This window comes from Durio zibethinus, chromosome 8 (genome assembly GCF_047325235.1).
Source record: "Durio zibethinus cultivar Kanyao isolate XHJ-2024 chromosome 8, ASM4732523v1, whole genome shotgun sequence".
NCBI classification, from domain to species: Eukaryota; Viridiplantae; Streptophyta; class Magnoliopsida; order Malvales; family Malvaceae; genus Durio; species Durio zibethinus.
In genome coordinates this window covers 26,172,557-26,287,867 of record NC_143169.1, presented here as the reverse complement: position 1 = coordinate 26,287,867, position 115,311 = coordinate 26,172,557, and the positions used below count along the sequence as shown (strand labels likewise).

General features: G+C 34.4%; 14 protein-coding genes, 3 long non-coding RNA genes and 5 pseudogenes across 31 annotated transcripts; 12 read left to right on the top strand and 10 right to left on the bottom strand.

The window, feature by feature from the left end:
- Nucleotides 1-1,497: 1,497 nt before the first annotated feature.
- LOC149517706 (hyperosmolality-gated Ca2+ permeable channel 1.2-like) lies at nt 1,498-4,319 on the top strand. Its single transcript, XM_089765104.1, has 5 exons — nt 1,498-2,139; nt 2,487-2,639; nt 2,793-2,928; nt 3,283-3,372; nt 4,209-4,319. The coding sequence occupies exons 1-5, from the start codon at nt 1,826-1,828 to the stop codon at nt 4,317-4,319; spliced, it is 804 nt and encodes a 267-aa protein (XP_089621230.1). The 5' UTR covers nt 1,498-1,825.
- Nucleotides 4,320-4,335: 16 nt separating this feature from the next.
- Nucleotides 4,336-8,501, top strand: LOC111278289 (hyperosmolality-gated Ca2+ permeable channel 1.2-like). Its single transcript, XM_089765103.1, has 11 exons — nt 4,336-4,419; nt 5,121-5,222; nt 5,334-5,453; nt 5,552-5,708; nt 5,822-6,329; nt 6,416-6,661; nt 6,748-6,835; nt 6,938-6,986; nt 7,192-7,538; nt 7,635-7,871; nt 8,238-8,501. Exons 1-11 carry the CDS (start codon nt 4,336-4,338, stop codon nt 8,499-8,501), a joined length of 2,202 nt encoding a protein of 733 aa, XP_089621229.1.
- A 490-nt stretch (nt 8,502-8,991) lies between these two features.
- On the top strand, nt 8,992-15,520 carry LOC111278287 (lysine-specific demethylase JMJ26-like). Of its 2 annotated transcripts, none has more exons than XM_089765033.1 (13): nt 8,992-9,228; nt 10,909-11,453; nt 11,589-11,698; nt 11,789-11,888; nt 12,198-12,330; nt 12,422-12,485; nt 12,597-13,293; nt 13,404-13,733; nt 14,192-14,605; nt 14,691-14,763; nt 14,847-14,932; nt 15,015-15,134; nt 15,233-15,520. In XM_089765033.1, the coding sequence occupies exons 2-13, from the start codon at nt 10,914-10,916 to the stop codon at nt 15,305-15,307; spliced, it is 2,742 nt and encodes a 913-aa protein (XP_089621159.1). In that variant the 5' UTR covers nt 8,992-9,228; nt 10,909-10,913; the 3' UTR covers nt 15,308-15,520. The 2 variants fall into 2 exon arrangements, with proteins under 2 accessions (XP_089621159.1, XP_022720643.2); XM_022864908.2 differs by lacking the exon at nt 8,992-9,228 and adding an exon at nt 9,985-10,286.
- LOC149517705 (uncharacterized) lies at nt 14,744-17,004 on the bottom strand. The gene is made up of 2 exons (XR_016344191.1): nt 16,641-17,004; nt 14,744-15,385 (listed from the first exon to the last, which is right to left on the bottom strand). It is a non-coding gene; the product is annotated as an uncharacterized LOC149517705 (long non-coding RNA).
- Nucleotides 17,005-22,735: 5,731 nt separating this feature from the next.
- LOC111278522 (stigma-specific STIG1-like protein 2) lies at nt 22,736-23,261 on the top strand. The gene has a single exon (XM_022865115.2). It carries the CDS (start codon nt 22,736-22,738, stop codon nt 23,177-23,179), a length of 444 nt encoding a protein of 147 aa, XP_022720850.1. The 3' UTR covers nt 23,180-23,261.
- Nucleotides 23,262-27,043: 3,782 nt separating this feature from the next.
- LOC111278521 (putative F-box/LRR-repeat protein At5g41630) lies at nt 27,044-27,529 on the bottom strand. The gene has a single exon (XM_022865113.2). The coding sequence runs from the start codon at nt 27,470-27,472 to the stop codon at nt 27,110-27,112; it is 363 nt and encodes a 120-aa protein (XP_022720848.2). The 5' UTR covers nt 27,473-27,529; the 3' UTR covers nt 27,044-27,109.
- A 2,928-nt stretch (nt 27,530-30,457) lies between these two features.
- On the top strand, nt 30,458-31,261 carry LOC111278286 (uncharacterized; annotated as a pseudogene).
- Nucleotides 31,262-32,571: 1,310 nt separating this feature from the next.
- On the top strand, nt 32,572-39,171 carry LOC111278285 (putative pectate lyase 2). Its single transcript, XM_022864906.2, has 4 exons — nt 32,572-32,996; nt 33,476-33,908; nt 38,592-38,695; nt 38,795-39,171. Exons 1-4 carry the CDS (start codon nt 32,716-32,718, stop codon nt 39,147-39,149), a joined length of 1,173 nt encoding a protein of 390 aa, XP_022720641.1. The 5' UTR covers nt 32,572-32,715; the 3' UTR covers nt 39,150-39,171.
- Nucleotides 34,661-37,384, top strand: LOC149517704 (uncharacterized). Its single transcript, XR_016344192.1, has 3 exons — nt 34,661-35,803; nt 35,942-36,000; nt 36,090-37,384. It is a non-coding gene; the product is annotated as an uncharacterized LOC149517704 (long non-coding RNA).
- A 191-nt stretch (nt 39,172-39,362) lies between the features above and the next one.
- Nucleotides 39,363-41,241, bottom strand: LOC111278520 (LEAF RUST 10 DISEASE-RESISTANCE LOCUS RECEPTOR-LIKE PROTEIN KINASE-like 2.7). The gene is made up of 3 exons (XM_022865112.2): nt 40,078-41,241; nt 39,818-39,859; nt 39,363-39,662 (listed from the first exon to the last, which is right to left on the bottom strand). The coding sequence occupies exons 1-3, from the start codon at nt 40,931-40,933 to the stop codon at nt 39,535-39,537; spliced, it is 1,026 nt and encodes a 341-aa protein (XP_022720847.2). The 5' UTR covers nt 40,934-41,241; the 3' UTR covers nt 39,363-39,534.
- A 2,087-nt stretch (nt 41,242-43,328) lies between these two features.
- On the bottom strand, nt 43,329-46,270 carry LOC111278284 (putative WRKY transcription factor 31). Its single transcript, XM_022864902.2, has 6 exons — nt 45,393-46,270; nt 45,155-45,277; nt 44,875-45,039; nt 44,424-44,774; nt 44,221-44,334; nt 43,329-44,127 (listed from the first exon to the last, which is right to left on the bottom strand). The coding sequence occupies exons 1-6, from the start codon at nt 45,714-45,716 to the stop codon at nt 43,471-43,473; spliced, it is 1,734 nt and encodes a 577-aa protein (XP_022720637.2). The 5' UTR covers nt 45,717-46,270; the 3' UTR covers nt 43,329-43,470.
- A 4,412-nt stretch (nt 46,271-50,682) lies between these two features.
- Nucleotides 50,683-55,345, top strand: LOC111278282 (aspartic proteinase-like). Its single transcript, XM_022864900.2, has 14 exons — nt 50,683-50,781; nt 51,554-51,931; nt 52,051-52,111; nt 52,561-52,655; nt 52,748-52,860; nt 52,947-53,115; nt 53,215-53,254; nt 53,381-53,445; nt 53,727-53,840; nt 53,996-54,060; nt 54,200-54,356; nt 54,445-54,564; nt 54,811-54,899; nt 54,995-55,345. Exons 2-14 carry the CDS (start codon nt 51,560-51,562, stop codon nt 55,077-55,079), a joined length of 1,545 nt encoding a protein of 514 aa, XP_022720635.1. The 5' UTR covers nt 50,683-50,781; nt 51,554-51,559; the 3' UTR covers nt 55,080-55,345.
- An 821-nt stretch (nt 55,346-56,166) lies between these two features.
- LOC111278283 (uncharacterized) lies at nt 56,167-58,220 on the bottom strand. The gene is made up of 2 exons (XM_022864901.2): nt 57,799-58,220; nt 56,167-56,716 (listed from the first exon to the last, which is right to left on the bottom strand). Exons 1-2 carry the CDS (start codon nt 58,079-58,081, stop codon nt 56,334-56,336), a joined length of 666 nt encoding a protein of 221 aa, XP_022720636.2. The 5' UTR covers nt 58,082-58,220; the 3' UTR covers nt 56,167-56,333.
- A 1,303-nt stretch (nt 58,221-59,523) lies between these two features.
- LOC111278519 (putative F-box protein At4g22030) lies at nt 59,524-71,631 on the bottom strand (annotated as a pseudogene).
- Nucleotides 71,632-73,050: 1,419 nt separating this feature from the next.
- On the top strand, nt 73,051-74,669 carry LOC111278681 (putative F-box protein At4g22030 pseudogene; annotated as a pseudogene).
- Nucleotides 74,670-75,515: 846 nt separating this feature from the next.
- On the top strand, nt 75,516-79,044 carry LOC111278279 (aminomethyltransferase, mitochondrial-like; annotated as a pseudogene). The gene is made up of 4 exons (XR_016344183.1): nt 75,516-76,325; nt 77,120-77,695; nt 78,095-78,208; nt 78,302-79,044. The product of XR_016344183.1 is annotated as an aminomethyltransferase, mitochondrial-like (transcript).
- Nucleotides 79,045-79,183: 139 nt separating this feature from the next.
- On the top strand, nt 79,184-81,663 carry LOC111278277 (uncharacterized). Of its 9 annotated transcripts, none has more exons than XM_022864895.2 (7): nt 79,184-79,418; nt 79,752-79,998; nt 80,093-80,212; nt 80,307-80,465; nt 80,733-80,905; nt 81,085-81,190; nt 81,450-81,663. In XM_022864895.2, exons 2-7 carry the CDS (start codon nt 79,771-79,773, stop codon nt 81,477-81,479), a joined length of 816 nt encoding a protein of 271 aa, XP_022720630.2. In that variant the 5' UTR covers nt 79,184-79,418; nt 79,752-79,770; the 3' UTR covers nt 81,480-81,663. The 9 variants fall into 9 exon arrangements, 8 of the variants coding, with proteins under 8 accessions (XP_022720630.2, XP_022720629.2, XP_022720633.2 ...); XR_016344184.1 differs by having other exon boundaries at nt 79,257-79,418; nt 81,030-81,190; nt 81,450-81,465; XM_022864894.2 differs by having other exon boundaries at nt 79,257-79,418; nt 81,058-81,190.
- A 147-nt stretch (nt 81,664-81,810) lies between these two features.
- LOC111278278 (uncharacterized) lies at nt 81,811-84,846 on the bottom strand (annotated as a pseudogene). The gene is made up of 6 exons (XR_016344185.1): nt 84,331-84,846; nt 83,534-84,190; nt 82,983-83,431; nt 82,478-82,650; nt 82,135-82,302; nt 81,811-82,054 (listed from the first exon to the last, which is right to left on the bottom strand). The product of XR_016344185.1 is annotated as an uncharacterized LOC111278278 (transcript).
- A 6,168-nt stretch (nt 84,847-91,014) lies between these two features.
- On the bottom strand, nt 91,015-94,660 carry LOC111278518 (uncharacterized). Its single transcript, XM_089765030.1, has 7 exons — nt 94,116-94,660; nt 93,207-93,444; nt 93,010-93,086; nt 92,840-92,876; nt 92,070-92,232; nt 91,804-91,921; nt 91,015-91,703 (listed from the first exon to the last, which is right to left on the bottom strand). Exons 2-7 carry the CDS (start codon nt 93,367-93,369, stop codon nt 91,473-91,475), a joined length of 789 nt encoding a protein of 262 aa, XP_089621156.1. The 5' UTR covers nt 93,370-93,444; nt 94,116-94,660; the 3' UTR covers nt 91,015-91,472.
- A 191-nt stretch (nt 94,661-94,851) lies between these two features.
- LOC111278274 (L-ascorbate oxidase homolog) lies at nt 94,852-101,812 on the bottom strand. Its single transcript, XM_089765028.1, has 8 exons — nt 98,607-101,812; nt 98,295-98,404; nt 96,917-97,187; nt 96,682-96,784; nt 96,108-96,453; nt 95,650-96,018; nt 95,489-95,567; nt 94,852-95,376 (listed from the first exon to the last, which is right to left on the bottom strand). The coding sequence occupies exons 1-8, from the start codon at nt 98,742-98,744 to the stop codon at nt 95,164-95,166; spliced, it is 1,629 nt and encodes a 542-aa protein (XP_089621154.1). The 5' UTR covers nt 98,745-101,812; the 3' UTR covers nt 94,852-95,163.
- A 150-nt stretch (nt 101,813-101,962) lies between these two features.
- Nucleotides 101,963-104,318, bottom strand: LOC111278275 (5'-adenylylsulfate reductase 2, chloroplastic-like). 3 transcript variants are annotated; one of them, XR_016344182.1, is made up of 6 exons: nt 104,142-104,318; nt 103,896-104,039; nt 103,669-103,795; nt 102,657-103,470; nt 102,205-102,567; nt 101,963-102,073 (listed from the first exon to the last, which is right to left on the bottom strand). XR_016344182.1 is itself a non-coding variant. In XM_022864886.2 (5 exons), the coding sequence occupies exons 1-5, from the start codon at nt 104,221-104,223 to the stop codon at nt 102,337-102,339; spliced, it is 1,398 nt and encodes a 465-aa protein (XP_022720621.1). In that variant the 5' UTR covers nt 104,224-104,318; the 3' UTR covers nt 101,963-102,336. The 3 variants fall into 3 exon arrangements, 2 of the variants coding, with proteins under 2 accessions (XP_022720621.1, XP_022720622.1); XM_022864886.2 differs by having other exon boundaries at nt 101,963-102,567; XM_022864887.2 differs by having other exon boundaries at nt 101,963-102,567; nt 103,669-103,792.
- Nucleotides 104,319-106,236: 1,918 nt separating this feature from the next.
- Nucleotides 106,237-109,698, top strand: LOC149517703 (uncharacterized). 2 transcript variants are annotated; one of them, XR_016344181.1, is made up of 3 exons: nt 106,248-106,776; nt 106,868-107,045; nt 108,888-109,698. It is a non-coding gene; the product is annotated as an uncharacterized LOC149517703 (long non-coding RNA). The 2 variants fall into 2 exon arrangements; XR_016344180.1 differs by having other exon boundaries at nt 106,237-106,776; nt 106,868-109,698.
- The last annotated feature ends 5,613 nt before the right edge of the window (nt 109,699-115,311 follow it).

Sequence of the window (115,311 nt, the reverse complement as noted above, 5' to 3'; positions counted from 1 at the left end):
TTTTAAATTAATTAATTGATAAAATTTAATATGAAAATTAATAATATATAAATAAATTATTTATAATTTAAAATTAATTGATACTTATTTAACAATAAAAATTTTATCAATATTTTTATTAAAAATATTTATCTAAAAATATATGTAATATTTAAATTTTTTAAAATTTTATACATTTGAACTATATAATGAGATTTTTTAATTTTTAATTTTAATTTAATTATTTTTAATAAAAAATTTCACAAATTTCATATAAATAACTTCATCCAAATTTTTTCCACATCCTTTACTATTCCCAACAAATTCATTTTATTAGTAAGCAAACGGAGATAAATGGTCAGTCACTCTTGATACGACTGTAATGGTGGCCAATATATATGACAACAATTTTAGTATTTTACCCAAAAATTTTTATTTTTTTATTTGACCAACAAAATCTCATCCACCTGTATCCTTGTCTCTTCTTACAACCATCCCACCATCCCACGCAGCTTAACCTATATCCAGGCGGCCACCATCTCCATGAGTCAAAGTAACCATACGTGGCAGCTTGCCGAATTGACCTCTACATTAAGTCTTCCGAAACAATTAAGAAAATCAAATCCGTCGATTTCGAAAAAGACATAATAAGAGTATAATCGAGTCAAGTCAAATCGATAAAATTAGAAACTTGAATTTGAGTTTGATTCTTAACTCGAGGCTTGATACTCAGTTCAAATTCGATTAAATTTTATTTTTTTAATTCGAGTTCGATTCGTAATCGAAATCAAGCGATTCGAACGTACTCGATTAAGCTCGATCAATATATTAAAATAAGCTCGATTCTTATATTAGATAAGAGTTCGATTATTTATACTCGAATTTGAATTCGAGATATTTTATTAATTAAAATAATAAAAAAAATTAAATATAAAAGTTCGATTAGCTTCGCGAATTATTCGAGTCGAATATAAAAATATTCAAACTCGGCTCGATCGATAAGTCGAGCTACTCGAGTTCGAGCTCGACTCGATAATAATCGAACTGAATTTGAGTTTTATTCGAATCGAATTTAAGTAATTTGTGAATACTAATATATCATTTATACCTCTAGACATAAACAAGAAACGGAGGATACCAAACGTAACACCAAGCCACCCTGAACAAAACCAACACTGTACTTTACTTTTCCATCTCTTTTTAATTGGAGCAAAATCTTTGCAAGAAAGTAAAATCCCGCGAAATTATTAAACATATTCTTCCTTTTGTTTGTTTAGCTTCTAGTAAGAAGAAGAAGGATTTTTGGTCTCGTGCGTTTTACTTTCCCTGCCTAAGTAGGAGGAATGTTCTTGCTTTAATTGAGTTCTGAAGCGATCCATACACACCCTACTTCAACTTCTGAACTGCAGCTGCCAACAAAAAGCGGAAAGGGCCCTCTTTGGCTTTTTAGATAGCCCAAAATTGTTCTTTTTTTCACTTGAAGAATCACAAACAGGTAAGAGTTATATTCTACTTGAACGTTTCCTTTGTTTCCATTTTATGATTTGTGTTGATTGTGATTGAATTTATTCATCTTAAACGAGGGGACTTAAAAAGAATTGTTCCTTCTTTTATGGTGTAACTGAGTTACTTTTATGTTTAGAAAACAGTAATTTTAATTAGTGAAAAATACAGCTTTTTTATGCTTATATGGAAAACAGTGATTTTGCTGTGAGTTTTCTGTTTGAAGCAGTGAATTTTATGTTTATAGAAAGAATTTATTGCAGCCTGGAGAGTTTAATTGTATAATTTGGTAGATTTCCTGATTTGGAATTATCTTTGTTTATACAGGAGAGAATTTATATAGATGGCGACCATACAAGATATAGGGGTTGCAGCAGCAATTTATCTGCTCAGTGCATTTATATTCTTTCTAGCCTTTGCCATATTGAGGCTTCAACCTCTCAACGATAGGTTTTATTTTCCTAAATGGTATCTCATGGACTTAAGAAGTACTCCTTCCAGGTCTGGAGCATTTGTGAGGAAATTTGTCAATTTGGATTTTCGTTCGTACTTAAGGTTCTTGAATTGGATGCCAGAGGCAGTGAAAATGCCAGAACCTGAGCTTGTTAACCACGCTGGATTGGATTCAGTTGTTTATTTGCGCATTTACTTGATAGGGTATGGTGTAGGCCCTCTCAATTTCTTAACTGTTCATGTTTTGATTTACTTTTATTGCTTTGTTGGTTATGCACTAAATGGAAGTCTTACTTTTGCTGTATATGTTTTTTATTTGCCAATTTAACTGATCTTTTAGTCCTGAACTTATCTTAGTAAGTTCATGGGTTTATATATATTTTTAATTTTTTTTCTTCTTTTCTTGGTTAAGAAGAGGAAATTTTTATGAAATGGGTTAGTCTCTGCTGGTCAAGTTTGTTTATATGCTGTGAAGAATGTTATTTACCTTTATCATTTTTCATTTCATCTGTTGTGTTGTTCTGATTGCTCTCTTGTCATTTTGCATGCAGACTAAAGATTTTTGTCCCTATCGCGTTGCTTGCATTGGCAGTTCTAGCTCCGGTTAATTACACAAATAAAACATTGCAATCGCGGCTGAAGAGTATAACTTCTAGTGACATTGATAAGCTCTCAATTTCAAACATTCCACTTGGATCAGATAGGTCAGAGATCTTCTATCATTGCCAACTTCTTTCGTCTTAATCTGTCATTCAGATAAACTCATTATAGTTATAAAGCATCTGTTTTTTCTTTTTACCTTTCTTTTTTAAATAACTGAATATTGCAGTAGAATAATATTTAATCCTGTGTCGTAGGTTTTGGACTCATATTGCAATGGCTTATGCTTTTACCTTCTGGACATGCTATGTTTTGCAAAAGGAGTACGAGACAGTTGCATCTATGAGGTTGCTATTTCTTGCATCAGAAAGACGCCGGCCAGATCAATTTACTGTAAGATCTATTCTTTCCATTATTATCAAAACTAATTTAAATTTATACTTTTAGTTTTATGTATTATCATGTAACCTTTCTTCTTTATCAGAGATTTAATATTCAAGGAGACATTCATGCAAGTTTGCTAGATGCTAGTGTCACAACATTGTGCAATATTATTGGATTGAGATTTTTCATTAAAATTCTTCTGAATGAAATTTGATTGTTGTCATGATATATACGACTGTAAATTTATTGCTAGATATAATTTTTGGAGTTGTCATTAATTTTTTTTGTTTAGGTACGATTAATCATATAATTGAATCTGTTTCATTTTAAAGATAAACTTAACTCGGTACCTTTAAATCATAGATTTTAATCTACGAAATCAAGACTAGATCCGAGAATTTTGTGACACCTAAAGAAGGTTATAATACCTTTACAATACCCATCCTAAGGATGGTATTAGTTAATTTTGTATTACATGTTTATAATTTTATCGAATAAATTTGAAAACTAATCTTAAAATTAGTCTAGCAAATTAAGATAATTTTTTCACATCAAAAGTATTTATATTGATTAGTATTTTAAAGAGGTTCTATCATCGAATTTATTAATGTATTTTCTTTGGAAGTTAATTATTTTAAATATCAATAAAAAATTTCAAATATTTAGTAAGATTTTATTTTAATGCATATCCTCAAAAATTTGATGTGATTTTTTATTTGAAAATTTATTTATGACTTTATCTTGAAAAAAATCGTCAAATCTTCCAATAATTTAGGAAAATTCAATTATTAGATTTAAATCCTTTGGTTTGGTAAGATAAAAAAATTTTATAAAAAAATCATTAAATATTTCCATAGTTTGGTAAAATTTAATTTAAAAATTTTAATTCTCCAATAGTTTGGTAAGATTGAAAATTTTATTTTTTATAAAAAAATTATTAAATTTTATAATAATTAGTAAGATTTAATTTGAAATTTAAATTCTAAAATAGTTTGGTAAATTAATTTGAAAACATTTTTAATTTTATTTTCTTATGAAATTTTCAATAGTTTGGTAGAATTCATAATTTAAAAAATATTTTAAACGCATGAAAATCTTTCAATAATTTTGTAGGATTTCTAATAATTTTGTAGGATTAATGAATTTATATATTTAAAATATTTTTAATAAAAATTAATTTAAACTACATGAATAAATAAATTTTATATTAACAAATTAAAAAACAAAATAAAAATTATCATAAAAGAGATTAGCTACTTGATTAGGACTTGATAGGGGTTCAATTATAGAAACAAATAACGACCTGGTGGCCTGATATATGGCTCGGCTCGAGACTTGTGAGATGCAATTTGCTAGATCTTGATGTTACGGGATTGGTCCATAATTGGATTGACGCTTAAGTTAGGTCGAATCAAGATGACGCTTGAGAAAACTAAGAATCGTCATTGGAATATGAAAGTATCATCGAAATTCTCGTCGAGAATTGACGAGAATTTTGATGTTCATTGAAAAATATCATCGAAGCCTGGGAACTTCGTTAAGGAATCCTCCAGAACTAGAAAAAGCCAAAGTTTTAAACTTGAATTGCCTAAAATTTTTTTACTCTCAAGTTTTTTTCTGTGATTGTTTTGTGTTGATGTGTAAACTTGTAAAGTATTTATAGGCGTTTAGTGCCAACTTGATAAAACTCTAATTCAATAAAAAATTATTCTAAAAATTATTTTTAAAATAATTTTAAAATTTTATTCACATTCTCACCTATTTTTTCCAAAATCAAAATCCTTAGATTTTATCTGCACATTGTTTATTCGACAAAGAAATTGGCCTCGTTAGAAAACCCTTGAATTGAATGGATTTTTATATTTGAAGAATTCAACTTCACCCGCACTTTCTTTTCAACTCTTTTAAATTTTTTTCTGTTTTAAAAAAAATAAAAATAAAGATAAAAAAATGTAAAGATAATTAAGAAATAAATAAAGATATATAAGGAATAAATTACCAAATAAAAATAACTAATGAATATAAATAACTTATAAAAGTAAATGCAAATAAATAATAAAAAATTTCAAATAATAAAAGAAAATTTGGATTTTTAGATTTTAATTCAAATTAGGTCCAAATAATATAAAAATAAATACTTCTCCAAAAATAAATAAAAAATTTTAAATCCGGATAAAATGGGATGTATACAAATGTTGTAGGTGCTTGTTAGGAATGTACCACCAGATCCTGATGAATCTGTTAGCGAGTCTGTGGAGCATTTTTTCCTGGTCAATCACCCGGATAACTATCTTACACATCAGGTCAGTTCCTCTTGCGTTTGTTTAATATCTATAATAGTACTCATTTTACAATGTTCAAAGATTATTATAGAATTCGTTTTACAATCTAGTTCTCCTTAAAAATATATGCAGGTGGTATACAATGCAAACAAACTTGCTAAGTTGGTGGAGAAGAGGAAAAGTAAGCTGAATTGGCTTGACTATTACCAACTGAAGTTTTCCAGAAATAATGCGAAAAGGCCTTTTATGAAGGTAAGTTACCGCAGTCTGTCATGGCTTTAAGAGCAGGTCTCTTGCTGATGTTCAGCTTTGCTTTATATTTATTGATAAGCATATTTTCTCTCTGCCAGACTGGTTTTCTTGGACTTTGGGGTAAAAGAGTGGATGCCATTGATGATTACATATCTGAAATTGAGAAGTTATCCAAGGAAGTGAGTATTTCCTTTTCATCTTGCACATTCTTTTGTGACTGTTTGATTTACTTGTTCATTCATTCAAAAGATTCAAGTCTGTCTCATATGCTGCATCCAAGCCTCAGTCATTTTCTAGATTGACTTACTTTATTGAGCCTAAGTTTTTAAAATAACGAAGCAGCTTAATTTAACTATTGCTACCACAAGAAAATGCCAAAATATGTTCTTGTTTCATATTTGAAGCAATATCTTTCATTGTTGTATTAAATGATCCAACTTTGAAATATGAGTTACTGTGCATTATCGCATTCTGTCTTCCTCCACTTCTTGTCTTTCAACGTGTGATGACATGGGTTGCTCATTTTCATATTCAGATAGCTGAAGAGAGAGAGAGGGTAACAAAAGGTCCAGAATCCATAATGTCAGCAGCATTTGTTTCCTTTAAATCTCGATGGGGTGCAGCTGTTTGTGCTCAAACCCAACAATCCAGGAATCCAACTTTGTGGTTAACAGAGTGGGCGCCTGAGCCATGTGATGTATATTGGCAAAACCTGGCAATTCCATACGTCTCACTAGCAGTTAGGAGGCTGATCATGGCTGTAGCATTCGTCTTCCTGACTTTATTTTTCATGATCCCAATTGCATCTGTACAAGCTCTGGCCAGCATTGAGGGCCTTGAGAGAGCAGCACCATTCCTGAAGCCCCTAATTGAAATGTGAGATCCTTTTTAATTTCAAAATCTTGAGCCATTATTTGGATTGCGTTACCATAACAATTGATACTGCATCTTTTCCTCTGCAGAAAATTTGTTAAATCAGTTATCCAAGGTTTTCTACCCGGTATTGTATTGAAGCTCTTTCTCAGTTTTCTGCCAACAATATTGATGATTATGTCCAAGTTTGAAGGATGCACATCACTATCATCTTTAGAGAGGAGAGCAGCAACTAGATACTATCTTTTCAATTTCGTGAATGTATTCCTCGGCAGCATAATTGCTGGCACTGCACTGGAACAGTTAAAGTCATTTATTAAGCAATCAGCAAATGAGTATGTATTCCTTCCATTTTCATTACTGAATATCTGCTTTAAGTGATGCAATTGCTGTTTCTTCATTGGTATCCTTGCATACTTAGTATCAGATATGTGGGCTTTTGGTATAGATTCTCAGTTGACCGGTTTTTCTCCATCAAAATGACTACAATTTACAAGGACAAGCATCTTGTAGTCAGACAGCTATCCCTGTTACAATTTAAGGGGTAATTACATTTTATGCACAAAAATGGGTTTCTAAAGTGCATATATGTGATTCCTGTTGATTGGCAGAAACCTTTGCTTGATTTCCAAGAATTTAATTGGCACCGGGTGATGATTTGTATCTTATGGAATCATAGGGATTTTTCTTTTATGAACATATCTTGGACTAGCTTCCAAGTTTACAATTATTTCTTCCATGCCTTGCAAAAGTCGAAACATATATTATTCGTGGAGTTCTATATATTTAGCTGCATAAGTGAGGAATCTTGCATTAACTGTTTCTGTTTTTGGTGTCAAATATGGCTTCATTACGTTATAAACAGGTTTTTTTTTCCTCCTTTACAGAATTCCTAAAACAATTGGTGTTGCCATAGCACTAAAGGCCACCTTTTTCATTACTTATATCATGGTTGATGGATGGGCTGGAATAGCAGCAGAGATTTTGATGCTGAAACCGCTTATACTTTACCACTTAAAGAGTTTTTTCTTTGTGAAAACCGAAGAGGATAGAAAGGAGGCAATGAATCGAGGAAGTTTAGGCTTCAACACTGGAGAACCTCGTATACAACTCTATTTTCTACTTGGCCTGGTTTATGCTTCTGTGACACCTATTCTACTTCCTTTCATTATAGTTTACTTCGGGCTAGCTTATGTTGTCTTCTGTCATCAGGTGAAAAACTTAGATATGGAATACTTGTACTGTGGTAAATGAATTTTTCTTTAGTTGTGTCTGATTCTCTTTTTCCTTTTTCCTTTGAAAATGTAGATCATTAATGTTTACAATCAAGAGTATGAGAGTGCTGCAGCGTTCTGGCCTGATGTCCATGGACGCATTATAACTGCATTGGTTATCTCGCAAGTTACTCTCATTGGATTATTAAGTACAAAACGTGCTGCTCAGTCAACACCAGTTCTCATTACTCTTTCTGTCCTCACAATTTGGTTTCACTACAGATTCTGCAAAGCCAGATATGAACCCTCTTTTGTTAGATATCCTTTACAGGTTTGTTGATGCTTGCACATTAGAAGTGATGATTTCTTATCTGTATTTTGAATGATTCAAGCTAAAGAAATCAAGGATCCTGCTAAAAATCACAAGGATAACAGGTTACAACAAATAAGAAATCAAACAAAATTCCCTGAACTTGAATGATTCAATTCATAACCAGCTTTCTTTCTCATCACTACCGTTATCTAATGAAATTTAGTTAACGACTGCCACCGGAATAATAGATGAGCTGCAGCTTCAATTTACGTAGAGTTATGATTTGCTTATTTTTGCTTTACTTGTTAATTTTTTTCTTTCATGAATCAATGGTGTAATAAACCTTGTATCATTATTTAATATATTTCCTGTCGTTTGTTTCAGGAAGCAATGATGAAAGACACTCTGGAACGTGCAATGGAGCCAAACCTCAATTTGAAGCCCTATCTTCAAAATGCATATGTCCATCCTGATTTCAAAGGGGATGAAGACTGGAAGGAGGAATTTAACCTTAGGTTACAAGAAAATGGGAGTGTGTTAGTACCCACAAGACGCCAATCTCGAAGGAACACACCAGTGCCTAGCAGCATCAGTGGTGCATCCTCATCATCGTCGCCAGATGCTATTCCTGAACATTCAGAGCCCTGAATTATAGGTACAACTGTGAGTTGTATTGTCACTATACTGTATATTTTGACTGTGGCTGAGCAACATGATGCAGTCTAAAGAGGGTGGCAATGTAATTTAAATGAACAAATAGTGGAAGAGGAGGCAGTCAAGAGACTCTGAGTAGAAAACAAGTTGTGAATTTTGTGGCTGTTAAAATAAAGATTTATAAGAGGATGATAGAGTAAATATTGTGCAAGAGTATTTGCTTGAGATTTCTTCTGATTTGTTTCTAAAACAAAAATAATTGTTTCTTTTTTGCAAAAGGAATTGTTTATTTGATGCTTATCCATGGAGGTTTGTGAGTAAACAAAACAGCTGTTAGAATGACACTACCTTAAAACCAAATCTTGTTCATGACCAAAAACCATGGGCTTTAATCCAGAAAAGGAAAACTAAGATAAAACCAGGGGCTGGTAGGAAATGGGAATGCAAATTCATAAATGCCAAAATCATTTTTCCTAAATATTTCCTTTCACTCCTTCACCCTTTTTGCCTCTTAAATAGTTTCTCTGGTTACCACCCACAGAAACCTTCTTCCATTTTGCATTAAAAAAAAAACCATTTCTATACTTTTTGTTGGTCTAAACAGAGTGGTCTGTCTGAATATAAAACATAAAAAGAAAGAAGATTACACTGTTCCCTTCGGCCATTGACATGTTGAACAGAAAGTTCAGTAATTAGGCAACTTCACTTGCCAAATTTTAAGGTAATTTGCCTTCCCATTTCCACATTTTGTTAAGGATTTACATATATACATAAATATATCTTCTTTCACCTCTTCCCCCTTCATTAATTGTTTTCATATTCAGCCATGCGTGCTTCTTCTTCTTCTTCTTCTTTTAATATCCATTGTTATTAATTTGGATCCAGAAATTATAGGATTTTACTCTGTTCATCTCATTTTAATTGTTTTCCTTCACGTAGATTAAGTTTTAATATATTTAATATCATAAATTTAATTTTCATGATATTAATGTATTAAAATGAATGAGAAGAGAAAGCATTACCGCAATGAACTTTGGCAAAATTTTTTTTTATTTGTTAAATTATTATTGTTAGGAGATATTAGGGGTGCCTCGGCTTTCTCGTTGGTGTTGCGGCTTCCTCGTGGCGTTATTGGAGGGCCACGAGAGAGCAACATACTGGCTCGTGTCCTTTTCTTTATACAGTTATTATTCCAAGTAGAAAGTCGAATTAACACGTGTGCTTTAGTCCTTACTGGCAGTGGCAGTGGGCCCGCCATATCCGTTTTGCTAATTAGGATTTTTTTTTATTTTGTGACCTTTTTACGAATACTTGTACAAATGTGAAATAAATTTAAAATTAGTGCAAAAATAAAAGATTTTAATAAAATCATCTAATAATAAATAAATAAATAAGAAAAGATGGATCGTTGCGATGTGTCATCAAATCCTACTTGGAATAGTAATTAGTAATTTCCTGAGATGATTAAATCCCTTAAAAACACAAACACCAAGTCCGCAAAGATCCAAACACCGTATCTGGTCCCAGACAGACTCCCAGGCCTAGCAAAACCGACCTTTTCACTACATGCTTTCTATATAAACGTACACGACCAAACGCTCCTTTGGAGTCCTCGCTTAGCTGATCGCCTTTTCTTTTCTTTTTAATTTCCTGTCTCATTCTTTTTTGTTTCTTTAAATTGCATCAACGATTTTTCAAAGAAATTTTGCTTTTATATGATAAAAACAGAATTGACTCTGGTCCGCGCATGTTTCGCTTTTCTTTATATCCATTGATCAGGTCAGTCCCAGACTCTTCACTCTTGATTGATATTGTCGGTTTAATTTCGTTCAAGAATCTCAATTATGCTTTATCAGTTTCTTTAAAATTTTCTTTTTCCTTGCAATGATTTGCTCCTGAAGAAGATTCGCAGTGAATCTGTTGATGTTGGAATTCATATTAATGAAAATCATCCTAATTCACATAGATATTTTGGGTATTTTGAGGATAATTCAGTTGACTTGACCTGAGTCAATGCTAGTGATCCAATATCTGCATTCGATTTATTTCTAAGGATCATAAATTTATAGCCTGGGATTTATTGTCATTGATTTGAGCAGTTTTTTTTTTAAGATTTAATTCTCCAGACAATGTATAGAGATATAATGCCGGAGTTTTAGCTCAATAATCACACTGAATCCATGACTAAGTTTGTTGGTTTCTTGCTGCTTCTTTTGGTTATATAAGAAAACTCATGATGTGTTTTTGCTTTTCTATCAGATATTTTTTGTGGAAAGTGGTTCAAAGAATGCCAATTCTTAGAAGTTTGATTAGCATTAGTTGTTATAGCAAGGTCTTTGCCGGATTGATAAAGTATAATGTTGATTCTGTTATCTGACTGAGCATCTTTCTCATCTTGCAGTGAGAATGGCAACTGTGATTGCTAAGGGAGAACGGTTGAACTGTCATGCTAGTCATGGTATGGGGACAACCTTAAGTTCATGGCATGTGACGAAGAAAAGAAATTCCATGATAGTGGACTGTGAAAATAAAAGGACAACATCTGATGGGAATGGCAATGCGGTGCAATTGTCAACGAGAACAAAAAATCCATCAAAGAAGCAAAAGCTAAGTAAAGGAATTGAATTCTTAGAGGATGAGGACATTCCTAAGAGGCATTGTAATGGAATAGACAAGATAACTACTTCTCAGAAGCAAGATATACTAGATGAATGGGAGGCGGAAGCCATTGTGTTTATGAACATGAAAGCGCGGAGTAGAAGCAGAAATTTGGACAGTGTGATGATCAAAGGAAGCCCTAGGGAAACTAAGAAGAATATTTGTGATCCTATTGATACTTCATTGTTTTCGTCATCATCTTTGTCGTCATCCTCTTCGGGCACATCATTTTCACATTTGAAAAGTGACAGTAGTAGCATTGATAGATGCACAAAGAAAAATGTTAAGGTATTTTATTTCTTTTTAATTCTTCAACTGAAATTTCTCTTTTCCTGCTTTTTATTAACCCCTCAAATACCAAGATTATTCAATTTGATCTTCATTTTTCTCACTGACAATTATGAGAAATCTTGCTTTAATCAGGCCAAAAGAAAAAATTTTAAGTGTCATCAGTGTATGACTGAAAGGAGAACTGTTGTTCCGTGCATGAAATGTGAAGTGAAGGTGTACTGCACCAATTGTATCAGACAATGGTAACACTCTCAACCTAACGGGCTTCAATTTTTTATTTTTAATAATCTCAAAGTCTTTCTCATTTTTTTTTTCTGTTGTGGTGCGTTTAGGTATCCCAATAAACCAAAAGAAGAAATTGCAATGCAGTGCCCATTTTGTTGCAGGAATTGCAACTGCAGCATTTGTTTGCACTCAAGTGGATTAATTATGGTCTGTTTTTCATTTTAAGTAAACCAGAATTAAATTATGCAGTGGCCTCGGGTTTATTCTTTTGGATAAATTGTTCTATATAATTGGTTTGCTAAACAGATGTTGGCTGAATAACTAGTGTTCCTACATAGAATGCATAGAAAGGATTTTGATATCTTGGTACAGATTTCATCAGGTGGTGCTTTGCACGAAATTTAATGTCTTTGCTTCTAAGGTTGTTAACCATGATTAATTACTTCATTAGCATGGGGCCATGAACATACCAATGGAATTGTCACCTAATAATTTTCTTTTCTGCCTAATCTACAGACATCAAAGAGGGACATGTCAAATCAGGAAAAGATTAAGCATCTGGAATACTTGATTGAGTCAATGCTTCCCTTTCTGAAACAAATTTGTAAAATGCAAAAGCAGGAGACAGAGGTTGAGGCTGTAATTCAAGGTATTTTTTTCTTTTTTTTTTTTTCCCAAAACTTTTGCTGCAAGCTCTCTCTGAATATTCAGTTGGTTCTGACAAAAGATTCTCTGTTTAGGGTTATTGCCTTCTGCAGTTGAAATACCAGAGACTCTTTGTTATAATGATGAACGTGTCTATTGGTAAGCATTTCTCTCTACATAATCATGCAACTTATTATGTCATTGTATTTGTTATTCACTTGTTCTCGTTGACCATCTCTCGACCCCCACTATGTTATTTCTTTGGAACAGTAATCACTGTGCAACTTCAATCTTTGACCTTCATCGTAGCTGCCCAAAATGTTCATATGAACTCTGTCTTAGTTGTTGTCAAGAAATTCGGGAGGGAAGACTTTCTAGCCGTGATGAAGTTGCATATCAATACAGGAACAGAGGCTACGATTATGTTCATGGTGGAGACCCTTTACCAGAATCTTATCTACCTGAAACAGGTAAGGATTCGGCTAAGCCATCAATTCAATGGAAAGCCAATAATGATGGAAGTGTTACTTGTCCTCCCAAAGAAATTGGTGGCTGTGGTGATTGCAGATTGGAGCTTAAACGTATCCTTCCAGTGGGATGGATTTCAAATTTGGAAGCAAATGCAGGGAAAATGTTGCGCACCTGCAGAACTGGACAAGGGATATTGAAGCATGAATGTGCTATATCAGGCAGAGGGATGTTACATAGGGTGGCTTCTAGAGAAGGATCTAATGACAATTGCTTATATTCTCCAACTTCAGATGGCAATCAACAGGAAGACCTTTGTCACTTTCAAATACACTGGGCTAAAGGTGAACCAGTTATAGTTCGCAATACTCTTGCAAATTCGACTGGTTTAAGCTGGGAACCGATGGTAATGTGCCGTGCTTTATGTGAAAATGGGAATTCAGATATTAATTTGGAGATGTCCGAAGTTAAGGCTATTGATTGTCTAGCTGGTTGCGAGGTTAGTTCTGTTCTCCCCTTGTAGCTTTTAGGCCACTTTTTTTTTTCTTTCTCAAGCATTCTTTTCATGGCTATGATATGTTTAAAGTATGATTTTTTGAAGATATACAGGTGGCGATTAATACTTACCAATTTTTCAAAGGCTATATGGAAGGGAGAAGTTATGATAACTTCTGGCCTGAGATGCTAAAGTTAAAGGACTGGCCCCCATCTAATAAGTTTGAGGATCTCTTGCCTCGTCATTGTGATGAGTTTATAAGTGCATTGCCATTTCAAGAATACACTGATCCAAGATCTGGTATCCTTAACATTGCTGTGAAGTTGCCACCTGGTGTCCTGAAACCAGACTTGGGCCCGAAAACATATATTGCTTATGGGATTGCAGAGGAGCTTGGAAGAGGGGACTCTGTGACCAAGCTTCATTGTGATCTGTCAGATGCGGTATGCCTTAATTAGCTGCAAGATCTAAAAGCCCATATGTTCTCTATTTTTTGTTTATCCTGCTCATATATTTACAAGTTAATAATAAGAATGACTTTCAGTTAGCTTCCTGTGATGTAATTCCTTTGTTTTCTGCAAATAAATTGTCTAGCTTTTAATCCATCTGGAATTTCTGAGTGATTATGTTTAAGAGAGCCTCGGGGAAAGAGATATGTGATGAAAGAGGTTTGCCTCTTATTATTAAATTTCAAACATTCATTGTTAGTTGATTTAGAATTGTTTAAAACAGTACTGCATGAGGGTGCATCTTGTTGGGACTGTTCAGATTTAGGAATATGCGGTTGATGGTCTTATGAGAACTTCACGTACTTAATCATCTATCACAACTTTGTTTACTAGTTCTTTCGAGTGCTTGTTACAACATCTACTGACCTTTTTCCTATTATTAATCGCTGCAGGTAAACATTTTGACACATACTGCAGATGTAACCTTAGGTGACAAGCAGCTTTCTGCAATAGAAAATTTGAAAATGAGACACAAGGCGCAAGATGAAAAGGAACGTTTAGAGAGAGAGAGAGTAGAAAGGCATCCAATTAAAGAAGGCCTTCATGCTGTAGAAAGTAATGATCCAGAAAATAAGATGGATGTTCCAGAAATCACATATCAGAAAGATTACTACTCGGATAATAATATACTTGATGTTTCTAGAGATGAGCTTGGAGCTAGAATTTCTGGTTTCTCAACCTTGGGAAAGGAGACAGGTGGTGCCCTTTGGGATATTTTTAGGAGGGAGGATGTTCCTAAATTGGAAGCTTATCTTAGGAAGCACTCTAAAGAATTCAGACATACCTATTGCTCCCCCGTTGAAAAGGTAATCTAAAAGCATTGAACATTTCTTCTAGTTGTTACCTTTCAGTTACATTTTCTACATTCTTGATGTTTGTGGTTATCATCAGGTAGTCCATCCCATCCATGATCAATCGTTTTACCTAACTGCGGAGCACAAACGGAGACTGAAGGAGGAATTTGGTTAGTACAACAAATGCACTTCGATGTTTAATACAACAATTTCCTGGTACTGGGTTCCTCATGTGTGTGTTTGTGCTGTCTAGGAGTTGAGCCATGGACGTTTGAACAAAACCTGGGAGAAGCTGTTTTTATTCCTGCTGGATGTCCACACCAAGTCAGGAATCTGAAGGTATTAATCAATACGTTCATCCTCATTATATATGTTCTTTATACAACTCTGTTTGTGGTCTCTCATTGTTGTGTTTCCGCAGTCATGCACCAAAGTTGCGGTGGACTTTGTGTCTCCCGAGAATATAAAGGAGTGCCTCCGTTTAACAGAGGAGTTCCGCCAACTACCCAAGAACCATAGAGCCAGAGAAGACAAACTTGAGGTACATCCTTTCATATATGCTCTTACACTTTGTTGTCTTTGATTTATCATTTCTCTTGCTAAAGCTTTATTGCATGCCGTTTCGTTTCGCATAAACAGATCAAGAAAATGATAATTTATGGAATAGAACGAGCTGTTAAAGAGTTATCAGAACTGATGTCAACTCCAAATTGAGCCCCTTGAAAGCTTCTCCAACTGCAACAATGGAACCGCCCTTTCTGTCGATCGAGTAATAAAAGACTCTCTAGCTTTCTGTAAATTCAAGAATATGGACAAATATCTTTATTGTGCCTCCGGAGTTAACTTTTTGTACATTCGAGCCCGAGTTAGCCTCACTCGGAATTTTTCTAGCGCTTCTAATATAATACCATCAATTTTTTTTTTTTCATTCTTCTTGCAGCTATTTATCTAATTACTATCTATTAAAGATTATCATTTTATATATAAAATTTTGAAGTTCACCAATGAATTTATAGGATTATTTAACAATTATATTGATTTTTAAAAAATATAATGTAATGAACATGTAATAACTTGCTCATAAAATATAAAATCTCATTTGCTTTTCTCATTTAAAAATGATATATTAATAATAGTTAGATTATGAAAGAATATTAAAAGCAAAGGAAAATTTTTTTTCTTGAAAAAACTATGGATTGTTGAATCAAACGTGAAAAAAGTATAAATATATACTTACATATATATATATATATATATATAAAGCAATAACCAAAAAAAAAAAAAGAAACAAAAATTTAAGTCAGTTAACACTCAAAAAAAAAAAAAAAAAAACAGAAGAAAATTTGATAAAAAATCAAACAAAATAAATCTAAAACCAAATCAATTTTATATATAATCGATTTGGTAAAACATTTTAACATGATTTCTCACATCTTTAATAAAATAATACATAAAAAGAAATCATTACTAACATTTATATTTATATCTAATCACGTCTCATAAAAATTCTTAATACCCCTTATCAATTACACCACCTATTTGAACTAAAAATAAACACAAATCACGTTTAAAATATTTTAAACGAACTATATCACACATCCAATTATCTAAAAACAATTTATAATATAGCACATCACAAGAAATCATTACCAACATTTATAACTATTTTCCTTTAATATGAATCTCCAATAAAGCTTATCATATATACCAAATTATTTATCTTTGGAAAAAAAAAATCATGAGAGATTATACAAATCAACCATCAAACATTATGCAAACAATTTATTTTCTATAAAAAGAACTAATAAAAATTTAAAATTTCCTAAAAAACCCAAGAGATGCCATAAAAAATTTATAATCTTACTTACCATATAAAAACCCAAATACTTTAGAGTAAAATCATCCCATTCATTCAACCAACCAGTTATAATCAAGATTTTCACAAACAAAATATAACACTACCCATAAAAAATGAAAAAGTAAAGGAAACAATCATCCCAAACAAAATTAAGCTTAACTCTTGAGAATTTTAAACCAGTTAACATACCTGAAATGTCACACATCCAAAGTGATTCTTCATTTAACAACCAAAATGAACCAAAGAAACCCATCAATTGAACAAAACTTGTTCATTCCTGATCGACAAAACCTACTCTCCCTCTTCGATGCAACACCAAAACCTACCCAAAATCATTTCCCACAACACTTCACCGTTCACGTTCCCTTCATCCACTCCCATTGAAAAAATAATAAATTTCAAATTGATAATCAACAGCAAAGGACTCAAAACAAACATTAAGAACCAAAAACAATCCAATTGAGGTAACAAAAAAAAAAAAAAAAAAAAAAGAAACTAAAACACAGGAAAAAAGAGGCCAAGAAACCGAAGCAATCTTCAAAGCACATAAAGAAAAGCAATAGTTTACATATAGGAGAAATAAGAAAAATCATCAAAAAAAAAAAAAAAAAAAAAACCACATAAAATGACAAAACACACTATTTCAATTAAACTTAAACAACTAACGTGATGCCCTAAGGATGAATAGGAGATAAATTTATAAGGTAATTATATATATGTATATGTATATGTATATGTATATATATACATATAAATACATACATATATATATATATATAAAGCAATGGACCATCATCACATTTTCTTTTTGGTTTAGGGTTTATATATATATATATATATAAATATATAAAAGGCAATAGACCATCATCACATTTTCTTTTTGGTTAATCCATTAATTTTTTTGAAAATAAAAAATTAATATTTTTAGTATTTAATACACTATCGGTGTAATTTTTTATTTCTCACAAGTAAAGTTAAGAAATATGTCTTATTTTTTTAATTCGCTTTTTATTATTTTAAATATATACTAAAAATATACATTATCTTATTAACCTCACTTGTGAAATTTAAAAATGATACTAACACCACTTGTAGAGTCTAAAAACTATAATAAGTAAAATAATTTTTATTTCTTTGTACAAAAATGAATAATCTTAGATCTTCTCAAAGAGATTGAAGAATAAAAAAACTTTCTTTGTACCCAAAAATAAAGTAAATAATCTTAACTTTTCATAAAGAGACTAAAGAATAAAATAAATTGTCTAAATTATATTATCCTATATCAATAAAAATTACAATCACAAATAAATAAATAAATATAAAATAAACCAATAAATAAAACCAAATCAACTATCAATAAATCAATATATAATTAAATGAACTTAAAATTAAAACCTAAAAATTCCTAAACCTTTTGCTTATTATTAAAAGGGGATTTCAATGACTAAGAATAAAAAAAGTTTAATGTTAAAACCTTCCCTTAATTAGGTCATATATAACGTTTTTTAATCTAAAAAATACAAATTTCTCAAAAATTTCATGGATTCATCATTAAAATTTATAATATAAAAGCAAGATAAAAAGAAATTAAAATAATGAAAACAACATGAAAATGTACAAAAATTATACAAGTTAAATCTTTTAAGAGTGCAATGAGATGGAACTTACCTTGCACCAACATCTCCAACAAAAGTTAGATAAAAGCACTCCAATCAAAGAAAACTATTATCTATTGCCTCCTTTCTTCCCATGTGAGATCTAAGATCTCTTTCTCTCATTGAAAATATTGGGGGCTAGAGCCTTTTTTATATGCTAATTAATCATTGATTAGGGTTTCATGGTTGTTTAATGAGATGACAAAATTACCCTTCCTCTATAATATTCTTAACACTTGAATTAATCATTCAATAGGAGTGTGATGCAAGTCATTGAGTCAATAGGGCTTTCCCTTTGTTTTTACTTTTAAACTTAGATAATCTTTTTGTTAAGAATAATCTCTTAAAAGGATCATTATACAAGATTATTTTAACTTCTTAATATTGTTTTAATACTCTTATAAAATAAAATTAAAATTAAAATCTAAGATACTCTTAATTGTATTATTAAAAAATAAAATAAAATAAAAATTACATGGAGTGATATAAATTTAAAAGATATAATGGATATAATATAAGATTAAAGATTTACAGAAATTAAATTTGATCATTTAGTATACTAACGTTAAATATTTAAAATAGCTGACTGAATTGGTATCACTTGTTAACTGGATACCAACTCAATTAATAAAATTATTTAAAAATTTGAATAAAATAACAACATTAAAGATAATTATGTATTTTTATATTAAAAAAACTACTCACATATCTAACATCATGTAATTTTCTTATTTTTTGAACTATTTTTTTAGCCACATAGTGTGAAAAATCTAATTTATTGAAATCTTAATGCAATTTCAACTTGAAACCACTTAAATGCCCCTTATGCAAAAAAAAAAAAAAAAAACTTATTGTATTTTGAATTAACAAATGAGACTAGAATGCTACACTGCTGTAATTTAAACTTGAATTATTGAAATTTAAATTATGAAAAAAATCTTGAAATTAGGAATGTCAATGGGTAGGATAGAATACTCATCGTCTTTATTTTTGAAATTTTATATTATATTCATTTTTGTATCCATATTCAATATATATTTTAAATTTATCTCTATCTCCATCTCTATAAGTATATAATAAGTATGGATAATTCTCATATTCGTAGCTTTTGAAAAAAAAATAAAAAAAAAAATATTTTTTTAAAACTTTTTTTATTTTTTATTTTGTATATTTAAGTAATTTTTTATAAATACATATTAATAAATATTTTTTTCAATAAAAATATATTAATTTTAATTAATCTAAAGTAATAATTTATATTATTTAATAAAAAATCTATTTACTAAATATATAAAAATATATATAATGGAACGGATATGAGGCGAATACTATATTACTAGTTTTCATCCTCATAACCAATAAAAATTTAAAATTATACCTATTATCATCCCTATTTTCACAATATAATAAACATCCACATCTTCTATTGGGATAAAAAATCAAATTTCTCATTAGATATAGATAAAATTGGCATCCTTACTTAAAAGTTGAAACTAAGGTATTTTTTTAGTTATTATATGTCATTTTTTTAATTTTAAATTCATCCTTGGATAAAAAGAAAAATAAATTCAGCACTTATTTAGGTTACTTGAAAATCTTAAAGTGGTTGGGCTTTGAAATTTAACCGTTGTTGGCCCATACATTACTTAAACCGACAATACATCTGTGAAAAATGTTAAGGCCCAATATTAAATACATCTGTAAAGATGTTAGGGCCCAACATTAAAACAATAGCAGCAGAAGAACACGAATTACAACAAGCCAGTTAAACCGCCAAACATTATCCCGATTCTCGTTCCTCTTCAACCTTTTGCCACTCTTCAATCTTCTTCTTCTTTGCTTCTCTTCCTTCAACCTTAATTCATGACCACAAAATGAACATAACCGATGTTAAAGTCCAACCATTCTCTCACTCTCATCCTCTTCACCATCATACATTTCTCTTTTCGAGTAAAAGCCTTCCATTGCCAAGAAAATGTGCAGCTGCCCCTGTTAAAAAGTTACCATCTTTTGCTTCTATTTTGTATAAAAAAAATACCCTTTTATGCTACGGTTGTTTTGGTATTAGTAGAAGTAGAATCAGGAGCTCGGTAAGTGAAGTTGAAGAGGAGCTAAATCAGAACCCAGCAGCTTTGAAAAGGGCTTATCTTTTTAATGAAGTTGAGCCCAAATGGCAGCTTTATTGGGAGGAAAATCGAACCTTCCGTACACCATGTGGTGTTGATACTTCTAAACCCAAATATTATGTCCTTGACATGTTCCCTTATCCCAGGTCCTTTATCTACTTTTAACTGTTGTTTTATACTTTTATTTCTACTATTTTAAAAAATATGGAGGTCCCTATCTATTTACTTTTCAAGACTTGCCCTCTTAGAACACTTTTGGCAATAGCCTAGTTTTGTTAAGCATATTTTTGTGCAGTTTAGTTGATTGAATTTCGTAGCTTTGAGTTGCTTTGGTAAATATGTTGGGTTTAGGAACTGGGTAGTTTTGGGGGTTGCATTCAGTTTAGTGATCCTTTTTTGTCCTTTATGTTGAGTTGTTATGAATGAAGTTTTGTGTTATTGGATGGAAACGATGCAGTGGAGCTGGATTACATGTTGGGCACCCACTGGGACATACTTCTACAGATATTCTTGCGAGGTTCAAACGCATAGGGTTACAATGTGTTACATCCGACGGGATGGGATGCTTTTGGATTGCCTGCTGAGCAATATGCAATTGAGTTTTGCGTGAAATCATGATATGTAATTCTCATTATTGTGCAATGTCATGATTCATTTTTGATATTATAATTGGTTTCATAATGTGTTTATCTTATTAAATACTTGGCGGTTTTTCTTATTAAAACCATTCATCTAACACCAAGTTTCTAAGAATAACATATGTCATGAATTTCGTTCATCTTAAAGTTAATGCACACTTCATTCGTTTCACAGCTCAAAGTTCTCACTGTAGCAACTATTTCTTCAAGTCTCAGATGTGAATTTTGCCCAGAGAAATATGTGGTAACTATACCATGCAGGTCAATGAAACTCCATCCTGGGAGTATCATCAAGCCAAAAAACTTCATTTGAGCCATACCGGCATCCCCTTCGCCGTTCCATCGACTCATCGAAGCGTAACAGTGTGCTATCTGAACTAAGTTTCCAGCACTTGCGGGCCTCAACATGATAACATCTTGGGCAATAACATCAACAAGTCCCAGGTTATCATCTGATCGACAGGCCTCAAGGAGCATAATTAAAACATCAACTGCAGGCTCCGGAAAGTTCCCTTCGTAGAAGTTATAAGCTTCCAGCTCGACAAAGGAGATTAACGATGCAAGCATGGTGCTCAAGTTCTGGTTGAATCCCCAAATCTCTAGACATTGACTGGAATATGCTCAGACCCTGGTCAACAAGCCCATTGTGACTGCAGGCAGAGAGAACTGAAAAGAAAATCACCTTATTTGGTGCATCTGGTGCTCCATATCTACCAAACTTGTGTCAACTTGCCACTCCTGAATTTTTTCCAACCATTGTTGTGAAAGAGAGCTCCTCATAGCATGAAGAAACGTGGCACAGATATTTGGAAAAGGAAAGATCAAACTGAGAAATAAAGGGCAATAGAAGGTCGCGATCTTTATTGTTTGTGAGGTGGCTTACAGACAATATATTCAGCAGGAAAAGAAATCAATTTCTGAATACTGTTTTTGCACGGGTAATTAGCAGCTTGCAATGGCCAAAACTATTTAGCTGCTTGTTGAAATTTTGATAAGGATTAAGGAACAGCAATCAAATCATGAGGAAATGAAAACTGTAGTGTCTTTGCTTTCCGCTAACAAAATAGTTGCAGTGCCATATAAACTTATGGGATTCTGTGTTTTAATCTAAACTTGTTTTACATCTTTGTTGTACAACAATTTTCTTTAAGAACTATTGCGCTGTCTAGAATATGTGCTTTTTTTACCAAATTGGGGAATCATGGCTGGCTTTAATAGCATTAAACAACCAGATATTGTTCTGCTCTCTATCAGATTTTGCTTTTCTAGCTAGTTTTGTCACATGCTTTTCTCTTTTTACCTTCTTTTCCAGACAAGTTTGTTATAGCGTGTAAGCATAACCGGCAAGGGATGAAGAAAATGATCAATCATGTAAATCTTGGGTTTCAAAAAGTAGATTTTGTTAGGAATTTGCCAATGTGAGGCTCACCACCAGGCACAAAACTATGAATTAAATCTGATATGAATAATAAGCCCAACTGGTAGGGGGAGCGAAATTAAATAAGTTTGACCTGATCGTAGTGCTCAAGGATGTTGTTATCTGCATCTTCCTTTGGTTAAAAGTTGGATAAAGCGAGTGACTTAAAAGATTGGCAAAGAGTGGTGGTAAATAGGTACTATATGACTTATTGGGTGTAATTGTTTTCGATGCATAATCATAGGGAGGCATCTTTTCTTCACATCCAATCAATTGATTTCCTTTTAGAGATATTCAATAATTTATAAGCAGTCAATTGAATTAAGACCACACAACAAAAGCAAAACTTGTACAGTAAAATTCCCAATGTCAACTAGCCTTCCACACTCGTCTATAAAATCCCATCTTCTCCCTAACCATCCACACACTTCCCCTCGTTGATACAGCCATGAGGTTGCCAATAACAATCGTCTTCACACTCTCAGCCACAATTGCTGTCTTTGTTGCAACAAGTCTAGCTGACTTTGATGAAGAACCTCACATTCAAAGTGAACTACCACCTAGTGAAATCCAACAACAAACTTCATTACGAGGACCTCGCCGCTTCCTAGCTCAACAGAACCTGAAAGCCAATGTGACATGTGATAAGTTTCCTCGTACTTGTCATCTAAAGAACAGTAGTCCAGGACCAGATTGCTGCAAGAAGAAATGTGTTAATGTGAAGACGGATCGCTTGAACTGTGGGATGTGTGGGTACAAGTGCAAGTATACTGAAACATGCTGCAAAGGGCAATGTGTTAATGCGTTATTTGACAAAAGAAACTGCGGTGGGTGCAATAAGAAGTGCAAAAAGGGCGAATTCTGTGTTTATGGGATGTGCAATTATGCTTGACTTCTTCTTACATTCTTTTCTCTTTCAAATTTCATGGTACTGTTTCGATTGAATGAAATGTATTAGCACATTATAATTCTATTGATTAAGAAGCATAATACTGTAAATTTATGTGCATTAATGTTTCAGAAGGATTAGTGAGCCATAAAATTCCATCTTTCAAGTTTATTTTTAGTGGTTTATATAACCCATTTTGATCTAATGTAGTTTGATAGCTTTGGCTGTGATGCCCTGTTTGACTCTTGAATTTATGTGTAAAATATTACAAAACAAAGTCATAAAGTATTCTTCATTTATAATCTACCAAGTGAAAGGTGCATTCCCCTTGTAAACCATAAATGAACATTTTAACTTTTTTTTTTTTATAGATAACTTATATATAAAGGTATATTTTATTGCATTCAAATTAATTAATTTAATTTATTTTGACTTTTCAACTTCTCTTGATTATTATTTCCTAAAAAAAAAAGATTGATTTTAATCTAAAAATTACTCAAGTGAAACCTCAGTTAATCTTTCCTTTTTAGCTTTTTAATTCCCTCTACATATAAGAGAAATGCTTTTATATGATATAGTTTTAGTAATTAACTACAAATTTTCATCTAGAAAGGGAATGTGATCAAATTTAAGGGAAATTTTCCCAAGACATTTTGTCAAACAGTGGGTTAAATTTTCAATTACAAATTACAAATATTTATATATATATATACCACTACTTTGATTAAAAAGGGGTAGAAAACAATACCAGCGGCTGCACTTTGGAAAGAAAATTGGCACTTAATTTCTTTTCATATGATTCCTTATAATGAAAGATATAATCAATCCCTCATTGCAAGAGGGCCAAGAGTCACGGGTCGAGACTTAAGCTTCGAATCCGCGTGGCTTCGGGACCCGGACATTCACCCTTCCGGCATCTCGGATCAGCCTGACCGCCACGGTTTACACCCTTGTGAGGTATTGTCCGCTCTGGCCCCCGTGGCCTCACGGTTTTGTCCTACAAAAGACGCCTCACAAGGCGGAGATGGTGTGAACCCTTTTATACCCCAGGGACCCTCCTATTATGTTCGATGTGGGATTCAAGACTCCCCCTTAGGTCCGTGACATTCTCTCGCACCCAACCTCGTGACGCCCTCGTCACGGAGGCCGGCCACCCTGCCTACCTCCCTCGAGGTGCTCGTGTCGAGACTTAAGCTCCGAACCCGCGCGGCTCCGAGACCCGGGCATTCACCCTTCCGGCGTCTCAAATCAGCTTTTCGTCACGATTCACACCCTTGTGAGGTATTATCCGCTTTGGCCCTCCCTGACCTCATGGTTTTGTCCTACAGAAGGCGCCTCACAAGACGGAGATGGTGTGAACCCTTTTATACCCCAGGGACCCTCCTATTATGTTCGATGTGGGATTCAGGACTCCCCCTTAGGTCCGTGACATTCTCCCGCACCCAACCTCGTGACGTCTTCGTCACGGAGGCCAGCCACCCTGCCTACCTCCCTCGAGGTGCTCGGCGTGGATCGAACGGTTTAGGGCTGGCTCTGATACCACTTATCACAGGTCGAGACTCAAGTTTCGAACCCGCGCGGCTCCGGGACCCGGGCATTCACCCTTCCGGCGTCCCGGATCAGCCTGACCGCCACGGTTCACACCCTTGTGAGGTATTGCCCGCTCTGGCCCCCGTGGCCTCACGGTTTTGTCCTACAAAAGGCGCCTCACAAGGCGGAGATGGTGTGAACCCTTTTATACCCCAGGGACCCTCCTATTATGTTCGATGTGGGATTCAAGACTCTCCCTTAGGTCCGTGACATTTGGCGTGGATCGAACGGTTTAGGGCTGGCTCTGATACCACTTGTCACGGGTCGAGACTCAAGCTCCGAACCCGCGCGGCTCCGGGACCCGGGCATTCACCCTTCCGGCGTCCCGGATCAGCCTGACCGTCACGGTTCACACCCTTGTGAGGTATTGTCCGCTTTGGCTCTCGTGACCTCACGATTTTGTCCTACAAAAGGCGCCTCACAAGACGGAGATGGTGTGAACCCTTTTATACTCTAGGGACCCTTTTATTATGTTCGATGTGAGATTCAGGATTCCCCTTAAGTCCGTGACACAAACACTAACCAAATATTGAGAATTTGAAAGTCAAAATAGTACATAGACGTATAAGATAGGCTTAGCAATCAAAAACCAGTATGTATATCTTAATCTAAAAATATTTAAGTGCCTCTTTAACAGATTCAAATCAGAGTACGGAAAGTCGATTTGCCTTTGGCAATTAATCTAGCAATGTGGGCTGGCTTTTAGTTGGTCCCGTAAAAGAAAGCCTTCTTCACTCTTCCAAATTGAACAGGGAACTTTCTTCTGCGGCTTCAATGAATCGAGATATATATATATATATATATATATATATATATATAAAATATTTTCCGGGCAATTTCTTGGTTCTCCTCCTCTTTCCAATTTTTGATCTTATATTTCAAATATGATTCTCAATCGTGTGCCTAACTTCACCATTCCATTTCCTTGTCAAAAACTGAGGAGCCATCGAATCATCTCGGAAGAATTGGTCGTTTCCTAGCTGGTAGGTCCCGGCCGTCTCAAATGACTTGCGACCAGTACCCTACAGTTTGCCGCGCCAAGGGCAGTTCCGGTCCTGACTGTTGCAACAAGCAATGTGTTAATGTGATGACAGACAAACAAAACTGTGGAGAGTGTGGGAAGACGTGCAGATACTCCGAAATGTGCCGCCAAGGGAGATGCGTTAGCCAATCTGTCGACGACTACCATTGTAGCCGCTGCAACAACCCCTGAAAGGAAGCTCGTGTTGGAAGAAATAAAGTTTCATAGAATTCTGAATGTATGAACAGGCAAGCCATCACATTGTTGTTTGATGAACTTATGTCGAAATTTATGTTAATACAACAATCCAAATTATCCAAATTGGCTAAAGGAACAGTATGGCTACCATTTTCCCATTTTACATCAAAAACACTGCTTCGGATGGCCTCGGAAGTTCTGATAATTTCTGGCATTGCAGAAAGGGATTCATTGCAGCTACTTCATCCAATTCAAAAATTATCTTCTCTAAGAAACCAGCACTTTCAGAAAACAATTGCACAATCTCCAGCTAGGGATTATTTTCTGGATTTAAATTCGAAATTTGAATTACCTTCAGGCATCCACGGGAACAACTAGAACGCAGCTGTTCCAGCAGCAATTCATCATGATTTCCATAGTTGTAGGGTCGATGACACTCCATGTGTAAAGATTCGAGTTTTGGGTGCCATTTGGAACAGGTTATTCATGACTCCAACCTCATAACCTTGAAGGCAAAGCTTCAGGTGCTTAAGATTATTGAGCTTTGGCAGATGATCCTGAAAATTTGGCTCATAGTGTAAATACTGCCAAGAAAAAAAATTGATTTAATTGTTTGTAAAGCTACTGCTAGAAATGGAGATAGAGAGCATGAGAGAGAGATCAGGGGCAACCTACCTCAATGACTGACAATGGCAGGTTCAAAACCTTAGCATTGGAGAGTACAGTAATAAGATTCTGCAAAAGACGGTGAGAATTATCACCCATGCGGAAGACATTAGGGCAGTCAAACTGCGCATTGCGAAGGTTGGGCATAATCTGCTGATGATCATTGCCATTTGCAACCCCATGTTGAGAAAATGAAACATCAAACATAAAGTAGTATAAGAGTAAAATTTCAAGATTATGGCATTTCATCAGTTGATGAGTAAAGTTGTTGGCCAACATAAACCCATTCAAGTGCATGCTCTTCAAGTTAGGGAAGTCGAAGGATTCAGGGAATCTGTGCCCTTATAATGCTCCAAAATTTAGTTTCAATGTCACTAAGGAATTGCATGGAATTAAGCAGCTGAATGGTCTCTCGCAAAATCTTCCAAAGTGGAGATCGAGCTCTTCAAGACCATCCCTCAAAACAGCCCTAAACCATCTAGCAAACTCAGAAGCCCGACTCTATCTCGGTATGAAAGTTGAAGCTTTTTAATAATCGGCTTGTCATGACCCCAGTCAAGCAGAACTTTATCCACGAATCTAATAAACTTTGTAGTTCTAATTGACCAATTGCTATTTGATTCTTCTTCATGTCCAGTTGTATGATCATCGGTTAACACGTTGTCGTCAAAAGAAATGTAGGGATGTGAAATCCATAAATCTTTCCACCTCTTTGACAAAACACTAATTCGAACAGCATCGTTTATTGGAAGAAAGGAGATAATATGTTCAAGAAGTGGATCAAACAGATTAGTTATTCTATTAGGTTCCCCTTCCACCATGACCTGACATAATCAAACTTGCTAAATAAATTCTCCTAGTGAAAAAACCCAGGTAAAAAAAAATATTACATGAATATTCCACATATTCACTAATATTGTACTTAATTACTCGGAAATTAAGACAAATGTTGGCCTATAATATAGGATCATTTAAATTAACAAGTGCATGAATGTATGCATGAACAAATACATTAATTGTAAGTATCCTATACAAAAAAAATTAAAATTTAAAAGACAATCAAATGATTTCTAGTTTCAAGGAAATGACTTAACAATATTATTTTTAATTTGAAAATCAGACCATATATCCAAAGTTTTGTAAATAAGATAGTTAGATCTATATATGAAAATGTAATTAAAAGAGTTCTCACATGTATCTAAAATATAAATGTTCACATGCATATATAATGAAAGTCAAATTTATATATATACCGTCAATTTAATATACAAAGAAAGTCGTAGATATTTGTAGTGTTTTAATTATTAACTGATGATAAAAGAGTACGTTATATTAATTGTATATAGCCCAATGATTAAATGATTTAACAAAATTGGGAAAAAAAAAAGTAGTAAAAACTTCCGGAAGGAATTACTCACCAACCTTGTTGTTGTTGCAGTTTTGTTTTTGGCAACAGTACTTTAAGGATGCAATTTTGGCTGGAATCCTGAAAATAATTTAGTATTTATAGATTAAATTAATCTAATTGCGAAACGTTATGTTTATTTATCGATGAAACTTGAAAGATTATATTTATTCGCCTAAGTGTTGTTTTATGTAGGAATGAGTAAATGGTCGGTTCGATCAGTTCGGTTTGAAAAAATCAATAATTGATTTAATCGATTTTCATTTAACAAATAATCGAACCGACGAATATTATTAAATAATCGATCATAACCGAACCGACCAAAATCGGTTCGATTCGGTCGGTTCGGTTAAATAACCTATTTTTTTATCATTTTTTTATTATTAATAATTATTTAATCACAAATTCAATTCAACAAAATTTAAACTCTAGTATCATTCAAACTAAATTACTAAAGAATTTAATAATTTCAACAATATTTTACAAAAAAATAAAAATAAAAATATTTATCTCAATTTTTTTTTATTTTTAATTATTAGAAAATCGATTAATTCGGTTAGTGCAGTTATCAATTTTAAAAATAAAAAATCAACCGAATTAATTAATTTAATCGATTTAAAAAATCGATTATAACTAAAATTGAATGAATTGAATCAATTTAACCGAATTCACTCGATTTCGATCAATCTAATTGATTCAAACCAATTTTTGCTCACCTTTAATCTTACGAAAAGAAACATCTTTTGATAAATAGTTATATTTGTTCATCGATCAGATGTTGTTTTATGGAAAAAAAAATCTTTTGATAAAAAATATTATCTGTTCATCAAGTGTCGTTTTATGAAAAGATATAAATGTTTTTATCTTTTTACCCATTTTTACCGCTTGAAGTGAAAAAAATATATAACGCTTGTTTTAATCAAATGTATAAAATAACTTTTCTACATAACCCATTTTGATTGATTTAATCCTTTTTTATTCTTTAATAATTTATCTAATCGAGGTTTCAATTTGAAAGTTCAAGAATCAATCTTAAAAGAAACAAAATGCTATTTATAAATGAATTATATTTTTTTTATTACATAATGAAAAAATCTCACATATAAAATAATTAATATTAAAAACAAGCAATCAATAATACAAAATTTTATTCTTTGATTTGGGCTAAAAGCGAAAAAGGAATCATGCAAATGTTTATGCACATGATTCAAATCACAGCATAGAATTTTAGTTGAGTGCTTATGTAACGGTTTTGAAAGTTAAGTGTCACGGTTTTAGGAAAGAATTATGAATTTTATATCGATTGTGTATTAAAATTAATCTTAAGATATAAATATTCATATATTTTTTTTATGAGATATTTTTTATGATATAAAACTGTTAGATCAGAGAAATTAAAATGAATAATATCTCATAAAAATATGAATCGTTACAAGTAAATTAATTTAAGATATTAGAGAAATATATGCTCGGATCCTAAAACTGCACGAACCTAAAAATTAACTCTTGACTCATGACACTAAACTTGATATTTTGGGTTTCTTGAAATATTTGAACAAAACTATTTTATGATCTCGTCTAAGGAAGCTGTTGCATATTACTGCATCGTTCACCCTTCTCCTTTCAACCTGCTTCCTTATTACTATAATCATATTTTGGCTGCTAATAACGACATTTTTGTTTTTATTTTTACTTTTTAATAAAAAAAAGAGTTCATTGCCTCTATTGATTTTAGCTGTTTAGACATGCAAATATCTTTTTTAAGTAATTTTTTTTGAAGTTCTTAATTTATCTTCAAACTTTTTTACTTTACTACATATTTGGTTGAAGATGATATTATGCGTCTAAATTATTTCGAATTCATAACTTTTAAGTATCAACTCAAATAACATATCAATTGATTCAAAAGATAATCAACTTTTTTAAATAAATTAAGTGTATATTTTATTGTGAAATTATATACTATTTTCCATTATCATAAAGTCGTACCATACTTGGATGGAAATATCAATTTAAAAAAAATAATTTGATAATTTGTCAAATTCAAGAATACCATATATACAAAAATAAATACCAAATTAAATTTGCAACAACTAGTTGAACTTCAAAAAAAAAAAAAAACTTTGCAGATTCTAATTGTCAAACCGTGCAATGGCTAGGAAATTGATAATATGATAGAAAATTAGATGAGAATGAACTAATTTTGGGTATAAATTTTCTTGGGACGCCTAACTTCGTTTACTTGAATGTTTTATACACCCGTTGAATTGGAGCATCCCACTAAGGACAGTAACGGCCAAAACGAACCCATGCAGCAGCAGCAGCAACAGCAATTCAACTTTATAACGAACTCCTTTAGCTTTTGTATGTCAGCCTCCAATCTTGTCTATAAATACCTCTACATGGCTCCATTCTTTCTCCACACCACACCCAATTATCCACATTAAGCATTTTTCATTATATTGTTTTCCTTCCCCCCCACCACAAACTCTCAAACATGAAAATCCTCAAGATTTTCCTAATGTTTGCCTTGTTCATGTCCTTGGCCATCACTCTCTCCGCCACACCATCTAAAGAAGGATCAATCATTGAGAATGATGGTGATGATGATAACAATGATCATAGCCAAGAACCAGCTTCTCTCCGAGGAATCACCAGCAATTTTCTTGCACAGAAACTTCGAGCCTTGATGACATGTGATAAATACCCTAGAGTCTGTCGTGCCGTGGGCAGTCCAGGGCCTGATTGCTGCAAGAAAATTGTGTGAATGTGACGACAGACAAGCTCAATAGCGGAATGTGTGGTAAGAAGTGCAAGTACTGAGAGATTTGCTGCAACGGGCAGTGTGTGAACCCAATGTCTCACAAAAAGCACTGTAGGGGTTGCAACAATAAGTGCAACAAAGGAAGTAAATGTTTGTATGGGATGTGCAGCTATGCATAGAAACTTCGCCACACCTCTTTTAGATATTGATCAAATGATCAACTACCATATGTTTATGCCATAATCGTCATTTCATTTACTATAAATAAAAGCGAGCCATGCATCACAATTTGGTGGGTTTTGCCAGATGTAGATTTTTTAATTTAATTATTAATTGTTTCAATGATTGATCATGTAACTATTTGAAGATATATGATATATGTAAAATGTTCTTAAATACAATATATATTCTTTGTTCAGTTTTTAAATTTAAGTAGTAATTATCTATGGTTATATATTTAGATATAGTTTTAATTAATAAGAGATATGTACTTTCATATGGAATAAATCTTACGTAATATTTGGATAAATATTAATAAAAGAAAGGAAATAAAAAGAATTAAAGAAAAGTAAAAGAAAGTTTTTTTTTTTTTTTTTTAAAAAGGATATATATACCATTTATTTGAATAATTAAAATTAATGAAAAAAAACAAAGGAAATGAATTCTAACAACCATTATTTGGATAAAAAGTGAAAAAGAAAAGAAATGATTCATTATAATAATTTTTTGCAATTATAACATTTCATTGCTTGTAATTTTAGAGTACTTCTAGATTATGATATATTTGCTATATTGTTTGGTCTTACAATTACTGTTATATCAGTAATTTTTATATTGAAAGAGATATGAAACTTACTTGAAAAAACAAATGATTTTGAAAAAATTATAAGAAGATTGTGATGTGATTAGGTTTTCTTAACTAAGTTTTTAGTATTAATAAAAATATGAATATAATAATCTTTTTATAAAAATAAAATTTTTTCAACTTTCCTTTATTTTAAATTAAAAATTTATCCAAATAACAAAATTATTTTTTTTGTTTCCATTACTTTTCTTTAATTTCCTTTCCTTTCCTTCCCTTCCCTTCAATCCAAACATAATGTTAATGAGTTCAATTAATTAATTAGTCTATAGATAGAATAATATTATTAAATATACCAATGGTTTAATTAATTATATGTTTCTAAATTTAACATTTCCGACATTAATGTAATTAATTTAACTCAATCAAAATGTAAACTTGATCTTCACCAAGTTAATACTAAAATATTACATAACAATAAATTTTGGAACAATTTTTGCGAGAAAGTAAGCAACAAATAGAGAGAACAGTCAAGAAAAATTGTTTTTCAAGGAATATGTAGTATGTATTGAGCTGTCAAGTAGTAAGCGTAGACAGAGATGATCTTGATATCCAAAAGTAAAATATTTAGATTTTTTTTATACATTTGAAGGTGTCAGAAATAAAATTCAAATTATTAAAATTAAAAATTTAATAATTTATTAAATCACGTGACTGTTGAAATATCAAAATTAATTTACTACAATGATTCAATAAATAGTACATAATTTCATGCTGTGGAAACTTAAAATTTTACTGTAATTAAACATAGTAATAATTTCATGTTAAGCTTTTCCCTTGTTATTAAAATTCTCTAGTTTATATTATTATTTCCCCGTATCTAGAAACTGAGAAAAAAATATTGGCATTGGAAAAGTCAACGAACCTAAGCTCGTGCAGCGATGTTTTGTATAGCAAGGAAATCTTATGAATTAACAAAAACTAAAAATTATTTTGACCATGAATCGTGTATCCCACCTACTCAATTCTCCTATCAGATTGTTTACTTGAATTCTCTAGGCCCCACGTCTCAAATTCACGACCCAATTAAGCCATGGCTTCCCTTAGCTCTCTCGCATTGCTTTCATTTCTTTTCTCAAATTTTGCTTCTACCCCTCAAGTTTATTCACTAGAGGGTTACTCCTCCAAACCATATGTCCCCAGCATTGCCCCTGAGAAGGTTATGAATGTGATAGATTCTTGCTGGCGAACCAACTCCAATTTGGCTACCAATCGCAAAGCCTTGGCTGATTGTTCGGTAGGCTTTGGCAAAGCAGCAATGGGAGGGAAATATGGAGCAATATATGTAGTTACAAATAGGGGTGTAAATGATACATTAGTACTCGTAAGCTACTCGGGTTCGATTCGAAAAAAACTCGAATTCGGTTCGATTATTGTCGAGTCGAGCTTGAGTAGCTCGACTTATCGATCGAGCCGAATTCGAGTATTCTTATATCTGACTCGATTAGCTCGCGAGCCTAATCGAGTTTTTATATTTAAATATATTTTTATTATTTTAATTAATAAAATATTTCGAGTCCGAGTTCGAGTTCGAGTTCGAGCATGAATAATCGAACTCTTGTCGAGTATACGAATCGAGCTTATTTTTACATATTAATCGAGCTTAATCGAGCGAGCTCGAGTAGCTTGAATTCGATCACGAATCGAGCTCGAGCTTGAAAAATAAAACTCGATCGAGCTCGAGCTGAGTATTGAGCCCCGAGTTGTGAGTTGAGCTCGAGCTCGAGCTTCTCACTATTCGACTCGGCTCGGCTCGTTTACAGCCCTAGTTACAAACCCTTATGGTGATCCTGTCAACCTAAACCCGACACGCTTCGTTATGGTGTTATTCAATCAAGTCCTCTTTGGATCATTTTTGCCAGAGATATGGTTATCACGCTAAAAAATGAACTGATAGTGAATAGTTTTAAGACTATAGATGGCAGGGGAGCTAAAGTGGAAATTGCATATGGACCATGCATTACAATTCAAGGTGTTGCCAATGTTATTATACATGGGATTAGCATTCATGATTGCAAGCCAGGAAAGGTCGGTCTGGTTAGGAGCTCCCCGACGCATGTAGGGAAACGTGAAGGCAATGATGGAGATGCAATCGGCATTTTTGCATCTTCTAACATTTGGATTGATCATTGCTATCTTGTACGTTGTAGGGATGGCCTGATTGATGTGATTCATGCTTCGACCGCTATCACAATCTCTAATAATTATTTCGTTCAACATGATAAAGTCAGCATTACAATTTTGAATATTTCATTGTGTTGATCTATGAAGGATTTAGAGCAGAGGAAGAACAAAAAAAACAGAAGAAACTAATCTGTCACTTGAAATAAATTGGCTCTACAGATCATGAGCTCAATTTCATTAATATATAGGCTTTAAACATACAAAAGTTTTGTTTAACTACTACAAGAGTTGTTTGCTTAACAGTATGGATCACCATGCACAGATCCATCATGTTACCTAAACTGATCATATGGCAGAACCTATTACAAAAGTGCCAGTAGAAATGCCATACCTAGTTGCTTCAACCACTAACACACTAACACTCCTCCTTGGCATTTCTGCTGGAAACACCAAGACTTTTCCTCAATGTTTCAAACCTTGCCTTTGGTAAGGCTTTGGTCAGAATATCTGCAATTTGATCTTCTGACTTACAATGCACTAGTTTCACTTCATTCTCAGCTTCAACTTCTCTAATAAAGTGATACTTGATCTTAATATGCTTAGTTCTTCTATGAAACACAGGGTTCTTAACCATTGCAATTAATGATTGATTATCACAAAAAATTTCTGTTGGATCATCTTGCTTTTGACTCAAATTCATCAAAATTTTCCTTAGCCAAATTACTTGATTAACAGCAGCTGCAGCAGCTATATACTCTGTTTTTGCTGTTGATTGAGCCACAGTTTCTTGTTTCTTTAAATTCCAGCTGAACACATTTAATCCAATGAAAAACACATAGCTTGAGGTGCTTTTCATGTCTTCATGAGAGCCAGCCCAGTCACTGTCTGTGAATCCAACCAATCTTGAACTTTCATTTTTCTTGAACCAAATTCCAAGTTCACTAGTTCCTTTGACATATCTCAACACTCTTTTTGTAGCCTTAAAATGTAACTCACTAGGATTTTGCATGAACCTAGAGAGTAAATTTGCAGCATACATGATGTCTGGCCTTGTTGCTGTCAAATACAATAAGCAACCAACCAAGCTTCTATAAATAGAACCATCAACTTTGTTAGCTCCATCTTCCTTAATAAGTTTCTCATTTTGAGCCAAAGGAGTGTTGACTGGTTTGCAATTTTCCATCCCAAACTTATTCAAGATTTCATTTGCATATTTTCTTTGACAAATGAAGATTCCTTGCTGGTCTTGATAAATCTCCATTCCAAGAAAGTAAGACATTTTTTTCATATCTGTCATCTCAAAAATTTCTTGCATTTGAAGCTTAAAATCTTCCACAAGAGTAGATTTGCTACCTGTCACCAAAAGATCATCAACATACAAAGAAACAATCAACAGATCATTACTGTTAAAAACTTTAATGTACAATGTTGCTTCACTGAGGCTTTTCTTGAATCCTAACTTCAGTAAATGATCATCAATTCTGAAATTTCACACTCTTGGAGCTTATTTTAATCCATACAAAGCCTTTTTTGAGTAGATAGACTTTGCCTTCATGTCCCTTGGTAACAAAACCATCAGGTTGTTCAATGTAAATCTCCTCCTCAAGATAACCATTCAAGAATGCAGATTTGACATCAAGTTGGTATATTTTCCAACTTTGCTGAGTTGCTAAGGCTAATAGCAGCCTTATGGTGTCCAACCTTGCAACTGGAGCAAATGTTTTGAAAAATCAACACCAAGCTGCTGGGAATAGCCTTTAGCTACCAATCTAGCTTTAAGTTTGTTGATGGAACCATTAGCATTCAACTTTGTTCTGAAAATCCATTTAACACCAATGATGTTTTTGTTGCTTGGTCTGTCAACCAGCATCCATGTTTGATTTTTCTCAATCATTTGAATCTCCTCTTTCATGGCATTCTTCCACTCTGAAAATTTGACAGCTTCTTCAAAGCTTGCAGGTTCAAGAATGGCAACATTTGATCTTTGATAAATATCTGTGAGTGGTCTGATTCCTCTCACTGGTTCATGATCAATGATTTCATTTTCAAACATATAATCTTCTTGATCTTGAAAACTTATCATGTCTGCAGTAGTTTGCTTGACTGATTCTCCCTTTGACTTTTCTCAATTCCAGGCAGCTTGCTCATTAAATCTCACATTTTTACTTATAATCATCTTGCCTGTAAGTGGATTGTAAGTCCTATAGCCTTTGGTGATGTTGCTATAGCCTAGAAAAATACATATTTCTATTTTTTGATCAAGCTTGTCCCTTTTGATATCAGGAACGAACACATAACAGATGCTGCCAAAAACTCTGAGGTGGTGCACTGATGGTTTGCTTCCATACCAGGCTTCGAAAGGAGTGTTTCCCTTCAAAGATTTTGTGGGCAGCCTGTTGAGCAAGTAGACAGAGGTATTGACTGCCTCTGCCCAAAATTTCTTTGAAAGATTCTTCTCAAACAGCATGCATCTTGCCATCTCCATGATTGTTCTATTCTTTCTTTCACTGACTCCATTTTGTTGTGGAGTGTAAGTTGCTGTCAGTTGGTGTTCAATTCTTGCAACTTCACAAAACTCATTAAATCTGTTAGATGTGTATTCAGTACCATTGTCTGACCTTATGATCTTGATTTTGTAGCCACTTTGATTCTCAATCCAAGCCTTGAACTTTCAGAATACATTTGTAACTTCAGACTTTTGTTTCATGAAGTAAATCCAACACATTCTGGTAAAATCATCTATAAAAGCAATGAAATATCTACTGCCATTCAAGGACAAGGTTCTCATAGGACCACAAACATCAGTATGAACAAGTTGTAGTTTTTCAATTGCCCTCCATGCTTTGTTAATTGCAAATGGCAACTTACTTTATTTTCCTAGCTGACAGACTTTACACACTCCAGCACTGACTTCAACAGTAGGCATGTTTAATACAAGATCATTTTTATGCATGAAATTCAATGCATTGTAGTTGAAATGTCCCATCCTTTTATGCCATAAAGAAGATTCATCATGTGAAGTAGCATATGCAGAGGAATTTGCTTCATGCCAATTCAAGGAAAAATATTTTCCTTTCATATTAACAGTAAAGAGTTCATGGCCAGTGGGATCATGAATTATGCATGCCTTGTCTTTGAAAACTAAAGAGTAGTTATTTTCTAGCAACTGTCTTACACTTAACAGGTTTTGATCTATTTTAGGCATAAATAACACATCTGAAATGAGTTTGGTACATGTTGGTGTCTCAACTGTCACTACTCATTTTCCTTTGACTTCTATGAAATCACCATTACCTATTCTGACTTTAAAGGTACAGGTCTTGTCTAGTTCTTTGAACATGTTGATATCATATGCCATATGGTGTGTGCAGCCACTGTCAATGAGCCATGCACTTGAGGAGGTTCTGGTTCCATAGCAAGTTGCAACAAAAACTTACTCTTCTAGCTGTTGTTGATTGTCAGCAACTCTGGCTTGTTGATCTGGCTGCTGCTATTTTTTATTTTTACATACTTTTTTTATGTGACCAAACTGCTTACAGTACCTACATTGTATGTCAGGTCTGTACCAGTAATATTTCTCCAAGTGAGTAGTCTTTTTGCAGTGAGAGCAAGGTGAGAACTTTCTTTTCTTTTCATTGTTTTTAGAACCTTTGTTTTTTTGATCTCCTTGTTTTCTGCCTTTGCTTTCTGTTTGCATCTTGCCTTTTTTTTTGGCTGTAAAAGCACCTTTTGTTGAATCCTCTTGTCTGATAGCCCTTCTTTGCTCTTGAGCTTGTAAAGCGTTGAACAATTCTGCTGGAGTTATCTTGGTCAGGTCCTTGGAGTCTTCAAGGGATGGGATTTTTGACTCAAACCTCTCTAGTAAGCTGACAAGAACCTTCTCTACAATTCTTTTGCCTGACAGCTCCTCACCAAGTAATCTAATCTTGTTTACTATCTTCATGAGTCTGTCATTGTACTGCTTTAAATTTTTAGACTCCTTCATCTTTAAGACTTCAAACTCTCTTCTAAGATTCAACACTTGCATTTGTCTTGTCTTGTCACTGCCTTGAAACTCTTTCATAAGCACATCCCAAGCTTGTTTTGCAGTTTCACAAGTCATGATTCTAATGAATATGTCATCAAAAATTGAAGACTCTATATAGCTTTTAGCCTTGTACCTCTTTGCTTTTTCTTCACTATAATTTTTCATTTGAGTTACTGTTAGATTTGCAGGAAGTCGTGGTGGTCCTTCTCATTTTCCACCACTTCCCATAAATCAAAAGCACTCAAATAAGTCTTTATTTTGACAGCCCATATCTGGTAGTTCTCACCAGAAAAAATAGGAGGTGGAGGTATGGAGCAATTGCTTGAGGCCATTTAAGGTTGACAAAAGCTGGCTGGTAAGTGTTTGATGGCTTTTCATTCAATTTTTTGGAACTCACAGGTCCTCTAAGACCTTAAAGAATGCTCTGATACCAATTGAAGGATTTAGAGCAGAGGAAGAACAAAAAAAATAGAAGAAACTAATCTGTCACTTGAAGTAAATTGGCTCTACAAATCATGAGCTTCATTTCATTAATATATAGGCTTTAAACATACAAAAGTTTGTTTAACTACTACAAGAGTTGTTTGCCTAACAGTATGGATCACCATGCACAGATCCATCATGTTACCTAAACTGATCATATGGCAGAACCTATTACAAAAGTGCCAGTAGAAATGCCATACCTAGTTGCTTCAACCACTAACACACTAACAATCTAATTGACATGCTATAGCCTTTCTCATCATATCCCATTGCAGGTGATGTTGTTAGGACACAACGACCAATTCACTGCAGACAAAGTTATGAAAGTAACAGTAGTTTTTAACCGTTTTGGTGAGGGACTTATTGAGAGGATGCCAAGGTAAAGGTGACAGCGAAAGCTGGTGTTAATTAGTTTCTAACCATATATATTTGTGGTAAATTGATCTCTATTACTCATATAAATTGGAGTCCATGGCAGGGTCAGGATGGGCTACGCCCATGTTGCCAACAACAGATATGATGAATGGAAGATGTATGCAATTGGTGGCAGCGCTAATCCAACCATTTTCAGCGAAGGAAACTACTTCATAGCTCCTGATAATCCTGCTTCCAAGCAGGTTACCAAGAGAGAAGCAAGTAATTGGCAAAAATGGATATGGCAGAGTTCAAAGGATGTTTTCATGAATGGGGCTTATTTTGTTCCATCTGGCTATGGAAGTTGTGCTCCTCTTTACTCTGGAGCTCAATCTTTCACGGCTGCTCCAGGATACATGATTCCTGCTTTAACATCTGATGCTGGTCCTTTATCCTATCTTGTTGGCAAACAATGCTAAAAGCTTTAAACTTATTATATCCCTCCTGTTGTCATCCACTTTAATTTCTTTCTTTCTTTCTCGATACTATCTCCGTTTTCTTCTCCTTTTTTTTTTTTTCTCTGTTAGTTGGTTTCTCTCCTTTGATTTACCTTTGTAATTGTGTTTTTAATCGTTCAGTTAAAAGAACCAAATAAAGAAAGTTGGATGTGCTTAGTTAGGAAAATATGGCAGCAAAATCACAGGAGTGAATTCTTCAGCTCTCTCAAATTTCTGTTACTATAAACAAAAAAAGACAGCACAAAACAAACCATTAAGGAGGCTTCCCCTACAGTTGAAAATGATTACCAAAATAAGAAAAGAATAAAGGTGCGATTTCTTTTACTTTGCTCACACTCACACTTCTTCAGAAAAGCCTATTCTCATTGCTTTGAACCCCACATGTTACAGTTGCTTTAGCTCTCACTTTCTTCAAGAACCAAATACCGACCCCAATTCCTATGGCTCCAGCAGCTGAAACTGCAGCTATTGTCCCTGCAATAATAACAAAAAATCATCAAAGGCCTAATCTTTGTATTTTGACATTCAAAGTTCATCACCTAGATCATAGTAATTTTATCTTTTTAATTAATTTCCTTCATTAGCGGTATTTTAATACAAAATGCTGAACCGGATTATAGAAATTTCACCTGCAATGACTGCAGCCTTTCTGTGCCCAGAAATGTCAAGATCTGCAGGACAGATAAAACCCAAATTAGTAAGGGGATTATGAATGATTGACATATCAGAAAATTTCATGGCAAGACATTCCAATCAAAGCTAAAGTGCCTTGCCAAGAGAAAAAAAAAAGAACAATTACCTGAGTAATTAACAGAGAAAAAGCTCTAGGGTGATATGAATCTTACTTCTAATAAATCCAAGAATGTCCGTACCAGCCCTTAAAACATACCTTTACAATAGGAGGTGATATTTCCCTCCTTACACAGACACAAGAAATTCTGTGATTGAGTATCAAATCCACATGTTCCGGCTCCCTTGGATGGATCCTGACATTGAAGGCAGTGTGTAGTCACTGGAACATCAAAATCAACCCGAATTCCATATTCAGGTACCTGGTTATAAGGAGAATCAGTAGTTGTACCAATAGTTCTCCAATACACACTTGTATAAGAAGCGCAATACTTCAGCATCAGCCTTAAGGACTCTGTTGCTTTGGGATAGTAAGAGCAGCAAGAGCTACCACCTAGTGCAGTGGCACATTCAGGTAAATGCCTGCAGAGATAACTAGCACTATCGCACGATGAATCACACCGATCAGGGAATCTCTCACAGAAGATAGGCTTTGGCTCAACAATCACATAATCCTCGCTGCAGTTGAAGAAGAGGTAGTCATTTTGAGGAGACAGTGAGAAATGTGTGCTTGTGTCTAGGCTAAAAGGCCTAGTTGGACGAAAGTAATAACCATCTTCACAATTCCACATAAGTGGATCGGTAACAAGAATATGTGGATCCGAGTAACTAATGCTGCTTACAGGGTATCTACCAGAGGGTGTACGAAGCTCAAGCTTGCCAGGGTCGGAGCAAGCAAGCATGTGCCTGTAATAAGGGCTGCCGCAGCCATCATCAATCCCCAAAGGGTAATTTATTGGGATATCACCACAAGTGGTTCTACAAAGGCTTGCTTGAGCTTTTGTGAGGCTAAGAAATGGAAAGATGAATAGAATGATTAGGGAACACAAACAGAGAAGTGAAGAAATCTTATGTTGTGATATAGTAGGTTTGTAGGTGAAGATGAGAGAATCCATGAGAGTTATGGAGGAAGGTTATTTTAGCTAATTCTCAAGTGGGATTTATATTGTTTTAAGGTCAAGCAATCATCAGATGAAATAAAAGTGACCAAGTCTTAAATGAGAGAAAAAGAATCTGTCAAACTAATATTGTTTCTTTTATAGTCTTTCTCTTTTTTCTTTTCTTTTTTTTTCTTTTGTATATCCTGACATATACTTTGCTTTTGTGATTTATGGGTTTAAGAAGGTTTGAGGAGATCATACTAAAACTGTGATGATTGATGAGCATGTGAATTCCATAAAAGCAGACTGCGCAATGTTTGATTCTAACATCACTTTAATTTGGAATGGAGCCATAATTCTAACAGTACTCTGATTACTGTCTGTCTTCTTTTTCTTTTTTTGGATGGACTGATTACTTTCTCGTTGATCTTTTAGTTTTTGAGCATCTGATTTCACTTCCTCGGTAACATATTCAAGTAGTATGTAAGAGTTGGTATCTCAATGTCATGTCCAAAGCTAAGTCCAGCTCCAGCCTCAATAGGCGCCCACTTCTTGGAAACTGCTCGTATTTTGGGCTGAAGCCTACCTTCATAGTCAGTAATGGGACCCGAAGAGCTAACACTGGGCCTTAGGATACGTCTTATTATTCAAGAGGTCTATCTGGTACCATTAGAATGGGCCCTTTCCTCGTCAGTGAACAACCTCGTTGAAATGGCGATGAAACGCATATATCCCTAGCTAAGTACATTTTCTCTCTTCCTTCTCTCTTTATTCATGAATCATGACCTGCTTAGGGAGGTAGGCCTCGTCCTTCTTTCGGTAACTCTTCGTTTTTTACTTTTTTGGCAGCCGACCGAATGTTCGGTGGATTTTGCTATTTCCGCTTAAATTTGTTCAAGAAATAATTGTATTTGTTGTTTTATTTATGGTTTGAGTTTTCAGAATGACGCAAGTGAATACGAAGCAGCCATATATTTAACAAGGAAATTATTAAAGAAGTCTTAATTACAACCTTTCCACTGACACCTGCTAAATGAATCGTGCATATCTTCATTCATAGAAAACAATGGCGCTGGAAAATTTTACTTGACAAAAATGACAGGAAAAAGAAAGGAAGAAATTAATGACCAAAAATATATAAATGTCGTTTTCTAGATGTTATTAAGTCTAACACTCAACATGGTGCCTTGAAATTAATGATACCATGTGATACCTGCCTTAATTTATCTTTAAATTTAATTTAAATACACTTGAAATCTAATACTATTTTTTCTTCCTTACCTTTGTTTTTACCATTCGAAATTCATGCACGCGGATGCAAACTTCATTACTTGTTTGAAAAACGAGAGCAGCAAACATCATGTGACAATGATAAATTGGTAATCATCCCATGACTAATTGAAAGAATAGCAAAAATGACACCATGCTAGCTACTTAGCTAGGCGGCTTGAATTCATGCCCATCCTCGCCATTCAACACTCAGATTCTCACATTCTTTCTTCTTGCTGATAGTAATTCATTTCCATAAAAAAGATTACAATAAGTACCAATCAATGCTTGATTATTCAATTAATTCATATTCAAATGATAAACATTTGAAAATATTTATACAAAACCCTCAAAAATTATATGATAAATTTATACAAAAAAGAAATTTCTCAATTAACAAAAAATTAATTGATCAATTAAATTCGTTGTTTCAACTTACTTGATACGGGACACAAATTTTATTGATCCAATCTCGAATGCATTACTCATGTAGAATACAATATTAAATCTGGTTTTGAAACGAGAAACTTAACAATTTTTTATCTCTAAATTTTATATAAAAAAGAAGAAGTTTCTCGTTTTCAAGTACACCATTCATGCATATGCATGCATAAGTGATACTTGTACGGTAGATGAGGTACGGTGCGACCCACATAGTTCCAAGTTGGGGTTCCCCCTCCCTCCGTAGTCACATGATTGGATGTTCGATTAGCATGGAGGATGAGGGACCATGTCAATCAAAGTGGATGCATGGAAAGTCGACAAGGGTCTCTGAGTTGTCCAATATAATAATTTTACCTCATCAAAATCCAACATCTACTTCATTGAACGAATTTGACCTAAACACAAAGAAAAACCAATCTCGTCCATTTTTTTTTTCGTTTTCTTTTCGTCTCATTCAATACACAAGCAGTTGCCTGCAAATCTCATTCTAAAGTCCACTTTCTCAGTTCTCAGCTTCTTCTTAATTACGTGTCCAATGGGTGGCAGCGTGTTTTCTTGACTGTTTGGAACAGAATATTCCACGCTGACAAGAAATTATATATGCTCATGTTTTTGTGCATTTAAGAAATTATATATGCTCATGTTTTTGTGTATTTACTTGAAAATTCGAATCGAATTCTTCAAAATGATACAAAAATAAGAAAGAATGAAGTTTGTGTACGTTTTCTAACCCTCCAACAACAAAGTACAAAAAATATAAACATTTAATCTCCTTTTCATTCCCCAATTAAAGAACTTCGGAAAAATTAATAAAAAGGAAAAGAAAAAAAACAGCTGATCTATTGTCTGCTGTTTGTGGTGTTGGCATTGCTGTTGTTGTTGGAATTGGGAGTGTTTCTGCTACTATTTGGATGAGCACCACCAATGATGGAGGTGATGGCGGCTGCGAGCGCGGCTGTGAAGCTGGGATCATTGGTGATGGTTGTCGTGGAAGCACTTAATGTGTCAGCCAGCGTGGGCTGCGGAGGCTGCTGCAATTGTGGATGTGGAACTCGGTGGCCTAATTGTGGTGATCCCATGTCATGAGACAACTGTAGGCCTGAGAATTTTGACTGATTATACAGTGCTTGACTAAAAACTGGAGTGGCTGATATTGACGCTAAGTTTTGGGGTTGGCCTGGAAAAAGGACTTGGAATTGGTTAGGTGTTCTTTGGAATTGTAGAGGGTTTGGTGATTGAGTAAGGTCCAATGTTACAGTTGGGAATGGAGCAGAAGCTGAAATCGTTGCCATGTTCGAAGAGCATGGAAGGATTGCTCTAGCTAGCAAATTTGGGTTCATGATCCCATCTGCACTAGGCATTGACCCTAAAAGCAACATGTTTGCCGCTGCTGCTGTTGTTGATGCCATTGCCATGGCAGTAGGAGGAAGTGGGTGATTGTGGTTGCCCTCATAAGTTGTTATCAAGATTGTTCTATCTTCCGCGCAACGTTGAACCTGAAAATTACCATAAGTATTAATTAATTTCGGGTCTTAAAATGTAAACAAGTTCAAAATAAGACATCATTAAAAAAAAATATTGAAACATACTTGCTTTCGGACAGGACAACCAATTGCCATGGTGCATCGGTAATACGCTCGAGGACAGGGGTTTCCTTTTGCCATCTTTTGTCCATATTTTCTCCATTGGCATCCATCAGTGATCTGTGTCAATTTACTAATCAATTAGTTTCCTTACAATTTGATAATAACATCAGATCAAATCTTCCCAAATGATTAGAGCAGTAACAAACCATGGGAGCTTCTGATCGAGCTCGCACAGAAACCCGAGCTTTCCTCATGATGGCCTCAGAGGATTGATCAATTGGTTTTGCAGGATTTAGCTTTTGGACTTTGTTAGGATCCCAGTCCTCAAATTCCGAACTTTCTTCTCTACTAATTCTTCTACTGTCTCGAAAACTAGAATTCTCCTGATTAAACTGAGAAATCTCATTTTTGCTTTTTATAGGCGATCCTGAACGCGTTCTTTCTTCTGAAGAATGAGACATCTCACTTGTTTCAGCTGTGCTTGATGGGACTAGACCCATAAATTGTATAGGCAATATCATCTCATGTTTCTTCACCTTAGAATTTCCTTCTTGAGTCTGAACCCATCAAAAATATTTAAGTCAGCAATTTGAATCAACGATATACCAATATCTATGATTACAAGAAATACTAAAATATATGAAAAATAATAATTACCTCATGCTCTTGTATGTTTTCAGCTCCTCGATTTCTTTGTTGTTGCGTTGAGGTCATAAGCTGCATCTGGAGGGCACTGTAATTATTGCTGACATGACTAAGCATGTCTCTTAACTTCTGATTCTCAACTTTTTTACGTTTCAACTCTATTTGTAATTGTGCCAGCTAAAATAATAAAATGAATTCATTCAGTGGGCAAAGATTTTTTCTAACTGTTGGATAGAACCAAAATGTAAAAAGCAAAAGACTTTTAGTATTCATGACTGTAACCTCCTCTTACCTCATTCTTTGTTCGCTTGTCTTTCATATTCTTGGCTCGCTTGTCTTTCATAGCCGATGATAACCCGTCATCAACGGTTGATTGATCACTTCTAGCATTAGCAGTGAGAAGATGCAACCCAATCTATATATATATTTAGAACAAAAAAAACAAATATCAACAATAATTCAGTGTAACTAGAAATAATTTAAAGGAAAATGGCTTGAGAGAAAAAAAAATAACGTTAACTTATATTTACATCCAAATCAGAAGCAGAACCGCCTTCACCATAAGAAGTCTCCTTGACGTTGACAGCAGTGGTCTTGTTATCCTCACGATCATCAACAATCCTGTGTTTTTTATCAGAGAAAAAGTCGACCTCGTGAACCGCCAAACAGTTCTCATCAGAGGGAGAGGAGGTTCCGTGGTGGCCCTCGCTGGAGCCAGCAAGGCTAACAGGGAAATGAAACATGTCAGCTGGCTGCTTTAGCCTGAAGAAAGGTCCAGTGGTGGAACTAGTTTTGCTGGGGAAGAAATTAGTTACAGGATCAGAATCAAGGGTAAGCCCCCATCCTTTGTCCATAAATAAATCAAGAACTGTAAGTAGGAGACGAAAGAAAGAAAGGGAAAGAGAGAAAGCTCGGAAGAAGAGACCAGAGATGGAAGTTGTAAGAGGAGATTGAGAATGTTTGTAACATGTGTTGTGAAGTGTGTGAAGTCTTTTACCGGTGCAATGGGGTCGCCTAATAAAAGGGTTTGGAACGTAGACCAGATAGATTTATTAATACTGTGGATTTTTCATAACTTGATGGAACTTGATATTGCTACGTCAGATGGTGCGTCAGGTTGCCAACTGGCACTTGACTTCACTTCACCCCCGCTCCCTTGTAGAGGAGCTCCAAGCCAAGTCAACTAATTTGACGGCCCGACTCTCTTATGACCGGTGACCAGGTGGGGCAGCGCCTTTGTCTCTCCTTGGCTCCACATAGCATCACTCTCCCACGTTTAGATCTAATATCTTTGACTATAGCCATTATAATCCATGAGTTAAAACATCAATTAAAACTTTGAAAACTGCCAAACCATGAAATGTAGACGCAAAAGAAGAAAAAAAAAAAAGAAAAAGGACAAAATGGTGGCTGCAGAATCCAATATATTTGCATATATATACATTGCATGAAGATTACGTGCATGGTTTGGTTTACTGATTAAGTTGCCTTTCTGTTTCTCACTAGCATATAATTTTTTTTTCATATATATTCTTACAGCTTTCTGTTATTTTAAATGTGAATAGCCCATTTTTTCAACATCTAGTGACAACTTTATTGCTTTTTCTACTTTAGTTTTTCATTATGGTTCCTTTTGAAAATTGAACATGTTGAATGACTTGAATCGTATTCCAACATTTACATATGGAAAAAAAAAAATTAAAGAGCTTTATTTATCGTGACTCGTCTGAGGCTTCTTTCAAATGAACATCAATATCAAAGAATGAACAAAAGGGTGTCGGCATAGATTTGACAATTTGATTCGATCCAAAGACTTGATTCATTTTCGTCCCGTATGTCAAAATATTTAGCATCTAATTTGTAAGATTTTTTCTTGTGAATTTTCCTATTTAGCCAAACTCAAGGGATTCGACTTGGACCTCATCAAACAATGCCAAGAAATTCCCATGTGTGGGCATTGTCTTATTGAGAAATTGAAAGACAAGAAGAAGAAAAAAAAGCAAAGTTAGAGATTTCTGTTCACACTTTAAACAAACGGCGCCCAAAGTAAGAGGATTTGGGAAAAATATAGACGGAACCAGGACTTATAATTAGTGGGAACAAATTTTTAAATTAATTTAAAAATTTTTATTGAAATATAAATTAATTTAAAATTTTAAAAATAACATTAGCACGTATAATATTTTTTGTATATGAAAAAAATATTTTTTAAAAATATAAATAATATTTGCATAATTAAATATATGATTTTTTATGAATATAACCTAAATACTATTTAGATAAACCATTTATCATAATAGATACTCACACATATATATTAATTTAATAAAATTTTACTTATAATTCTTAAAGATAGATATAATATGTGAAAGAATAAAATTAAAATTATCATCTCTAATTTTATTATTTACTTTTAATATGTTTAGTTTTATCATTTACCTTTAATAAACAAATATATTTGATTTTTTATTCATTAATATTTGAAGAATAAAAAATAATTCTTTTCTTACATATAATGAAAAAAAAAAAAAAAAAGAATGAAGACAATTAGTTAAAGATGATTATTTATTTTATTTTTATTACTTCATTTTTTGTATGTTATTTTTTGCCATTAAAAAGTGGTTAAACCATTTAAGTAGTGCAAGCTTCAAATCTTATTATCACTATAACATCACTTGCCATAAAATTAAACAAATTATTATTAAGAAAATTAAAAATTTAACAATTTCAAATTCTCTAAAATTAATTTATTTTATTTTTTACAAACTTGAAAATATATATATTATAATGAAATTATTTAGCACTTAAAATGTCAATATTCAATTACTAGATAAATAATGAAAAATTTCAAGTGCGAGCCTTAATTTAGTGGGGGTAAATATGAACACCAAAATTTTCTGTCGGGGCAAAACTTTAAATTTTCAAAACTTTTGAAAATTCTTTACAGTAAAGCCAAAAGAATTTTATGAGTCATGAGCATAGCCTTAGGATTATTTCCCGTAACAATAAAAAGCTGATTCCCATTCAAAAGTTGTGTTTTATTCAAAGAAAAGTGGGTATAAACAAATATATATTTAATAGGTTCAGTTCAGCCATTTGGGGCGGGGTATAAATATCATATTTTATTCACTCTTTTGGTTTTGCAATATTCTCAGAAACCTGAGTATAAAAAGTATCTTTAAGAAAAAAAATCAAACAACCTTAATGTTAGTTAGGTAATGCTAATATACAAAGTTATGAATCATGCAAAATTTTCAAAATTTTTTTTAAAATGTTGGTTATTAGTCAAAGGATGCAGGTGATACTTCCTTTCCAATGGCAATATTTACGCTTCTCTCTTAATGTCAAAGATCAACGACCACGATCCATGTTCTTCTTTAATTAATTGGTCTAAATTAAAATTTTTTTATCTAAAAAAAATTGTATGAAACGATTAAAAAATTATACTACATAATCATGTATTATAAAAAAATTAACCATTTGGCTCACTTACATGACATAGAAATTTGGTTTGTGGTTAGATTGGACTACCATGATTAAAGGCCAAAACAAGTAATATACTAATAATATTTCACTACGAATAACCCCTTCACTATTTTTTTTTCTAGGGTGAAAACGGAAAGGTTGCCATCATTCTTAATTTGTCAAACAAACAGCAAATCAACTTACTGCTATGCAAGTCCTCTTCTAATTAATGTATTAAAGAAAAAATAGAACGGGGCCTGAGAAAAGATTTCAAACCCACATGTTTCCGATGTTTTCGTGCTTGTTTTGCGTGGGAATTCTCCAATGAGTAGGTAGCCTTGTTAATTAAGAAATACTTAATTTCATGAGATCAGGTTTTGTTGGCCTTCAGTTATCAGGTGAAGATGCATGATGATAAGTCATGTTAGACATTTCAAAGTGCAATAATTAATGTGATTAGAATATAAGCTAGAAACAGAGAATACAACGAGTAATGAAGACTAAAAACAGTTGACGAGATACACTAAATGATCAATCACTTTCATTATCTTCATTTGACTAATAATTATTTGGATTATTAAGGTATTTGACAAGGATGTTTCCCTTAAGAAGATAAACCACTGTTGGGCTAATCTTAAACACATTTATGATCTATCATAGCAATTTCTAGTTTCTACCACAAGTTCCAACCCTTCATTGTATGGGAGGCTCCAACAACTTCCCAATGGGGACAGCAGCAATTCAGCTAAGCATAAATATCTGAGAAATTCACGAAAATGGTTTCAAATCAATGTTTTGCTTTTCTCTGATAGTTACACGTAAAGTTGAAATTTGGAAGTTTGGCTGGAAAGTGGTGGGTATTGGTGGTAGAGCGTCAAACTAGAAGAATGGCCAGAGTCTTTCGTAGACAAATTGGCAAGTGAAGGTGGTTCGTCTTTAACTGCAAGGACACCAAGATGCCTTAACACACATTGATTTTTAAGCGATAGGTCTGACATTTTAGACCGTCTTTAACTCACCACATGATCATTCTCTCTTGGTGAAGACAAAAGAAATTGCGTAGAAAAACTTGAGCCTTTTCTTTTGATTTTTAGCCCAAAAGCATCAGCGGATGTCTATGCACATGGGAGTATTTTTCCAGGTCCTTCGTCACAGCTGCTACTTGTTCAAGGCTTTTGACCCCCTCATCCCTTGTCAATGTAACTAATTCCCTAGCTTTTATTATCATATACTAATTTTTTATAGGGGAAAACATCTTTGACGGTTTAAAATGGGGCCAAGAAGAAAAATATATCTTTGACATTAAAAGATAAAAAAACACATATTTTAACAAAATCTTAACCTTTATTTGAATGGGTGATAAGATTAATTTTGATGAGATTAAAAATAATAATATTATTATTATAATTATGATTAAAAAATTTTAATAAAAAATTTATACTAAATAAATCTCATAAAAATAAATATTTAAATTCAACTAATACTGTGTTGATTTCAGTCACACCGTATTAATCCAAACCTAAGTTCAATCTTTTCAGTCGGTGACAATTTAGTCAAGTGGATTCTTTCAAGCATTCATAGTAGCAAATTAAAGGCCCAAGTGATGCAAAAGGCCCGAGGCTGCATAGTAATGGCTCAGGGTCAGGTCCTCAACATGATGATCAAGGTCGTAGCTCAAACAACTGGCCTCTTAAAGACCAAGATTCCAAAAGTTAAAAAACCCCCATCGTCCATTGGAACTAATGGCAATGAACAATATTCACCATGGTAACAAAAGCTGATGGATTCAATTAAAAGAGAAAAGAAAGAAAAAAACACTAAACGATGATATTGTTTTGAATATTTGTAGTTTTATTAGCATTTTTTTTTCTTGCACTCCACAGTGTATGATTGTATATATTCATGCCATAATTAAAGAAGATTTAATCCTCCAAAGTTGGCAAAAATCTCAACAAATTTAATCATAAAAAATCCACCCCATCTCTCGCACTAATGCATATTAATATATGCAACAAATACAAAACTTGTCGAGCAAAGCGAACAAAGTATCAACAACGCATGCTTTACTGCCACGTAATCATTTCAGTTATAACTTTTTTTTTTTATTTAAAAGTTAAATTAATTTTATCAACGAATGCATGGAATCGGCATCATCTTGTGCCTGACTCCGTGCTATCTCATTTACATATTTATCTAGCGGCTAATGGCCATATCTTGATAAAGATCAACGGATCAGATTTAAAACAAGAAGCATCAGATTAAATACCGATTTTATCGCGTTTGCTGAGCTGGGCCCCACCGAGTCTAGGAATGTGACAGGTAGCTTTGAGGTCCCTCTATCTGTTTCTTTCGTTCGGGGGCTCCCCCCATAGATTCTCTCTTTCTGTTTCTTTTTTCGCCTCACCAAGTTTCCTTTCTCTTGTTTGTTTTCGCCTAAGCGGTCTCGATATTTTGGTGAGCATTGTTGCGATTCGATCTTTTTTTTTTCTAAATGTTTTCTCATTTGAATTTTGTTTGGAATTAGATTGTTTTATGCTAATATTTTGTTGATCGGATTATGTTGATGATTCTAAGAGGAATATAAGCTTTAATCATAAGCTTTTTTCGGTCTATTGATGTTTCTACGATGTGCGATTTAAGATTTTCATGAAATTTCCTCACCTTTTTTTCCGTTAATCAATCTTTTTTAGTTTTTACTCTTGCTCTGTTTTTTTTTTTTTTTTTTTGTCTGCTGATAATATTGAATTTAAGAATTGAATGAAAATTTTCAGTGGCTTCTATTTTCCTTTAGTGTAAGTTGTTTAACATGTAAATTAGAGTTCCTTTAGCTTAAGTTCTTTGCTTGACGGGAAATGAGGACTCAATTTGATTGTGCTGATAGGATTAGGATCATGCATGAAATTTGAAGGATTAAATATTTGCTGACCTCTGTCTTCTCTTATTGCGACCTATCTATAGCAGTTTACAGTTGAAAAGGAGACAAATTTTTTTTTTTTTTTTTAAATTTATTTAGGAAAGCAGAAAGAAAAATAAGAAAATATGTAAGATCTTTTCAAAATTATAACTTTTTTTTTTTAGGAATTTATATCTTCACAGGTTCAAAATTATGGGGAATGGTGTTGATATTTCATAATAGCATTCCTTCATACATGCATACATTCATATATTTCTTCTTTGTCCTTCTATCTGTTATTCTAACAATTGAGTGGTCAATGGGGGTTTATAGGTTAATATGGGAACGACTGTCAAGTTGGTTGTGCAGTCACTGTTCTTATTGTCCCTGTTGTTTTCTGTGGTATCTTCTGCATCCAATGATGGGCTGGTTAGGATCGGACTTAAAAAGATGAAATTGGATCCAAACAACTGGCTTGCTGCCCGGCTTGAGTCCGGGGATCGAGAGGCTCTCGGAGCATCTTTTAAAAAGTATCGCTTCCGTGATAATCTTGGAGAATCTGAGGAGATTGATATTGTTACACTCAATAACTACATGGATGCTCAGTACTTTGGTGAGATTGGCATTGGAACTCCACCACAAAAGTTCACTGTGATATTTGACACAGGCAGCTCAAATCTGTGGGTACCATCAACTAGGTGCTATTTCTCGGTGAGCCCCTACATTTATGTTTACTAGGAATGTATAGGAAATGAAACTCTTTGCCTTGATAATTTGGAAAGCAAAAGTGGTTCAAGGCACATGATTTTTGTTTTTACATTGAGGTGTAGGTTGCATGTTACTTCCATTCCAAGTACAAGGCAAGCGATTCAAGTACATATAAGAAAGATGGTATATCTTCAACTCTTTTTATTGCACAGATAATTGTTTCAGAAACTTGTTTATTCCTGATGTTAAGGGCAAAAAAACAATTTTTAAGTTCTTGATTTTATTCATTTGAATAGTAATATGTGAAATTTTGATTTTTAAAAAATAACCATGGCTATCTCTGATATTCTTCAATTAAGTACCAATTGGTCAATCATAATTGTCTGTGCAGTGTATGGTTATTTGTTTTCTTGGTCCTTGTTGCGGTAGTATGTACTTAGGTAGGAAGATGGTTTTTTGCAACATATAACATTATGCATTCTTTTCTGGCTTATTATTAATGAAATTATAAGGCACGAAGTTCTTTATTTAACTGTTTTCTTAAAGGCTCAATTGGTATATTGCATTATGGTGTCTATTTATCCCACGGATGCTAAAATTATCTAGAAGTTGCATTATCATATCTGATGTAGGGAAATCTGCTTCTATTCACTATGGCACTGGAGCTATTTCTGGTTTCTTTAGTTATGACCATGTTCAAGTTGGTGACTTGGTTGTGAAAGATCAGGCAAGTGGAGCTAATCTTCTTCGCAGTCATTTGCATATGATCTAGTAGTTTGAAACTTTTTAGGTAACCTTGTAACCTATTTTCATCATCAGGAATTTATCGAGGCTACGAAGGAGCCAGGTGTTACATTTTTGGCGGCCAAATTTGATGGGATATTAGGACTTGGTTTTCAGGAGATTTCAGTTGGGAATTCTGTCCCAGTGTGGTATGTTTGTGTTTTAATTCTTATTGTCTATTTAAGATGTTTTTTGATATTTCGAGCTTCTCATGGACCACTTTTTGATGTTACAGGTACAACATGATCAAACAAGGTCTTATCAAGGAACCAGTATTTTCATTTTGGCTTAACCACAATGTAGAGGAAGAAGTGGGTGGTGAAATTGTGTTTGGTGGGGTTGATCCAAGCCACTACAAGGGCAAGCACACATACGTTCCTGTAACACAAAAAGGCTATTGGCAGGTTGACCTTTCAACTTATTTTATTATGTGCTGGATAAATGGTTTATATCTATAGTTTAATCTTTCTCATTTTTCTTAATTATCTTTTCTTTTTTGATAGTTTGACATGGGTGATGTTCTTATCGGTGACAAACCAACTGGTATGGTTCTTTCAATGCCTAGTGTACTTTAAAAGTGGGATTAAGCTCTTTAATTACTTTTGCTCAAGCAAAATCCTGTTCTTGGCATAGATCTTTGTGGTTCTGACCTGGGCATATGCTATTCAGGATATTGTGCTGCTGGTTGTGCGGCAATTGCAGATTCTGGAACTTCTCTGCTGGCAGGTCCAACGGTAATCTGTAATGCTTAATTGTTGGGTATTTTGATCAGTTATCTAACAGATTTAGCTAGTTCATTTTTAATCATTTTGACCTGGGCTTTGATTGTTAGCAAAATTTGAACATTATTCTAGCTATGCAGTAATGGTGTCTAAAGATATATGTTAAGACATGCTCTAGTATTGCTCTTAAAGAGTGCTTTCATATTTCTGATTAAATCCATGCTGGTTTGTGTTACTTGTTAACCTTGTTATTGATGTGGTTCCCTATTGTTTGTTTGTTTGTCTTGTTGCAGACTGTGATTACCATGATAAACCATGCAATTGGAGCCTCTGGAGTGGTTAGCCAGGAGTGCAAGGCAGTGGTTCAACAATATGGGCAAACCATCATCGATTTACTTTTAGCTGAGGTGATTCTAGTTGTACTCTAAATGTAAATGTTTGTATAAGGTTGCAATTAATTTGTATTCATTTTTTGTAATCTTCACCTGTATGATTGGTTGTAAGTTTCTGTATCTACTTTGCTCCACGTAGTGACTGGTTTCTTCCCTATTGCTTCCAACAGGCACAACCCAAGAAGATCTGCTCTCAAATTGGATTATGCACTTTTAATGGTGCTCGTGGTGTTAGGTCAGGCTCTGAGGTCTATATGTGTGTGTGTGTATGTTTTAATTTAATTGCTGTCTAGTTATTTTAACTAGTTTATCTGAAGCTAGAATGATTTTGTATTAAAGCGGTAAAGTAATGGTGCTCAAATGTGTATGTACAGCATGGGCATCGAGAGTGTGGTGGATGAGAACAATGGCAAATCATCTGGAATTCTTCATGATGCTATGTGCCCCGCTTGTGAGATGGCAGTTGTGTGGATGCAGAACCAACTAAAGCAGAATCAGACTGCAGACCACATATTGAACTATGTCAATGAGGTGACACGTGATAGACTTGATATACTTGTTGAATAATTTGTGAGTACGTTTGTTCCATTGCTGATTCTTCCATTTGATACTCTTGCAGCTTTGTGATCGGATGCCAAGTCCAATGGGAGAATCTGCTGTTGACTGTAGAAGTCTTTCTTCCATGCCTACTGTTTCCTTCACTATTGGTGGCAAAGTTTTTGACCTTGATCCAGAAGAGGTACACCATCCTTAATTTCTGTTAGTAGTCTGTTAACATTTGTATCTTGAAGTTCAGATTCACACAAGTTCTCAATGTGACAGGCTCAGGTTGGAATATTATTCTTTAGTTTTCATTGTCTGGAATGACAGTCGCATCTGATTAATATTATTTAGTTTTCATTTGTATGTAAATATAAATGTTTGGAAAGTTTTCCTACTGATAACGAGTTGTGCTGATGTTAATGTTCCTACGTGGTGTAATCAGTATATTCTCAAAGTGGGTGAAGGTCCTCAAGCTCAGTGCATCAGTGGCTTTACTGCCATGGATATTCCTCCTCCTCGTGGGCCTCTATGGTATTTTAGCTGTATTATATTTTGATCTTAACCAATTCCTTAAACCATCTCAAGTCATATTTTTCTGGTTCTCTCGTAACACTTGTTTGATGCAGGATTTTGGGAGATGTCTTCATGGGTAGGTACCACACCGTCTTTGATTTTGGTAAACAAAGAGTTGGCTTTGCAGAGGCAGCATAAAAGATCTACCATCACCATTGGGGACCTGAGTTTTTAGCCATCAACTACTATGTTATGTATAACTTAATAAATATGGTGGAAGTATAAAACCACTGGTCTCGGCCTAAAACTTAAAATCATGCTGTGTTGCCTGTAAATGTTTCCGTCCTTGCTCTGTTTTATCAACCCAAGTTAGAAAGTAGGATTTACATAAGTCTAAGCTGTGAAACCAAGTGAGAAATATTGTGTTTGTTTTATCAATGGTGGCGGATACTTAATCACTTCCATATCCATCTCTTCTTGATTATTGAGCTTTATATTACTTTAGGAAAAGAAACTTGTTATTGTTATACCAGCCAGAGTTCATAGTCCTTAGAAACTTCGATTTTAGATCTAGTCCTGAGGTTCGAGTTAATCCCATAACAAAAGCAAAAAACTTTGCTGACGGTTAAATCCATCTCAAAGTCAAAGGTATGCAAATGAGTAAGAACCAACATTCTGCCATGTGAGGTCTGATGTAAGATCAATTCACTACGCAAAAGGCTATCGGCATGTGAAATGAATTCATGCCTCTGATGATCACCATCGGAAAACCAAATTAAACAAGTTTAAGTGGGTTTTTCCCTTAGGATATCCAACGTATTTTTATATGAAAATGACGTACAATTTTCCCAAAGTCAGAAGCCTTAAAATACTATTGCCTATACATAGTGCTGATGCAATTTGTGATTTATAAAATTGGCAGCAAAAAAGATACTACTTGCGTTCGTTGTTATAGTTTTATACGGAGTGGTTAATCTTTTATCGATGTTTGCTCTATTCATGCGCATGCCCTCCTGTCAGCCTCACTCCTACGGTGGATGCTACTACCAAAACAGTTTTTTGGTTAGCAGGTCCATTTTTCCGGATCATAAAGCTACTACCCCCAACTACCTCAGCTCCTTGATTTAATGGTTAAAATGCTCTTAAAAGACGTAAAAATCTTAATTCCAAACCAAAATCTCCTGCCACCTTCCCTTGTCATGATTCCATGCGCATCTTATGCTTAAAAAAAAAAAATTATTACCTTGTAGTGTTTTACAATATGCCAAGTCCATAGAGAAGCTAATTTCTCTAACCTTTCGTTTCTTTATATCTTTTCTGTCCAAAATTAAAATGATACGCATGAATTACAACTAATCTGCAATAAAAAAATCCATTACAAAACTCCAGAATAACTATATTAAAAATATGATAATTAAACTGAAAAACATTTTGCAACAGGTGCTCAGTTCCTTAGGTGTTTTTCTTACTATCTGAACGTGACAATCTCTGGTCCAAAGATTGCAACTGATTCCGAAGGTTTTGGTTCTCCTCAAGCAACCGATCATACTCAAGAAGAAAACCTTCAGATTGTTTCTTTAAAGCAACTGCTTTGGCTTCCGCAGCAGTCATCTCTTTTGTCTTTGTCTCAAGATTAGACTCCAGCTGCTTAATTTTTCCCAGCAGAGTGGTTACTCTTTCCTCCAAGGCCTTGACTTCGTCCGAGCCACCAGGTTTTCCATCCTCAAAACCTCGACCTTGTTTCTTGACAGCCTCCATGTTCTTCCTTCTTATCCGGAGTTCTCTAATATAATGGTGCAATCTGTCTATCGTTAGTGCTAGGAAAAGTGAACCCCCTGCAATAAGTTACCAAGAGGATGTGACAGACAGCCCCATGAAATTCAAGCCGAATTAGAAGCCAATGCTAAAAATCATAATCACAACTTATAGAAATTAATAATAAGAAGTTCAGAACCACAAAAATCAAGAGAGAAAATGAAATTTTGCCCTGCTGAGGAAGAAAATACAGTGTCATAAACAAGTCCAATATGTTCATATCAAGGCAAACAACACCATCTTTGAAGATAAACAATGGAAGATTCATGGTTATGAATGTGTTGCATTGGTGGTTGGTACACACAAACAGCAATTGAATAAAAATTAAAAGGGTACTGACTATATTAGTACCTTAGCTAAATCCCGCCTAATTGTATATTTCAATCTCAGTCAGTTGGGCAAAAAGAAGAAACAAAAAACAAGAAGCAACTGAACAAAAAATCACTTTTTTTTCCCTTTGGCTTTAAGATGCCAATTAGACAAACAATTGGGCAACAAAACAACAAGCATTCTAAAAACCAAAATCAGACAACAAATAATAATAATAATAATAATTTCGACATAAATTTAGAGTTTTATATGGTAAGCAGGAATTTAAAATGCAATCATAACCACGTTTTTCGGTCACCATGCGTTTATAGTGATTGTGGACATAATGGATAAGATATCAATAGATGCACTCATTGCAGTCGTGAATTTTTTTTTTTTTTAATTTTCATAATTTACCATAGAATAGTTTGATATAATAACATTTATTTACTATATTTAAAGTAATTTATAACATTTTAATTTTATATTTACAGGATAAAATAATTTTTTCACATATTTTAGTTATAACTCAGAATCAATTTACTATAAAACTCATAGATATATTAAAGAAAAACACAAATCCGCAATTTGTGTGAATCACGATTCACACCTCCATTACAGTGAATAACGGTGCGGAGCGCTACGTTACCGCTAAATAGCAGACGCTATTTAAATCCATATAATTTTTATTTATTGGTAAGATAGAACAAATTAAGATCTCGACAAAAGTGAAAAACCAGGCAATTAGCAATCAACGCGTAGATTTAGAAGGATTGAAAAAAGAACTAATTACCCATGAGAGTAGCCTCAAGAAGGTTTTTGGCCATGAGAACCTGGTCCGTTGGATTAGCCACTTCATCATCGATCCAACGCTTCCGGATCTTCATCATGCTGTATACGCTCGACATCATAACCACGGATACGGTTCCTGCCACGGTCTTCACGATCACCGGGCCTCGTCCACGCTTGACCCGATCCAAAACCATTATCACCAGCTTCCTTAACGGTGTCTTGAATGTTAATACCATGATCACCGCCATCTCTGAGAATATCACCATGAACAACAACTGAATCATCTTTAAAAGCTTTTTTTTTACAAACCCAAAAAAGGGTTGATTTGTTTCTCCTTATTGGAGGGTGGAAGTTAAGATTGTGAATCTGCAATGTACGGAACCAGTGTGGAATTGGGAGCTAAAGAAGAAAGGGAAAGGACTGCAATCCTCGTTATCAACGTCAATTTTGATCTGTAGAGTTTTTAGGTTATTTTCTAAAATGCCCCTTAACTTTTAGTTTATTTGATTTGTCTCTTTCTTTTTTCTTTTTTGGAAATTGGGGACCTTTTACTTTTATTTTATTACATGAAAAGCTGAAAGTGAGCTTTTAGCTTTTTCTTTTTTCTGTTTTTTTTTAATAATTAATTAATAAAAAATAAAAGTAAGTGAAAAAGGGTACAAACAATTTTTTAAGTAAAAGCATTTTGATGTATCCTCAACCTTAAACTCTAATTATGAGCTTAATTAAGAAGTTAAACAAAAATTAGTAAAGGTTTTTATAATTCCCAAAAAATTCCTTGGTCTTCAAACTTCCAAGCCTAGAAACTCCATTGTTGAGTAGATATTAATACTACTACTTTTTAAAAGAAAATTTAATGGTTATCTTCATTTAATTAATATTAAACTGTTATTTAATTAATTAAAAATATAGAGCAAAGAAGGTGATGATATCAAAAGGATTAGGCAGATACAGTGATCAGCCATAAATGCAAGAGATACAGTGATTGAAGGCAATAAAAAATGATAATGGTCAATCAATATTTTCTTGCCTTTACAGTTGTTAACATTACGAAGTGAAATAAAGAAATTTACCCAACCCTTGCCCCATAAAATTAAAACAACAAAAAATTAAAGGAAAAAAAAAGAAAAAGAGGGCATTTGATTACTATACACAATCATAATGGTCAACTTAAAGCGTCCTAGTATAATTATTTAATTTATTTTAGTACCTCCATGGAAGTTCATATCTATATGGAGTTCATGCTCGTTTATGGCCAATATAAATATGCCCACCAGCTCCCTTTCCTATAATTCTTTTTCCACCATGCAATCTCATGGTGTAATAAAACTCCATTTTTTATATCTTTGCCTTTTCCATGTGAAAAGCAAATTAAGCTTCATGTTCACCATGTGATCAATCTGATCATCATATCATACATTCAAAACGCAGGCAAAAAGGCGAGTCGTTGTAACTTGTTGTATGGCTTCATCATCTAACCACAAGTTTTTATATCAAGTTTTGAGGGTAGTTAATTATTCACCGACTATAAGAGTCCCTAACTTGGATCAAATAAGCATTTAAGCAGAGTATTGTTAAAATTAAGCTTCGCCTGATTACGAAAAAATGGATGAATAGTGAAGCTCCACAAATTGGGATTTGTATATGGACATAACTTTGTCATGTTAGAATATGTACAAAAACATATATGAAACTAATAATTTGTAAGCATTATATAGCAAATTCTTCAGTTGTAGATAATGCTGCCAGAGCCAGATGCCTTGAGCTCTGATTGGCTCCTTCCTAGCTGCAAAGCTACCTTCATTTCAATAAATTCTCCATTTTCTCTTCTTTAAACATCTTTCTCATCGGTTGTTGACATTATGCTCTCTTCAATGAGCTTAAAGAAGCCGGCATTTCTCCGATACATCTCCAACACCATTCCTCCTTGCCCGCCATGTTCCTTTGAGTTCACAACAGTTGCCATTGCACCCGCTATGACTCCCGTCATCACAGGCCATGAACAATGAGTAGTGCCCACAAAGGAAGACCTCAAAGCCCCTAAAACGGTTAATAAGAGACCAGATATTGCCCAGATTTTGTTAAGTTTTAGTGTTTTGCTACCCAACCTCAAGTACTCAGCAATATCTTTCTTCTCCAAAACTTTAAGAACTTGTCTCACTTCCTCCTCCAACTTTCTATTCCAGCCATTATTTCCCTCTATTTTCCTACCAAGCCCTTGTTTTCGCTTTTATTGCGGCCACCACCTTGCAGCTTCTACTTTTCAAGGGAATTTTTCAGTCACAGCACCTAGTAGAGCAAGTGGATGTGCCTTATCAGAAGCTAAAACTTTGTCCATCGATATCATTGATATCAGGTTTGCCAAGAGATAAGGTTGTTTGAATTTGACCATGAATCTGCTTGAATAGTCTTGCAACATTCCTTTGTTCTTCAGCAAGTTGGGATGGTTGAATCTTGTTCATCATCACCACCAAGCCCATGGTTGCAGTGTAAAGCACAGTAGAAGAGAGCTTGAGTGTCTTCCACTTGTGGATGCTACTCCTGCCATGATGGCAATAGTGAGCTCATGCATTAATGGAAGTCAAAAGAGGTGATTCCAGTTGTCACGCTGCTCTCCAATATTCTTATGCATCTCCACCCTATCTGCAACAGCCAAAGCTTGGCAATCACCTTAGGATCACAAGATTTTGTGTTATGTCTCGAATAATTCTGGGTTTTCTGCCTAGAAATGGAGTCGTTTTCCAGGATGGTACCTCAACAAACCTCTAGTAGAGAGCTCTAGGAGAGAGACAGAACCCATTAGAACCATTGGTGCATAATTGTCTCACCAATTATTCCACAACGATAATGCAACGAAGGCACACTCTTTGAAAACAACAGGTCTGCCATGGCTGCTGTATTTGGCTTCGCAATCTGAATGGTTTACGCTGAAAGGCTAAAGTAAAGTGGCTTTGAATGGAATGAATTGTATTTATATTTCATACTAGCTAGGTTGTATTTCATTGCGAAAAACAAAGGGTAGTTAGAAAAAGTATAATCGTTGAAACTAGAACGTTTGAACAATATCTCCTTGGATTAGAAATTAGACCACTTCTCATCCCAAACTGCTGCTAGGTCTAGGTGTCATGAGCTTCGGTCTTAAGTCAAAATCCGTGCGGCCTTAGACTTGGAATGAATTCATATTTCTAAGCCAACCTACGAAACAAGTGTGCAGACACTAAACCAACACTGAAAGGTAGAATATGCAAGTTAAAAAAACAAGGGAATGCTATAATGTACTGTATATTACTGAGTAGTGAATGTATACAAATAAGGGAAGGGTGGCCCTCTATTTATAGTTGAGGCCCAGCTATGATAGTTCCTAATATCAAGGGATTACAATTTCAAATTTAAATTCAAATACAAATTACACAGATTACATCTTGATTCTAAAAATTAACCCGGTCCCCTTTTGTGTATTGTAGATCCTAAAGGCTTTTAGATGGTTCTGGTTTGGCCTCTCCCCTGGCCCCCCTGAAGCAGTGCAGGCATGTTGTGGGCCTAGTCCCAATGCTGTGAGTGGTCTGAACGCTTCTACCAAAACTATTGCTTGAACCCTTGCCTCTATGTCTAGTGCTCGAGCCTTAGCCGTTGGTGCACGGGCCTCAGTTCTTGGTGTCCCCACCCAAGGTGTGACATTTTCCCCCACTTGATCTCACGACGCCCTTGTCACGTCCTTTGTGTGGAATTGCCTAATCTGGTCCTAGAACTATTATAAGTCTTCCGTTGGTTCCTAACTAGCTTCATTGTTTGGAAGCCCCTTCCATCGCACCAAGTACTCTTGTCTTGGTTTAAAACTCTACCGTTTCACTACCCAATTAGCAAGAATGCATTGGACTTTCTTCTTATATGAGGCATTCACTTCCAATGGTGCATGCCTTGACTTTACCCACCCTAGATCCCCCTAGTATTCATAAAATGGCTTGAGCATGATAACATGAAAATTTTAGTGTATCTTCGACTTTGGTGGCATATCCAGCTTGTAGGCAACCTTGCCTACCCTCTTAAAAACTTTAAAAGGTCATTCGTACCTTCAAACTAGGCCCTTATGTAGACCTTTGTTGCGCATGATGAGGTATAGCTTCACCAAGACCAAGTCCCCCATTTAGAACTACACATCCCTCATTCTCTAGTTTGCCAACTTCTTGGATTTTTTTGCTGCTTTGTGTAAGCAGACTCTAGCTAGGTTGACTTGCTTTTGCCAAGTCTTAGCAAACTTATATGCTGTTAGGTTAGGTCTTATGTAACCTGCTACAATCAAACCTAGTCTTAACGACTACTGCCTTGTCATAATCTCAAAAGGGTTCTGGTTCATTGCTTCAGTTCCCTGCATATTGTATGAGAATTGGACGACATCAAACAACTTGGGCTAATCTTGTTGTGTGACGCTCACTAGTGCCTGAGGTAGACTTCAATAGTCTATTTACTCGTTCGATTTGCCTATCAGTTTGGGGATGCATACTGGTGAAAAAGTTCAAGTCTGACCCCAATAGCTTGAATAACTCAGTCTAAAACTGCCTTATGAATTACCTGTCTCGATCACTAACAATGGTCTATGGTACTCCCTAGTACTTCACCATGTTTCTCAAGAATAAATGAGTTGCCTTCTCGACTGGGCACTTCTTGGTTGCTGGAATAAAAGTCCCATGCTTGAAAAATCCATCCACCACTACCATAATGCTCCCAAATCTATCTACCTTAGGTAGACTGATTATGAAATCTAGAGTGATACTCTCTTATGGTCACTTTGGTATAGGCAAAGGCTCTAAGAGATCGGTTGATGGCTTAAGCTCTACTTTGTCTTATTGGTACATAAGACAAGCTTTCACATAGGTCTCAATATCATCTTTCATATACAACCAGTAGTATTAATCCTCTAACAAGGTTAAGGTACAGTGCACGTTTGGGTGATTAACCCACTTTGAATCATGGCACTATTGCATAACCTCCCTACGGAGCTTTTTGTGCTACGGCACAAACAACTTGCTACCTTTGGTGTACAAAAGATCATCTTACAACCAAAACCATCTAGTATTACCTTGCTTGGTATAATCGATGAGAGTCTTAGCTATAAGATCGTGGGATAACCATTCTCTAATGCACGACACCAAGAACCCTTTTGGTTGGCTGATGGCAGCAAGGTTTGCCTTTCGGCTGAATGCGTCAGCCACTATGTTTGCATGCCCAGGCTTGTATTTCAACCTATAATCAAATTTCGTAAGAAAGTCTTACTAGTAGGCCTGCCTGCTTCAGGGATAACTTTTTCTATATCTGAAAGTAACTAGTTGCAATGTTATCAATTTTGACCACAAACCTCGACCTCAACAGGTAGTGTCGTTAAGTGCGTAATCAATACACTATTACTATCATCTCTTTCTCTTAAACCGTGTATATGTGCTATATCTTATTGAGCTTCCTGCTTTCAAATGTAACCAGATGGTTTTTCTGCATCAACAAAAGTCTGATGCATCCGTATGCACTTTATACGATTTGGCATGGTCTGAACTTTTCTACCAAGACTATTGCTTGAACCCTTACCTCTGTGTCTAGTGCTCGAGCCTTGATCGCTGGTACACGGGCCTCAGCTCTTGATGTCCCTGCCCAAGGCATGACATTCTTCCCCACTTGATCTCATGACGCCTTCGTCACATCCTTTGTGTGGAATTGCTTGGTCTAGTCCTAAAACTATTATAAGTCTTCCGTTGGTTCCTAACTCACTTCATTGTTTGGAAGCCTCTTCCATCGTACCAAATACTTCTCTCTTGGTTTATAACTCTACCGTCTCACAACCCGATTAGCAAGAATGCATTGGACCTTTTCTTATACGAGGCCTTGGCTTTCAATGGTGCACAATTTGACTTTACCCATCTTAGATCCCCTAGTCCTCATAGAATGGCTTGAGCATGATAACATGAAAAGTTGGGTGTACTTTTGACTTTGGTGGCATATCTAACTTGTAGACAACCTTGTCTACCCTTTTAAAAACTTTAAAAAGTCTCTCGTACCTTTAAATTAGGCCCTTATGTGGACCTTTGTTATGCATGATGAGGTATAGCTTTACCAAGATCAAGTCTCCTATTTGAAATTGCACGCCCCTCTTTCTCTGGTTTGCCAACTTCTTGGACTTTTTTATTGCTTTGTGTAAGCATACTCTAGCTAGGTCGGCCTATTTTTGCCAAGTCTTAGCAAACTTATATGTTGCTAGGTTAGGTCTTATGTAACCTGCTACAATTGAACCTAGTGTTAGTGGCTGTTACCTTATCACGATTTCAAAAGGGTTTTGGTTTATTGCTTCACTTCACTGCATATTGTATGAGAATTGGATGACATCAATCAGTTTGGGCCAATCTCATTATGTGTCACTCATATAATGCCTGAGGTAGACCTCAACAGTCCATTTACTCATTCAATTTGCCTATCAATTTAGGGATGCATACTAGTGAAAAAGTTTAAGTCTGACCCCAATAGCTTGAATAACGCAGTCTAGAACTACCTTATGAATTGCCTATCCCGATCACTAACAATGGTCTATGGTACTCCTCAGTACTTTACCATGTTTTTCAAGAACAAACGAGTTACCTTCTCGACTGGACATTTCTTGGTTGTTGGAATGAAAGTCCCATGCTTGAAAAATTCATCCACCACAACTATAATGCTCCCAAATTTATCTACCTTAGGTAGACTGACTATGAAATCTAGAATGATACTCTCTTATGGTCATTTAGGTATAGGCAAAAGTTCTAAGAGATTGGTTGATAGCTTAAGCTCTATTTTGTTTTATTGGTACATAAGATAAGCTTCCACATAGGTCTCATCCCTCATGTGCAATCAGTAGTATCAATCCTCTAACAAGATTAAGGTACAATGCACGCTTGGGTAACTAGTCCATTTTGAATCATGGCACTCTTGCATAACCTCCCTATGGAGCTTTCTATGCTACGGCACAAACAACTTACTACTTTTGGTGCACAAAAGATCATCCTGCAACCAAAACCATCTAATATTACCTTGCTTGGTATGATCGATAAGAGTCTTAGTTATAAGATCATGGGATAACCCTTCTCTGATACATAGCACCAAGAACCTTTTTGATTGGCTGATGGCAGCAAGGCTTGCTTTTTGGCTAAATGCATCAGCCACTATGTTTGTATACCCAAGCTTGTACTATAACCTATAATCAAATTTCGTAAAAAAGTCTTACTAGTAGGGGATAACTTTTTTTGTGTCTGGAAGTAACTAGTTACAACGTTATCAATTTTGACCACAAACCTCGACCCCAACAGGTAGGGCCGTCAAGTGCGTAATCAATACACCATTGCTATCATTTTTTTCTTTTAAATCGTGTATATATGCTTTATCTCATTGAGCTTTCTGGTTTCAAATATAATCGGATGGTTTTTCTACATCAACAAAAGTCTAATGCATCTGTATGCACTTTATACAATTTGGCATGGTCTAGTAAGGCTAAGACTGGCTTTTCTGTCATTGCTTACTTCAACTACTCAAAAGGCTTACTAGCATTTGATGCTCCAGTTCTATATTTTCCTCTTTTTAAGCAAATCAATCAATAGTGTGGTGATAGATGAGTGACCTTTAATGAAGTGTCGATAGTAGTTAACTAGCCCAAAGAATGATCTCAGCTCGGTAACCTTGGTTGGCAGTTCCTAATGCAAAATTGCACGGACCTTGCTGGCATCTATGTGTATCTTGCCACCTCCCATTATATGGCTTAAAAATGGTACCTCTCGTTGGGTAAATGAGTACTTTTCCTTTTTTACTAACATTTCATTCTTTTGTAGAACCTCAAACATCTGCCTCAAGTGGTCCACATGCTCTTCTAATGTCTAGCTATATATCACAATATCATCAAGATAAACCATAACAAAATGATCAAAGAATAATTGCAGTACCTTGTTTATGAGCATGCAAAATGTTACCGAAGCATTGGTGAGTTCAAATGACATGACTAAGAACTTGTAAGAGCTATAGTAGGTGACACAGGTAATTTTAGGCTCATTTCTCTTTACGATCCTAACCCGGTATATCCTGACCATAAATTCAACTTGGTGAATCACCTTGCATTTTCAAGTTAGTTAAACAAGTCAACAATAAAAGGCATAAGATACTTATTCTTGATAGTCAGCTTGTTCAGTGCCTAGTAATCAATACACAATCGTAAAAGCCCATCATACTTACGTTGAAACAGAACTAGGACACCACATGAGGTCTTAGATGGCCTAATATAGGAGCTCTCTAAGTCGTTTCCTTAACTTTTCCAACTCTGAGGGTGATATTCAGTAAGGGTGCTTGGCTAACAACTTAACCTTTGGCACTAGCTCGATCTTATGGTCCACATCTCTTTTGGGTGGTAGCCTACTAGGCAATTGTGTAGGCATCATATCGCCAAAGGCTTCCAACACCTCTAGCATTTTCAAGCAGGTATCGATTTTTAACTCATTAGGTTTATCATACTTCAGAGCACCACCTTGGTAAATTGAATGGCCGATAGCACCTTGGTCTCAGGCCCAAACTAGTGTCTCAATGGTACAAAGTATTGGCATCGTGCATCCAGAATGTATATGTAGTTAGCAAAAGGCACAATTAGGGCGTTAATCTAAATAAGAAAATCTAAACCAACCACAAACTCATAATTATCTAAAGGTATTACCTCGATGGTCTCCTTGCCCTTTCAATCTCTAAGTTGTAGCTTTACCCTATGTGTTACTCCAATGGTTTGGACCTCTTTAAAGTTGATTATCTTAATGGTATCAGTTTTCTTATACACCTTCAAGCCGAGCTTCTGGGCTCTATCACCAAAAATGAATAAATGTGAAGCTTCTGTGTCTACCAAAATGTTCACTTTCTTACCTGCAACCAACAGATCCACATACATCAGTCTTTTTAGCTTGTAACTCCCTTTACCTTGGACTACATTAAGCACAATCAAGCCAAGATTTTGTAGTCTCTCTTTTTGGCTCTTTATCTGACCTTTTGTCTATGGTAACTAGCTTACCTTTCTTGGGGCAGTCTTATGCTACATATAGTCCTTCACATAAGAAGTAAACGATTGACTCTCAATCCCTCCTAGCTTTCCACTTTTCTGTTGGTGGCCTCTCTTGGCCATCCTTGGTTGAACGGTTTCGGTCCCCATCTTTGGCCTGTCGGTCACAGTGTCCACCCTTGGACTGTTGCTCTCGATCCCTCTTGCCCTTGCCCTTCCCCTTAGGCTTGGAAGATTCAAACTTGTTCTGTGGCTTAAACTCCACCAAAGACTCAATGACAATCATGACTTTGGCTAGATCATGAACTCCTTTTTTTTACAGCTCATGCTTCACCCATCATTTGAATCCATCCATGAAGGCGTAAAGATCCTCAATCTCGCTCAAATCTGAAATCTATAATATCAATTAAGAGAACTTCTAGACATACTCCTTCATCTTTCTCTATTGAGTAAGCCAGCATAATTTTACCATGCCTTATCATTGGTGTACTCGGGGTAGAATTGTTCCCTAAATTCTTTTTGAAACTCCTCCCAAGTTCCAATCAAGGCACCATCATGCCTCACATCATCGCACCTATACCTTCATCACAACAAAGCAACATCAGTAAGATACATCGAAATAGTGTTTACCTTAGTAGCATTATCCTACATACCCATGACCCGAAAATACTAGTCTATCTCCCATAGAAAGTTGTCCACTTCTTTGGCAGCCTTGATCCCTTTGAACTCCTTAGGCTTAGGGACATCCACGTGGGGCCTAGACACTCTAGCGATCATGCCATTTCCAATGGCTGTTTTGCAAGTGTGAGCTCCCCTTTGAGCTTCTCCATCTCTTTGTGCATGGTCTCCATTAGGGCCTCCAAGGCCGCGTTCCATTGGGTGAATATATCGATGGTCTAGTTTAAGGCAGCTTGCATCTCACCTTTGAACACCTCATCCATGGCGTCCAAATCCTCAATGTGAGTATTCACCTCGTTAAGCTTTTACTCCACATTAGCCACTATCACCTCCACCTTGGACAGCTGCCAATCCATACTAAATGTCCCTCAAACTAGTTTTTTTACCCCTTCCATGACCCTACTTCTGGGGTTTTGGTTGTTAGCTAGCGACATCACTTTGAGATGCCATTTTCTCGAACGGCTTGAGTGCGACCTGAACACAATCGCCAAGCAAAACTTGTTCTTATACCAACTATCACGGGCTTCGATCTTAAACCAAAATTCGTGTGACCTTAGACTTAGAATGAACTCTATATGCCTAAATCAGCCTACGAAACAAGCGTGCAAGCACTAAACCAATACTGAAAGGCAAAATATGCAAGCTAAAAAAATAAAGGAATGTTGGAATGCATTGTATATTACTTAGTGGTGAATGTATACAAATGAAGGAGAAGTAATCTTCTATTTATAGTTGAGGCCCCAGCTCTAGTAATTTCTAATATCAAGGGATTACAATTTCAAATTTAAATTCAAACACATATTACACAGATTACATACTGATTTTAAGGATTGATCAAGTCTTTTTTTGTGTGCTGCAGATCCTGGAGACTTCTAAATGATTCTGGTTCAGCCTCACCCCCCTGAGCCCACTTGGATGCGGTGTGCGCATATTGTGGGCCTCGTCCCAGTGCTACGGGCAAGCCTGACTGACGGGTGGGCAATCTAAACACTTTTACCATGATTATTGCTTGAACCCCCACCCTTGTGTCTAGTGCTCGAGCCTTTGCCACTAGTGCGCGGGCCTCAGCTCTTGATGCACCCGCCCAAGGCGTGACATAGGCACCTGGGCTTTCCTTCGCTGACTTTCAACGGCAATAACGAGTAACAAAACTTAAAACAGACAACCGCCTAGCTACCAAGGTCTTTTGTCTTAACTCTAACAGGAGGTCAGCATCTAATTTAGTCTAACTACTTCCAAAATGCAAAACAGGTGCGTAGAGTGAAGAAACTGAAACCACAACTCACCAATAGTAATAAATTTTTAATGGTAATTCCGTTAAATTCTTCATGTTTTACATTATAAATTAAGTCTCTCGATGTGGACTGTGGATTAAAGAAATCTTCTGGGATTTTAAAATTCTGAAAAATCCTAATGATATCTTCCTGAAATCCAAAACTTCATTGAAATTACTAAATCATTTCATTAATCCAGGATCTCTGGAAACAATGCATTAATTGTAAAATTTTTTTTGATAATTTTTAATTATCATTTTAATTAGTGCCTAACATTTTCCAATTATTAAAACACATAGGCTATAAATAAATATATTAATTTTATTAATTGTACTATATATACATATATATACCCCTCAACTGATTGGGAATGGTGAAAAAACTTCTCAAAAGAGTTTTATTTTGGAAAGACCAATAATCCCGAAGATACATATATATCCAAGGCTATGGATCGAGTTGTCAATAACTTGGGATCAGGATTTGAGAATATTGAATAAACAAATTATGAAAAAAACAAGAAAAACTTTGAAATATGTACAAAAAGTCAAAACACGTTTTGGATCACCATGACAAAGATTGTTAGCAAAATTAAGTGGCTCCTAAATTATATGCAAAAACATCCTAAGTGTAGACAAAAAAAAGAAAAAGTACATTCATTACAGAATGTAAATATATTAGTGTTTTAATCTATTGTTTTGGTGAATAATATATACTGCTGCTTTGATCTCAAACAACCAATCATATGAAATGAGGTTGACCACATGCTGCTTGCAGTTTACGGCAAGAAAAGTTTGGACAGCAACTTCTTTCTTTCTTTAAGACGCCAAGCCAAACCAAACCAATGAGTTCTTTAATTACCATTTCCCATGCTAAGACCCGAGCCCAAACAGGAAATAATATGAAAGCGAATATGTCAGCCTCCGGGCCAAGACTTTGTCAAGTTTAGTGTTTTGCTACCCAACCTTAAGTACTCATCAAAATATTTTTTCTCCTAAACTCCAAGAACTTGTCTCACTTCCTCCTCCAGCTTTCTATTCCAGTCATTATTTCCCTCTATTTTCCTAGCAAATCCTTGTTTTCGCTTTTGTTGTGGCCACCACCTTGCAGCTTCAACTTTTGAAGGGAATTTTTCAGTCATAGCATCTGGTAGAGGAAGTGGATATGCCTTATCAAGAGCTAAAACTTTGTCCATTGCTTCATTGACATCATTGATATCAGGTTTGCCAAGAGATAATGTTGTTTGAATTTGACCATGAATATGCTTGAATAATCTTGTTAGGGACATAAGTCACACTTGGAGTCACGAGAGTATATCAAAGAGCCCATACATATATGTTAGATATTATTTGAGTCTAAAAGCTTAAGTTATTAGGTTATTGGGTCCTCAATATATATATAAAACATCTCATTCAGATTTTTTACTCACATATGAACTTTATCTCAATAATCTCTCCCGTTCATTTGTAAATTCCGATCAAGTACCACTTCAACTTTCTAGTGTGAGTAAGTCTTATCAAGACCTCTTTTGCGTTAGACAACCTCATTAATTGGATGGTCTCATTGCACTTTAGGCCCAATATTCAACCTTGCCTCTTTATGGGTCTAGGTTGTCTCAATGCCCTTCAAGATTTGTACTCAATCACAGCACATAACTTTACTATTTAAGTTGTCTCAATGCCTCTCAAACTTGTAATTACACCTTTAACCTTGCACTTCATCAACAAGCTTGTGATTAATCACAACCGTAACATTGCACTCCTTCACAAGTTGACTCAGTACATCACTTTCTTAAGTGTTTTGATTCCACACATTCGTTGCATCCAAGTCGAACATTTTACTTTAATAATAATGTTCGAGCACATAGAATTGATAGACGTAGCAAATCTCTGATTTGTCAACAATCTTCCCCAAATAATATCATTGGGACTCAAACTCGAAACCTTTTACTTTGATACCGGTGTTCGAGCACATAGAGTTGATGGACGAGACCAACCTCCAATCTGCCAACAATCTTCTCCTAACAACGCTATTGGGACTCGAACCCAAAATCTCTTATTTGCCAATAATCTCCCTCTAGCAACACCACTAGGACTTGAAGCTGCAACCTTTGGCTTTAATACTAGTTGTTGGGGAGATAAATCACATTTGGAGTTATAAAATCACACTTGGAGTTACAAAAGCAGACCATAAAATCCATACATATATGTTGGACATCATTTAAGCTTAAAAGCTTAATCTAGTAGGTTCTTAGGTCCTTCATATATATTAAGACATCTCATTTTAGATTTCTTAGTGATGTGAGATTTTTTGCTCACATGTGAACTTTATCTCAACAAATCTTGTAGCATTCCTTTGTTCTTTAGCAAGTTGGGATGGTTGAATCTTGTTCATCATTACCAACAAGCCCGTGGTTGCAGTGTAAAGCACTGTAGAAAAAAGCTTGAGTGCCTTCCACTTGTGGATGCTACTCCAGCCATGATGGCAGCAGTGAGAGTCATGGCATTAATGGAAGTCAAAAGAAGGTGATTCCAGTTGTCACGTGCTCTCCAATATTCTTTTGCATTTCCACCCTATCTGCAACAGCCTCCATAATTGCATAAAGCTTGGCAATCACCTCAGGATCAGAACATGTTGTGTTATGTGTCGAATAATTCTGGGATTTCTGGCTAGAAATGGAGTCGTTTTCCTGGATGGTACCTCAATCAAACCTCTAGTAAAGATCTTTGGGAGAGAGACAGGACCCATTAGAACCCTTGGTGCATCAATTGTCTCAGCAATTATTCCACGACGATAATGCAATGAAGGCACACTCTTTGAAAACAACAGGTCTGCCATGGCTGCTGTATTTGGCTTCTCAATCTGAATAGTTTAGGCTGAAAGGCTAAAATAAAGTGGCTTTGAAAGGAATGAATTGTATTTATATTTCTTACTAGCTAGGTTACATTTCATTGCGAAAAAATAAAAGGTAGTTAGAAAAGGTCTAATCGTTGAAACTCGAACGTTTGAACGATATTTCCTTGGCTTTGAAATTAGACCGCTTCTCATCCCAAACTGCTGCTGCGTCTAGGCACCTGGGCTTTCCTTCGCTGACTTTCAACGGCAATAACTAGTGACAAAACTTAAAATAGACAACCGCCTGGCGACCAAGGTCTTTCGTCTTAACTCTAACAGGCGGTCAGCATCTAAATTAGTCTAACTACTTCCAAAATGCAAAACTGGTGCGTAGAGTGAAGAAACCGAAACCACAACTCACCAATAGTAATATATTTTTAATGGTAATTTGCTCAAATTCTTCATGTTTTACATCATAAATTAAGTCTCTCTATGTGGACTGTGGATTAAAGAAATCTTCTGGGATTTTAAAATTCTGAAAAATCCAATGATATCTTCCTGAAATCCAAAACTTCATTGAAATTACTAAATCATTTCATTAATCCAGGATCTCTGGAAACAATGCATTAATTGTAAATTTTTTTTGATAATTTTTTAAATATCATTTTAATTAGTGCCTAACATTTTCCAATTATTAAACCATATAGGCTATAAATACATATATTAATTATATTAATTGCTTTATATATACATATATATACCCCTTACCCCAATGGTGAAAAAACTTCACATAAGAGTTTTATTTTGGAAAGACCAATAATTTCGAAGATACATATATATCCAAGGCTATGGATCGAGTTGTCAATAACTTGGGATTAGGATTTGAGAATATTGAATAAACAAATTTTGAAAAATATAAGAAAAATTTTCAAATATGTACAAAAAGTCAAAACACGTTTTGGACCACCATGAAAAAGATTGTTAGCAAAATTATGTATCTCCTAAATTATATGCAAAAACATCCTAAGTGTATATAAAAAATAGAAAAAGTGCATTCATTACAGAATGTAAATATATTAGTGTTTTAATCTATTGTTTTGGTGAATAATATATACTGCTGCTTTGATCTCAAGCCACAAATCATATGAAATGAGGTTGACCACAGGCTGCTTGGAGTTTTAAGGCAAGAAAAGTTTGGACAGCAACTTCTTTCTTTCTTTAAGACGCCAAGCCAAACCAAACCAATGAGTTCTTTAATTACCATTTCCCATGCTAAGAACCGAGCCCAAACAGGAAATAATATGAAGGCGAACAAGTCAGCCCCCGGGCCAAGTCAATTCAATTGGCAGTCAACATTTCAAATCATGACCTCACCTCCTCAAGTTGGCTCGTGTTGCTATAAATAAGCCTCCAAACCTCCCCTCAGCTTTCAACCACCAATCTTGCTTTCCTTTGCTCAAAGCGCAAATCTTAACATAGTTTCTAATTATTTCCTCCTACGGACGCTTCATACAGATTCACAAACAGACAAGATCTTAAAGAACAACCCCATCGCATGGCTTCTTTACAAGCTTTTAATTTTATAGTCTCTTCTTCTTCAAAGCAGATCCATGCTGCTTTATCGGTCCCAAAGCTTCCATCAATCAAGTTTTCAGTTCCAAAAATACCAGCCAAAAAATTGTCTGAGGAATTGAATACTAGGGATGGGTTCATCAACACAATCCCAGTTGAAAAGAATTTCATTAAGACAACATTGCTTCAAGAAAGCTCATCAGTTTCAATGGCTACCGTACAACTTTATGCTATGTTAGAGGCTGTTGCTGATAGAGTGGAGATGCACAGCAACATCGGCGAACAACGAGAAAACTGGAATACCCTTCTCCTTAACTCCATCAACATGATCACTCTTACTGCCGCAACCATGGCTGGTGTTACAGCAACTGGCGCCGCTGGGGTTCCTCTTTTGGGTTTGAAGTTGGCATCTACTCTCTTGTTCTCTGCAGCCACAGGAATGTTGGTCTTGATGAACAAGATCCAACCCTCACAACTTGTGGAAGAGCAACGTAACGCAACAAGATTGTTTAAGCAGGTTCAGAGCCAAATAGAAACCCTACTTGCTGTTGGTTCTCCAAGCAAAGAAGACGTCAAAGATGCAATGGAAAAAGTCTTGGCCCTTGACAAAGCGTATCCTCTTCCCTTGCTAGGTGTAATGCTTGAAAAGTTCCCAGAAAGTTTAGAGCCTGCTGTTTGGTGGCCTAAAAGCCAGCAGTCTCGAAAAGCAAACCCAGAAAAGCAGTTCAAGGGAAAGGTAGTGAGCAATGGATGGAATGAGGAGCTGGAAATGGAAATGAGAGAAGTCGTTGAGGTGATTAAGAGAAAAGACAGTGAAGATTACGAGAGCCTAGGCAACAAGGCATTGAGGATAAACAAAGTTTTAGCTATATCAGGGCCATTACTGACTGGAATTGCAGCTCTAGGTTCTGCCTTTATGGGGTCTTCCAATGGCCCTTGGGCAGCAATAGTGGCAGCTGTTGCAGGAGCTTTAGCTTCAGCTGTTAATACATTTGAGCACGGTGGCCAAGTTGGTATGGTGTTTGAGATGTATAGAAACAACGCCGGCTTCTTTAAACTTGTGCAGGAATCAATTGAATCAACTCTGGATGAGACTGATGTGGAGAAAAGAGAGAATGGAGAGTTGTTTGAAATGAAGGTGGCATTGCAATTGGGAAGAAGCTTATCACAGCTGAGAGATGTAGCCAAAAAATCCAGTTATTCTCGTATAGAAGGAAGCCCCATTGATGAGTTTGCAAGCAAGCTGTTTTAATCTTAGAAGATTCATGATCACCAAATGTGCATATACAGGATTATTCTTTAATTCTTTGATTCATTAAATTAACCACTGATAATTTTTTTGTACAATTTTGTAACATGATACAAGATGGGTTGAACCATGAATATATACAAACATCATGGCTCATGCATTGAAATCAATTTATATCAGTTCTTTTTTTTGTCCAAATAGAGTCAGAAATTTCAAATTTTCAAAGTAAAAGAATTGAATGTTATTGCCTTTGTTTCAGGTAATATGACAACATAAGGAAAGGGTCCGATTGGACGGCTAATATGTTGACATTTTTGAGTCTTGGATTAAGGAAGTGTTCAACACTGTATGCTTCGACTGGGTCCAAAATTTAAGCCCAATAAGTTATTTGCAATGCCCAATAATTTAAACATTTGACTATGAAATTTTCAGCCCATTTGCTGGGCAGTCATTCAAATTCTTAATCATTGATTTTATTAAATAAATAAAAAAAACCATTGATTAAATCCTAGGCATCCACTCCTTAGTGATCCAACAGATGTTGGTGGAAATTTTGTTGATATACATTGCACTGATATATTGATCATTGACTGATTGATGAAAGAGAGATGATGTTTTTCATGTGTCGCATTAAATATGTTATAAAAGACCATGACAATTACTATTTGAAATATGAAAATTAATCATATATTCAATTATTTTTATTTTAAGCATGCTAATATAATTCGACTATGACATACATTTTTTTTGTGTGAAATAAATAGTAATATCTAAAAATTCAAAATTTAAGGACTCTTATATATATATATATATATATTATAAAAAAAATGTGATAGATAAATTATTTAATCTTTTAAATTAAAATAAAATATATCATATTTAATATTTTAAAATAAATAATTATAAATTATATATTCGATATGATTCTAATAAATAATCATCAATAAAGTTTAAATTTAAAATCTCTTTACCAAACAAGATTTATATGTTTGCATCTTAATCAAGTTTTTTAATAGCAGTCCATCACGAGTTTTAGTCTACAAATTTTAAAGACAGTGTCCTATCACATTTATCCCTCTTCTTTGAGACAAACAAAACATTTTCGTGAAACAGAAAAGGAAAACCATCAGCAATTAATCACATTAATTTAGGATTAAGGAAACCAATCCTATTGCGACAAATTTTTGGCTAGTTCCAAAGCCACCTACCAGGAATAGCTTGAGTCAAAAACATTTTGTACCAGCCAGCGGTCGACCTGGCAATAGTCTGATTTGCCCCAATCATGGAATCCAAGCCAGATCTCACCAACTCTCCATGGTGATCTCTCAACGACATGGATCCCCCTATCAGTTACTCTAATCCCATGTACTCGTTTCAAGAGTCAGTTCAATCAACAGACCAATTACTTTTGACCCTGCTGGCACTGTAACTGGCTCTCATTTTAAGGACCGTAATTCTTGGTTTCCACACTTTAACCTCGGATAAAATCAGCAACATAGATTAGATTCCTGGTCATGATAGCCGTTAGATAAAGTGAGAAAATGGGAGAAACAGTACAAGTGAGAATGACATGAAGAGAAGGAGACAGAGATTGAGAAGAGAAGTAGTGAAATAGCTCAAAAGTCCTTAAGCACCACTCGTGATGATGTGGTTTTGTTGGCTATGTGTTTCAGACAGGGAAACCCTCCTCCACCCACTACTATGCTACCAACCATCTCTTCATTTTTCCAATTTTTAATACTACTAATATTTTTTTTATATATAATTTCTTTCACACATATATAAAAGGCTATCCTTTTTTGGTTATCTCTCTGCAGAGCAATGTTCTCTTGTGCTCTCTAGATTGCTCTTTTGAAGAAGAAGAGCGCAAAGAAAGGTTCTTTGTAAGCCTTTTCACTCTCTTGTTTTTTCTTATTGCATTAATAGTTTCATGTCTTTTAACAACTTGGTATCATTGTTTTTCTTTGTAATGTTGTAGGGGAATGTGATTGAATCTTGATAACGTGACAACATTGGTTTCTTTTCTTTTATTTTTTTTTTTAAATTCCCTTTTCTGTTTCGATCATTTGCATCCCAAAAACTTTGGCATAATGGCGTGGTTTTCATTGGAGATGGTCTGAATATTTGTTGCATGTCTCTATTGGATACCTCAATGCTGATTTTAGACCGTATTGGGTTATCATCTGTGAAGAACTTCATTTGATGTTTTGGTTGGTAATATGGTGTTGGGTTGTAACATTGAAATTGAACCGATTCATTGACTTTCGTGTGTGATTTTGAAGGCAGTAAGCATTTCCATTGAACTACTCCACTTCACTGCTCTTCATTAGAAATACAAGGTGAAGAAGCTTTAGGTTTAGGTTTCAGATGAATATAACATGTTTCTATTCTGTTTTCCTTGTATTAATCATGTTGTTCACCTTAGGCATTTTATGACCAAAGTGTGTAGTTGAACGCCATATATGGCACAATTGGAATGCTCTAAGAAGGATTTCCTTTGGTACTGGTGTCGCTAGTTGTTTATTTTTGTGTAACTTAACTTGAACTTGTGTTTCATTACACATGAATTAGCATATACTTATTCTATCTTTAACTGCCAAACTTTTGAAGTGAGAAGTGAATGCTATTCTTAATATTATGATATATTGCTTATTTCTGAAATATTACTCTTCATCAGATATTTCAACTTTAGAAGATGAGAGGAAGTCTTTGGCAACTTGGGCAATCGGTTACACGCCGTCTTGCTCGGGCAGAAAAGCAGGCTGTAGCACGTCGGTACTTTGCTTCAGAGGCTGATCTGAAAAAGACTGTTCTTTATGATTTCCACATCGCTAATGGTGGGAAGATGGTCCCATTTGCTGGATGGAGCATGCCCATTCAGTACAAGAACTCAATCATGGACTCTACAGTAAATTGCAGGCAGAATGGTGGACTTTTTGATGTATCCCATATGTGTGGGCTAAGCCTTAAGGGAAAGGACAGTGTTCCATTCCTCGGAAAGCTTGTCATTGCTGATGTTGCTGGGCTTGCCCCTGGAACAGGAACTCTAACTGTCTTCACAAATGAGAAGGGAGGGGCAATTGATGATTCTGTGATCACCAAAGTGAAGGATGATCACATATACCTGGTTGTGAATGCAGGCTGCAGGGATAAGGATCTGGCCCACATTGAAGAGCATATGAAGGCATTCAAGGCCAAAGGTGGGGATGTCTCATGGCACATCCATGATGAGAGATCTCTTCTAGCTCTCCAGGTTAGTCACTAGACTCTTCTAATTTTACCTCTCCATGTCTGATTCTCTTTATGGATTCATTGTTTCGCTTCCTTGCAATTTGCTGGTGAATGTTGAGTCAAGGATGCATACTTTTCACACTTTCCTGAGGTTTATTCTGTGTAAATGTTTCTCCTTATTCAAATGCTTTCCGTTTATGCTTGAATAATTTGGTCTGCTTGCACAGTTTGCAGGTTATTGAGAAAATGACTTGCCTGTAGCATTTGAACTATGTTTTTGCTTTCAGCTCTTATTTCTTATGTTTGTAGTTTGTCCTCTAACTATACATAGAAAATGTAGTCTTCAGTTGCAATTTGATTGAATTTGAAAATATTGGAAAGTCCTCTTCAAAATGTGAAACATATGTCTGCTCTATTGCAGGGCCCTCTTGCTGCCCCAGTTCTTCAACATCTGACAAAGGATGATTTGAGTAAGATATATTTTGGGGAATTCCGAATATATCAATGGTGCAACATGCTTTCTCACTCGGACGGGGTAATCTTCCATTTGGTTGGTATGGTGATGTTATCACTTGCTGGGATGCTATGGAGGATAACTAATAAGTTGTCTCTTCAATCCACTTTTCAGGTACACTGGTGAGGATGGATTCGAAATCTCAGTTCCTTCAGAACATGCTGTGGATCTAGCTAAAGCAATCTTGGAGAAATCTGAAGGAAAGGTTAGGTTAACAGGACTTGGTGCTCGAGACAGTCTCCGACTTGAAGCTGGGCTGTGTTTATATGGTAATGACATGGAACAACATATATCACCGGTAGAGGCTGGACTGCCTTGGGCCATAGGTAAGAGGAGGAGAGTGGAAGGTGGATTCCTAGGGGCTGAGGTAATCCTCAAACAACTGGAAGAGGGTCCATCAATCAGGCGTGTTGGCTTCATCTCCACAGGCCCACCTCCAAGATCCCACAGTGAGATTCAGGATGAGAAAGGAAACAACATTGGTGAAATCACCAGCGGAGGATTCAGCCCCTGCCTCAAAAAGAACATAGCAATGGGATACGTGAAATCTGGATTACACAAGGCAGGTACCAAAGCTAAGATTTTGGTAAGAGGAAAGGCCTATGATGGTGTTGTCACAAAAATGTCATTTGTACCAACAAAATATTACAAGCCATCCTAGATCAAATCTACACTTCAGCTCCAGAATTTTCTCAATTCTTTCTTGTTTTTTAGTTGTTTTATAAGCTGTACTTGGCTGCTTTCTCTTTTTCTCTTCTTACTTCTACGTTACAAATTGGAAAACAATTCAAAACAATTAATTAAATTGGTTTTAATATATATTATTTCAATAAGAAAAGTGAAGAAAAAAGAGAAAATTGACAAATTCTCATGGTGATCAAATTCTCTTTCTTTGGGTCAACAAAAGGATCTGGGATGAATGATGATTGAAAAAACGACACCGCCTAGGAGGAACATCACTATATTTTTTTGCTTGTGGCAAATGAACTTTGGGGCCCCGGCGTGCTTCTCTAAGCAATGAAATCTTCGTTTTTAAGGACCCAAAATTATTTTCATAAAAAAAAAAAGAGGAGTCGTTTTAATTTCGTTCAAACAACTGAATCTCTGGGAACCATTCAAAAAATTCGTGGCCATAAGCGTTGCTCTATATCAAAGATTCTTTTTTTTTTTTTTGTCAAATCTTATTATATCAACCCTTCTCTGCAGGACGACTTCATCTAAACCCTGTAAGGTGATCCTTTTTAAGCTTTTCCTTTTTGAAATATATAAAATTTTCTAGTTTTGTTCATGATCACCGGTACCGTCTCTTTGATTTCAGTTTCAATTCTTTTTAAAGCGTTTAATCAACATTGAAATGAATTGATTCATAAGCAATTATGAAGAACAAAACCGACAGCTTTCTAGTTTAATCACGAAATTATTTGATGGGTTTTCAGCAAAGTTATGAAATTTTCTCTTGTTTTCATTGCCTGGAAATGTCAGATGGTTAAACTGGTTTAAATATTAAGTTATGTCTGCTAACTTTCCATTGTCTTATTTATTCTTATCTTTTCCTCTTTTGAAGGCTATATTAGGATGGTCCGATGACGTTAACAGTAAATCCTCCGGGAGCCATCAATAAAAGCCAGACATTTCCGGGAAATACTACCTTTCATGGTAAACTGCCTTGTGCTGCAATTTACCATAGCCTACCTGCAGGGGTTAGCTGTAATAATGTAGTTCATATTCATAATTCATTGCCCTCATGGAAAGATTCCAGGAAGCTTACTGCCCAACTTGTATCACATCGAGTCGCTCCAAAAAGATGGCTGGTCAGCATTGTTGAACCTAAACTCTTTCTTTTGTTTGTTCTTTAGAAATAAAATTGAGTGTTCTACATGTTTGAATTATGATTTTTGACTGTAGTGCAAATCACATGGTTCTGTTTCATCCGATGACGAGTATCGTTCATCAAGGAATATAGCAATCAGCCTGTTTAGGCGATACAGGAATGTCATAGACCGTGGAGGAGGTGACAACCTAAAAGTATATTCAGTTATTTGCTTGATCTTTTTTATGAAAAGGGTTGCCAGATTTGCAGCCTTCTTCATGTAATACTGTTGGATTGATGTTGTATCAGGAGTTCATTAGTGCTGGGGTGAATGCATATGCATTGGGTTGCACGGATGAAGGATTACGGAAAGAACTTATTGCTGTCAAGGAATCTGGCATCGAAATTGAAGCAATGCAAAGTTATGGCGGAAGCACCAGCTTGAAATCCAAGATTTGTGCAGAGGAGGTGAGTTATCCCACATATTTTAGCTTTTATATTTGTCCACGCTTTAGTATACCAACAATTTTCTTATGCTTAGCTACGTTCATTTCTTTGAAGCACTATTAACTTTTCAAAGATGTTCTAAAAGCTTAGTTCTTGAAGAATAGATTAGTCTTAAAACTCCTTTGAAACCATCAGAACACCCCACCCCCCCAACAAAACTCCCTTCTCCTCCCTCTTATAGGTAGTAAGGACATTTGCTGAATGGAAACTTTCTATTTGACTATGCAGGTTGATGAGTGTATTTTATGGCTGAGCATTATATTCATCACCATTTTGTGTACTCCACAGCCAACTATAGTTAGATGGTCTTCTACACCTTCAGTGTCAGACGATGTCCTGCATCAATGGAAAGGCTTCTGTGCTCTCATAGCAAATGCATATTATATAAGAGGAATGGCATGGTGAGATGCTTTTAGAATGCTGGTTGAAAAAACTCCATTTTTGTCAAATGATAGTCATCCTAGAAATGGACGCTGTTGTTCCTTTAGTCATCCTATAAACTGCTGTGTTCATATGTTTAAACAGTAAAGCCTGGAAAGATGGATTCTTACAGGTTTGCTAAATTCTTGTTTTGCCAAAGGCTTCCAGTAAAAACCCTCCAGCTAGAGCAAATGGCTGTGGTTGGACGTGCTGAGGAACCATCAGTTGTTGCTAGCCGAATGCGATTAGTTTTTAGCACACTTGAGGTGAGTGAATTGTTAGCCAAGGACTTAAAGCTCCCGATGGGCTTAAAAAGTTTAGGGTGTGAATTTATTGAATCAATATATGTTGCAGAGTAAGTTTTGTCGATGATAATGGACTCTTAAGTTAACAAATTGGTTAGATTGTGATCCATTAGTATAAGAAACAGATGCATTAATAGGATAATAATATCTTTCTGGTTCAAAATCATGGAGGTGTTATCCTTTTACATGTATTGTTGAATGGTTTCAATGGCTTGTGCAGGTAGTTAGCCCACAGTGGCCAAGAGTGTAATAAGTGCTTGAACATTGACGAGATCCGATTTTCGCAGGATCTTATGTTGGAGCGTTGGTTCTTTTGTAAATTAATGTTGGAATATATACAACATTCTGTGCAAAAATTGTCTGTATAGTCTAGCGTTTGTTATCTTGTTGTATATTCGAACTTGGAAACTTAATAGTCGTCTACTTCTCATTCAGATTGCTGTGACCGACTCTAATCTCATTGTTGATGCTTCCTTCTTTCACGATGAAATGGATTTTCTTATGATATATTTAATGATAAAGTAACACGAAAATATAGAAATAGAATTATTTCATGCAATAAATTTGATGATTAGACATGATTTAAAATTTACTAAAAATTTCCATTTGGAGCTTAGATTTCTACCTTTTCTCTGTTTTCTCTTCAAACCATCAAAATTTTAAAATTAAAATTAAAATATTGGAAATAACATCAAAACTGCAACTGTGTAACATATACAGAAATTATAACTGATCCGGGGAAGTAAAAACTACAGCATAATCCTTGAGTGTCTTCAAAGCACGCCAATAGACAGCAGCAGCAGTTTCTGATGTTCCCAACCGTATATGGAGTTGAAATACAGTGAGGACACAATACAAAAGTCAAAATCTGAGACAATGGTAATAAAAAAAAAAATCACCGTAATCTCCGGGGAATGGTAATCTTTCCATAAGCTAGCTTCTTGGTCATAAGCTGCAAGTGCAGCTTCATACAATTTATTAGAGAATTTTCACTGCCGAAGGACGCTAGGTTTGACTCTAATTCAATGCAATGTCTATAGAGAGCAAGCCCTGGATGAGGCAGAGCAAGGAATCTACAATTGGAAGAGGACAACAGTTAGAAACTTCTACACAATTTAGTTATATTCTGCTACTCAAACATATAAATGAAAGAGCAACAGCAGCAACGTTATCTTTAAATTCCTATGGGAATATGATCGAGGCAATATGAAAGTAACAGAAACATTGACTCAAGGCACAATAACATACCGCTTATATACCTCTCTTGCATGTTGAAGTCCATCCTTTTGAGGGATGAAATTAACTACAGCTGAAGAGAGAGAAAATCCATTCTCACTGCCACCATATTTAGCTACTGAATTGAGAGAAAGATCAATCATCTTCTCAAAATACTTCTTCTGGTTTGCAAAGAATTTGAGAGCCTGCAGAACGAGATAGCATTACACCAAGGCTTTCATACTCATAAACTTAATAGCCTTATTGTTTCTGATGGAAAAGGTGATTAAATAAAAGTATAAAATGCTCATAATGCAGTTCACATAATACATTTTTCATGTATAAAACAATGCAGATGATAAAGCACAACTCATATGCACATCTAATATAATCTTTTGCTACTTTATTTAGGCAAATCATGATTTCAGTTGCAGCATAAGGGAATCCGAGTTCATTCAGCAAGAGAAATAATTAAAAAATAAAATCAACCGCAGATTTGAAGAGAGAAAAGAAAGAATAGATTAATGCTAAAACATACCATTATCCACAAGCTCTCAGCTTCTGTTACTGGCATTTTATTAAAACAGTTTTGAGAAGTTCAAAGATGGATAATGCACCAGCCTTGCTAGGAGAAAGAGAATTCTTCATGATAGATCTAATTTCGACAGAAACCCTTAAAAGCCATAACTTTACTGAATCTGAAAGTGTTCCACTGCAAAGCTTCTCTGCTACTTTCTTCGCTTCCTCCAATCTCCCAAGTTTAGTGTAAAATGAAATATATTGGCAAGCAAGTTCTTCCGTAAGACACCCAATTGATTCAGCCTTCTCGTAAACCTTCAAGATATGTGAAATGTAACTCGAAGCATGATTGGATAAACCAGAGGCTTCCACTTCCCCTCTTTCAGAAGCAATAACATCCATCAAAAATTTTATATACAAATTAAACATCATGGCTGAAGGTACAATTTCCGTTGCGTCGTCATACACCTGCACATAAAAGAGAAATAATATGGTCAATACTCAATATATGATTTAACAGACATGCTTGGTAGAATTTTACTTGATAATATATAGTTAATAGTTTCATACTTGAACTGCCTTTTGAAACTGAGAAAGCATGGCATCTTCATTTTTCTTGCCTGTTCTTGAGGCATCAGACATTGCAAGTCTTGCAAGCGAATCCCAATACCCTGGATCAGCTGAAAAATCTCTCTTCATATCACTCAGAATCTCCTCACGAAGCTCTTCTGAATCTGCCACCTCTATTGCTTCCAGTATCTCAAGAAATTGTTTCCTGAGGCTAAAACTAGAAGGAAGTGCTTGAATTGCTCCATTATATATAGTTTTAAGTATACCCGAAGCATGCTCCGAAAACAAATCCAATTTCTTCTCAGACTCTTCATCTGACCCAGGATCATCATTTTCTTTTTCTTCACCATCAAGGGACATAAACAAATCTTTGTTTTCCTCTTTCCATTGCTTCTCATCAGCATCCTTTCTATCATTAACCAAAGTTCCTGTATCCTCCCCAAGAGCAACCTTTCCGGCTTTTAACTTGTTAAGGTAAGTGAGTTCCATCCTAAGATACTCTATCCAAAGGTCTTCTGAATGAGGACACATTCTCAAACCACTCTACATTAAAGCACGAGCAGCTGCTACATTTAAATTATGATCAAATTCCCAAGCTGCCGCATGTATCCAAACTCCTAGCACCTTGGGGCGAAACCTAATCCCTTGAGCCAAGGCCTATAATTTTTTTAAAAAAATAACAAATTTAAACAATTATTCACCACCAAAACCAAAATTAATAAAAAAAAAAAATCGTTTTTCCATTTTCTTTTATTTTCTCAGCATCCAAACAATACAGAAATAAATAAAAGATGTACCTTTTTCATTCTCCCATTCTTTCTTTGCCTACAAAACTCAAGGTACCGAAACCAAAGTTCAATATCTCCTTTATATCTAATCACGGCGAGTCTATATATCTCCATGATTCTCAAGACAGAGGCAAAATCGGAGACCCATTTTCTCGTTTTAGTCTTCTTCTTGCTTTGGCACACGAGTTCACCTGTAGCCGCTTTCTTACGGAGTTGGTGGAGCGAGTCGAGCTGAGTCTCGTAGTCGATGTAGGCAATGAAATCTTACTTGAGAGCAGAAGGCCGCTTGAGTCGGTATTCGAACTTGCGGCGTTGCTTTACTCTCTCGGCTATCTCCCAGCGAGAGAGCAGACCACGCCGTTCGAGGTCGTCGAGCTCGTCTACCATGCGCTCAAGACGGTACTGAACTACTTCCGCCATTGGTGCTTGGTGTTGAGTCGAGTAGAGTCAGTGTAACTCAGTCTGACTCGGTGTTTAGGGTTCAAGAAAGCGAGGTTAGAGTTTTCGCAGCGATGTAGGGCTGTTTGTATGTGGGCTGAGTTTGGGCATGACCCGAAACAGAATTTGGGCTTAGCGTAACCCAACAAGAATATAAGGTTTTTCTGTTTGTGCCTACTCCCTTGTCTGTGGGCCCTGAGACGAGTCATAAACCAATGAACAGGACAAATACTCTGTTGAGTCGTCCTAGTCACCCACTGAGTAGCTCTGTTAGCCTGTCTACTAACATGACAAAACTTGAAAGCTTGCAGACATTCCATAAGTAGACTAATATCCTCTTCAATGGCTGACGACTCCCAGCAGGCTCTATCAGAATTCAGTCTCTGACTCAGCTCCTCACTATCACGTTCGAAAATGAAATTCTCCCAACCTTTCAGCTAAGACACATTCCATCCTTAGCGCTGAGGCTCCAGCCACTAGTGCAGACTTTGCGTGCACCAATGTGTTGGTTCTATCGATGACAGCCCCTTTGCCATCCCTCGCAACCACAGCACACCTGCCTTTTTAGTTTCAGCATCAAAAGAAGCATCACAATTAACTTAGGAGGGTGATCGACATTATCTGCAATCTCATGAAACTCTGTAAGAGCAGCCTGCCAAGTACATACAGGACCGCCACTTTTACTTTTAAACAGAAGCTCGTTCCTTGCTTTCCAAATTTGCCAGCAAATACAAGCAATAAATCCTTGGGAACTCACAGTGCCAAAGTCAGGAAGTAAGCAGACGACCTCATTCCACCAATTATAAAATCCCACAGAACCTTCCTTTCTTGGTCTATAACTGAAGCTTGATGCACCCCAAACGGCTTCCACAAAAAGGCAAAAAAATAGAATAGGCCCAGTAGTCTCAACCTCTTCCTCACATCTGCAACAAAACAAAGGAGTGCTTGGTTTTCGTCGGACAAGGTTTTCTTGAGTGGCCAAGACATCCTGGCTCTCTCTCCAAATAAAGTTTTTAATTTTTGGCGCAACCGGTAGCTGCCAAATGCTTTTCCAGAACCGAATGTCAAACTGGCCCCTTCACTTGAATTAGCATAAGGCTCATGGAAAGAAATGTTCAGGAAAGTACTTTTTTTTGTTTTAGAGGGCAAGCAATATTAATACTTCAATTCTTTTAAGATTAGTGTAGTATTATATTATGGTGGGTGGGTTATTAATTATTAAGAGTAGAATCTGCAGTTGTTAACTCTGGGTGGGAGCTAATTATAAAAGAAATATATTATTTAGAACTTCAAAAATATTAAAAATGATTATAAATTTTTAAATTAATAAATTTATTTGTAAATATATAACTTTTATTAATTTATTTAAATTTAATTTAAATTAATTAAAATTAAAATTAAAGTTTATGTAAAATTAAATAACTTAAAATTTTAATTTCATAAGTATTAAAAATGATTGATTAAAATATCATTAATAATTTTTTTATAAATTTTAATTTAAATATATTTTTTATTTTTAGACTCTTTTTATTAAACTTATATTAAGACATAAAATATAATTTTTCACATTAAATAAAAATATAAATAGAACGGAATCAAAACTTAATAGTATGTAAGTAAGATAATTATATAGAGTTTGTTTCTTTAGTTAGTTATTGTACACTAATTGCCCATGTAATTTATGTTAATAAATAAATTCATTAAGATATATAATCATAATTAAGTCATTAAAGCATATTTATTTTTTAATTTTTTATTTTAATTTATATGCATATTATATATGTATGTTAATAATTTTATTGTTTGTATATTTTATTAGTTGATCATTTAATCAATGATAACATAATTAAATCCTTTAATCTCTTAAAATAATCTTTAATATATATCATTCTCACTGTTTAATCTAATTTCTATTTTTTTTTTGTATTTTTTTCTTCTAAAATTTTATAATTGTTATTTCAATGAACAAAAATTATTATCAAATCAAATGCAAATCATTTTCTCACTCTCCACCAACAACTAGCATCATGCGATTTATTGAACAATTTGAATACTTTAATCCGACTTCTCACTTGAAAAATCACATGATTCAGGAGGTGATGAAACTATCAATAACTCTGAGTCTTGTCAAGTTGCTATAAAAATTGCTCATTTTAAATAAAATAATAATTTATTTAAATTTTTTTCAATTTTTATCTTACCAATGATTTACAACTAAATTGTCATTTATCTATAATTAAATTGTTAATAATTTATTACTATATTATTAGTAATTTAGTATTACGTTATTGATGATTTACTAATAAATTATTAATAATTTACTACTAAATTATTAATAATTTATTATTACGTTATTATACATTCATTACTATGTTATCATTAATTTACTATTTAATTTTTAATTATTTAATATAAAATTATCATATATTTACTATTAAATTATTCATAATTTACTACCAAATTATTACATATTTATATTAAATTATTCATGAATTATAATTAAATTATCATTTATTAACTGCTAAGTTATGGATAACTTATCACTAATTTGCACACCTTCCACTAATAATATTTAGCATAACATGATTCATTGAACACTTTAAATAAAAGTGATTTAACCGCATTCATTAGCATAATTCATTTAACAAACCTTTTATTTAATTGTGTATTTAATATTTCAATCATTTTAAATTTTAACTTTTTATAATTTCGAGTTAGATTTTAAACTTAAAATCAACAATCAATTCGGTTGAGTTAAATTTCATCATCTATTTTTATTTATAGTATACTCAATTATTTATTTATACATTTGAAAATTTTTGACTCAATAATTAGTGCATACTTCTCTTTATTTAGAAAATTTGATTCAAATTATCTTAAAATGCAAATAAAAACAAGTATATTTAATTACTTATAGTTGTAACTTCATTTTATAAATATTCTTAAAATTTAATTAACTAATTCAATTACAAACATAATAAGTAATTTCACTTTAGAAATATTCTTAAAAATTAATCAACTAGCTAATTCAATTACAAACACAATAAACATGAGATAATGAAGATAAAGAAAAATTCAAATAATAAATTTTTAAATTGTTACAAAAGATGGATAAGAAATATTGGATTTTTATTTGAGTTCAAATTTTGGTTATGTTTAATCATTTCGAGTTTAAACAACAACTAAATTGTTAATTATTTAAAATTAATTCCAATTGAGATAAGTTAGTTAATTTTTATAATTATGTGTATTATATTATTTTTTAATTAAATTAAAATTTAAACTAAGTAAAAAATTTTATGTATATTGTATTTGAGTTTTGAATTATTTCAAGTTTGAGTTGATTAATTAATTTATTTTTAGCTATATTTTAGACACGATAATTAAATTTAGAATAAAATAAGAATATAATATAATAAAAATTTAAGTGCAAAAGTTATAAAGATACTAATGATAATTTTAATATAGGCACCCTATTAGATAGGCTTGAAACCTTTTAGAACGTGGTAGAACCTCTAAAGAGTCTCAGTTCTTATAACATTAAAACTCTTATATAATTTAGGATTTCAAAATAATCGTTCACTTAGCTTAATCTAAGTGTCCCTTTTATTAAATCTCATTCATGATATAAAGGGGTCTCAACTATATATAAAAGATCACCTCCAACACTCATTTGTGTACTATGTATAGCAATAATTGAGTAATATATATTTTACTGTTAACTGGGTGTGTTAGCGTAAGAGTGTGCAACTGGTTTGTGAGTGTGATTTACCTTATTGTTGTAAATAATTATATTTTACAATATACAACTAGCTAAACTCTATAGCATTAAGTGTCAATGCGCTTTTAATAAATATAATATCTTGACATTTTGCCTATAATGAATAGTTGCCTGTTGCTAACCAAGAAGTTTAATATGTTTGCCTATAGTGAATAGTTACCCATTGCTAACTAAGAAGTGTAATAAGTTTGTCGTAATATATAGTTGTCCATGGTAATCTCATTCGTGCTTTAAAGATTATTAGGGAAAGAAAGGTCTTTAGACCTATGGAATTTGTGGTAAAAATGAAGTTTATGTTAAGAATTATCCTGCTATTAAATTTTTTTGCATTTAATATAGATTTTGCATCATTTTATTGCAACATCTATTTTATGCAATATTGGTAGTTTTTCATCTGTTACAATCGAGGAATTATGGTTAATGGGTTATGTGGTATTTACGGTCAAAATTAATTTAGCCCATTATTTCCTTTAAAGGATAAGAAATGTATTGAGATCTAAAACCACCAACTTGTCCTATGTTAACATTCTCACCCTTATCACTAAAGATAAAAATGTTATGTGTGAGAGTTATTTTAAAAAGCTTACTAGCAAAACTATTGTTTATACTAAGAAATCAATATTGCAATATTGATAGTTTTTCATCAGCTATAATTGAAGAATTATGACTAACGAAATTTATGGTATCTTAAATCAAAATCAATTTAGTATAATATTTGTTTAAAAGGATATGAAATGTGTTATTTTTTAGTAACACCAACTTGTAATAACAATATTCTCATTTTATTGTTAAAAATAGGCTAAATTCTTAATTTGAGATTAAGCGTTCGAGTAATTACCCAATTCGAAACTAAATATTTTAATTTATACAAATAAAAATTAAACATTATCGATTTCTAACATTATAGGATGCTTTTTAAATAGAAATCCTATTGTGAAAGATACACGTTGTTATTGTGCATTAAAGAATAAAGTCGAGCTGAGTTAGATTTTTCTAGGTGATTCAATCAAAGAATGGCATATGAGATAGATGTGTTTTTCCTTTCTCTCTCTAAAGGGCAATTAGTTCTTCTTTCCTTTCTCTAAAAATTAATTTTAGCCTATCCTCAAAACTCAAATTTTTATTACTATCCTGTAATAAGCTTTGATGCTGATGAAGTTGGCTACTAGAGCCTCAAAAAATAGAACTTGAAAAGTTGAGATCTATACCTTAATTAGTACTGATGGTGTTGAGCTCAGCATATAACAAAAAGTGCTTGCAATAATCTTTCAAATAACTAATTTTTTTAAGTTATGAAAGATTAGGATACAAAAATAGTTCATCTTTTACCTTAAACATCAAAGAAGCCGAGCAAGCTAAAGGGTCTTCACGCCAACTGCTATTATTCTCATTTGTGAAATCTTTACTCGGGAGATTATTGCTTGCTATATCGGTGGTGGTATTGCGGCAGAAGTACAACCTTTCACCATTGCATAAGATTGCTGTCGTCAGCCATTTTTAGCAACCTATAATCAATGTCGAAACTTTCAAACACCCAACTTCAAATTCCATGTTTTCTTAAACGAATTAGGCAAAAAAGAAACATGGATAGAGTAGGGAAAAGGGACAGCACTGACTTTTTTTTAGTGTGAAAAAAAATAGTTGAAAGAAAAGATAAAAAAAGCATAAGATTTAGACAGAATAAAAAAAAAAAAGTAAATCGAGGTGCAAATTTTGTAGACTTGCAAACTTCAATTTGTAAAAAGAAGAGAAATGAAATGAAATAGGCTTAAAAAAAAAAAAAAGACAAAATCCTTTCATCAGTCATTCAAGGATTAAAAGTTTAATTTCACATCATTTTTATTTGTAATAATTTTTAAATTTAACGGCGCTCACAATAAATTTTTTGTTAAAAAAAATCATACATTATTACAAGTCAATAATGTTTTGTCTTTATTTATATAAATTAAAAATATTTAGTCATGAATTAAACAAATATCTAAACGTTTTGTCTCAATTTAAGCATTTAGTCCTAAAAATAAAAATATTATATGTGTGAGAAATATCTTAGGGAACTTACTAGCAAATCTAATGTTTATACTAAAAAATCAATAGTCTTAATGTATTGAAAATTAAATAATAAAATATATGAAAATATAAATTTTATCAATGATTATTAAAAATATATCATAAATAATTAAAATTATATAAAAATTTATCAAAATTATATAAATAGTTATCAAAATCAAAATTACATTATTAATATTTATTATTATACTTATAATATTTTAAAAATAATTAAATTTTTTAAAATAAAAATTATTCGTGCGTATTGAAAATTTTATATAAATATATATAATTGGCATTTAAAAGGAGACATTTATTTCCTAAACAAATCTCAAGGCTGACTTGACATGTGACATGAGACATGGTTTGAGGGAACGTAACTGCAAATATTTTTAACTACAAGCTAGCTAGTTAGCTCTAGGATCACCATTACTATTTGAGCCCATGCTCATCCCAAATTCCATTTTAATGCCATTTATACTGTAAACTTTCCCACGTCGATGTCCTTTCTCACTTTTTGAACCTCCTACCCATGTCCATTTCCTTCTCCTCCACTGCCATCACCACTTCTTCCTCCTTATTGGACCTTGGGACAAATTATTAGCCAAATTAAAGAAGAGAAAAAAGAAGTTCATAAAGTGTCACCGATTTCAAGCATAAGTCAACCTGCCACACGTGAATCAAGCCTGGCTTATCAGCCTTTGCAAATACAATGACCCCTTGGTCACCGTTCGTCATAATTGGATGTAATAATACTGTTAAGGGTTGTCTCTTATGATGGTTAGTAAACGTAGACTTTAAAAACCTACCCAACAGAACAGTGTAAATAATAAAAAAAAAAACTTATTGATATTCCAAACTGGATTTGTTATTGATGTACATAATTTTAAGCAAGAGTGAGTTCTAATGAGACATCATTCACATCTAGCTTCTCAGCTTTGCCCAGCCTTAACGTTGACCGGGAAACTTTTGAGTTCAGCGATGGACTTATCGAAGCATCAGATATTCTCGCTGCTGCTGCCTTATGATCAGATAAGTCAACCACTAGTCTTTGATGGTTGCACTTCCAACCTGCACCACCATATAGCCCCACTTTTGCTTGCTCATTGCACATCTCCTGTGAGATCAATTAACAGAAAGGAATTAGAGAAATTTGTATTCTAAAGAAATTAATATGTTGGTGTCTAATTTATTAACAGAAAGAGAGTGATTATTACTGGGATCATGCAACTTTTGAGTAAATCCTTGGAGATCATATATGAATTTGATCTCTGCTCAGATCCTTTATTTGTTACTTCTGCATATGGTAACTGGCTACTCACTTTGTTTCCATTCCTGCAGATATATATGGACAGGTCATAAAGTAAACTATATTTCGTATTGGTACCAAATTGCTATCACTCAACATTATCAATATTATAGCAACACTATACCCGACTTTATTACAAAAAAAGTATATAATATAACAAGAACGAATACGGACCATTGTTCAGGAAAGATGGTATTTGAAGACATCCCTTCGATTCCGAAGCTTAGATTTTGAAAGGAATTGCAGTTAGGGGTTCTTCCATTCTGAAGCTGATGATTTTGTTGGCAGTTGATCGGATCCGATACCTTCTCAATTCTCTTTGCCGCTGTAGCTGCTTCTGTAATTTACAGAACCAAATATATGGCACCCAGAATTAGTAAAGGATTTAACCTTTGAGACTATATATTACAGGACATTAAAAAAAATGAAATCTATAACTTCACAATTGAGATATTGGCAACTGGAATTAGAAATTTATTATATGAGATTATCCTCAAGGTGTAGTGATAGTCATATGATATACACGAAAGAATATATTTTTTAGTGATGCACAATCAAATGTTAAATATTTATTTAATTAAAGTTCATCTATGTGATACATACTATAATCTTGACATGATCTATTTTTAATTCATATTATATTTTTATTTCATAATGATCATGAGCATTAAGCACCCTTTAATTTGCCCATATAAAGCTAGACATATTGGGAAAAAAAAAAAGCTAGAATTAGGATTCGTAACCCAAAATAGGACAAGTTAATTAAAAATTCTATTTCAGGCTTGTTAATCAACAGCTAGCTAGCCATTTCAGGCTTGTTAACAACAGCTAGCTAGCCATTTGGAATTTTCATTCACTTCTCACTTAAAATTTAGTTATCAATAAGAAAATAAAAATCAATTTTACACTCGGAGTATGCATTAATAACAGATTCCTGTGTATACCTTGTATCATCTGCTCATGCTTCATGCTCCTGTACATCTGTTCATATATGGAAAGCCAAAAAAAAGTTTTTAAAATACTTGCCAGATATTAAAGAGTTACCATTGGAAAATAAAAACCAAGAGAATTTCTCAACAAATATAATGCTTTTGCAGTAGTTTGATGATCAAACCTGAAGATGGCTCTTTACGTGGGAGATTGTAAGTCCCTTCACATCCATTATCTGTAAAACCATCTTCGGTGTAGCTCCTTTAAGTTTAGTTCCAAAACCATAATATTAATAGTTAAATTTTTCTAAGAAAAAACCAATGAAAATGATAGATGTTATTTATCAAAAGGAAAAGGGATAGGACTTGGAAGATGGCTTACTGTCTTCTCCACCTAAGTGTTCAACTGCATGCACAAAGCATTGGTGAAGATCATGACTCCATCTTAACCGAGGCATTTTTGATCTAACATAAGGCCTTACGACAGGCGATTTCAAGCTTATTTCTGCCAGATTCTCATCCATACGTCGCCTTGTAACTCTCATAGTTGAAGATGACTGTGAATAAAATGGAGACCCCTTAAGCCAACGATCAACATCAATTTTCTTCGTTTGCCTAGACTAGAGAATAAATGATAGAGACAGAGAGAGGAAAGAGGTGGTCTTTAGTGAAACAAGAAGAGAATAAATACTAGTCAGACTGTTTTATAGAAATTGTCTTGTTTTGTAGCTTTTCTTGCACTCTCTTTAAGGTCAGTTTAATTGGAGGTTCGATTAGAAAATGGGAAAATTGGACACGGAATTTCAGACTCAGATTTCTTCAAAACAAACATAAAATGACTTCATGAAACTTGATTGGATGAAAACCAAAGGTTAAAAGGTAAAAACATTTCTACCCAAATTTATTGATGATATCATGGTTTCAAACCATCCTTTGGTTCGTGCATTTCCTGAAATTCATTCTTCGTTTTCTTTCTTTTTTCAGTCGAGCAAAATGAATGCAACTGCTGACTATATTTATCATCCAAATCAAGCAGTTACGTGCGTATAGGAGAGAATGATTTTAAAGAAATTTTACAATCTAAATTTTAATTTCTTCGGTTCATACTATCTAGATTAGCTCAGAAAAAGTTTTACAGTTAAAAGTTCCAAAGGAAATTAGCAAAGCTAAACGTTATAACAAAAAAGAAATAAAGGGTCACTACAAAACAAAGACCTAACCGTTAAAAATGGCACAAAGTGAAACATGGAGCCATACGCATTTGCACTTCCTACAAGAAACATGCTCATACCTCCCCAATTCCTCAAACATGATAGTTCCCTTTATTCCGGCCATCATTTTTTTTTTCTTCCTTGCATCGAACACCAAATGAAACTTTCATATGCCATTTTCACACTAACGATCAGTGTATTCAACATCACCAACAAGGCGATAGCGCCTGTCGCCACGTAAGCATTTCCGCATGGGGCTTGTTTCTCATGCAGTGCCACGTTGATGCCGAAACGTCACCATTGATGGCCACATTGTTAGGCTATGCCTATGCATGACCATGTTTTGCTATGGAATTTTGTTTTTGTTTTATCCTTTTTTGATGTGGTGGCTGAAACAAATGTTGTCTGTTGGATTGTGGCGGTTCCAAGGAATTGCTGACAGGCGGTTGGGGAATGCAAATTAAAGAAGACGGTTTCAAAATGGGGCATATTCCTCTGGATGGATTTGCCAGAAGCATGGACGACTGTATCGTGATGTCGTAAGCTTGAAAAATGATGGAATGAGAATTACGTAAAGTAAGCTAGTCTGAATTAAGGAGATTCCATGCAAAAGCAGATTTTTTTTCAAAGATTTTTTCATCATCCAAGACGTAGCAAAGCAACTTGGACTTCAAACTGCTGCTGAAGTTAATGCTGTATGATACGAATCATGCCCAGGCCCTCCAATCTGCCTTACACAGAAGTTAGGAGGGTGATGCTTGGTGATTGTAACTTGAACAATTAAATTCTTGAGAGATTAATTTAAGTGTTTCAAAGACTTATTTGTATTCAACACTCATGAATATTTTCCTGGAAGATACCGTGAAATCTGGAAGTTGAAAATCAAATAAAATTGTTCTGGCATCCTGCAGTCGCAAGGTCATACGTGGATAATATATAAATTGAATGCCCATCCTGTTATCATAGAAACAAGAACACGCTCTAGGAACACCAGGCAAAGAGAGAATTGACTCAAAAGCTCAAGTTGAGCTCTCACAATAATTTCCCCCAATTGACAACCTAATTTTGTTCATCATATCCCAAGCTTGCACCCTGTCACACCTTCGTGACATAACAATCTTAGCTAATTCAGAGAGGCCTTGTATGGCGACCTCTGGCACGGCCACAGAGAAGAGCATTCTTTGGGATTGGCAATTCATCTCTCCATGAATTTGCAGGGGAGTAAACCCTGAGATAGAACTGCTGGCCTAAATATTGTCTGGCCCAGTTCTCAGACCTTATATTCCACATTCCCACGTTGTCCAGAGCCATGTAGATCGCGGTCCATGACCTGGGATACACCTGCATTCACTCAAATAATAAATCAACAAATTGAGACTTAGAGGCTGTGCCCCTCTAGAGTTGATCACATTTCAAGCACATTGATATAAGGACAACTATCTATATTGCGTACTTGAGTAGTGCAGCGGGCCACTGTGTCTCTCAAATTGTAGGTTGCTCTACTAGAGGGCGTCCATTGGCCTCCATCCATCCTGATCATCCAACACTTTTTAACAACGCATTTAGCCATACATAGAAAAATTGAACATAGCGCATAGGTATTAAAAACCTTACCCTACAACAAAGAACGAATAACCATTAATATGCCATGACTGCACAGTGTCCTCCCAGTTTTGAAATACAATCTCAACATATTCTCGGAAGTTGGCTGCCATGACAGAGGTCTGAAAGTAGGCATTATTTCCAGAAGGGGGCCAGGTAGGAATGCTACCAAGATTGAAAACTCCAGGAATCTTGAAGTAATCTGCTAGTTTTAGTGAGGTGTCTGCTGGAACATATGAGACACCATTGACAGCATACCTCTGCTTTCCATTAATATAAGGTGCAGAGTTTTCAAGCATGATCGTGCGGCTTGGAGTGATCAGTCCATAGTGGTATGAGCCTTGGGGATTAGGTCTAGGTCCACTAGCTGTCAGGTTCCAACTGGTAGATGAAAAACAATCAGGCTCGATAGCTACTTTTAAATGGTTTAGATTGTTAGATTCTGAAAAGAATATAATGAGATAAAGTACCGTATGGATCTCGCCTGCAGGATTGATGGAGCAATTTGAATGGTGGGAGCCTCAGGAACTGCGCCAGAAACTCCCTTTTTTGAATTGCTATAGTGAAGAATGGCAGTTGTTGTGAGCACACGACGAGTGAAGCGTGAAGAGACAACAATATAGTAATCCTGCGGTGCCTGATCAGCAGTGACCAAGAAAGAGCACGACTGTCCAAGATGGATATCAAAAGAAGTGTAGGTGTTCTGGAGTGTATGAGATCCTTCCACTTCTATAAGTTTCAAGTTGTGCCCCTGGATCCTGAAGTTAATTGTAGTTGTAAGCCCAACATTTGATATCCTGAACCTGTATGTCCTACCTGAGTTAAAAAAAAAAAAAAAGCAGTGTCACCAACAACTCGTCATGTGTAAATTTCAAAGCAAGGATAAAAGAGAATGGCTCAACATAGAAAGGATATATCCTACCTAATAAAAAACTGAATAAATAAGTATTTATAGATCTAAGTGATCAGATTTATTGGAACAACAAACAACAGATTCAACTAAACTTCAATGGGTTGGGGACTTGGAAGTCAGTTATTATTGACCTGGATCAACCGTGAATGTGTATCCATTCCACCCTTGACCATTAATGAGAAGTCCATCGGGGAAGGGAAGGTTACGACCACTGTCCAAGAGACGTCTCAATATCTTAAGAAACAAAGAAGGATTAGTCAGTATTCAGAGGAAAGAAATAAGAAAAAGAAGGCGTTGAAACAATGATTAAGGCTCCAATCCCCTACTTATGTGATAACATAATAGATCGAGAAACAGAATTCTTACATAGTGGTTTCTCTTATACCAGTCCCCAGCCAGTACCGTGAAATCCCCAGCGGGAGTAGGAAATGGTACAGGAATCTTTGGGCTGCTCCAGATTCTGATGCCACCATATCCTCCAGCAGCCTTATGGAATAAAAGTGATGGGAAGTAGAAAAAGCTACCAATCTGATCTTTCACTTGGAGAACGTAAGTGAAGTTCTTCCCTGGTCGAATTGGACAGTTCGTGCCAAAGACTCCATCTTGCCATGAGTTCCTCCTCTGCTGCACACCATTCCTGCAGAAGTAAAAACAAGAGATGACTGTCAAATTTCACATATTGCTGCATCCAATAGGTGTTTCTGTTTATTTCATAGACATAAACAGAAACTGTTTTCTCTCTCTATATTCTATTAGTTGATGATGCCATATATCATATTAACTTCCTGCCTGGGATATTGGCAGAAATTAGATGACTGGATTACTCACTATCACTAATATAACATAATTATGGTAAGTAAAAATAAACATTTGGAATGATCTTACAACATGCAAAGATGCCAAGATTTGTAACTGTAAGTTGCATAAGTAAGAGCTTTCAACCCATTATGAGAGCTAGGCCGAAGCCCGAGGTCATACATAGGCCTAAATATACTCAAGGGCACATCTTTTTTATTTGTTGATGGGCAAGCACATGGATTTAAATATTTGATTGTAATCAGTTCTGCCATAACTATGCAGACAGTGTCAATTAATTACATTCATTTTTTAATATTATAAGACATGAAGATCCATAGATGTGACATGTAGCAGGTGGAGGGCAAAAGTTACTATACGCAGCCAACTGCACAAATTGGATTTTCAGAATAGTATTAATCTCATTGAGTTTAGTTAGAAAAGAGAGAGTTAATCAGTTAACCATGCACGGACCATATTGTCAGAGTCTTTTCAAAAGATTGTCTGAGAAATGTGAACCAACGAAAAGCAAAATGACAAAAATAGCTGGAAAAGTAATTATGCCTTTTTGCCCCCACTCTCCAATTCTTTATGCACTTCCATACGAAAGGATCAAAGACAAGGAATGGGGATAAGTATCAAATTTGGCATCAGTTAATACCCTCCTAAATAGAATTGCAGATTTCTACCAATGGTAAACTTTCAACTGTTCAAGCATTTAACCACAGATCAAACAAACTGAAAACTTTCCCACTAAACTCTAGTAAAATACTATACATAATCATGAAACCAAAAGAACACAGCTTAGCTTAAAGTGGATGACATTGGCTTAGATTAAAAGCAGCATTTTGAGTTTATGCGCATCTTCATATTTACTTTCTTTAGAAGATTAAGTAAATGTTGAACTAAAAATAAACAAAAAGAAAGAGAGGAATGTTAGCATGATTACCAAGAGATAAGGAATGGTTCATTTAAGTAGTTATAAACACTGATAATCAGGTTATCATTAGTAACTGCATCGATCTGAGGCCCTGGAAACTGCCCGTTTATTAAGATCCCCTGCAACACATTTTGCAATATTCCAATCCATTACTCGAACAAAACAAATTAACTCTTGCCAAACAAGTTTCTTTGAGAAACCGAAACCAAACCCAAAAAACAAAGAGAGAGGGAGAGCGAGAAAAGGCACAGCAATTTTTTTTTGTGGACCAAGAAAGTATCTTCCTTTGGACCAAAAATCAGAAAACAAGGAAGAAAGTACCTGTTGCTTAACGCCAAGAGGGTAAATATCACCGTACATGACTTTCCAAGTGATATACCGATAAGGGGTTTCTCCATTGACGCCAAAAAACAAAATGCAAGCAATGAAACAACAAAGAAGAAGCTTGCTATCTTCCATTTTCCTGTCCACTTTTTCCTACTTACAATACAAACCCACTCAAAAACAGAAAAAAGAATGCTTGTATTGCAAAATGTTATATAGAACACAGATCTAGAAAGAGTGGCTCTTTAAGGCACCATTGTTGTAGCTTTCTCTAAATCTATCTTTCCTTCTGTTTTTATGGGCTTTTTATTTTGGTATGGAGGCAAAAGCAGAGCTCTGTTTTGTATGCAAGTGAAAGAACAGAGCTTTGGAAGATTATATATTAGCTGTCATTGGGTTCCAATTAGATGCGGTCGAATCTAGTGAAACAGATGGTCCCGGATCTAATCACTGACTACTTTAGCATCACGTGGGTCCAGTTCATGTTGTGGGACCAGTGATAGCCGCTTAATGTTTGACGGGTTGCGATTTGGTATTGGTGTTGGCCTTAAAAGGTTACCAAACTTTGGATGAAAGAGAAACTAGCTTGTGATATATGCAAAGTTGTAAAAACTGTCAAGTCACAAGACAGGAGTCAATCACGTGCAGCTTGGAACCACCTAATTTCATGTGCCATTGTCCGAATTTGCTAACAGTGACTTCTGATCCATCTTCAATTTTCCACAGGCATGGCAAGATTACCATGGCCGAAGAAAGTCCCGACAAGAAAAAGGGGGTCAAGGAAAACAAAAAAAGATTATTAGATTCTATAGTTTAGACATTTCCAACAAGAATCCGTGATCAATAATGGCAATTGTATTTCGAAGTGGAATGCCTTACTTACCTTAAAGAACTTTCATAAATTTAACAAGAATTGGGTTTCTTATAATATGTGACTAAATTTAGGTTGATGTTAAGTACCTGCACTCATTGGAGAACGAAGATGGTGGAGTCCACGGGCCCAGCCGTGAGTGACGCAGTGGTGGACCTGACCGAGCAAAAATCCCACATTTCACACAGGACTTGACTGGCTTGCCTCTATATATGATTACTTTGCGAAACCCTCTATGTTGACTAAAATATTGGATGATCCCGCATCTTGGCATCTTCTTGAATTCTGAACAGTTAGAACAATCCCAAAACTTCGATACAAATTGGGTCTTAATTGGTCAATTGATTTTTCCTATGCCTGCTGCTCATGTCTAGTGAACTGCGAAGTATATTGCAACTTCCACGTTGTTATCTAGGTAAGGATTGGATCTTATGTATTGTTGCGGGGTAAATTTATTAAAATGAGTAAATGCTTTAGTGGGCGCCATAGGTTTCATTGTACAGGAATTGATTAATTAATAAGAGAATTGGGTGGCAATGCCAAAGATATGAAATCATATGATTTTCATACATGAAGCTTTATACAAAGTGTGAAATGCTGTAAACTATTTGCATCATTCCGTTACTTGTCTATACAAAACTGCACACAAGTTTGCTTGAAAGTGCGGATGGAAATGGATCAACAGTTCATCAAGCTTTGAATGAATTATTTACTTTGCCGGACTAGGCATTAATGACCAGAGATATTTAAAAGCAAGCCATAATGATCACTTGGCAAAACAGGAAGATCCATAACTTCTATCTTCTCACGGTCTTCTCCTCGATATAAGATAGACCAGGTATTGCCTCTATTCCAATCATCTCAATTCCACTTACTTTAAAATCATGCAGATTGCATACAAATTGGTCTAGACACTTCCTTAATATGTGATTGCCTGATAACATTTGGTTGGATTTGGTATCATATGTCCATTGGACTGGGGTTAACGAGAATACCATTTCAAGAGTTAAAAAGCTTGTTTGGTTTTCCACTTTTGCCGCTTTTGGTGTTCCAGTTTGGTCTGTACTAGGTTTGGCAGACGCAGATATGTCGTCTGGCCCACAATCAGCTACACGTGTGCAAAATGGGGCCCACAGTGGAATCACGTGCTTTAATCGTGGATGGTCTCCTATTGAAATCCAGGCGAGAACAAAAGACAGTCAGGAGGACACAGCCAAATATCAAACAAAAAAGCACGGCATCTCCGGCACCATAACAAGCACGGAGAGTCACGAGCATAAACAGAACACCTGTATCATTCACATCACATGTGGGTGAAAATTGTCCAAAATGGTATCCTTTTCTGATATTTCCTTCTTTGGGTTAGGCTTTGATGCTTTAGATACTACAATTCATATATTACAATTCATAAGAAAAAACTGAGATGTCTTGATTTTGCATAATTAAGATGCATAATGGTGGTTTAGATGGTCCATTTCCAGCAATTCATTCCTTACAGAAGATTGTAAGGAGGTAGGTGTCTTCTGAGAATGGGTTGTACAATGCTGTTGGGCTACCGTTCTTGGTTGCTTACCTTGTCTGCCTTTTCGAAGGAATAAAACGATGAGCCATGAAGCATAACAAAATAGGTTTAACTAATTAATGGAATTTTTTAGGTTGAAACAGCAATAAGTACAAATGTTGGAATCAATTTAGAAAAAGCAGGATGCTTTTTAACCATACGGAATTAAGAAATTAGAATCCTTCATGAATATCTATAGTATCACTCACACAAATGATGAAATGAATATTATACCAGGCTGATGAACCAATTGCTTTTTCTTTTTTCTTTGTTAGAAAGTTTTGGAGTAGCAGAAGTTTTAAGGCCTCTAACAAAATCAAACTTCGCAAACAAATCTGTGCATTTTTTCCAATTGCACTAGCAACAAAATAGCAGTGTTAGATCTCTCATTCTTGATGTTAAGTTACCGGCGTGGTTTTGCACTTAATTCTAACCGGTTTGTTGGGCCAAACTGCCAATCATTAAATAAACAAATTTAGCTACATCAGAGATTGGAGACTTTTCCTGTTTTCCGCAGTTCACATTCTCAGAGAATAGCACAAGGCCGCAGTGTAGTCCTTCTATCCGGTGCCTGTCTGCGTGGTGGCTTTGGTTACACCTCTTCTCTTCCATTAAGAAGCTAAAAGAACTTGCCTGAAAACCTTGGGGACTGAGTACAATTGCTGAATTCGGTCACCACACAACTCAAGGATGCTAATTCTTGTAGCCTGTGGCCGAGACTTGAAAATTCTGGTCACTAATATCAAAATTCAAAAGTAGCCGTGGTCGCTTCAGATTCCATCACGAAACTTGTGAAAGCGTGTAGGAAATTTCCTCCTTTTGGGACGAATATCAAAAATAGTAATCTCTAATTCTTGATGATTAATGATTTATTAACCAAAAACATCTTGAATGACTTGTGATAAGATTTGACCAAGTTGGTGATCTTGGAATCAAAGGCTACCTTATTAAAGTTTTGGCAAAAATACATTTAACAATAACGTAACTCTTTAATCGCATATAAAGACGACTAAGGCCCAACCGATCTCGAATCTACAAAACAGCAGACCACCAAAATAAAACTTCCAGGAATAAAGAACATTTTTCAATATACAGAAACACCCAAGATAGGTGCTAGGGCCGGAATGGCAAAATCTGGGTTCATTTCCCAACTTGAAGCTTACCCAACATGGCGTAGTGGAGAGTTCATCTTCCATCTTCATGTGTTTGGTTATGTAACTGACAACAAATTATTATTTTTGATACCACCACCCAACAGTTGATTTGCTAATTCAACAAGTTAATTTTGATTCCCATCATCGGAGGGCATTAATAAATGCCATCAATGAATCGACATCCCTCTTCTCAGAGGCATACTTTATTGGCTTAGATGAGTATTTGGGGAAGAAAAGTATAGTGGGGAAACTTCCCAACTGCAACTCCTTCTGTGCGTACTCCTTTTGTTCACCATCAGCTCTGAATTTTGCGACTTTCACCCCAGAACCTGCCAACTTCTCAGCCAATTCAACATACGATTCTTCCATTGCCTGCTCAAAATTCACAGATTGATCGTTAGATTGAAGACAAAAACCAACATATTTCAACTAAATTCTGCATAATTAGAAATAGGGGTTACCTGGCAAAAAGGGCACCATGGGGCATAAAGCACAACAAGCCATGGTTCTTTCCGGCTCTCCAATCTTGCCAAATTCTCAATTCCTGTCCTACTCAGTGTGACCAAGCTCTTGCTATTGAAAATGTCACTTTGGGTGCCAGTACCATTGGAATGGGAAGCCCCATTCCCATTGCCATTAAGTTGTGCTGCACTGTCTTGTTTCAAATTTCCTTTATGAAGACCACACTCCTTGGCCTTGGCATCCTCCCACCACCACCTTCCCTCCCTTTCATGTTGTCCTGGTAATACTGGCCTTGTGCAAGGCTCGCAACCGATAGACACATATCCTTGGGTATGCAAAGAATTGACAGGCACATTCATCGCCCGGAGGAAATTCCAAATGTCTTTACCATCAACATTGGAGACTGGGTTCCACTTCACCAAGCTACCAATCCCACCATCCATTCCTTCAAAAACAGGGTCCACTTGAACAACAGGAACCTCCGACCTAGTTCCCGGAGACTGATCTTTCCTTTGACCGGTAATCCAAGCACGCAAACCCTTGAGTGCTCTCCTCAAAGGCCTCACTTTCCTGACACGGCAGCATTCTTGGTGGCCATCCTCGTAAAAAGAAAACAACCCCTTACTCCTCACCAATGCCTGAACTTCAACAGCATCAGGAAACATGTACTCGATACGAATTCCATAGTGTTTCTCAACCTCATCAAAGAATCTATAAGTTTCCGGATTCAGCCTACCAGTATCAAGGCTGAACACCCTAAATGGTCTACCAGTCAGTTTCGCATACTCGATCAAAGCAACATCCTCTGCCCCACTGCAAAAATTAAAAATAAAGTCCCATTACTAATTAACACTCAAAACTATGATTCATATCAGAAAATGGAAAGTAATAGCGGCTTTAGCACATTAAAAAACTGCACTTATTTCGGATACTTCCGATAGTGAGAATATTCGAGTAAGATGCTTTGCTATATACTTTTGAGCTAAGAAGGGAAAACAAAAGAAAGGATACCTAAAGGCGATAGCAATGTCGTTTCCGAATTTCTCTAAAGCCTTATCAATGATTTCCAGTGGAGAAGCGTTGTCAAGTTCTTTGGCCAATTGCTCGTAATCCTCCACCTCTACTTTTGGCGATACTTCTGTTAAACCATCAATAATTAATCGCGATTAAGCCTTTTTAATCACCATTAAATTAAAATTAAAATTAAAAAATTAAAAAAATGATTTTTGAAGTTTTACCTGGAGCAACGATTGTTGCTGCCAGAGGAACCATGGGATCATTCCGTTTTGGCTCCGCATTTACGGGCTTCATTGCGCTACGTTTGTGAGACAGATTCACCGTTGCATGGCGATCCGCTAAACGAAATGAACCAATTTGCGGAACTGAAAAACCCAGACAAAACATCAATAAACATAATTAACAAAAAAAAAAAAAAGCAAAATTCAAGGAAAAAAAAGAAGAAGAAAATAACATAATTAAAGTACCTTTGATGTCAGAAGAGGCACTTGAACGAGAAAAGCTGGAACCAGAAACTGCATTCGAAGAAGAAGTAACCGCAAACGCCATTTTCAAAAAATTACAATTTTGTTTTAATAAACAGAAATAGAAGAATAATAAATAAATAAAGAATAAGGATCCTTCGGTCTTTCTCTGTGTTTAGTGATCGAGGAAGAAAGGGTTAGAGGGTTAAATAATGGCCTGATAAAAGGCATGATACCAGGTTCATTGAACCTGGACGCTATTTTAGATACCTTGCGTTGGCTTACGTGGCTGATTTTGGTTGGATGGAGGCTAATCTAGTCGCTCATTGCTTCCGTCACGTGGCCAGCACAAGAGAGACGTGGTCAACGTAGAGACGGTTTAAGTTATTTCATGGAGGCTGCAAAAAATGGTCACCTTAATTTCTTAGATTATTCGATTTTTATCTTTCCTTTTTTTATTTTCTGGTCATTCTTTTTTTTTTTTTTTTGAGGGTTTAAGGTGTGGTTTAAATTATGCGATTTTTTAAGACTTCAGCTCTCCAGAGTCATTTGGTTCAATCAGAGCGGTCCACACTAGCAGCAAAGGTCCAATTTTTTCCTTATTTTTGAATGGGGTGAAAAATATCTCATTGCATTTTTCTCCCTCTATTTTCCATTAAAAAAAAAGAGAAAAAAACTTTTTTTTTTTGTTTTGTTTCATATCAGATAAAAATAGAAAGGTTTTGAAAGTTACCCATGAAAAACCCCCACCCTGAGAAAACTGCTTAAGAATGAGTAACACACAAAAGGAAAACTAAATATGTGGTCAAAAGTTATGGAAACTTCAATTTTTATCCTTTCAAATACTACCAATAATTTCAATGCTTATCTTAAAAAAAAACAAAGAAAACCTGTTTGGGTCGTGTTTATCTCAATTATTCATATGACCTGCAAAGTCGTATGGAAATTGACGAAGGAGTGGGGTAGTTTTAATAATTTTTCCTATTTGTATTATTAAAATATTAATAATTTATATATTTATATTATATTTTATATAAAAATTATGTATTATAATTTATATTAATATAAAAATATAAAATAAAGTTTTTAAATTTTATTAAATTTATTTATAATTTTTATTAAAATTTTAAATTATATTATTTTTATATTTTTTATTTATATTATTTTATTTTATATTATTATATTATATTTCAAATTATCAAAAACAAAAAGCTGAACTTTAGTGTGGTGATGCTTTAAAAGGACACTAAAATGCGGCAACAAGGCTGTCAGTATGCTTTATGGTTGGTGGTCCATTTCATTAAAAATCTTTGTAAACTTCTAAAGTGATATATATAATATTTTAATTTGTACTTTAAGTTATATGTAGGACAAATACAGTGTGATTTGTTATATAATATTAAACTTTTATTTATAATTAAAATTCAATTCTAACAAATTCAAATATAATATATATATATATATATATATTATGATTCATGATTATCTTTTACTTTGACGAACCATACGTTGATACGGCAGCTAAATTCATGATCTTTGGGGTTAAAGGATTCATGCATCTTTGACAAATCACTATAGTAGTATTAATTGAATTGATTATCGCAGGGCTTATTGGAAGTGACACTAGAAATATCCCCGAAAGACCCTCTTTTTCAGCCTTGAAGACGAACAACGCTCGCAATGACGACCTCATTTGACCCAAATGTTTCCATATAATTCCTTGTTTGTATTCAAATAGGAAAAACTTTAATGGTACAGGCTGAATATTAAACTGATGATTTCCCCGTAATGAAGTGTTTGTTTCTCAACCACCCACATTTCTTTATTACTCTTAACTTGTCTTTTTATCAGCCTTATTACATAGATGCATGGGATTTAAGCAATTGTATAGTCACACTACAAAATAAATATGAAAATTAAGGATAAATTTTTAATGACATTTTATTTATAAATACTGTTAATTTCGTATTTTTATAAAAATCATGATGATTTTTATCACAATATCACAAAATTTTTGAATAACGATATTTATGAATACAAATACTAATAAAAATAAAAATTAACAGTATTTATTATATAAATACCTCTATATAAAATAGTTTAGAGACATTTTTTTTTTTTGGTAAACGCCACTGTATTACAAAATTTAATGGCGTTTATTTTTATAAACGCCGCAAATTTTTCCAAAATTCCCCGCCTCTTCTTTTTCACGCGAACTTCTACCCTTTCGCAAATCTCTCTTTTGTCTTCTCTCATTCTCAAATCTCATTCTCCTTTCTTCTTTCAAATCCCATTCTCTTCTCTTCTTTCTTTCACTTTGTTTTCCGGATCCCAATCTCCTTCTATTGAGCTATTTGTTTTGTCAAACCCTGAAATCTGAATGGTTGGTTTATTTTAGATCATTCTTATATTTAATTCCACAATTTACTTGTGGTCATAGATGAAATTACGTTTCTGGGTCGTCTTGACATGGCCAAAAACGCTGCCTTTTTCGATTCATGGCCTGGAATGTTCTATAAATCACATTCTTTTGGTGGAGTAGAGGTTGATGGCGTTGAAAAGTTCGGGATTGAAGTTTTCGGTGGCTTATTCAAGGGATTTTGACAAGGATCCCATCTGGGTTTTTGGTGCTGAGCAGGTTTCTTCACTATTTCTTCTTCTTCTTCTTTTTTTTTTTTTTTTGAGGTCAAATGATAGTATGATCAAGGTCTTTTTTTGGTCTTTGCAAGGTCGTTAGGTAATATACCGTGATTTTGGAAGCTCTTGCAGCTGAGAAGGCCTTTGTGGTTGCTTTCATTTCTAACTGTGGTGCCCCCAACTTTCATTTGGAAGCTTTTGTTGGGCTTGAAAAAGCGAATATCACGATAGATTCTTATGGTGGTTGCCATAAAATTAGCGATGAAAGAGGTGAGATTTTGTTTTCATATGCTTTTGATGTTTAAAGTAATTGTATACTGACATGCAATATGATGTTAAACTGTTAAATGTTATATTTTTCTAAGTTGACCACTTCCTATAGGTAAACTACAAGTGATCCGTGTCTATGATTTTTTTTTTTTTTTTTAGTTTAAATACTTGGCTGCATTTCTGAGGTTACCAGTTCTTTATTCCTGAGGTTTTCTTTTATATTTCTTACCTGGGTAAATTAACCTGGAAATCCACAGTGCACTACTCTTATAATGATTATGGTGGTTTGGCTAGCTAACTGATCGTAAATGGCATTATAATTAAAGAAACATGAAAATTAAATAGCAAGAAGATTAATACAGAAACCAAACTCAGATAAATGAACAAGCAAACTAAAACCCAAAATTATTGTGGTAGTAAAGCAGTAGCATGAAAATAAATCGAACAAAAATTTAAAACACTTGATTCAAGTAACAAGGTGCCTTCTAGGTGAATGCTGAACCCAATAGCCACCTTGTACCATCCTTATCAACCCCCAAACAGCCATGAAAAATCAAAGCAACAACAACCTAAAGCAAACATCAAAATCTGGAAACTAGTTCTGGATAGCATTCGATTAAAATTCGGTTTCCACTCTCATTTGATAGTATTTGATCCCCAAATTTTTTGTGGAAATAACTAACTAATATGTGAACATGCATATAAATTTTCAAGAGCATTGGACATCATTTAGTACTTGAAATTTATCCAAAACCATAACAAAATAGAATCTGGAATTTCAGCTTAGAAAATAGAACAGCTCCTACTAAATCTTAGATCTAGCTAAAAATATATGAAATTTTGCTCTCAAAGTTTATAGAAGCTTAGATAACTTATAGATGAACAAGTACTAAAAAGCTTGATACAAATTGAGACCGAATTGAACTTGAAAAGTAGCAAAAACCGAAACAAAATAAAATCCTAAAACAACACAACATTTAAAAAAAATTAAATTTGCTAACTCAATTTGAACTATTTGATCAAGAGGAAGCATTGTAATTCAAGCTAACAAATAGAGAATCAACATATAAAAAGCTCATGATTTGTTGAAACTGAAATTAAATTGAAAATTAATTAAACAGTAGCTAACATCAAACCTGGAAACTCAAAAACTGTGTTGAATACAATGGAAAATGTTTGCTCAAAGGAACTAAAGTAGAGCTAAATAATAAGTAAAGGAATGTAAAAAAAAACTTAAAATAAATTTAAAACAAAAAAAAAACAAAGAACAAAGACTGAACAGCCAAGAACATTGCAGCTATGGAGCTGCCAGCACTTGGAGTTCCAGCAATAAAAAAATGCTGAGCCATGTATGAAGGGGGGTTCTTCTATAGCTGAATGAGAGTATTATTAGTTCAACTTGGAATAAATCTTCTTAACCTAAATTTGAGCAAGAAAAATTGTAACATATGGGGACTTTTTGTAGCATGCTGCCTTGGACTTTTTTAGAGGTCAATAAAGGGCAGCCTGCCGCTATAGTTGGGATTGCGGGATCTGAGAAGTCTTCTATCCTAGCTTCAGTTCTTAGTGAGATGCATAAAATATTAGGGAAGGTATGCAACCTAAGAATGAAGTTGTGTCTTTCCCCTCTTCATTATATATGCATTTTGCTCTGGTTTGTTTGATTAAAATGATTGCATTTAATGCTAGTTGGTTGTTCATGCAAATTTTTTTAGACGAAGGTTAGCTCTTATATGGGACTTGGTGAATTGTGCTTTTTTTCTCATTTGTTTAAAATTTCTTCTGGGACTCGTCTTGAAATACTAATGGACCACTTTATTTATCCTTGTGGTCTTCTGATAGTTGGATATCTCAAGTCAAGTTTCACTTGCTGATTGTTTAAGATGCAACAACATCATCATAAGAATGCAATAGAAAAATGAATGATTGTTAAATGCATTTGTTGCTACTTACATGACATGTTAAGCTTTGTGGGACAACAACATATGTAGTTCAAACATCTTGTATTCAGAATGGGACAATTCAGGAGAACATACTATTTGGTTTACCAATGAACAGGGAGAAATATAAGGAGGTTATAAGGGTTTGTTGTTTGGAGAAAGACTTGGAAATGATGGAGTTCAGTGATCAGACTGAAATTGGAGAACATGGAATTAACCTCAGTGGTGGCCAGAAGCAAGAGTACAACTAGCTAGAGTTGTTTACCAGGATTGTGACATGTACCTTCTTAATGACCTTTTTAGTGCTGTTGATGCTCATATAGGGACAAACATATTTAAGGTGACGTTTTTATCTGTTCATTACAAGTTTTGCAATTGTTGAAAAGAAATGATCCATCCTTCCATTTTATAATTTGTTATAATGCACTAGCTAGCTTATCTTGTAGAAGTAGAATTTATATATCATTAATAGATAATGAGCCAAAAAGTCCCCATATGTTACAATTTTTTTGCTCAAAATTTAAGCCAAAATGTATTAGGAAGCTTTCTTTCTTTTGTAGTATGCTGCCTCTTGAGGCCTGTAAGATTACATGTAACTCGTCAATGGCAAATTTATTTGTTCTGATTCGATTCTATACACTTGTTCATGTGAAAGGCTTATACAATGTATGATTGTTAATTCAATAATAATGTTCTTTGCTTTCTCATGCCAAGTATTCTTTAAGTGTGGCTGTTACTATGGAAATAAAAAAATTGGCTTTTGTATTTAGATATTTAAATATTTATAATATTCAATTTATAAAATCTAAGTTCGTTTTTATTTCTTTCAATAATTTTTTATTTAATTATAATAATAAATATTAAAATAAATTATAAAAAATAAATTTCTTACTTTAGCTGCATTTGTAGTGAAAAACGTTGCTAAATTACCAAATTAGCAATGTTTGTAGTGAAAAATATCGCTAAATGACCAAATTAGCAATGTTTGTATTCAAAAATACCTTTAAATTTAGTGACACTTTTATGTACAAATGTCGTTAATTTTTATAATTTAGCGGCGTTTGTGCGTAAAAATGTCATTAAATTTAACAGTATTTTTGGATACAAATACCGTTAAGTTAGTGATTTTTTTTTTAAAATATGGTTTTTTTTTTATGCAAGTATAATTGATGTTCTTAATAGCATTTTTAACAAACATCGCGAATCATTTGGTGACATTTATATATATCACTAAAAACCCATTCTCCTAGATATCTAGCTTAAGCACCAACAGCAATAAGTTGAAAAACATTTATTGGAAGATTTACTTTTGCTAAATATGCCACTTCAATATGCAAAAAAGAGCAACTTTTTTCCTTCTCCGGAGTCCCCACTGCACTCATAATGTTCATGTCTATAGACTATGGAGGATGGGTTTGGTTGCTAATTAAATGCTACGAAAATGTTAAGAATAAAACAAAAGTTGAGAAGCATGTGTCGGCATTGATTTACTGTGTCGTGTTGCTTTCCTGTGAGATATTGATCATCCTAAAGATTGAGCGCCAAATATAACAACTATATATGATAATTATCCAGAGTAGAGGTATTTATATTTAATATTAATAGTTTATATGTTATATTTAAGTTCGATTTAGCTTGATATATCATATCTCAAAATTTTTGTAAATTTGATCTAAATTGAAAAAAATTTTCAAACCCATTCATTAATTCTAATTTATATAATAAAAAATTTGATTTTTTTATAAAAATAATATATAAAAATAAAAATTCATATATATATTTATGAAATTATAATATTTTAATTATATATTTTATTTGAATCAAATCAAATTATGCTCAAATCCATTTAGTGAATTTTAATTTTTTGTTCAAACTATCTAAAATTTTGGATAAATTTTCAGACTTAAATGGTAACCTAATCCTTAAAGAGATCTAAACTAGAGACATCGTTCTATTCTATATAGTATATTGATATAGCATGCTATTTTGCTACATCTACTACACCCCTACTTAATTTACTTATTCAAATTGATGCTTGTTCTCTCTCTATTTTATTACTTACAAGCAAAACACATTTTCTTATAAACTGCTTCTTTTGGGTATTGACATATTGTACTTGCATCATTATCTCTTTTGAAGGGGAAAATGTAAAGTGTTTGAGCTCATTCAGATGCAGCTGGGCTGGGAATTGTTCAAGGAAAGTAGTTGACCTCAAATTAAAATTCAATTCAAATACTACATGATTTAGCAAAATTTGAAATTTAGTAAAGAAAAAATTCCTTTTGTTTGTTGATCAATTTCTTTTCCTTTTTTTTTTCCCTTTTAAAATCTACAGGAGAGAACTTAAAAATCATTACTCAGTAACTAGCTAGAAGCCTATAACGAAATTACATGACAAACTTGAGTTTGTAAATGACTGGCTCAATTATTGAACATCAAAGAGTTAATAATTTGGTACAAAAAGAATAATATGCTATTAACATTTTTTAATTATACATCTATAAAACCGCTATTTGCACATACAACTGCCTTCCTTTAATCCTACTTAGGAAAAAAAATTCAATAACTAAAGTGTAGATTTCATCAAACAAACATTATTAATATTGTCGAAGACGAAAAGAAATTAATAGAACTTTTAAAAGAAAGAAAAAGAATGGAGACACAATATATATATATATATATATATATATATATATATATATATATATATAGGCCCTTGGAGCAGCTGACATATAAGGGAAGTAAATTAAGCAGGTTGCAACAATTCACAGGCGAGAAAATGTTGTTCCAATGGGGAAGTAAGTCATCGGAATTGGAGGGCTTTTCTTAGCCTTCTTTTCCTTTGATTTGGCTTCACTACCAGCCTTGACTTTGGTTGATGCTCGTGGACTGTCCTCTCCCTTGGAAGCAACCTTGTTAGAACCAGAAAAGCAACTAACGAAGCTAGTTAAGAGAGCCATGGAAATTCGGTTAACTTTCAGAATTCTGAAGATCGGATCTTTCTTTTGTAAGAGAAGTAGTGTAGTTGTTTTTGCTATGTTGGTGGGCATAATTTCTTGGGGTCTCTTTATATAAGGTGGTGGCTTGTTGGGTTGTGGCCAGGTACATCCAGGAACAGGAAGGAGAAAGTTGAAGAATTTTCTTGCATATTTCGAAGAAGAGTCTAACGAAGAGGAAAGATGCATGATCCTGGACGATCAGGTTGATTTTGATGCCTAACCGGAATGAAATACTTGTATGTAAGTGTGGTGTTTCATGGGGGTCAACAAGCCGCCATGGGTCAAGTTGAAAATTTCAACAATGAGCAGCTGGTGTTGAATGTGATTACTTGATAGTTAAGTTTTTTTTTTTTTTTTTTCTTCTTCAATACTTGATAGTGAAGTTAGCAAGCAATCTAAAATCATTTTTCAAACATAGCGTAATATGATAATAACTAGGTTGTTTCCGTACGTTGGTGCTGTTTTGTATTTGGGTGTTTTATTTTAAGATAAATTCTTACAAACTTTAATAAAGATAGACAATGCATAATTTATAATAAGGTAAAAGTTTATATACTTGTCTTATTGTAATATAATAATAATTAGGTAATTCCCACACGCTGCTGCCATTTTGTATTTAGCTAGTTTTTTTTTTTTTTTTAAGATAAATTTTTACAAACTTTAATAAAGACAGACAATGCATTAAGGTAAAAGTTCACACTTGTCTTCTTCTAATATAGCAAGTATGCTTTAATATTTATAAATGAGCATGAAGCATAATAGCTTTATTTTCCCTACATTCAACTATTCTATAAATGTATATTTAAAAACAAACAATCAAACTGGATTTACGTAACATAAAAAGTAAAAGAAAATTTTATTTTAAAAGAGTCATTGTATACATTATTAGATATAGCAATACAGTAGCAAATGGAGATGGTCAACTGAAACTCTTCAAAGTGTCCTGATTTTTAGTGAGAGACAACCGGATGACCAATGAAGTTGGGAAGTTTTATTAAAGACATCTTCATATTCGACGAATTCTTTGAATTTCTTTTTTTAAAAAATGAAAAGTGAGGAATGAAGAACATAATGAATGGGAAGATTAAGATTATATTTATATAGATTATATTATATTCAATTCTTTTTTACTTTTCAATCCATATCTAATATTTCTTTTTTTTTTTTCACATTTATTTTAAGAATTTTGATCAAGATAATAATAGTAAAATTTAATTTTTTTTATGACGTGTTAATTGAATATATATTTCTATTTTATATATGTCATAAAATTTTAAAGACTTATATATAATTGTAGGAAAAATACAAATTTTACGATATAAACACATAGTTAAATAAGTAAAATAATTTATACATTGCATGGGTTACAAGCAAGTATATGTTATATTACAACATATAATATTACATACTAAAAATTATTTATATGGATGTTTAGGTGGATGATTTCTTTTTTTGACACATATAAAAATTCTTAAATTTTTACTATAATGACAAAATATATCTACATGGATAATTTTTAAATTATTAGTAACAATCTAATTTAGATATATTATTTTGTAAAAATGGATTTTCTAATAATCTAAATATATGTATTGTTAAATTTAAAAATCTCATAGATATATCATCCTCTAAAATTGATTTATAGAATAATTATATTTAATCAATTATTTAAATTCAAAATAAAAATCTATCGAAGATTAAAAATTTTGTATAAATTTTGAATTCAAAAAATTAAATTCAAAATTTATCTTTATCTTTTAAATTTAGCCAAAATTTAAGAATATATATATATATATATCTTGTAAGTTTTGAATGTATATCTCTACTAAAATTGATTAGATTTGTCTTTTACTATTTTGAATTTGAAAGATAAGTTTTATTTTTTAATTTTCTTATCATTAGATTATTTTAATAATCCAATCGCAGTCAGAGTTAACCATCTTTTTATCGATGCCATTTTCAACTCTACATTTGAAATATTAATGGAAGGGATCGAAGAAAATTTTTTTGTTGTTTCACTTAGAGTCACAGTCACCCATCATTTTTGTTGTTTTAAGAAAACTTATAATTTAAAACTATATCACTTGTGTGTTTGTGAAATAATCAGCTCATTTGTGTTTCATCAGATGATTCGTAGGAAAAGTTAAAAAGTCAATTGTCCAAGGTAAGAGCTAAAGATTAAAGATTTCTTTTCTATAAACACTTACTTTTATATCAATTACTTTAATATCAACGTCTTTTTTTTTTTTTTTCTAAATTGAGCAGTAATTTGGTAATTAATTTTATTATTACATGCAAAAATTTCATGAACCATTTGGATATGAGACATCATTTAGACTCTAAAAATCAATGCTAAGAAAATATCATCAATTGCATTATAACAGTTTCAAGGCATCTTTCCAATATGCAAAAAAAAGCAACTTCTTCCTTCTCCGGAGTCCCCAATGCACTCGTAACATTGATGTCCATGAACCATGGAGGATGGGGTTTGGTTGCTAATTAAATGCTACGTACGAAAAAGTGCAGAATAAAACAAAAGTTGAGAAGCGTGTGTCGGCAATGATGTTATTGTTTAGCGTTGCTTTGCCTGTGAGATACTGATCATCATAAGATTGAGAGCCAAATATAACAACTATAAATTCTAGCTAGCTAGAAACATCGATGTATTCTGTACAGTATATTCTTATAGCAATTGATGTTATTTTGCTACGTCTACTACACCTCTACTTATTCAATTGCTGCTTTTTCTCTCTATTTTATTACTTACAAGTAAAACACATGCATATTCTTCTAAACTGCTTCATTTGGGCATTGACATATTGTACTTTCATCTCTCTTTTGAAGGGGGAAAAGGAAAGTATTTGAGCTCAAATTAAAATTCAATTCAAATACTACATGATTTATCAAAAATTGAAATTTAGTAAAGAAAAAAATTCAATTGGTTTGTTAATCAAATTCTTTCTCTTTTCATTTTAGAATCTACAGGTGAGAACTTAAAAACATTACTCATTAACAAGCTATAAGCCTATAACAACTGCCTGCTAAAACTCCAACTTATTTCCTTTAATCCTACTAAAGAAAAGAACCAATGACTCTAGTGTACGTTTCCTCGAACAAACATCATTAATATTGTCGAAGATGAAAAGAAATTAATAGAATTTTTAAAAGAAAGAACAAGAATGGTGATATAATATATATATATATATATATATATATATAGGCCCTTGGAGCAGCTGACATGCAAGGGCAGTAAATTAGGCTGCAACAATTCACAGGCGAGAAAATGTTGTTCCAATGGGGAAGTAAGTCATCGGAATTGGAGGGCTT

Excerpts from the sequence above, each read along its gene's own strand:
- LOC111278283 (XM_022864901.2), bottom strand. The coding sequence starts at position 58,081 with ATGATTCAGTTGTTGTTCATGGTGATATTCTCAGAGATGGCGGTGATC. Across the intron at positions 56,717-57,798 it reads TCTTGAGGCTACTCTCATGG|GGGGTTCACTTTTCCTAGCA; the intron begins GTAATTAGTTCT and ends AACTTATTGCAG.
- LOC111278285 (XM_022864906.2), top strand. The coding sequence starts at position 32,716 with ATGGCTTCCCTTAGCTCTCTCGCATTGCTTTCATTTCTTTTCTCAAAT. Across the intron at positions 33,909-38,591 it reads ATTTCGTTCAACATGATAAA|GTGATGTTGTTAGGACACAA; the intron begins GTCAGCATTACA and ends ATCCCATTGCAG. Across the intron at positions 38,696-38,794 it reads CTTATTGAGAGGATGCCAAG|GGTCAGGATGGGCTACGCCC; the intron begins GTAAAGGTGACA and ends AGTCCATGGCAG.
- LOC111278274 (XM_089765028.1), bottom strand. The coding sequence starts at position 98,744 with ATGGAAGATAGCAAGCTTCTTCTTTGTTGTTTCATTGCTTGCATTTTG. Across the intron at positions 98,405-98,606 it reads CTCTTGGCGTTAAGCAACAG|GGGATCTTAATAAACGGGCA; the intron begins GTACTTTCTTCC and ends AATGTGTTGCAG. Across the intron at positions 96,454-96,681 it reads CACATTCACGGTTGATCCAG|GTAGGACATACAGGTTCAGG; the intron begins GTCAATAATAAC and ends TTTTTAACTCAG.
- LOC111278282 (XM_022864900.2), top strand. The coding sequence starts at position 51,560 with ATGGGAACGACTGTCAAGTTGGTTGTGCAGTCACTGTTCTTATTGTCC. Across the intron at positions 51,932-52,050 it reads CAACTAGGTGCTATTTCTCG|GTTGCATGTTACTTCCATTC; the intron begins GTGAGCCCCTAC and ends ATTGAGGTGTAG. Across the intron at positions 54,900-54,994 it reads CCTCCTCGTGGGCCTCTATG|GATTTTGGGAGATGTCTTCA; the intron begins GTATTTTAGCTG and ends TGTTTGATGCAG.
- LOC111278277 (XM_022864888.2), top strand. The coding sequence starts at position 79,771 with ATGACGTTAACAGTAAATCCTCCGGGAGCCATCAATAAAAGCCAGACA. Across the intron at positions 79,999-80,092 it reads TCGCTCCAAAAAGATGGCTG|TGCAAATCACATGGTTCTGT; the intron begins GTCAGCATTGTT and ends TTTTGACTGTAG. Across the intron at positions 80,906-81,057 it reads TATATAAGAGGAATGGCATG|GTTTGCTAAATTCTTGTTTT; the intron begins GTGAGATGCTTT and ends GGATTCTTACAG.
- LOC111278518 (XM_089765030.1), bottom strand. The coding sequence starts at position 93,369 with ATGAGAGTTACAAGGCGACGTATGGATGAGAATCTGGCAGAAATAAGC. Across the intron at positions 92,233-92,839 it reads GCATGAGCAGATGATACAAG|AAGCAGCTACAGCGGCAAAG; the intron begins GTATACACAGGA and ends TGTAAATTACAG. Across the intron at positions 91,922-92,069 it reads ACCATCTTTCCTGAACAATG|GAATGGAAACAAAGTGAGTA; the intron begins GTCCGTATTCGT and ends ATATATCTGCAG.
- LOC111278522 (XM_022865115.2), top strand. The coding sequence starts at position 22,736 with ATGAGGTTGCCAATAACAATCGTCTTCACACTCTCAGCCACAATTGCT.
- LOC111278289 (XM_089765103.1), top strand. The coding sequence starts at position 4,336 with ATGACGCTTGAGAAAACTAAGAATCGTCATTGGAATATGAAAGTATCA. Across the intron at positions 5,223-5,333 it reads ATAACTATCTTACACATCAG|GTGGTATACAATGCAAACAA; the intron begins GTCAGTTCCTCT and ends AAATATATGCAG. Across the intron at positions 5,454-5,551 it reads CGAAAAGGCCTTTTATGAAG|ACTGGTTTTCTTGGACTTTG; the intron begins GTAAGTTACCGC and ends TCTCTCTGCCAG.
- LOC111278520 (XM_022865112.2), bottom strand. The coding sequence starts at position 40,933 with ATGGATTCTCTCATCTTCACCTACAAACCTACTATATCACAACATAAG. Across the intron at positions 39,860-40,077 it reads TATCACCTCCTATTGTAAAG|ATCTTGACATTTCTGGGCAC; the intron begins GTATGTTTTAAG and ends TCTGTCCTGCAG. Across the intron at positions 39,663-39,817 it reads AAAGGCTGCAGTCATTGCAG|GGACAATAGCTGCAGTTTCA; the intron begins GTGAAATTTCTA and ends TTATTATTGCAG.
- LOC111278287 (XM_089765033.1), top strand. The coding sequence starts at position 10,914 with ATGGCAACTGTGATTGCTAAGGGAGAACGGTTGAACTGTCATGCTAGT. Across the intron at positions 13,294-13,403 it reads ATTGTCTAGCTGGTTGCGAG|GTGGCGATTAATACTTACCA; the intron begins GTTAGTTCTGTT and ends GAAGATATACAG. Across the intron at positions 15,135-15,232 it reads CCAGAGAAGACAAACTTGAG|ATCAAGAAAATGATAATTTA; the intron begins GTACATCCTTTC and ends TCGCATAAACAG.
- LOC149517706 (XM_089765104.1), top strand. The coding sequence starts at position 1,826 with ATGGCGACCATACAAGATATAGGGGTTGCAGCAGCAATTTATCTGCTC. Across the intron at positions 2,140-2,486 it reads TTGCGCATTTACTTGATAGG|ACTAAAGATTTTTGTCCCTA; the intron begins GTATGGTGTAGG and ends TTTTGCATGCAG. Across the intron at positions 2,640-2,792 it reads ATTCCACTTGGATCAGATAG|GTTTTGGACTCATATTGCAA; the intron begins GTCAGAGATCTT and ends CCTGTGTCGTAG.
- LOC111278521 (XM_022865113.2), bottom strand. The coding sequence starts at position 27,472 with ATGGTGGAAGGGGAACCTAATAGAATAACTAATCTGTTTGATCCACTT.
- LOC111278284 (XM_022864902.2), bottom strand. The coding sequence starts at position 45,716 with ATGGACAAAGGATGGGGGCTTACCCTTGATTCTGATCCTGTAACTAAT. Across the intron at positions 44,775-44,874 it reads AAAACATACAAGAGCATGAG|ACTCAAGAAGGAAATTCTAA; the intron begins GTAATTATTATT and ends TGATGGGTTCAG. Across the intron at positions 44,335-44,423 it reads CTCGATCAGAAGCTCCCATG|ATCACTGATGGATGCCAATG; the intron begins GTTTGTTACTGC and ends AAATTGACACAG.
- LOC111278275 (XM_022864886.2), bottom strand. The coding sequence starts at position 104,223 with ATGGCGTTTGCGGTTACTTCTTCTTCGAATGCAGTTTCTGGTTCCAGC. Across the intron at positions 103,796-103,895 it reads AGCAACAATCGTTGCTCCAG|AAGTATCGCCAAAAGTAGAG; the intron begins GTAAAACTTCAA and ends ATGGTTTAACAG. Across the intron at positions 102,568-102,656 it reads CATGGTGCCCTTTTTGCCAG|GCAATGGAAGAATCGTATGT; the intron begins GTAACCCCTATT and ends AATTTTGAGCAG.